This window comes from Dermacentor andersoni, chromosome 1, assembly GCF_023375885.2.
Source record: "Dermacentor andersoni chromosome 1, qqDerAnde1_hic_scaffold, whole genome shotgun sequence".
Classification (NCBI taxonomy): Eukaryota; Metazoa; Arthropoda; class Arachnida; order Ixodida; family Ixodidae; genus Dermacentor; species Dermacentor andersoni.
The window spans coordinates 111,173,374-111,317,552 of record NC_092814.1 but is presented as its reverse complement, the minus strand read 5'-3'; the positions used below and the strand labels follow the sequence as shown (position 1 = coordinate 111,317,552).

The 144,179-nt window shown below is 47.2% G+C and overlaps 3 long non-coding RNA genes across 6 annotated transcripts; 2 read left to right on the top strand and 1 right to left on the bottom strand.

The window, feature by feature from the left end:
* Window positions 1–41,818: 41,818 nt before the first annotated feature.
* On the top strand, window positions 41,819–132,143 carry LOC129380558 (uncharacterized). Of its 4 annotated transcripts, XR_008608695.1 has the most exons (3): window positions 74,507–74,665; window positions 103,704–103,774; window positions 124,117–132,143. It is a non-coding gene; the product is annotated as an uncharacterized lncRNA (long non-coding RNA). The 4 variants fall into 4 exon arrangements; XR_008608696.1 differs by lacking the exons at window positions 74,507–74,665; window positions 103,704–103,774 and adding an exon at window positions 41,819–43,598; XR_008608694.1 differs by lacking the exon at window positions 103,704–103,774 and having other exon boundaries at window positions 74,481–74,665.
* On the top strand, window positions 63,103–73,708 carry LOC129380559 (uncharacterized). Its single transcript, XR_008608698.1, has 3 exons — window positions 63,103–63,688; window positions 65,502–65,533; window positions 73,332–73,708. It is a non-coding gene; the product is annotated as an uncharacterized lncRNA (long non-coding RNA).
* Window positions 80,674–117,043, bottom strand: LOC126545626 (uncharacterized). Its single transcript, XR_007602407.3, has 2 exons — window positions 113,995–117,043; window positions 80,674–80,891 (listed from the first exon to the last, which is right to left on the bottom strand). It is a non-coding gene; the product is annotated as an uncharacterized lncRNA (long non-coding RNA).
* Window positions 132,144–144,179: the final 12,036 nt, after the last annotated feature.

Below are 144,179 nucleotides of genomic sequence, written 5' to 3'. Positions count from 1 at the left end.
AAGACGCGTAATCACCAAACGACGCTGAAGCTCCATGCGTGCTCGAAGCAGGTCGCTGAAGAGTTGACTGAGATGGTCGCTGGGATGACTGGTTTAGTTGAGGCGAATGTTAGATGAGGTTGCTGTGTCAATGGCTGAGGGCGTTGCTGAGAAGGTCGGCGAATTTCACTCGAAGCCTGGGCAAGATGAGTAGCATTCTCTGGAGGTGGATCATGCCGCTCGCTGTCAGAACGTTGTCGACCTGAGTGCTTTAGAGCTGCAGAATAGCTCATATGGACCCCTTGCTCTTTTTCTTTGTTAGGAGTTGGAGGCGCGCATCTTACAGCATCAAGGTTGGGTGCGGGCGCATTACGAGGAGGCAGCCTTCCGTATTTTAACTCATGTCTGCGTAACCTTGAGACAGCTCTGCTCTGAGGGCACCCGGAGTAGGAAGCTGTATGGTTTCCGCCACAGTTGGCACACTTTGGCTGACACACAGACTTGCACTCTGAATGGTTGTGGTCTTCTGAGCATATCTTGCAGCGACTGCGGCAGTTCTTCGATAGGTGTCCAAATCTCTGGCAGTTGTAGCATCTTAGAGCAGGGCCATGATATTCTTCTACGGGGTGACTCGTGAAACCTAAATGCACTCGTTGCTGCATTGGTTTGTCTTCTCTGAAATGGAGGATGACGGTTCTCAGAGGGCGTGATTCTACCGCTCCGTCTTCTTGGCGATTGTAGCGTGCCTGACGACGGGCAGATGTCACTCCAAAAACCTTCAGGAAGTCAATCAGTTGTTCTTCCGTATACTCAACTGGCACATGGCGTACCTTGCCAACATTCTTGGTATAAGACGCCGGAATGAATGGCTTGACTTCCAAACCAGTCACTTCGCTCATCGACAGTAGATGTCTTGCAGATGAGACTGAAGTAACGTTGACAGAGAAACTTCCATCTCTATTCACGCGGAAAGACTGCACTTTTTCTTTTGCCGCGGAGACAATTTCCGACGCAGTTCGGTTTGGATTCACTTGCCAGAAGTTGCGTCCTTCCTGTGAGGGACGAAAAACAACTGGAAATCCCTCAGGCCACTTCTTTTTATACGTTACCAAAGAGAACGGCGTTTCATCGCAGTCTATGTCTTCATTTTCACTTAGATCATAGGTAGATGTTTTGTCGTCGTCAACCCGTGGTTTCTTGGCTTCACGTTCGCTTGTCTCAGCCATATTCACTGAAGGTGCGCTGGAAGGTAGGGCAGCGTTGAAAACTAGCGTCGCCGGCTTGATGACATTAGACGCGTGTTGTGGCTCTTCCGAGTGCGGCGCCGATTCTGAGGCACTCATGCGCCTAGGAACGCGCTGTCGGACATATGGCTCGTGCCGGTGTTCTTTGCTGCCTACCACCGTGGTAGGCGTAGATTCGCTGCGGAGCGCAGCCAAACAACGCGATATTGTGCGTGATCTTTAGCACACAGGAATCCCACGGGATGTCTGCTCTCCCTGGACAACAGTGAAGTCTGAACACAGCACTGATTCTTCGAAGAAAACAGAAAATAATATCTCACCGAAGAAGCAGCGGCCGCTCGGAGGGACTTTTTCTTCTTCTTCCCTATCAACTTATTAATACATGTCACCTACAACTTGTAAGCTCACATACATAAGTAAATTTTTCCACTTCCATTAAAACGGCTTTCATAATTCATTGGAATTGCAGAGGCCTAATTCACAATCTAGGTGACATCAAAGACATCATAAATAAGTTATCACCAGTAGCATTCTGTCTTCAAGAAACGAGCTTAGGCCCCCAAAATACACATTTACTAAAGGTTTTACTGTCGTACGAAAGGACCGCGAGCACTCCAGCCGTCTATTAGGAGGTGTCACTATTGTTGTCCAAGGCGGCATACCCACTCGGAACGTTATATTAAATACTCCGTAAGAGGCAGTAGTTCTCCCCGTTTTATCATTTAAGGCTGTTACCATCTGTTTACTGTACATTCCTCCCCATTCACATTTCACTACTCGAGACCTGGAAAATTTTGTTTACCAGTTGCCGGAGCCTTTGTTTTAGTTGGAGATTTTAATGCTTGGGGCAGTGATAACACTGACGAAAGAGGCCAGCTTATTGAAGATTTCGTTTTATCGAATAGCATATATTTATATTAAACTCAGGTGCGTCAACCTATTTCTCACCTACATCACGGAATTTTAGTTGCCTGGATTTAGCCTTTTGCTCACTATGTGTTTTTACAGATTTTAAATGGGAAGACCTGAACACCTCAAATGGCAGCGATCATCTACCCGTTGTCATCAAACTCGCATCATCACTACCCATTAAAAATTTTAAACCGCGTCGCTGGAAAATACATCTTGCTGGCTGGCCGCATTTCGTGAAACATGCAAAACTCGAGGAAGTATTTTCAAGTGAACTAAGCGTAAACGAAATTAATGAAAAGTTCACTGCGGTTTTAATTTCGGCGGCAGAAAAGTCAATACCGCAAACCTCTAGCCTTGTGCGCAAAAAATCTATCCCTGGTGGACTCATGAGTGTACACAAGCAAAAAAGCATCAAGATAGGGCCTGGGGAATCTTGCGAAGATACATGACCTATGCCAACCTCTTATGCTTTAAACAGGCTAAAGCCAAAGCACGATTTATTCGAAGGCAGGCGGAAGAATCATCGTGGAAGAAATATATATCCTCATCCAAGAGTTCAGTCACATATAAGCGAATGTAGGAACAGGTGGCAAAGTTTCGGGGAAATTACTGATCGACGATTACCTGATTGACGACGTGGATGTGATCCATTGGAGAGTACCCTTCCTAAAACCTGCCTGTTCCCTTAGTTGACTGAAGTCCAGTGGTGCCCTTATTCTATTGGAGATTATCCAGGTGAATATTTTGTATAATACTGGAAGTAAGCTAATGGGCCTGTATTTTTTCAATTCTTTAACGCCTCCTTTTTTGAGGATTAGTGTAATGTTCGCATTCTTCCAGTTCTCTGGGACTCTTGAAGTCGATAGGCAGTTCGTATAAAGGGCCGTTAGTTTTTCAAGCATTATGTCTCCACCATATTTGATTAAATCTATTGGTAGTCCATCTTCTCCTGCCGCTGTTCCCTGTTTCATGGCTTGCAAAGCCCTTCTGACCTCATCGCTAGTTATAGTAAGTTTCTGTATCCTGTTCATTACTATTTAGAATGGAGGTATCCTGACTCCTCTGGGTACTGTACAGGTCAGTATAAAATTATTCCGCTGCTTTTACTATATCTTCGAGATTGCTGACCATATTACATTGCTTATCTTTCAGTGCATACATCTTGGTTTGTCCTATGCCAAGTTTCTTTCTCACTGATTTCAGGCTGCGTCCATTTTTTACGGCTTCTTCAGTCTTTCTCACGTTATAGTTTCGAATATCACTTATTTTCGCCTTGTTGATCAGTTTTGACAGTTCCGCAAATTGTATCTGATCTCTTCAGTTGGACACTTTCATTTTTTGTCGTTTCTTTATTAGGTCCTTTGTTACTTGGGAGAGCTTGCCTACTGGTTGCCTTGGTGCCTTGCCTCCCACTTCAATTGGTTCCTCTGAAGCCAGCCTAGTTACGGTTTCAGTCATTACCTCTATGTCATCTTCATCTCCCTGTTCTAAGGCTACATATTCGTTTGCAAGTACCAGCCTGAATTTGTATGCTTTTACCCTTACTGCCTCTAGGTTGACCTGTTTCTTCTTGGCCAATGTTACTCTTTCTCTCGTCCAATTAAGGTGAATCCTAGCCCTCACTAACCTATGATCACTGAACTTTACCCTCACTATCACTTCTACATCCTGCACTATGCTGGAATCGGCAGAAAGTTTGAAATCAATTTCATTTCTTGTTTCACCATTAGGGCTTTTCCAGGTCCACTTTCTGTTGCTACGCTTCCTGAAAAACGTGTTCATTATTCGCAGCTTATTCCTTTCTGCGAATTCTACCAGCATTTATCCTCTAGCGTTCCTAGAATCGACGCCGTAATTGCTGCAGTTGTTTCTTATAATTAAATTAACACGGTAATTAAGAAGCCATGGTTTTAAATGCGAATCATACAATGAAAGCTGTTATATGGAATTTTTATGAAGGGACACTTTCACTTAAAAGGATTCTAAAGCAGTACACTAAATCCGTTTAGACGGATAAAGCGTTCTTTGAAAAATCTGTTGTCATTAATTTCAAAATAATAGCTTGATTATTAGAAAAGTAAATGAATGTAAACGTTTCAGTTATTGAATTTCGCGCCGAATCTCCCACACTGGTGCGTCTCTGTGACGTCACGGATTTCAACGTAGTTTCTCATATTTAGGCCGCGTTGGCACAGCAAAAGTTCCCGAAACTCACCATGTTCAATCTTTCGCTCCATTAGAATACAATGCCGTCTGTCTTTACCGCTAAAGAATGACCTAGGCCCTGAAGGACGCTCTCAAAATTCGTGACGTCACAGAGAGCTTTTGCGGCAACTTGAAGATGGCGAAGATTAAGTGGTTGTACTGATTAAATGTAGTGGCATGCCTGCTGCTAATTATTTCGAAACTGAAACATTCCAGATATCATGCACTGTTTCAAGTACAAGGTATCACTAGGCTTTAGACATGGAGATCTCATAAAAACTGCTTAAATGCATCAGAAGCAAGAAGAAAGAAGAATACAAAAGCTACACTTCAGCGCATGCAGAAAGTGTTCATTCGGGTTGTCTATGCAAGCCACTTTTGTCCCTACAAAACTGACTCAGAGCTCGGGCATTGTTTTCTAATAAAATGACACCTTAAAACAAATGTGGACGAACTTGAGCCATTACATATTTTTGCACTCAGACCAGCACATTATTTGTAATTGACAATATGTGCAAACCTTATTACGCTCATATGCAGGATGTCCGCCAACCTTCCACTAGTGCCCCCATCGAGTGAGGAGGGAAGCGCTGCGGACATCTTAACGAAGATGTGTCAGTATTCTGATCTGGCAATGCTTGAAGTACCGTCACTGTGAGGTGACGAGTCACAAGCGCCAGCATCGACTAATGTGTTTGGCGTCGCACGATTCTGTGGAGTCTCGAGACATTTTGGAATCTCTTGAATCACCGGTGCTTCAAAAAGTGCTGGTTCCTTAGGCTTCCGAGGCACACTACAGCAGGCCGTAGTCATAAGCATCGCTGGCTTGAGCAGGCAGTCACAAGCCGGACACGTTGGGAAGCATTGCTTCTGAAGCCAAACAACGTCAAGAGGGAGGAAAGTGAAAAAGAAAGATGAGAGTCAGTTAATATTGGAGGAATTAGGCAATGTTTCAAGTGCAATCGAAAGATGCAAACCACAGGACGACCTCGAACTTTTGCTGTCTCTCTGCTCAAACACATGAGAGGGGTCAGTGATGATAAGCATCTCGGTATGAAAATTAAATTGATGCAAGTAGTAAAGTAATTCAAAGATTAATGTTTTTTAATGTATACCCTTTCAAGTTTCAATTTTATTGCTTCATTCATTAGTGGTACATATATGCAGTAGAAGTTATACAGAAAGAGGTCCCACAGTTAGAAACTGCAGCGGGACCTCTTGTTCTTAGTTACCTAATAATATATAAATAAAAAGGCGTCAGTTGCAGTTATAAACAAAGAACGGATTACACAATTTCTACAGTGTTAAAGTAATAAAACCTATGGCAACACATCACAACATAACAAAAAATTTACATAGTAAGCAACATAAAAAATACTTCAAAGAATAGATGCAGTTTACAAGGTATTGATGTAAGCTCTCAGTGAACGTTGGTATGACGATAATGTAGGTGAGGATTTCACGTGAGCAGGTAAATTATTCCACATTTTCACACTAGCAAAACCAACAGTTAGTTTGCCATAGTTGCTGCGTGATTTTGGAAGTAAAATGTTATTTTGTAAAGAGAACCTGGTAGTGTTAGGATTTGCAAGACCATTCCTGCCAATGATATAATGTAATTGTGGGTGCTTAAGAAGGCGGTAAATAACGATGCTGTGGTTGTACCAGATAATTCTATTTATTGTGAGGATACTTAACTCAGTGAAGACTGGGGTAACCTGAGCGTTATAAGGAGCTGAAGCGATGATACGGACAGCGTTATTTTCAATGTGCCGCAAGGGAGCTATATGACAGCGATATGTAAGACCCCAAGAACAGATACAGTAATTTAAATGGCTATAAATGAAGGCATAATACAATGTCAGGAGAGTGTGCTTTTGAAAGTACTGTCTGGCCTTTAAAAGCACCCTGATACCATAGGCAGCTTTCTTTTTTATGAAGCTGAGATGCAAATTAAACTTTAGAAAGGAGTCTAATTGAACACCTTAAATTGAGCACTCATTAGATGGTAATATTGGATGAGAAGCTATGTACAGTGGTGGAAGGTTAGGTCGAGGTTTACTGTGTCAACTAAAAACCATAAACTTTGTTTTCTGCGGGTTAATTAGTAATTTATTTTTTTGCACCAACTACTGACATTATTTAGTTCATCATTTAAACGCTCAGTTAGCGTAAAGATGTCGTTATGGAAGGCGTAAATAGTGGAGTCGTCCGCGTACAAAAGACATTCTGTAGAAGTTAGGCAGTGTGGGAAATCGTTAATGAAGATTAGAAATAAGAGGGGACCGAGTATGGACCCCTGTGGAACGCCAGTATTAATTATTTTTGTGTCAGACAGCACTCCTGAAATGCAAACCTGTCGCTGTCTGTCGTGTAAATAGCTTCGCAGTAGCTCCAAAGATGGACCTGTTATGCCATATGCGCTGAGTTTAGTAAAGAGAATGTTGTGATTAAGGGAATCGAATGCTTTCGAGTAATCGATAACTACAGATCCTAAGAATCTGCCCCCATCAATTTCCGCTTTGATCTTGTCAGTGAGGGTGATTAAAGCTAGGTTAGTAAAATATCCAGCACGAAAACAAAACTGTCTTGGTGTTAATATTTGGAACTTGCCCAAGTAGTTAGATAGGCGCTGTGCTATTAGTTTTTCTATTGCTTTACTGAAACACGGCAAGATGGATATGGGCCTGTAGTTTGCTAGTAAGGTGACGTCTCCTTTTTTGGGCGCGGGAATTAGTTTTGATCTTTTCAAGTCACTAGGAAAAACGGCAGTTTTAAAGATTAAATTGACAACGTGACTGGAAGCTTCACATATGCTGTCAACAATATCTTTGATATGATACGAGCATATGGAATCTAAACCAGGACTGCAATGTTTAAGATTCATAATTGCTGCGCGAACTTCACTGGGTGAAGTTGGGAAGACATAAAATGATTGTGACAAGCGCGACATGCGAGTGTCATTACCGCCAGGGATATCAGGCACAGTAGCAAAAAAGTTGCTGAATGCGCATGCAATATCCTCAGGGTTTGTAAGTAGGCAGTCTTTTTCTTGAATTTTCGTTATTCTATTCCTAGTAGGATTCTTATTCAGAAACGCATTAAGTATCTGCCATTGTTTCCGGGAATCGTTCCCGGTTTGATTTATTACATTTTCATAGTAAGTTTTCTTCGCTTCTTTAAGTAGATATGTCAGTAAGGTGCGAAACTTCTTGTACCGAAGCTTAAGAGATTGGTTAAATGGTCTATTTTTGAATTTACGATACAGATTTTCTTTCTTGCGCATGGTCTTGAACAATCCTGGTGTAAGCCAGGGGTTTTAAAGGGAGGCAAAATGTTTACGGCACTTAACTATTGTTGTTGCTGAGGATATACAAGCTTTAATTAGGCCAGATAACTTATTATAAGAGGCTTCAGCGTCATTTAATGATGTTACGCGCGACCAATCTGAACTGTTAACTAGCTCCATGGAATGTTCTTTGTCAAACCTGGGTTTCGTGTACAGAGTTTCCAAGGCGTGATTAAGACGTGGGAAACAGAGCACAATTGGAAAGTGGTTGGTTATGTTGCTTCGTACGATAAAAGCCTTAGGGGAATAAAGCAGGTTTGTTAGTGCATGATCGATGAGAGTACTCGAGTTAGAGACGCACCTAGTAGGTAGTTGTAACAAAGACTCGATACCGTATCCATGACAGATGCTAATGTATTCTCTGCTGTAAGCGCAGTCCTCATCCAGAAGATCGTTATTTATGTCTCCCATGATAACCATCTCCTTGTTTTCATTCGAAACAGTGTGCCAAATTTCATCTAGGGCGCAGCAAAACGTGTGTATACCTTTTGTATAATAAATCCAAGAGACAATGAAACAAAGGACATCATTGAGGAATTTAATTACTTCATATTGAAATGGTGAAATAAGGAGCAAAATGAAAGTGGATGAAAAGATAACTTCCCATTGATGGGAGACGAACCCACAACCTTTGAATTATGCTTGTATTGCTTTACTAATAGAGCTGCAGTAATGGTTACCCCTCTGCAAACTTTCTTGAGCATATATGTGCATGTACAAGGTCTCGCCCTGGTAGTGTTAGCCAGTGCTACTTGTGCAACAACATTCGTAGCCTAATCTAGTACACGTAAACATTCTAGTAAATTGATGGTGGAATGACCTCCACTGTAGGTCGATTTGTTTTGGGTTTAGCTCCCTCCAGTTGCAAGTTTACATTTTGTCCACTTTCATTTCCCTTCTCCTTGTGACCTCGACATTAGAAATAAAACTAAACTAAATCTTCCTCTATGCTTTACTACGTTTTCTTGTCTATTGGTGTCATATCAAAGCCCGTCAGTTATTCTTTGTTCAGCTTACATTGTGTTGTATTTGTATTTTTGTGCGTAATTATTTAAGAATTTCTTAAAGTTGGTATCTATGGGCCTGGTTGGTTGGCCATTGCTGCTGTAGAGATGTGCGAACATGTTTTAGCAACACACCTATGAGAGAGAAACAAGCACTGACTTGCAACTAAAGGTTTGTCGTTACAAGACAGGTGTTCATCGCTTTCATCTGTCCTTACTCATTGAACCTGTCTTGCAGCAATGAACCTTTTTGAGTTCACCACCTGTGCATGTAGAGTTCGTGCATGCATCTACGTGTGTCTGTACATGCCTGTAAAGAAAAAGAAATGAAATGGACCTTCAACCAGCACCACCGGAAATTTCGGTGATATGCTGCAAGTTGTAAAGCATTGTTTCGGGGTGTTCTAGCACCGCAAGCATTTTTCAGATTGTTTTATTATTAGAAGAGATAGCATAAAGTGCAAAAGTCTTACCACCATTTAGCCAGAAAGCGAGGTTCACTGCCAACATAGACAACCACGAGCCACATTTCTTGTTTTTTTTTTTTTTTTTTTTTTTTTTTGCTGTTGCATGGCCCACTTCCAGAGTTGGTTTCGCATGTTCTGCGTTGTAAGTTTGGCCAGTCTTTGTACGTAATCAGGGACATTGAAGGCAATGCACAAGTGAGGCATTTGTACATATGACCTTGTTTCTCTGGCAGGTAGCAGGGCTACTTGACAGGAGCCGTGAAGAGCATGTGAGCTTTAAAAAATTCTTGAGCTTAAAAAATATTTAAGAAATTTCTGTTGCTGTCATGCTGTGCAGCAGTTTAATACTTTGCAGACACGATCATCACAATATGACTTGCACACCATTGCAAAGTCTAGCCGTCTCAATCCCCACACGGTAAGCAAAGGCAACGTCTTTTATGTCTTTCCCGGATGCCAATTAGCTGGAATGCAAGTTGGGAAAAATTAGTACCCATGTCTCAAATGTTGTTTGCACATTATGATGACATGAGTTTCTCGACAATGATTTCCATGGTGGTGGGGGCACTTCTTGGGTGACATACGATCAAAATTCATTTGTGTAGCTTAGTTACCACCTTTGTTTAATGCTACATGTGCAAGCATTCCTCAGTGCATGTCTTACAAGTTGCGCAAGGTCAAAAGCACTGAGGTAGCTTTTGTGCGATGCCACTCGATGGCAATGTTTTTGATTAAGTTTACCATAACTGCTACACTGGTGATGCATTAAGTGCAAACTTTCAGTCTCTGTGATCATGTGATAATTTTGTTGCAGGTTTATTTTTTTCACGCGCATTGTCAGTAGCTTCATTACTATTTCTCTTGTTTTGTATCAGTTTTTTGTGTCCCATCCTTTATGTTTTTATGAGTTAATAAATATTTAGTTGTGTATAATGAACTAGAATATGTATTAGTATTTTTTATACATGCTCATTATCAGTTGCCTCGTTCTTTCTTTTGTTTTGCTTCAATGTTTTGTGACTTCTCCCTGCTTTGGCTGCCAGAAGGCGGCGGGCAGTATTATGTAAATAAATAAACTAAAGTAAATGATACATTAAATGACAAAGAAACGGTTTTCTTTTGTATTCCTCCAATCGCACGTTATTACTGTTGGGGTAACTATCCTTTACCAACCTCAATGCCATAGCAAGTCGTTCTCCATCCTCCAGGGGTTTCTCGAATGTGGTGCTGCAGTGTGAGGTCCTCTGCGACAAAGCTCAATAGCTCGCCAAAGAGCTGCGGCATCATGCGAAAGAACTTCTAGAAAAATCCGTGGTCATCCTGACGCATCTGTAAAAAATGGTGCATTATTACTTGACAGAAGTCCCTAGCTCTACCCACAAACGCGCACAGGTATCAGGAGCTGAACACTTTTCCCTGACACACACGAATAGTCACTAGACATGATTAACTTTATCCCCTGCTTTGTTTATATGCTTGAATACAAGCCCGGTGTCGGCAAAACAGAAGAGCTAGTCAACGTTATATTAAACAAAATCCGTGCGGTCACTGCGAAAAAACTTCCGAAAGCAGTCGCACAGCATTTTAACCCGCCAAATCACAATTTAATTACATTACACTTCATATTCTACAAACACACTTCCGAGAGACAGAAATTATAGGAACTCGTATCTCGTCCGCAAGCTTCATATATGACAACCAACACGTATAAAAAGGTGTTCGTGAATCCATGTGTTACACTAATGGCACAAATATAACTACCAGTCCTTGACTTTTTTGTAGGGGTGTGCTAATACTGAATAGTAGAGTTAGAATCGAATATCGCATCAAATGAAGAAAAAGAATAAGGAGGATATCGAATAAAATATCGAATATAGTAGGACATTTATTACAAAACTTAATTCTTACAAATTTTGTGCGAGAGGGTGCTACACAAGCTCTATATAAACAGTACGGTCGATTGTTAATAATGAAGGGAGCTCCAAATTAGTATTCCAGCACTGGTTACACCTCTGTTCTAGTAGATGAAGGTTTGGAAAATACTTCCTTTATTAACAGATTGTCTGTTGAACAGAATCAAGTGCTTCTTCCCCTCCGAATCTGAAGAATTAGTGACGGTATGTTGTACTGCATACACAGGTTAGACAGACGGCTGTTGAAACGGCGTGAAGTATCGTCACCGCGTACACAATATACGATCTGTGTGCATCCGGCAGCTAATCAGCCCGACCTTCGCTTATGCTTTCGCGCTTTCCGAAGTACACCCTGCTCTTGTCGTTCCCTCTGTTGGCGTTCGTCACGTTATCGTTTTGATCGGTGCTGTCAACCTGGACGGACCTTGTACCGACGACGCGGTGCCGTTCTGCGAATTGTGGCGTTCGCGCGCTGAGAGTACGATCCCAGCATTACTATTTTAACCCTTTATCTTATGTCTCCTATATGTGCGCACTTAAAAACGCTGATAAGTAATTGCTGTAATTCCAAACACCGGCTCCTAGTTCTACCACTGTAGATCATCGAAAGGAAAGAAGTAACTCACAGCCGTAAAGTCCTTCTTTACGCCGTTGAAAGACGGGCCGGATCCACCAACGTCGCTGCAGACGCTTTCTGCGCTCCCGCCGTCTTTGCAAGAGCAGCAGCAGCAAAAGCTTCTTTCTCATGCGGTACAGTGCGGGCAGAGAACGCTGAAGCCGGCGAAGCAAGCGGCTAAGCAAAAGCTCAACCGCAACGTCGTGCGAGGTCGCGCGCAGATGTCAACTGCAGTCGTGGGCAAGCAGACGCTATTGCGCGTGATGTTGGTCATTGGTGTTGCTTTGCTTGCCATAAGGATGTGTAGATATAAAAGGCGCGCATTTCTCGACTTGAAAACAATATACTAGCTCTAACATTGATAAATTAAATATAAAACGCCAGCCATAATGAAATTAAGGATAAACTTTTCTCAAACCCAAAGACGGAACGTTCCCGCCGTCGCTGGTCCGTTGGTCTGTCAGCCCTGTGCTACGCGCAGTGAAGCGCACATAAAAAAAAAAAAAAAATTGGGGTTTTACGTGCCAAAACCACTTTCTGATCATGAGGCACGCCGTAGTGGATGACTCCGGGAATTTCGACCACCAGTGTTGTTTAACGCACGGGTGTTTTCGCCCCCATCGAAATGCGGCCGCCGTGGCCGGGGTTCGATCCCGCGACCTCGTGTTGAGCAGCCCAACACCGTAGCCACTGAACAACCACGGCAGGTAGGGTGCCCGTATCGTGTGGCTGGCCGCCCTTCCCTTCGTCACCCGCGTACGCACTCGGAGACGCGTACGCGTATCCCATGCTACGTGTGGTTGGGCCTTTATAAGCGCTTACCGTAAAAACCGGACTATAGGTCGGACCAGAATATAGGTCGATCCCCCAACTAACGAATTCTAAAAACGAAAAAAATCTTTTTCAATGGCAAAAGTACCGGAAGACATGACACCCTTACCTTGAAACAAATACGACTCCGCGGGTTGCACAATGGTGACAGTATTTATTTAAACGCTGCTCGCATGTGCACCTGGCCAAGTTTTTGACAGTATCGCGCGACCATCGACCCGCGTGCTTGTCAGCACCTTATTAACGGCGCTGAGCGGCGAAACAAACGAGATACGCGCATGTGTGCACATGCCCTTACTTTCGCTATTTCGCCGCTCCGTGCCGTGATGATAAGGTGCTGACAAACACGCGGGTCGATGGTCGCGCGATACTGTTAAAAATTGGCCGGGTGTACAGTACACGCAAGAAGTGCGCAAGCGCTACTCCGAATCAGAGCAACGCCTTTGATCAGAGTCGTCCGAACTAGAGTCGGATGACGAGTGCTTCTCGCTGCCCAGTCCATAGGCGCGCGCGATCTCTATGTATACCGCTTTCGAACGGATGCATTCGGCAGTCACAGGCAGCGATCTTACACGCAGCTCCCGGACGGACTCCGCAACCTTGCCTTCCAGTTCTGCGGTCCGCTGCGATCCGCCCACGAAATGACGTTTTCTTTGGGTTGCTGCAAGTTGTAGTACGCTGCTGTTGCTTCCGCCACACTACCGAATGCTCTTTTCGGATACTCCAAGTTCGCGCTGTGCCGCCAGGTTTCCGTGGGCTTCCACGTACTCAATTGCCTTTTTCTTGAAGGCGACGGTGAGTTGACGTCGGCTTCCGCTCATTCTCAAACAAAATGTGAAAACGCAGCCTTTAACCAATATAACTTTGCGACAATGGAAACGCAAAATGCCGGTGCCACAATGTCGCCACGCCGCGCTGCTGCTGATGGCGATAACCACGGAGGAAGGAAACTAAGGAGAGGCCCTACCCCCTCCGCGCGCTAGGAGAAAAGTGTGGCGGAAATGACGTAGTGGGTTCTCATTTTTTTGCTGCTTTTTTATTTATTTTTTTGTTCTATGGCCACGCCTTTTGGGCCACAATGGCGGCGTTGTTATGGTTTTGAGCGCTCACACGTGTTGCTCTGGTAGGTTTCGGGCCGTGGCAAAGGCGCTGAGTGGGCGGGTTTGCGTTAGTCACCGTGTCTTGTTGCGCTGTGTTACCTGCACCGTGCTCTGCCAGATGTTGCGCGAGCGCGCGCGACACCACGCGCAGCGCGGCGTGGTTTCGCGAAAGATGTAAACAAGAGAGGAGGGTGGCCCAAAAGGCGGAGCATCGCCATGAGCAACGCCAAATTCCGGCTTCACTTTTGCTTCACAAAGAGTGACGTCAGGGCCTCTCCTTAGTTTCCTTCCTCCGTGGCGATAACGAAGGCGGCTGTTTACTTCATCCACCCATTGTGGCAAGACTTCCGTAGTTTTTCCGCCAATGTCCGGTATATAAGACGAGGGTCGACTTTTCGCGATGGTTTTTGAAAAAAAGTTCGACCTAAATTCCTGTTTTTACGTGGGTGAAATGTTTTCGATTGATGTTTTCGACATGCATTAACGTTCTTTCTGCTGAATCGGTGTGTGTTTCCGTATACGTTGTCCACACGCAGGAAATATTCGCGCCATTTTGCTTCAGAACGCTTAATTTTATTTTACGCCTAATGGTAGGTCTGTTGTGACTATATCTTCTTTTGTGTTCCCTTGCTTGGTCTTCTGGGGCGTGCTTCCGTGAGCGACCACATCTCACAACTGTCGCTGAGGTAGACGCTTAGCAGTGCATCGCAGTAGACACAAAACCGATGAAATCCGAAGAGCAAGTGACGCGCGGGAGATAGTGACGGAGGCAGTGACGTGCGGTGTGCAGTCACGTACGTGCTAGGCATAACTTTGTCAACCATAATCATGGAGCCGGCGTGCCATCGGGGAAGTGGGCTACTCTCGCACCCGGAGACCAAAATTTACCTTATGTCCTTTTATAAGGCATTAATTTACTTCGTTTACAGAGATCTGCCTGAATAATTTGCCGTCAATCCGAACATTTTTTGACGTATTCTTACTCTTCGCGCCGTCGGCCATTTTTGGTACCATCTTTCGGCCACGCCACCGACAACAACGCTGCATTTTCGCGTAATGGGGCATATAATGTTTTCGCATTAAAACACGCTCAATCGCGAACCGAATTTTGTCGCTTTCCGAGAAGATGCTAACAACAGCATGGCTATCACAAATTCTTACCGAAAACTAATTACCTTATCTGCCCGACCTCTGCATGCCTATTATCTTCATTCATGCTGTTTTTTTTTTACAGTAGAAAATCTTGTCGTATTCAATAAGTGCTGTCTCAAGAGACAAAGGTTTAATGATAAGAAATGTTTAGTAGCATGTCTCTGGTCCGATATTCCACAACTGGGGTAAAGGGCTATGAAGAGCCAGGTAAAGAAACTGGGGACAATGAGGTGACAAAGGTGCATGCACGGCAGAGCCTGAAGTATTTGAACAGCCGGAAAGCCGTTAAAATACTTCATTCGGAAGGCTCGTAAGATGACGAAGCTTCATGTACGCGTTGTAAGGGCTCCACTTCTGCACTGCGATCTCGTGACAGCAGAGAAAGCCACAAAGCAGAGTCGTCTCCGAACCACGTGATTCAGCTGAAGGTGGCTTCCGAGGTGATAAAGAACGCTTCACAACAACATATTTGCTGTTCGTCAGAATTCAAGGGGACGGAATGATTGCACAAAAGCTTGTTATGAATCTTCAGGCAGTACCAGCCATATTGTTCAACGCTGCGCCTTGACAGTGTTTTTGTGAGTGCAGTCTGCGGCGACATACTGCGGTTGCTGTCTACCTACGAGTAAAGCGGTTTCATAGGCCAAAAACACGTCAAAAACACATTCCTCCAAAAGCGAGGAATATGTATAGGCTTGGCTGTAGCTCCGATTCTTTGTGACGTGTTTTTGGCCTATGTCGGGACGCGCATCCACTCGCATGTGCAGGATCCTCGCGTTGTTAAAATATGACGGTATGTAGATGATTTTCTCGCAATTTTAAGAAATGTTTTAAACGATGATCTGGAGGCTGTTGTTCATGAAACTATTAAGATGTTCTCATCCGACAGTGCAGGGCTTGTCTTCACTTGAGAAACTTCAAAGAATTGCCAACTACAGTTCCTGGACCTATTGTTGCTATTTAGGGATGACCATACATGCTGGCAATATAGCCCGAGGTCTAAGAAGGGGCTACTGCCTTTTAACAGTGCCCATTCCAAACTTGTCAAAAGATGAATTGTAATGAATTGCCTTCAATCAGCCCTAACGAAGACATGTTTCCACGTAATGAGCGAAAGCTTCGGCCTCTAGATGACGCGGCTGAAAGAAGCCGCATACCCATCGGTTTTAGTTACTGGGGTTTGAGAAGCGTTGCTTCGAAAGATTAAGAACCCTAATCTAAAGAAGTAAGCATGGTAAGCAAGAAAGATCGGTGCACCGATATACGGTGATTCCGTATATTCATAAACTGTCGCACAGCATCAAGAAGATTGATTCGAAGCATGAGGTTCCGATGGTGTTTTCAGCGCCGTGTAAGTTGTGAAAAATGTGTGCCATGACAAACAAAGTGAAGTTGCCGCAATGCACTACTCAGCGCAGAAATAAATTCACAGACTGTATGGAAAATGTTGTTTATGAAATTCTTCGGTATATATGAAATTCCGCCGGTATATATGCCAAACGGGGACATGTTTCAAAGAGCGGGCCAGGGAGCATAACCTTAATGTTCGTAATAAGACACATGGCTTTCTGGCTGAACATTGCAAGCTGTGCGGTTGCAAGCCAAAGTTTCACGACACTAAGTTTCTGAGGAAAGCAAGGGACAGGACCGAGCGAGAAATCGTAGAAGCTTTTTTTTATTTTTATTAAAAGAACAGCCGACAACTGCGTCAGCAAGCCATCCATACTTTTGAATGACGCTGAGATCGAGTTTCTTGAAGGTTTTGCTTAAGTCCTAAATGTTTCAGCCCATTTTAAAGGTGTTTTCTTTTCGTCACAGAAGCCTGCTCAAGCCAAGTTTGTGGATACCTTGTTATGTGCGCGTGTTCCTTGTCCCTCGTTTTCATTATCATTTTTTTCCTCATAGTGACTTCGCCTTAGCCCTAAGCAATGAGATACGTGGCGATTGGAAACTATGTTCGTTGAACATATCTTGTTCTTACTATTTCTGTGGATTTAGCAATGTGTTCTTAAACGTTTGCGGTATCTTCTTTTTGGCTGATCATGTGTGACCATATCTGTGTTAACTGCGGTGTTACATCGCAAGCCTTTTGCGTATAAATATGCCGGTTATGACGTAAGTTTTCGCGTCAATTGGGGTGGATATGTGCAGATAACGTGCGAGAAACTTACTATGCAAGTAAGCGGCGCTACTCCCTTTGAAAGCGCGTTGCCAGGGTTCTTTTTTCGGGGAGGGGGGGATCAATTTTAATTTGGGTGAGGGGGGATGCTAAAGTGCCATGATTCTCTGTTAAGTTTCCCATGCTTGGTTGATAATAAAGCAACTATTACCTTATTTCGGAATACTGTCAATCCCTTCTTTGGATTTTTACAGGAGAAGGCAAAACATACAAATACAGATTCAGTGCTAATATATATATATATATATATATATATATATATATGTTTTTTAACAGTAAAACATAAAGGCAAAACATGCAGTACACAGGACAATAAAAACTGATGATGGCACTTGAATACAATAAATACACTGAGAGGAACACTGTAATATAAGATTATGAACAAGGTTATGCTGAGAGGAATGTAAGCACAGGGTTCTCGGCGAGGGTAATGAATTTGTCTATGGTGCGCTGGGCCGTGACTGATGGATGCAAGCGATTCCAATCTCGGACAACTTGTGGAAAAAAAAAAGAATATCGGAAAGTATTACTGTGACAGAAATACTCTTCAAGGGTGAGTGCATGCTTGTGACGTGTTAGTCTTGTAGTGTTTATACGAACAAAGTCTGTGGGAGACATCTTTAATGCATTATTAAGCAGTAAATACAAAACTTTAGACGGTGTAATTTAGCACGGCTGGACAACGTGTGAAGCCCAGCCGTGCGTAAAAGATCTGTGGCTGAATACATGCGTCCATAGCAGTTGAAGATAAAGCGCATGGCTTCTCTTTGGACCATTTAGAGTGTTTTAACGTTGTTTTTAGGGGGGGGGGGGGGAACCAAGTTATGTTAGCGTATTCTAAGACCGGACGGATAAAGGTGACGTAAGCTAGAAGTTTGGTATCACATGTAGAATGACGAAGGGCCGTTTTAAGAAAAAATAACTTGTTCATTGCTTTGCTAGCTATGCTTTGAACATGCGTAGTCCAGTTTAAGTCAGAAGTGATGACTACACCCAAGTATCGATATTCAGTCACACTACTGATATTCATGTTATTGCAAGAGTATACATAATCTAATATACACTTTTTCCTTGTAATGGACACAGACACCGTTTTTTCGAAATTAATTACCATCTGCCATTTATTACACCACTCTACTATTTTTCCTAGAGCATTGTTAAGTTTTTCCTGGTCATTAGAGTATTTTATTTCTTGGTATAGCACGCAGTAATCCGCGAATAGTCGCATTTTTACATCAGTTTCATTTGATATGTCGTTACTAAAAACTAGAAACAACAGCGGGGCTAAAACTGTACCTTGAGGTACTCCTGAAAGAACAGGTACTAACTTGGAGGCATCATGGTCGTATTGCACAAATGGATAACGATCAGAGAGGTAAGTATAAATCCATCGTACCAGTGGATGGATGGATGGATGGAAAACTTTATTTGGTCCTGCAAGTAGCGATAATTAACCACTAAGCGGGCCGCTCCCACGTCCATCGTACCAGTGGTCCATCGCCAAATATCGTTTTAATTTTAAAGTGGAGTTTAGTATGAGAGACTCGGTCAAAAGCCTTCGATAGATCCAGGAAAAGGGCATCGATTTGCGACTGATTGTCGAGGCTTTGTGCAAAATCATGCATAATTTCTACTAGTTGCGTAGCGGTTGACAAGCCACTACGAAATTCATGTTGGTTTCTGTGGAGTATGTTACTGACTTCGACAAAATTTGTCAGAAATTTCAAAATGATGTGCTCCAGTAATTTGCAGCATGTACACGTCAGTGATATTGGTCGATAATTAGCTGCCGATAAAACATTGCCAGATTTATGCACCGGAATCATTTTCGCTATTTTCCACTCAGCAGGAATTAAGGCTACACTCATCGATTGATTTTTGATATATCAGGCAGAGGGATTTACTTATAGGTTCGGCATACCACTTGAGAAATTTGTTCGGGATTCCATCTGGTCCTTCACATTTATTATCATCCATGTTTAACAACATCATAAGCACTCCCGCCTCGGATATTTATGGAGTACGTGTCGGCATGGGTCTTACATTCGAATTCGAGGGCAAGGTCAGAGCAGTCATTGTCATGTGTGAACACTGACTGAGAGTGTTAAAGGTGTCAGCGTCAATTCCTTCGGTGGATTTTGTATTGCTGTTTGTGTGTTGGGAACTTAGGTATCTCCAGAATTAGCTGGGTGCTGTTTTAATGAAACCATTAAGTGTGCTATTACAATAAGTCAGTTTAGCAGTCTTAATTTTACTTTTTAATAGGCTAGTTAGAGAGTGAAGGCGAGTAAGGTAGTTTGGAACCGGGCGTATTTTGTTTGATTTTCTCAGTCTTTTGATTTTACGCTTGAGGTGAATAGCATCGCGTGTTATCCATGGATTCTTTTTCTTTGTGCATTTTGTTAGTGGGAATGAAATTGTCAATGCAGTGCCTGACATTAACCTTAAAACATGCCCATAACTGATTAATTGTTGACGAATCATCCATACACAGTTCAAGAAAATTGGCGTATTCATGAACAAGATATGTTGTAATGGCTGCGTCATTTGCCTTTCCAAATGCTAATATCGGCGAACAATTTTTTTGACAGCCATAGGAACAGTGAAAGGCAGAGTGCACAACACGAGCATATGGTCTGACAAACGCTCTAGTATTTCAGTGTCTATTGCGGTTGATGAAAAATAATCACTAACGAAAATCAAATCGAGTATCGAGCTGGACGACCCTTGAATGCGAGTAGGTGTGTGGACAAGTTGATTCAAGTTAAATGCAAATATAATGTCCGAGAGAACATTATTATAAAGTGATCTCGGGATTCGAGAGCTCCAGTCTGATTCCGAAATATTAAAGTCCCCAGCCAAAATAATTTTGTCACCTTATCTGTGCTGGTGCATGTAATCGAGTAAGGGAACCAGGTACTCTGGATCAGCGTTTGGTGGCCTATGGACAGCGCCTACGTGCAGGACGTATCCTATGTTTAGTTTGCACCGAATACTTTCGACGTTCGGTACATCAGGCATAGGCACGAAAGATAAATCATCCTTCAAGATAATAGCCACACCCCCGCCTCTCGGTGCTCTATCTTTGCGCAGAATAGCATAACCTGGCGGAAAAACTTCATTATCTGAGACGTTAGAGTGAAGCCACGTTTCGGATATAGTGACCACATCCGGACTCAGTGCTATCAATAAAGATTCCAGACTTTCCACTTTGTTGACAAGACTTCGCGCGTTTAAGTTCAGAAGGGTTACTTTTGATAACATCGCGTTGTTCTGCGGTCTGAGCTGGATTTTTCGTCGTTTTTTGGTTTTATCTCAACCATATCGTCGCTATCTGCGTCCTATGTAAAAAGGCGGTCAGCTATGCGAACTTTATCGTAAGTTAACATTACCTTCTCTTTCCTGTCCCGATTTTCTTTAGTTTTGTTCTAAAGCTTTTTCCTTGTGTCACGAACGTTGCGTGAAAAATGTTCACCAATAGCGTATCTGGTATTTTTCAGCTTCTTGCAATTTTGAAGGATTTTTGCTTTGTCTCTGTAAAAATGACCGGTCTAATATAAGTCGCGTCATCTGGTTTTGGTCTACCAAGTCGATGAATTCGATCTACTCCCGCAATGTCAACATCAAGAATGTCTTTCAGAATTCCATCTACGACTGCCTCCTGAAGTGTTTCAAAGAATTCTTCCTCAGGTTCACTCAAGCTGTAAACAATCAGATTGCACCGACGACTCCTATTTTCAATATCATCAAGTTTCTTGGTCATAGTGTCCACGCGTTGCTCAAGTGCGGTCACCTTCTTCACGCACTCTGAGACTTGTTTTTCAAGTACACCAATCCTCTCAAGTTTTTTTATCTATCGCGGATAGTTTTTGGTTGGTTACTGTTTTGCCCTTTTTAATTTCTTGTATGTCAGCTGCGATTGCTTTCAATTGGGCTTCTAGCGACGTGTCCCCCGGACTCGGATTCGATTCAACATCTTCTCCGAGCAGCAGTAAAAACCGCAGGTCACAAAACATTTCAAAAACAGGCCGTGGGCACGGCAGCACGAGCAGGTAAACATCATTACTGCGCTAACACTTTCCATATCGTCTGCTCACCTGGAAGAAGAACAGAAACGAATTTGAGGCCATGATCCTGGGGCTGCCGCCGTGCCCACTGCCGAAAGACACTTGGAAGCCGTCTTTTATACTGGTTGCTGTCGTTGACAATCGGGCTTGCAGTTCCAAAGTTGAAAGCTGGGCACGAGGTCGCGGGATCGAATCCCGGCCACGGCGGCCGCATTTCAATAGGGGCGAAATGCGAAAACACCCGTGTGCTTAGCACGTTAAAGAACCCCAGGTGGTCGAAATTTCCGGAGTCCTCCACTACGGCGTGCCTCATAATCAGAAAGTGGTTTTGGCACGTAAAACCCCATAATTTTTTAAGTTTAAAAATTGGCGCCGCTGGGAACGCTGGTTTGTCTCTCGATAACAGGCATCAGAATGATCGGACGAGTCATTCAGTCGTCGTCGGGAGCCGGGAAGTGGATCAGCGGTGTGGCATGCTTCGTTGTCAGTCCTGGTATCAGCAACAACCAAGCAAAAACCTGGACGAAGAACAGAAACGGATTTGAGGCCATGATCCTGGCGCTGCCGCCGTGCCTTGAGCAGGCCCTTGGTCCACCTGATGGCGTGTGCCATGCTGTACTTGACTGGGGTATCCGGGGCGGATGTTTGAAGGATATGCGCCTTTGTTCATAGGCGACGTGCCAGGCATAAAAGGGAGCAGGCATACACCATCCTATTTCATGGCATGCTCAATTTTCCGCACAATATAGCCACAATTAGTGCCGGTCGGCATGTCTAGTGCGAGGGGGGCAAGCAGTGCCTTTTCCCTGAATCTGCCAGTGACTAACATACAGTACAGATAGCTCTAACTGTACTATTTGCAAAAGATGCTCACTGCGCACATTCTGTTACCTACATGTGCACTCAAGTGCACATGTAGGTAACATATAAAGAGTGCATGCACCATATATAGATTAATGCTCTATGTTACCTACGTGTGCACTGAAGTGCACACCTAGGTAACATCCCGCCGTAAACAAAAAGGGCACATCCTACAATAATTATAATAAGGGTTGTTTTCCTGGGGGAAAGGGAAGGATAAGTCAAGATTTAGTACTTACAATGACTCTGCAGAGTGTATCAATGGCTGTCACACAGTACAGATATATCTGCCTGTATTATATGTACAGACAGTTGTTATGTGCACTCTATGTCACCTACATGTACACTCAAGTGTACACGCAGGTAACACATAGTACACACCCAGTTAACGTCCTGCCGTAAACATAAAGGACACATCCTAGAGGCATAATAAAGGTCATTTCCTCGAGGTATACGTTAGGATGAGTAAACATGTGGTACACACAAAGTTGGCGTCCCGGAGGTCACACAAAGGACAAGGAATCATAAAGGTCACATAGGGCACAAGAAGGAAACATAAAGGAAACATAAAGGCAATGACCATTTTCATAGGGGGGGCACTAGCCAGAAAAATTTCGGGAGAGGGGCGTGTTGAAGCCCGGTCAGCGCCCCCCTCTACCCCCGTGCTACTGGTTAGGCCAATGTCCCTTTGTCACTGTGTAACGAGTGGTACTCATTCTTGTCGACATTCCGGGGTGGAAGTACTTTCTTTGGAGGTTAGCGAAAAGACGCTGGCTGATGAGGGAAATTCTCATCCTCGAGGAAAGCCGTGTATCGCGAAACGTCGGCAACACGGGCTGTTCTTGTGTAGCAGCGGTCCGTGAACTTGCATTCACAGACTCATTCCATTCCTTGATTTGCCAGTCACTATTATTGCAGCTAATTATAGTGCAAACGCCTTCCCTTTACCTCTCCATATTTTGCAACATGAAAGGAGCACAGTACGTTAGCGAACACCCAGTCGCACTTCCGACAACTGATCACAATGTAGCAGGGCAGAAGCAGTAATGGTTTCGTATTCGTGTGCTTTCGCTGAGGCAACGTACGGCGCGCCGCCGAAAGCGCCTTCTCGTTCCTTTAGAGCTATATGTTCCACGAAAAGGGTCTATATCAATGGTGATGGTAGACTACGTTTTCTGAGATCTCATATACCTTAATAGGGCTTTTGTGTATCACGTCTAGAGAGAAAATGGTAGTGCTTAATATCATGCTTTATCTTTAGTGACTAAGCGCTTGAAAACAGCCGAGTGAAATTAATATTTCGGCCAATTTCGGGGGGGGGGGGGGGGGGGATTGGTTATGTAGAAGCTACTTCCAAGCTGCCTTCCGTCGTCAAGGATCAAGCGCGGAATTTGAATTACACCATAGACTGAAGGAACCACTCTCGCCAGTTTTGCCAGAAGATCGTGCTTTTTCAAAGAACAGACTCCTCGCTTTTATATTATCACGCTCATCGGAATGAAAAGCCAGAGCCTATTGTAAATAATTCTTAGATTTATTGTAGTTCACAAATGCCCGCACACAAGAGTCTAATTATCGGGCAATTCTTCTCTAGGGAGGTAGTAACTGTTAGCAGCTTACTTCAAGACAGACCAGGGTGAAATAGAAGAAGAAGAGCTCGAACAAGTTAGGTCTAAGGCTGAGTGATACTGATATCGAACAAACGTGGCAATCCCAAAATTTGGACACGAAAGATTATTATCCGTTGTGATCATCCGTTGTGATCCGCTGTCACCGCGGTCATGAGGTCGCCGCGAGGGTGTCTCGCTGCGTCTGTGTAAACCACTCCATCTCGCGAGCCGTAGCGTCGTCAAATGGCTTCACTACGGGCCTGCCGGCGGCCCTGATGGAACTCGGAGTCCATGTTGCAGGGTAGCGGCGGGGCATAAATATGCCCCCTAACCTTTCGCGGAACCGTCATGTACTCTGTAACCTCGGGGATGGCCTCGAGATTGAACTTCCGGAGGACTGTGCGGCCAGCCGGGGTTGGCGAGAGACGACAGACTTGCGCTGTGTGGTGAGCGTCTAAGAGCTCCCCGATCGTGTTGTGCATGCCTAAGGCCTCTAGCCTTGCGGTAGCCGCGTGGTCCGGAAGGCCCAAGGCTGCCTTTGTGGTTCTTCTGATCATTGTGTTTAATTTAGCTAAGTCTGTGGCTGCGAGTTTCACATATGGTGTGGTGTACATGGTTCTGCTGGTTATGTATGCCTGCACAAGTCGAAGCAGCTCGCCCTCGCCCATGCCGTGGCGCCGAATAGCCACCCGGCGAACGAGTTGTAGTGTGTAGTTGGTCGCCCTCTGGAGTTTCTTTAACATGAGCCCGCAGTGCAGCGTGTTCTGAAAATCTAGCCCCAATATATTGATACTGGGGCGCTCCGGGATGGTAAGTCCTCCGACCCTAAGTTCAAGGAAGCGCCTCCCCCGTGGTATTCCCCCGAGACAGCTATTTCTGCCGGGCTTAAGTTGATCAGGAGGTATTCGGATTTTTCCGGTGAGCACGTCAGGCCCCTTGACTCCGCATAAGCTTGTACGACGTCGACGCCGCGTTGCATGATCTCTTGAAGAGTTTGTGGATCATCCGCCGCCGTCCACAACGTCACGTCGTCAGCGTAGAGGCTGTGGTGAAGCCCGGGGATAGAGCACAGCAAGTCCGGGAGCCCGCGCATCACCGCGTTAAAGAGAAAAGGGGAGATGACTGATCCTTGCGGCGTGCCTCGGCTCCCCAGCTCTATATATCAGTTTATATGTTCGCCGACATTGATCCGGCACTTCCGGTCAGTGAGAAAGTTTCGGACGTATTAGTATGCTCAGTTTCCGGCCCCCAGTTGGGTCAGGCCCTCAAGAACCGCTGCATGGGTGACATTGTCGAAAGCCTTCTTCAGGTCGAGGCCTAGGAGGCACCGGAATCGGCGAGCGTCCGCGGGACTTTCGGGTTGCATCGCCTGCCTTAGCCGTCGGTAAAAGGATAAACAAGCACACGTGTCAATGCCCCCTTCTTAAAGAACATCGTCCCCATGCTACGAGCATAATACGAGAGCAAAACAACTAAAGCACAAGTAGTAAAGAAAAATAACGAAGCAACAAAGAATTAAAGTCCCAGAGTTCGTTATCGCTATAGTAGAAAGGCTTAAGGCGCAGAAGATGCATCTATTTCAGGTCGCCAGCGGCGCCGCTTTGATTGCGTAACGCCGTCTCGCACGACCTCATAGTTCAGTTCCAATACGCCGGATGATTTTGTAGGGTCCGAAATAGCATCGCAAAAGTTTCTCACAAAGTCATCGTCGGCGAATCAGGGTCCAAACCCAAACGCGGACGGCGGCCTGGTATCCCACCTAGAGTCGTCGAAAATTGTCGGCTGTCTATCTTGATGCGTAGGCCGGCAAGTTATGCTCCTTCAGCACATTTCAGTTAGGCGGAGACGTCGAGATTATCTTCGTCGGTGACGTGCGGTAGCATGGCGTTGAGAGTCGTCATCAGGTTCCTTCAGTAAACCAGCTTGAACGGTGCGATCTGCGTTGTTTCTTGCACTGCCGTGTTGTAAGCGAAGGTTACGTGCGGAAGGACGACATCTCACGTCTTGTGTTCGACGTCGACATACATCGCCAACATGTTGGCGAGCGTCTTATTCAGACGTTATGTTAGACCATTAGTGTGCGGGTGGTAAGCAGTTGTCTTCCAGCGACTTGTCTGGCTATAGTACAGGATGGCTTGAGTAATCTCAGCTGTAAAAGCCATTCCTCGGTCGGTAATGAGTACTTCTGGCACTCCATGTCGCAACATGCAGGGTGTTCTCGACAAAGAATTTTGCTACATCCGCCGCACTACCTTTGGGCAGGGTTTTCATTTCGGCGTACCGGTAAAGTAGTCGGCAGCCGCAATGATCCACTTGTTTCCGAATGTTTACGTCGGAAAGGGACCCAGCAAGTCCATCCCGTTCTACTGAAACGGTCGGCAAGGCGGCTCGATCTGCTGTAGCAATCCCGCTGGCCTTGTCCGTTGTTTCTTGCGTCGCTGTCAGCCTCGGCACGTCTTGACGTAACAGATGTCGTCGGCGTTTAACCGTGACCAATAATACTTCCCCTGAATCCTCGCTTAGCCTACGGGATAATCCAAGATGCCCTGCAATTGGGTGATCATGAAGGGCGTGTGGGTCCTCTGGCCACAATACTGAAGGCATAACCAGAAGGTAGTTGGCACGGACTGGCGAGAAGTTTTTCTTTAGGAGGACGTCGTTTTGCAATGAAAACGAAGACAATGCTCTTGGTATTGTCTTCGTTTAAGTACCCTTGGGACAAAGTCGGTCGTTCCGTCCAAGAACTCGGCAAGGCTTCTTAGCTCCTGGTCTGCTTACTGCTGTTTGACGAAGTCGTCGGCACTTATTGTCCCTATAGAAAGAGTTGTTCTCCTGGTCGTCTTGCGGCGGTGGGTCAATAGGAGCGCGAGAGAGGCCGTCGGCATCAGAGTTTTCATCCGAACTTGTATATCATGGTGATGTCGAATTCTTGGCGTCGGACGCTCCGCTATGCTAGGCGTCGTGAAGGGTCCTTTAAATTGTCTAGCCAACACAGTCCATGATGGTCGCTTATGACTTTGAACGGCCTGCCATATAGGTAAGGGCGAAATTTCGTGGTAGCTCAAATTATGGCAAGGCATTCCTTTCCGTCGTTGAATAATAGGATTCCGCTTTCGACAGCAACTGGCTGGCTTAAGATATGACCTTCATAAGTCCGTGTTTCCTCTGGACTAGGACAGCGCCAAGGCCTACGCTGCTTGCATCGGTGTGGATCGGTATGAGCCCCTTCGTCGAAGCGGGAGAGTACTAGTGGCGATTGCAGGCGTCGTTTTAATTCATTCCTCAACTGCCTCGACTTGCGTTGTTGCCCATTTAAATTCGACGTCGTATTTCGTGAGAAGAGTCAAGGGCGCGGCGATAGGAGAGACGTTCTTGACAAAGCGCCTTTTGTAGGCACACAGACCAAGAAACCTGTGCACTGTATTCTTGTCCACGAGCTGCGGAAAGTTTTCACTTGCGTGTCATTATTTAGCTTTTGCACCTGTATCTGGTCATGTTCAACGGATGGCCCTGCAATTGGAACTTCTTAGGGCGTGAGAACGGGCGCTCCATTTTCATTTGCTGAGTGCGGGCGACATGAATTCTTGCATGGAATACTAGCAGTAATTGGTGTGGGTGGGGGTAAAAAATCTGCGCCATCCGATTCAAAATTACTTGCACCAGGGACTCACTAAGGTTTGAATCAAGAAGGTCGATAGCCTTTTACGTGGTTCTTTCGACCACCTCAACAATGGACAGAGAAAGTGACGCGTCTGTTGATGCGGGATGACGGGCTGTCGCTAGCGTATCCATGAGTTTTAGTCTGCAGGTTTTTCATAGCTTCCCTACGTGAGCAGCGTCTGCGTTCAATGATTTTGAGAATTTGTAGTTCGCGCTCCTTTGCAGGATATTAGGATAATTTGCAGGCTTCACTACGGAAACAGCACTCCTCCTTCTGAATTTCACAGTTGCTAGAGTTATAATCATCGCCACAAGTTGGGCACCGCGGAGCAGATCTATAACTTTTTATGGAATGTCCATACCGCCAGCACTTTAGGCACTGAAGAGAATGAGTGAATGAATTCTGGGGTTTTACGTGCCAAAACCACGATATGATTATGAAGCACGCCGTAGTGGGCGACGGCAGAATAATTTTGACCACCATGGGATCTTTGACATGTCCCCAATGCACCGGACAGGGGCCTTTTTGCATTTCGCCCCCACCGAAATGCGGCCACCGTGGCCGGGACTTGATGCCGCGACCTCGTGTTTAGCAGCGCAACGCCATGCCGCTAAGCTACCCCGGCGGGTAGGCATTGAAGAGGACGCGGTAACAAAGATAAACTTTGTATATCAAGGGCCATGCCTTGATTTCTGTTGGTTGAGAGAGAGAGAGAGAGAGCAAATGATAAAGGAAAGGTAGGGAGGTTAACCAGTTGAAATGAACGGAGTGAAGGTAGCTATGACAGACCGCATAGGACTTTTCTTGTTATCTACACTACGTCCACATCGAAAGACCGAGATTGCACCTGCCACTTAAAGCATATATATTATCCAGTGGTTGTGGGCATGTCCTGCTCTTGGGTCACACTTAATAATTTTGCGACGTGTTGCGAATTGATCCGTAGTGCATCGCGTGGTCTTGTTGTTGTGACAACCAGTGACCCAAGTTGGCGTCAAAGAGATTCATTGAATAGCGGCGCGTTCCCAGTGCTACATACCCAGTGGCCCCAAGGGCACATACACTGTGGTGCATGCCCACGTTGGTGTCCTGGAATCTCTAAGTTCAGTGCTTGCAAGTCTTGAGTAAGCATCATGGCTCACCCTCAGCATTTTATTCGCACTGAAGTCAAAATGGACACGGTTTACTTTAACAATATACTGCCACGTACTCGAACGCTCTGCTAACGACCGCAGGCCCCTTGCCTTCCCAGGTGACTTCAACACGCATCACCAGCTATGTGGAAGCACCAAGGTTAGCTTCAGACAGCAGAATGACGACAGCCCAATGTATCGGCGGGGCACTTGCTTGGGCTTGACTGATTTCAAGGCACTTTGCTGCGTGTGCACGCAGTGTTCACTCTCTCTCGCTTTCCTCTTTCTGTTCCCCCTTCCCCCGGTGTAGGGTAGCAAACCGGACGCTCGTCTGGTTGACCTCCCTGCCATTCTTCTCCTTGCTTTCCCGCTCCTCTCTCCCGTGTTAGTGTCAAAGAGGTTCACTGACAAGCGGCACATACCAGGTGACGCATACCCACGGCAACGGGCTGCATTACCCAGTGATCCAAGCTGGCATAGAAGAGGTTCATTGAAGAGCGCCACATACCCATGGGAACGAACCACATTTCTTAGACTGCCTATCTGCGGGATGAGCCCACAAAAACGACGAAATAGTCGGCCAGGTAGTTGTTACAGAAAACTGGGTTGAACTTGCCAAGAAAGTTTTGTGTTGTAAAACGAGTGATTGTTCCATTCGATCGAATTGAATTGAGTTTTATTTTTTGACGTAAATATTTACGTGGTTCGCATTAAAATTTAGATCCTGTAGCCAGAGGCTGCTTTTGGGTCCCATTGCGTTCTTATACTAGTAGGCTTTTTGACTGCTTACAAAAATAGCCTGCTAAGCACTTTCGGCCACGCCCCTTCGAACTTCCCACTTGAGCACAGGTCGCCGAATAACAGGCACGTATCAAACACACAATGTAATGATATCCAACGGTAGAAAAGTACACGGCCGTCTATGAAAGCAAAAAGAGGACGAGCGGAGCAAGCATTCACGAAAGAGAGGAGACACATAATAATGCCCAGTAGACGAAACAACCAAGCAGCGTTCCTGTTTCACTTTGGACGTACTTTGCACTCAGTGTCAGGCTACCGGAATTCCTGGACATCCGAGGCGGGGCACCAGTCGCGGCCAGAGGAGGCACTGCTCTGGTCGGAAGTACAGGTGGTGTTTCAGCTGTAGCAGGTCCCGCAAGATATCACGCCGAAACCTTGTTAACCTTGCGAGCCTGCGAATTCCCTTGAAGTATACATAGCTTGTTGTATCACTTATTGGAAATCAGTTTTTCGGTCTTTCTTTTCTCATATTCCCTTAATTTTTCTCTTTCCCCACGGCTGATGTGCAATTCTAACTAAATCTTTCAGAAAAAAAAAAGATAAATTATCTTTCTTCCGAATGTTGAACTGATAACTGATTTCAATTATATTTTCTAGCTAATTACTAGCAATTGTAGATAGTTACTTAACATAAACAGCATTGCGCTGAGCCAGGGTCAGCACTAAAACCCTGTCAAGTGAGACTTTCCTGCAGGATGGCGTTTCCTCGTTGCAGACCGGTTCAGACCCAAGGCTTGGTAAAAAGTTCTAGTGACGTTTCACTTCGTGAATGCTGGTTACGCGCAAGCGTAACTTTTCTATTCCAATTCTGCAATCAGCCCTCCGCGATTGGTCAAAAAGATTTTTGGACCACCCCCACTTCGCCTGTCTGTCACGCGACGTCACGAAAACCGCGATAGCTCCCCATATGATATGACGTGTACACACTGATTATGCATGATTGGACAGAAAAAAACAAAGTTATTTCTCATTCGACGCCTTTTCGCCATGAGCCCTCAGCTATTGGTCAAAAGTTTTCGGACTGCACCCACTTCACCTGCCTGTCACGCGACGTCACAAAACTGCGAAAACTCACCGTGTCAAAGTGACGTGTACGCGTTAAAGATGCATTAATATGCCGAAGAAAACTGAATTTTTTTCTGAAAAGCCGCAGGTTGCCCCGTTCCGAAAGGAATAAAAGATGGCTGCTGTCGATCTCTCAGGCACTGGCTACTCGCACCTTCCGGAGAGCATGGGTTTATTTGCGTATAATAAAGCTTTCTGCGTGGCCGTGTAACGTTTTCGAACACTTTCGGCACGTTTACGACCTCGTTCTGCCAACTCTTCTTTCCTGAAGATCCGTTTTAGCGGCATTATTAACCTTACGTTGCACGCCGCTGCGATTTTCGACCAGCCACCGCAGCGCCACCGCAGCGCCACTGCAGCGCCACCACAGCTAAGTAAGGGTAAGAACACCATAGTAAGGGGAAGCGGACCAATCGCAGACGCCAGCACCACCCCCTTCGTCCGGTTATCGATTTTCAGTGTGCTGGCTCAGCCCCTTCGAAGAAACCCTCTCTACTTGATCGTGCTCGTTGCCTCCTGGCAGCCAATCACAAACGAAAAACCACTCAGTGTAGGCAATGTTATTCGTTTTGAAGGCAAAGTGACCTCCTATAAACTAAGAGCGCGTTTGATTGGGCTATTGAGGCAACGCTGCGGGTCACCGCCTGATGCTTGCGATGGATGTTACGCAAATGTGACGTCAGGAGATTGGAATAAAAACATATTGGAATAGTTTTACGTTATAGGGCCCTTGGTAACGTACGTCGAATTCGAGGAGGCCTGTAGAGGCTTGTCTGCTGCCTTGTTTCTAGACGTTAAAGGTGCTCACGATGATGACTCCACGAAGCCATCCTTAAAGCGTTAGAAGTAATAGGACTTGGTGGCAAAAGAGAGAGATTAAAGGTTGGAAGGTTAACCAGAGGCGAATTTCCGCTTTGCTACCCTACACTGGGGTGGAAGATATAAGGGTTGTAAAGACGACAAAAAGCGAGAAGAAAAAGGAACTAGAAGAAAAAGAAGAAAAACAAACCAAAGACTGAAAAAAAGAACAGGTAACAGAAAAGGCGTTCCAATCACAGGCTTTCGCACAGGCCGGTGGATCCCAAGAAGCGCAAGCGCTTGCACGGCCTTCTGACGCAATGTTAAGTCGTGTCGATGTTGTAGAATGCCTTCTTCCGACAGAGGCTGGTCGTCTAACTGGTAGAGCACGGCAGAAAGCGATTGTCTCTGCACACGGTACTGCGGGCATTGGAATTGAACATGACGAATCGTTTCCTCGTCGCCGCGATCGCCACATGCTGCGGCGTCGGCCATCACTATGCGCAACGCGTGGGCGTTGGTAAACGCGACGCCCAATCGTAGCCTACACAATAGGGTCGCGTCTTTTCGGAGAAGTCTTGGTGGAAGTCGGAGGCTTAAGGTTGGATCCAGGGTGCATAAACGAGTATGTATAAAATGCGGTTCCTTACACTCTGATGTGGTGCATTGGCGTGAGACTATAGGTGGAGCATCCTTGCAGAATCTGTCTTAGACAGCGGGATCGATAGGCGGTTGTCTTCTATCTGAGATGAACTAGCAGCTTGATCGGCACTTTCATTGCCGATGACACCAGAGTGACTTCGTAACCACTGAAAATTATCTCATGTCCTTTCTCAGCCAGGTGGTGTACGGCCTCTGTCATTTCAAATACCAACTGTTCATGCGGACCGTGCCGTAAGGCTGACAATAAACAGTTTAGTGCCGTCTTCAAGTCGCAATATATCAGCCATTTGTGTGTTGGTTCGTCATTAATAAACTGTAGTGCGACTCGAAGCACTGCGAGTTCTGCTGCCGTCGACGTTGTCAAGTGAGATGTTTTCTACTTGGTGGCAAGATATTTTTATTTATTTATTTATTTATTTTCAATACCCTAAAGGCCCCGAGAGGCATTACATAGAGGGGGGATACAATTCACACATGATATTGTAATAAAAATGACTGAAGGCAACAAGCACAGATTTCGGTAGAAGAAACACTTTGTAAAAGAAAGATGAAAAAAAAAAGAGGAGAAAAAAAACGAAAAGTAATTTGGGCGAGAGTACATGGTACAATTCATATTTGCTGTACATGGCACTTTTCAACAAGGCACAAGTGGCAGGTGGGTGCGGGTAAATGGAAATTTAGAAATTATACATATATGTAACACAGGCCAGTCAAGAAGTGGCAGCTGAACATATTATACATTTAAAAATGTGCGCAGGGCTGATTGGAAGGCAGACGGGTCAGTGATTGTTACAATATCTTCAGGTAGGGCGTTCCATTCGTTCACTGATAACACGAAAGGGGAATTTTGGAATTTTTTGGTCCTAGCAAATATGGGAGCCACTTTGCATACATGGTCATTGCGGGTGGACAGATAATGGGCGGGTAAGATGGGAGCAGATGAAAAAGATGAACCACCATAGTAAAGGGAGTGAAAAAAAGACAGACGGAAATATTTCCGTCGTGTGTCAAGATCCGGAAGATTAAGGGTCTGCTTTAATGCTGACACACTTTGATATGGAGAGTAGGAGCGCAAAATAAAGCGGGCGGCCTTATTTTGAATTGATTCGATGCAATCAGAAAGGTTAGCTGTGTGAGGGTTCCAAATAATTGAGGCGTAATCGAGGGTTGTTCTGACAAGGGAGATGTGTGCACGAAGTCTTGTGTCACTGTTTGCAAGGTACAGACGGCGTTTTAAAAAGCCAAGTTTTTTTACTGCCTTGTTAGTAATATGCTCAACATGCATGGCCCAGCTTAAGTCAGATGTAAGAATAACGCCCAGATATTTAAAGGAAGAGGTTCGTTCGAGTATGCAATTGCGTAGAGTGTATACGTTAGATGGAAAGGTTAGCTTGGAAGAAAATGTCATGACCTTAGTTTTCTCTGCATTAATTTCCATCTTCCATACGCGACACCATTCAGCTAATGTGGTTAAATCTTTTTGTAATATGGCAACGTCATCAGGGGTGGTTATCTGTCTATAAATTACACAATCATCGGCAAACAGCCGTATTGTTGAAGTTATATTCGTAGCTATGTCATTAATATATATTAGGAATAATAATGGGCCTAACACTGACCCTTGAGGTACCCCTGACCTAACGCGGCAGAAAGTAGATTGGTTGTTATTAATAGTTACCGACTGAGAGCGACCAGATAAAAACTCGTTAATCCACTGGTTAGTTTTCTCATCTAATTTAAGGCTGTTTATTTTCATGATTAGCCGTTTATGGGGAACACGATCGAAGGCTTTCGAGAAGTCAATAAATATTGCGTCAGTATAAAGCAAATTGTGCAAAGAGTCATGTAGGTCAGTGGTTAGTGGATATCTTTGGATTCGTACCTACCTACAGATGAGATAATTCTACGTACTCACCGGGGATGGCCCGACACCCCAGTTATTACAGTAGCCACGGAGCCTCTCAGGGAGGAGCACTAAGCCCAACAATTTTTAATTTGACCCTTACTGGACTAATCGAGAACCTACCAAGCACTGTTAGACTCTTTATCTACGCCGACGACATATGTATCTGGATGTCGGGGCTGACGCGGCTTCAGCTTCGCGCTAAGCTTCAGAAGCCGGCCTCATCGACATCATGCTACCTTCGTAAACAAGGTCTGGGGGTGACGTGGGAAGAGTGCGCAGTGGTGGCATTTACCTGGAAGCCACTCTCTGCATACGGCATATCAATTAACGGACAATGATATGGTCCAGCTGAAGTCACAGCTTTTTGAGGGTTGTGGTTGAGAAGGACCTGTCCTGGACTTCTCAAGTGAACCACTTGAAAAAGCGACTGATTGCTGTTTGTCATCTGTTCAAGTTCTCTGCAGGAAAGAACTGGGGGTGTCTACAGATTCCATGTACCAGCTGTACAGGGTGTTGTTTGTTGGATTCCTCCGGTACAGCCTACCTGTTATATCCAACATCTGTAAAACTAATCTGCGTAGAATTCAGAGCATTCATGTCCAAGCTCTTAGGATATGCCTTGGAGCACCACGCAGTGGGTCACTGGCTGAAGCTATTGCATTGCTCAACATTATTCAATTACGACGCACATCGCCGTCGATACAATGCGTGCACACGTCAGGCACATTGCCCGGACCCCTTGCCACCACCTCGCCGCACTCACCATGGAAAGACCCCGCACGTCATTTAGTACGTGTCAGTGCATATCATGCCTCTCTTAGATCGAGGTAAGCACCTGCGGCCAGGCCGGTATCTCCTCCATGGTGTTTGTGCCGTCCTGAAGTACACCTAAGAATTCCAGGACGTCCGAAAAGTCACATCTACCACCCTCTGCACTAAAACAACCGCGCTTGCTCTTGTTGTACGAAAAATAGAGTAGCCACATACAGATCTATACTGACGGTTCGACTTCATCGACCAGTTCTGGTGGGGCTGTGTTTATACCGTCAAGAGGAGTAACACTGCGATTCAACACGTCACATGGCACGACGTCTACGGCTGCAGAATTCCCTTCTTTGTGCAGCGCGCTTCAATTTATTGACACGCAGAGCCCTGGTACGTAGGCCGTGTTTTCCGACTCGAGACCAGCTTCGCACTCTATGCAGTCAGTTCTCCTACGCGGAGCTCACGAACAGCTAACGCACGAAATTGTCAAACTTCCCCACGACGTCAAAGAAAAAGACCAGGAAATTATTCTGCAGTGGCTACCTGGATGTTGCAGTATCAGTGGAAATGATCCCGCAGACAAAGCTGCCCGATGTTCACATCAAGAACACAGCGTTCCTATTCCTCTTTCCAGGACAGACGCTGCAAGGCAGCTTCGTAACCTGGCACGCAAGCTCTCTTTAACAGAGTGGAGCACCCCAAATATAAGGCGCACAAGGTTACACGAACTGAACCCTTCGCTCCAACTCCGACGTCTCCCCTGCCGTCACCGACGTAAGGCACCGCTTCTATACCGGCTTTGGTTGGGAGTGGCTTTCACGAAGGCGTGCACTCATCATCATCATCATCATCAGCCTGATTACGCCCACTGCAGGGCAAAGGCCTCTCCCATACTTCTCCAACTACCCCGGTCATGTACTAATTGTGGCCATGTTGACCCTCCAAACTTCCTAATCTCATCTGCCCACCTAACTTTCTGTCGCCCCCTGCTACGCTTCCCTTCCCTCGGAATCCAGTCCGTAACCCTTAATGACCATCGGTTATCTTCCCTCCTCATTACATGTCCTGCCCATGCCCATTTCTTTTTCTTGATTTCAACTAAGATGTCATTAACGCGCGTTTGTTCCCTCACCCAATCTGCTCTTTTCTTATCCCTTAACGTTACACCTATCATTTTTCTTTCCATAGCTCGTTGCGTCGTCCTCAATTTAAGTAGAACCCTTTTCGTAAGCCTCCAGGTTTCTGCCCCGTACGTGAGTACTGGTAACACACAGCTGTTATACACTTTTCTCTTGAGGGATAATGGCAACCTGCTGTTCATGATCTGCGAATGCCTGCCAAACGCACCCCAGCCCATTCTTATTCTTCTGATTATTTCACTCTCATGATCTGGATCAGCAGTCACTACCTGTCCTAAGTAGATGTATTCTCTTACCACTTCCAGTGCCTCGCTACCTATCGTAAACTGCTGTTCCCTTCCGAGACTGTTAAACATTACTTTAGTTTTCTGCAGATTCATTTTTAGTCCCACCCTTCTGCTCTGCCTCTCCAGATCAGTGAGCATGCATTGCAGTTGGTCCCCTGAGTTACTAAGCAAGGCAATATCATCAGCGAAGCGCAAGTTACTAAGGTATTCTCCATTTACTCTTATCCCCAATTCTTCCCAATCCAGGTCTCTGAATACCTCCTGTAAACACGCTGTGAATAGCATTGGAGAGATCGTATCTCCCTGCCTGACGCCTTTCTTTATTGGGATTTTGTTGCTTTCTTTATGGAGGAGTACAGTGGCTGTGGAGCCGCTATAGATATCTTTCAGTATTTTTACATACGGCTCGTCTACACCCTGATTCCGCAATGCCTCCATGACTGCTGAGGTTTCGACTGAATCAAACGCTTTCTCGTAATCAATGAAAGCTATATATAATGGTTGGTTATATTCCGCACATTTCTCTATCACCTGATTGATAGTGTGAATATGATCTATTGTTGAGTAGCCTTTACGGAATCCTGCCTGGTCCTTTGGTTGACGGAAGTCTAAGGTGTTCCGGATTCTATTTGCAATTACCTTAGTAAATACTTTGTAGGCAACGGACAGTAAGCTGATCGGTCTATAATTTTTCAAGTCTTTGGCGTCGCCTTTCTTATGGATTAGGATTATGTTAGCGTTCTTCCAAGATTCCGGTACGGTCGAGGTCTTGAGGCATTGCGTATAGAGGCTGGCCAGTTTTTCTAGAACAATCTGCCCACCATCCTTCAGCAAATCTGCTGTTACCTGATCCTCCCCAGCTGCCTTCCCCCTTTGTATAGCTCCCAATGCTTTCTTTACTTCTTCCGGCGTTACTTCTGGGATATCGAATTCCTCTAGGCTATTCTCTCTTCCACTATCGTCGTGGGTGCCACTGGTACTGTATAAATCTCTATAGAACTCCTCAGCCACTTGAACTATCTCATCCATATTAGTAACGATATTGCCGGCTTTGTCTCTTAACGCACACATCTGATTCTTGCCTATTCCAAGTTTCTTCTTCACTGTTTTTAGGCTTCCTCCGTTCCTGAGAGCCTGTTCAATTCTATCCATATTATAGTTCCTGATGTCCGCTGTCTTACGCTTGTTGATTAACTTAGAAAGTTCTGCCAGTTCTATTCTAGCTGTAGGATTAGAGGCTTTCATACATTGGCGTTTCTTGATCAGATCTTTCGTCTCCTGCGATAGCTTACTGGTTTCCTGTCTAACGGCGTTACCACCAACTTCTATTGCGCACTCCTTAATGATGCCCATGAGGTTGTCGTTCATTGCTTCAACACTAAGGTCCTCTTCCTGAGTTAAAGCCGAATACCTGTTCTGTAGTTTGATCCGGAATTCCTCTAGTTTCCCTCTTACCACTAACTCATTGATTGGCTTCTTGTGTACCAGTTTCTTTCGTTCCCTCCTCAAGTCTAGGCTAATTCGAGTTCTTACCATCCTGTGGTCACTGCAGCACACCTTGCCGAGCACGTCCACATCTTGTATGATGCCAGGGTTAGCGCAGAGTATGAAATCTATTTCATTTCTAGTCTCGCCGTTCGGGCTCCTCCATGTCCACTTTCGGTTATTCCGCTTGCGGAAGAAGGTATTCATTATCCTCATATTATTCTGTTCTGCAAACTCTACTAATACCTCCCCCCTGCTATTCCTAGTGCCTATGCCATATTCCCCCACTGCCTTGTCTCCAGCATGCTTCTTGCCTACCTTGGCATTGAAATCGCCCATCAGTATAGTGTATTTTGTTTTCACTCTACCCATCGCCGATTCCACGTCTTCGTAGAAGCTTTCGACTTCCTGGTCATCATGACTGGATGTAGGGGCGTAGACCTGTACAACCTTCATTTTGTACCTCTTATTAAGTTTCACAACAAGACATGCCACCCTCTCGTTAATGCTATAGAATTCCTGTATGTTACCAGCTATGTTCTTATTAATCAGGAATCCGACTCCTAGTTCTCGTCTCTCCGCTAAGCCCCGGTAGCACAGGACGTGCCCGCTCCTTAACACTGTATATGCTTCTTTTGGCCTCCTACCTTTTGGCCTCCTACCTTGATTGAAATGACTGACAGTGCTGCTTGCAACGTTTGCGGTGGCGAAGAGCACATCGAACATTTATTGGGCCACTGTCATCGACTTCAATCGGAAAGACAAGCACTCTATCTCATTGCGACAACTAGACGATCGGTCATTGTCCGTGCAGGCGATACTTGAAGACTGTCCCCATCGCTCATCGTCCCATACAGTGGTGCCACTGTCAGATGGGAAAAGGACTTAGCACCCGGAGCTGCCGCGTCCCAGAGCTTATATGTACTCATCAATGAAGCATTATTCGGTGCATTTACCCCGGCACTCCCCCTCTACCCGGGTTGACTAGGCGGGGGTCTTTGTTTCCGGCCAACGGTCCTTCCCGGACAAGGGGGCTGCTGGGGTACAGCACAACTGCGCTACTGCCCTACTGCACTCAACACAAAACAGCCATGTCGGTCATACAGGACGCGAGCCTGACAGACTTTCGGATTGCCTTAACACAAAGGAGATCAAGGCATACAACCATGGAGACCACCAAAGCCATCCGCGGAGCACACGACCACACGAGGGTGCGCCACGACCGGTTCCGGCTCTGGGTACCACTGAGGCAAACAATACCCCGTGGATCGACTGACACACACAGCCAAGTCGAGCGACTTTAGGAGCATGCATCATAACTTAATGGAGAGCTTTCCACTTGACTCATCAAAAATCACTGCAGCGCGTGCCCACACTTCGAGAAACTTCTTGTCACTCAGGTGGTGCCGCTCCCGAGTGAGATCGAACCAGACCTCCTTCCGTGCTTTCGCAAGCACTTCGTGGAGGCCCAGTGTCCGCCTCCCGAAACTCGCATCACAGCGTGCCAATCAAACTTGGTATGAGCACTCGACAACAAGAAGCACGAACTGGTTGATCGCCTGCTTCGGCAAGAGAGAGAGATGAAGAGGAAAGGCAGGGAAGTTAACCAGATATCAGTCTCCGGTTTGCTACTCTACACTGGGGATGGGAGATAGGGGTTCGAGATAGGAGATAGTGCTTCGGCAAAGGGTGCAAAAAGCGAACCGTCTGATATGGAACAGCTGGAAAGCTAAATAGACTAGCAATCCGCTGGAGAACAGCCGCGGCAAGCAAACACTGCGTAAAGATGTGAACCGAGTCCTCACGACCGCCACAAAAATGTCACACTCCATGAGCCGGGATGGTTGTGAAGGGCCTGTAACTCATCGGCAGGCCCTCTCGCGCCAAACGGTACATGAACGTAGCTCGCCTAACGTCGAGGAAATTGGCCTTAGTGAGCTTACAGCTTGGCCTGTGACAGGACAGATCGTACCTTTGGCAATGCGGGCGGATACCGGGGTGGGGATGTCGACTAGTTCTTGGATTGGAGTTGAAACTACGTCGATGCCGGGGTGAACCTTGCAGAGGCGTACCAGAGAGTTGGCAGCCTCCGCATAAATGGTGGACGGGGAACCTCAGCGAGGCACACAGTGAGAAAGTGTGCTTTGCAAAAACAAATATAGTCGGGTACTAAGTAGAAAAAGAAGTAAAGCTTGGAGTTAGGCGCATATAGGAGTTAAGAACGACCTGGATCCACCTGACGTGTAGTGCAGTAGCCACGATGCCCAGGTCATGAATTCCGAGTCCTCCCTTTTCCTTGAGCAACTTAAGCACCTGCCGAGCAACACACAGGCCACGTACGTGAGAAAAGAAAACAAAAGTGAGGCAAGGATTGTCACTCGGGCTGTCAATGGACATGACAAGGAGCCGAATTCTTGAATCCTGGCTTCAAGCTTCTCCTTAGCTTGCCGCCAGTTTTCAGGAGACAGACCGTCTGGATTGAATAGGAAATCTAGAATACTCAACGGTATCTTCCCGGGTAGACCATGAACGGGCTGCGGACTGGACGGAGTGGAGTTCAAGTACATGGCTGCACTTTTCGACCTATTCAACTTTGCACCACTCGCCCTGCAGTAACTTTCCATGACATCAAAGACGGTGCAAGATGATGCCTCGTGCAGGACGTCAATAGACATGTCGTCTGTATAGGCAAAGAGTGCAACCGTAGGCGAACCTGGTGGGAGTAGGAACCTGCCAACTCTATTGGAGCAGGACAACCTCTGCAGAAGCGGTTCAAAAGCGAGTATGTAGAGGGCAGGCGAGAGAGGATCCCCCTGCCATACACCACACCCCACAGTGAAAGCTTCCGAGACGCAATCCTGTATGAGAACAGCAGAAGTCGGTCGAGAATACAAAGCTTGGACCATTCGCCGAAAACCCATGCTAAAGCCAGCCTCATCCAAAACCCGAAAAAGGTGCCTGTGGCTAATGATATCGAAAACCTTTTCCTCATAGAAGGCGCAGAGAATACCTGGAAGTTCCCTGGCATTTGCCCACAGGAGAAGGTCCCCGACTGCTAAACCGGAAAGTTGAGCCATGGCAATTTTGTCTTTTTTGAAGGCGACTAGCCTGTGTGAACGCTTTTGAGTTGGTGAGGCCCTCCACGCGAGTGTGGTACGGGGAAGGGAGAATAGAAAGATGAGCTAGAGAGAGGAGTGGGGTGAGGAAAGACGCTGTGAGTTCGCGCACGCGCGTGGAGGGCCTCACCAACTCAAAAACTAAAGAGAGCCCTGGACACTGCGGCTGCCTACTTGTGCCGCGTCGGCCTTACCATCTCGGCCAGGAAGACCGAGGCTTTGCTGCTGCATCCCAGAGCAGCAGCCCACCGCTCAGCTGCCCGGCTGCGCATTGACCATCGGCTGACCTGGCTGCCGGCTACCAAGGCCATGTGCGCCCAGACGCTTAGGGTCCGCAAGGCGATCTCACAGCTCACAAGGTTGTACCACCAGGTGGGCCCTGAAGCTCTTTGAAGCTGCAGCCACTTCACGGCTACTGTATGCCCTCCCTCTTGTGGCGCTGCCCCCACCCCGCCTGCGGAAACTGGAGCTGCAGCACCGGTCAGCAATACGGCTCTGTCTTGGCGTTTCCCGAACCTCACAAGTGGCCGCCACTCCTGCTGAGGTAGGTACCTGGCCCCTGTCACTACTCTTCCTGCAACAGGGGCTACGATACACTGATCGCCTACACCATGCCGCAGATGGTCAAGCACTCCTGACCCGCCTACGCTCCCGGCCAGCATCACACATGGGACGGCTGTGTGGCCTCTATAAGGAAGTCATAGGGGACACGCCTGCAAACGCTGTAGATGTACAGGCTGCAGCCTCGCCCACCACAGTGACCACCAGTCCCTATCTCGACGGAGCTGCCAAGTATCTCGAAGAACCGTTCCCCAACATGTGCCCTACAGCAGACGGCAGCCTCTCTCCTCCAAGAGAGACTTGGGAACCCCCTCCACATCTTCGTCGATAGATCCGTGATACCGGAGACGGGCTCATCCACAGCAGCCTGCGTTGCACCGGCCCTACAAAAGAGTAAACTGTGCCGTCTACCGGGACATGCAAGCTCTACCGCAGCAGAGCTAGCAGGACTCCACCTTGCTGTGGACCTACTGGCAGAGGAGCTACCAGCGACCCCGGCAGCCATCTTCTGCGACTCCAAGGCGGCGCTGCTCTGCTGGCAGAGCCCTGACAGGGCTAGCCTTGGGGTAGCGCTGCTCTCTTCAAGACTGACGGCCCTTCAGGACGCAGGATGCTCACTATCCCTGCATTGACTACCGGCTAACGTGGGGATCCCGGACAATGAAGAGGCGGATACTCTTGCAAAGAGTGTCCACCACTCAAGCGTCCCCATCAGCCCTGCTGTAACGGCCGCAGACTTCTCGAGACACAGGCTGCGCCGGCACATCATCGCCTGCCACCCGGACAAACGGGTATCCCTGGGCTGGCCTCCACGGCCTCTTCCACAGCACGGCCTCCCACGAAGGGATGCCTCGTTGCTGCTCCGACTGCAAATTGGCTGCTATTGGACGGCAGCCCGCCGGCACCGCCTTGGGAAAGCCGCCTCGCCAGCTTGTGCCTCCTGCGGTGAACCAGAGACTCTGGAGCACCTCCTGCTGGCCTGCCCTGCTCACCTGCAGCACCGCGGCTGACTTCTGCAGGAGTTCCACCGCCTGGGGCTACCATGTTCACGACAGGAAGATATCCTCTTCCCCTGTCGTAATCAGCTACCAGCCTTCCTAAGTGTCGTCGAGTACCTCGACTCGTCGGGGCTCTCAGCGAGACTATAGGAAGTTTCTACAAAGACGGATAGCCTAACGGCCGTCCCACCACCTCGGGCTTCCTGATCCGCCACAACTTCGCTTCTGCTGGGCCACCTCCTATACGGTCTACCACCAGCCTACTCCTCCGGTCGAATCCACTGGGCCCTCCCGGCCGGGCTGCTCTGATGCTGCTAGGGCGACTCTCTACATTTCTCCCTCCAAACCTCTCTCTCCTTTACACCCATCTCCACCACCCTGCTGGCGCTGAGCCGTGCTCCCGCATTGGTTGCAGAAAATAGTGCTATCCTTTCCTCCTTTCCCCACAAGAACCACCACTCCCGTCCCACAGTGTAGGGTAGGCAACCAGACACATTTCTGGTCAACATCTCTGACTTCTCTCATTCTTTCCTCCTCCTCCTGGTAAAGCTATGATTTGTTCTTTTTTGTTCTTGTTTTTAATATATAACTTAATAATAATATAAACTAAAGCGCCACTACAGGAGTATTTAAAGAAAACGCAGAGCGGTATAGAACGACTGAAAGTTGAGCAAGCTGGTAGGGATTTTTGGCTGCGCTGGACGACGCAGGAATGCTTGAATGTAGCACTTTTCTTTTCATTTTTTTTTAGAATTATTTAGCATCAGACTGGGCAGAGTTTATACAATGTGCTGGTTTCTGCGCAGCATAACGTTGTAAAGACGACCGCTGTAGTAAGCCGCAGTAGAATTGATATAAGAGAACAATAAGCGATATTAGTTCAGTGCCCCCTGAAAGGACTCAGCCAACAAGAGTCCAATTTCCCTTTTTTTTTTTTTTTCAGTGCGCACGCTCACTGCCACGTTTTAGTTGTTTTCAACGCTTTTTCTTTTTCCCCCGATCCTGCTGGTGCTTACAAGCCAAGCAGTTCTCGGATTATTGCATTACGCTCCTCCAGGCTGAACTTTCCTGCAGCGGGTCTCGCGTCTCGCATGCAGTCTGCAAGGACAGGTCAGCGTTGCCCTTGGAGGTGGGATGCTGCAACCTAGGGAAAAAGACAGCTTCGCAGGCCGACAGAGGGAACGTTGTCCTCGAGCAAAAGAGAAACGGGGTGGTGCGCGGAGCGAGCGGAAACGGCGCCTCAAGCGGAGGAGAGGAGCCTTGACACGCACCGACGCGCTTTCCTCTGCGGGGCTGTTTGTGCTCGTGACGCGAGCGTCAGTGAGCGCGGCAGCAGCAGCTGGGAGAGAGAGAGAATCCGACTGTAGGCGATCAATAGAGGGCCCAGTGTCCGGGACATGTGCGCCAAAAGCGACAGTGGTGGGGTCTTCGGAGGTGCCCCCCTTCCACCATCGTACTCCTAGGGAGAACTCGGTGCCCGCTTCCCCAGGCGGGTGGTGCAACAACGATCCGGGCCGCGGGAGAACGTGTGGCGAGGGTGCGCCTTGCAGGCGGCGCTGAGGGCGAGGGGTGTTGTTGCCAAACCGTGCGGCGACCGACCCCGGACTGCAGCAGTTGGGCGTCCCCTATGCTGGTGCGCTGCTCGCTGTGGACGTTGCTGCTGCCTTTCCCTGCCACCGCACCGCTCGGATTATTACCGCCGTTTGTCGGGATACTTGCCTTCTGAAAAGGGTGAGTGCACGCTGTTCTTTCTTTCTTTCTTTTAGTCAATTTAATTATCACCAAGCAACTCTGAAGACGAGCGAAAATCAGCCGTGACTTCGATCGACTGTGGTGCCTTAGTTTCGGGGTGACCTCACCCACGAGCACCTCCACGATTTCTGTTACTTGCACGACGATTTTCACTTCTGCATCGTTCAGCCTTCTTATTCTTAAAATTAAATGTTCCCATACATACATACATACATACATACATACACACACACACACACACACACACACACACACACACACACACACACACACACACACACACACACACACACACACACACACACACACACACACACACACACACACACACACCACACATCGTATGGGTTGATTGAATCAGCAGTTTCCTCCAACTCTTTGAACAACTTTCCAGGCTCTGGCCGTGGCCAGAAAATTCGAACATTCAGTAGAAGTCGCGCAGCCAGAACTGGTGGGTATTGTAGCTGGCATGCATTTTGTTCCTCGAGTCCGACGCGCCGTACCTCGCGCGTCGGCTCGTGTGCACCACCCCTACGGTAGGAAAGAAAACGCGCTGTGGCCCCGCGGCGCTGCCAAGTTTAGTCGCGGGGTCGTGGCGGCCGCGGGATACCTTTTGTGTTTGCGCACGAGGAAGGCCAGACGTCACGTGGCCTGCGTGCCGAACGGGCTGCGGCCGCTGTAAGTGCATGCCATTCGCGCTCGGCGGCAAGTCAAAAGTGGCCGCGCGGCTCGGCGTCGGGGCTGCTGCCCGCCGAATGCGGAGAGCCAACGCCCGATATCGAGCGGCGAGTGCGGACCGGAAGCGGGCGGGCCGCGTGTTTACAGTTTGAGCGCTCCAGCCAACGGCCTGCCTCAGAAAGGTCGCGGCCGATCGATAACACTGAACGTGAGCGCACGGGTACGTGTGTGTGCACACAGCTTGTGCCTGTACGCACGAACGGCGTGAATAAAGCCGCATCTTTGTTATGCATGTGGCCGACCGGGAGACAAAGAGCGACACATTGAGCGTAAAAAAAAAAAAAAAAAAATACGCGCTTTCGTGTCGCGCACATGTCGACTCACTGCTGATCAGTCCGTTGGGCCGCGGGCAAGGAAACGAAACAATAGTCGCGGCTGCTCGGTTTATGTCGCGAGCTTGGAACGGTGATGCGTGTAGTTTCGCTGAAACGGGAACAGTGCAAAAGGCAGAGAAGGAGACATATATGACGAAGGCAAAGGTAACCATCGCTTTGCTATCAGCAAGGACAGGAAGGTATTGAGAAGGGTGCACCGTGAATGCGCCGAATACGGCGGTCCATCAATTAAATTAGCAAGACCCTTGAATTATTTCCGTTTGCGACGCACAAAGCATTCTGACTCCTTGTTTGTTACCGACAGAAATATCAGAGGACAGTCATTCCACCAAAGCATTCATTCTGGAGGGTCTTGTCAAGTTTCATGTTGTTGAAAGCTTGAATTCATGGGACTAGTAGTGAAGAATACAGCGCCAAACTAAACATACTTGCTCCTGAGCACAGCGTACGCACGCTGAAGGCGAGCCTCTCCTCCCTCCTCTAACCATGTGCACATGAAAAACGAAGTGCGGAAGACGTCCCCTCTGAAAGAATGCCTTACATGCATGGCTAATTTAGTTCTTAGTAAGTGTACGCTTACCGGTACCTGCAGTGGTGGTGCACTTGGCTGCAGATGTGAATATTCAACAAAATATCATGTGTGGTATGGCAGCGCCATAATCGTGTAAAGACAGAGCCGCAGTGTATACAGACGAATAGCGAACGTTCCTAAAAAGGATGCTGTCTATTGCACAATACTAACCATGTAAATGTTAATTTTATACATTCTTGCCGATTATTAGCCACTGTTCGTATCGGCAGCATATAGATCGGCTCATATCAGTACTGGTTTCAACATTATCATGGTAGACTGCGGGACATAATCACCGAGGGCTTCCGCTTTTTCTTCTTTTTCCTCCCTTTCTCTCAAGGCACTGTATACCCAAAGCGTCTGCGAGCCTCCGAGATGGTGTTTCTCATTATTTATATCTGAGGTCGATTGCCCGTATACTATACAAGTCTGTAGCTCTAGTTGCCACACATTCCACCATATATCCGGTTTTCTTTTCTTTCTCGTTTTTTTTCTTTCTCCTTTTTTTTCTTTCTCTTTTTTTGTTTTGTCTGGAAAAAATGATCGTATTCCGCAATATGCTTAGCATGACCGCGCTTCGGGAGGCTGCATATTACTAAGCTTCCGGACTTCCCATGAGCTCGGCTATACCGTGTGTCCCGGATATTGTTAGTCGAGCTAGAAAAAAAAAGTATTAAAACATGGTGCAAGATACAATCATAAGATCTACGGTGTTCTGTCGGCAGAGCTACCGAACAAAAGAGAAACTACTACCGAACATCACAGGTCTTAAAAGTGCATCGTGTGTGTGTGTGTGTGTGTGTGTGTGTGTGTGTGTGTGTGTGTGTGTGTGTGTGTGTGTGTGTGTGTGTGTGTGTGTGTGTGTGTGTGTGTGTGTGTGTGTGTGTGTGTGTGTGTGTGTGTGTGTGTTTTGAAGCTTCATTTGTTATTGTTGTTGTTGTTGTTGTTGAGCAGCTTGGCTAACGCTAGCTGGGACGCCCTATATAGGTGAGCGTACCGCCGCATTCGTTGTGTCTCAAGGAAACGAGACCTTCCTTTTGGTTGCCCGCAGCGGTTGCTTAGTGGCTATGGTGTTGTGCAGCCAAGCCCGACGTCGCGGGATCGAATCCCGGCCCCGGCTTTCGCATTTCGATGGGGGCGAAATGCAAAAACACCCGTGTTTTAAAGAACCCCAGTTGGTCCAAATTTCCGGAGTCCCCCACTACGGCGTGCCTCATAATCAGATCATGGTTTTGGTACGTAAAACCCCATAATTTAATTAACTTCGTTTTGGTTAATGGACTCAGGCCGTCCACATCGCTCCATGGCCATTCGTTCACGTCCCCTCGATATTTGTTACCGTTTCACGGATACCATCCATGTGTAAAAATCATGGTTTGGCCAGAATAGTGAGTCTTCGCTTACAACTGAGCCTTTTCCTTTAATTAATGCATCCTTGCAACGATCGCACTTGACCGTGTCGCTGGCGCAAATCAGCTCACGCACATTAAAAAGCAGTTAGCCGAAGCATGCAAGCGATTGCCTGAAAACCGCGTCACGCTGCATCACTCGCGATGAGGATTTGAGTTGTGCCATGGATTCAACTTTGGCTGCATTTCCGTGTGCTGTTAGCAGAGTCAGATCCACCGCGCATCCATGAAGCCAGAGAGAGCTAGCTTATGCACAATTGTCTTACAAGTGTGCTGGTTACGATTAGCCATGCCTCGCAAAACGAGGAGAAGCAGTAACTTGTCAAAATATACCCGCGAGGATGCTTTCATGCGCCCATAATAAACACGCTTACAGTCGCTCTGCAAAATGGGTGTGTTGCGTCATGTAAGAACATTATCAAAGGAATTATTTCCAGCATCTTGCACACTTGGCTTGCAGCATCCAGTTTTGGCAGAGTTACGGCACAGTTGGACCTGTCTAGCCGGAATTGCGTGTGTAGTCTTAAGAAAAGTAACATGTTGTTACACCTATGTAGAAGGAGATACGAATTTTCTGTCATATTGATCCGATAACTTCATAAGTATTGGTAGTGCAGGTACAAGCTGCTGCGCTAAACACTAGTGATTTTTAACATTGAAAAGGAACTGCAACTAACGTCAACATGCTGGTCAACTGTATATTTATGTTAGCAAGTGCCTATAACGACTGCACAGCTACTTTAATTCTTCACAAGAACCGCGCAATGATGCCGATCAATAAATGGGTCAGCCATTTCTCCAATGCTATTCACTGCATGCTTAGAATTATTCAAGCTGTTAGACTGGAAAGTATAGGAGTGAGGATCAACGTAGAATATTTCAGCAACCTGCTGTTTGCAGATGGCATTTTCCTGTTCACCGACACTGGGGATGAATTGCAACAGATGATTGAGGACCTTAACCGAGAAAGTGTAAGAGAAGCGTTGAATATTAATTCGCAGAAGACAAAGGCAATGTTGAGTAGCCTCGCAAGGGAACAACAATTCATGATCCCAGGTTGGTCTCTAGAGTCTGGGCTGTGGTACGTTTATCTAGGTCAATTACTCACAAGAGACCCTGATCATGGGACGGCAATTTATGGAAGATAAAAATTGGTCGGTTCGCATACAGCAAGCTTACGAAATCGTGACCGGCAGCTTACCGCTATACTTGAAAAGAAACGCGTACAAGCATTGCATTCTACCGGTCCTAACATAGGGGGCTGAAACTTGGAGGTTGACAAAGAAGCTCGAGAACAAGTTAAGGACAGCGCAAAGAGCGATGGAACGAAAAATATTAAGCGTAACATTAAAGGACAGGAAGAGATCGGTGTGGATAAGAGCGCAAACGGGGATAGCCGATATTCTAGTAGAGATTAAGAGGACAAAATGCAGTTGGGCAGGTCATGTAATGTGTAAGCCAGGTATACTGGTGGTCCACAAGAATTGCATGATGGATGCCGAGGGAATGGAAGCGCACTCGATGTCGGCGGAGAACTAGGTGCTGTGATGAAATGAGGAAAGTTACAGGCATATATCGAGAGAGAGTGAGAGAGAGAGAGAGAGAGCGAGAGAAACAATCTTTAATAGGTGTTGGAGATGTTTTCCTGCAAAAACGCCTGGCAGACTACTGCAGATGACGAAGATGACATATGAAACTATGCAGTCATACAAATTACGCATGTGCACAACACAAAGCACACACAGCCACAAGTAAATATAGGGTGTCTGATGGAGCCCAGTGTCTCTGAGAAAAGTTAAGAGTGCCTTCGGCGTGCTCAAAGTGCTACCAGCGCTACTCCAAGGTCAAATACACGGTGCAACTCTTAAGGACCTACCACGTAAAGTTATAAGGCAGATTTCAGACTAGGTTTTGAGAGACCGCTTAGCGTGTGCAGATGTATAAAACATTATCCTAATTATCACAGACATTGTATTCACATGCATGGAGTCTACAGACCCAAATCAAGGGCAATTGGAAATCGCCGGGAGAGGCATTCGTTCGCAATATACACAAAACTAGGTTGTTGATGGGGGAGAATATGATGACTGTTCAAATTTCTTTGTACCGGTCAGAAACTCACGATTGTTAGTTTATCAACGTGGAGAGGCAGAACATTGTACAAATTGAGCATCGGGACTTCATTACAAAAAACAAAAGAGGGAGAGAGAGAGAGAATGATACACATGCGCAGCTACACCGTATCACCTCTATCAGTAATAATTGTGCAAATATCATAGGAATAAAACATTGCATAAGTCAAGCAGAGCCTGCTATACTGTATGCATAGTCAAAGCGCAATACATCGACAATAAGCGAACGCCTAATCACAGTGCAGATTACCATAAGGTATGTGCAGTAAATACACACAAAATGAAATTGTCCCGCCATTCCGGCCCTGCGAAATTGGATGTCCAGCGAAGCTGTTGAAAACCTCCACTACAACAGGTAAAGGGGTGGGTAATGCTTTATTGCTCGAGAGTAATGGGAGTAATGATAATTTTGGCAGCACGCTGCCACTGGTCGTATTGCCGTTTCTTTTCCCTTACCGCTCCTCGTATTCACGCTGCTCCTCGGGAGTCACTAACTATGCGTTGCCTTCCCATAGCGCTGCTGCAACAAGAATGAACTCAGCTGCTAGGCTGTTTCCTTTATATATGAAAAGCTAGTGACGTCACTCCCCACGTCGCAAGTAGCCGTCGCCGCGGCAGCTTGGGCAACAGTAACCTTTACCGGGAAACGTATGCGGAGAGCGTTACGTATTTCGCTTTGTTATGAGGAGCGCTTTATCATCAGTTATGTGGTTCGGATGATTGTTGTGTTTGTTCTTTATTGAAGCGTATGCTGTTCTGTATGTTGTATGCGTGATTCCAAAGAATGTATGCACTGTTCGCTTCAATGCAAGTTGCATACAAGCCGCATACTTCAGGTTGCGACGAAGCCTCTTACATTTCTCCCGGAGATTCTGGGAGTCTTCGGGTGGCACTGGAGTTATTCGGGTGTTTGCTATCGGTGGTACTTAAGCTAACGGAAAGTTCTCTAAATGTATTTATTAGTCGAGGAGGCATCATACCTGTTGTTCGTAGTAAATAAGTTAAGGGAATCAGAGGGCCTGTGGAGTCTGCAGCTTTCCTCCCTTCCTTCTTTCCTATTTTTCATCACCACACAGTGGACAACGTCATACTCCGTGTCATCATGAGAACTTGGAATTTTGATGCCGCGGTCGTTGGGGCGGTGCTCGGCGTTTTGGAGGAGCGATATATATATATATATATATATATATATATATATATATTTCGACATAGGCAGTCTGTCCAATGCCGAAGAAAAACGAGCTCGTTTACTACACCTGGGCGACCGTAATGCAACACTATTATCAGTATCGGCATAATCCAACTTTTTATTACACAGCCTCCAGGATCGGCCCGCATTACACACAGCACTAAAAACCTTTGCCAACACGCTTATCGTGCACTGGCATGAGGATCGGCACACGCATGTCTTTGGCTGGCAAGGGCGAGTTTAAGTTTCGAGCGCTTCCTCACAGGCCTTGCAGAGACACTAAACGTGAACATTAAGTTTTAATGGGTACTACTAAATATTACGCCGCCAAAGACGGGTGGTGACGCCGCCCTGAAGTTTCAGCACCAGCTCGCCGTGCCGTCATGAATTTTGGCAGCGTCTGCTCGAGTCTAGATAACTAACTGTTTATCGCGAAGGCTCAAGCTGGCATGGTTCGAAACGTTTTTCCCGCGCCAGAACGACCCAGATGAGAGAGAATAATCTGAAACCCGTGACGTCACGCTGAAGCACCCTGCGCTGAGGCTTCGCCGCGAAATCTGACAGTAATAGGGAAGTTCGGTCTTCATTTTCTCCAGGTTTCATCAACATTCTCGCGCCAAATAAACTAATATGAGTGCTGAAAGAAGTCTTTACCAGTCTAAACTGATTCAATGGTGTTCTTCGGTGTCCCATGAAAGTGACCATGTCTCAAGCACCACGAAACACGCCGAACGAGCTGTCGCCAATTGAGCTGGCGTAAACAGTTCTCGGTGTGCTGAACAACGAGTGGGCTGGCGACGGCGAGGCTGTTGCAACGAGAGTAGGCGGCTTAACTTGTGGAACGGCCCCAAGACCACTTGCCACCCCCCGAAGTTGGGCATTTCTTCGGCTTGATGCAAGGATTCCTGCGTGCCTGGCCATGGGAAGGCGTTCGCCATCCGGATGTTTGCAAGGCATGTTGCCGGGGGGGAGGGGGGGGGGGGAGCGAAGCGGGGGAGCGATGGATGGATCATCACCCCCAAGCGACAGCGTTCACGTTAACGCAGTGTGGGAGAAGTGGGTTCCCAGAAATGCGCCCAACGGCGATGTTCGACTGTTTATACAGAACCCTGTATGCTGCCATTTATTATGAGAACGAAGAACACCGGCAAAGCAGTTCTCACGCTGATCTTTCTGCGGGGGCGGACGAAGGCGGGAGCGATCGGTGATCTCCAAGAACCAATTATTGTTGCGGTCTTGCCGTGGGAGAGATTGTTGCCAAGTCTGAGACCAATGAACAACTCCTGGAAAGGACTGCACCCAAGCTCAAGACCAATGAACAGCTGCTGGGAAAAAGTAATGCCAAATTCCGGACCAGTGGACAAATTCTGGGAAAGGAGAACTGTCCGTTGGTTAGACATTACTGTGCACTGTAGTATGAAATAATAGAGAGAGGATCCAACCTTTGTGAGGAAGAAAGGGAGAATAAAGATCTCACCAATTTCCATGCTTGTCCGGAAAGGTCTCCTAATTGAGCCAAGCTTGGCAGAACAGAAGCAGTGGTGCGAATAGGAGTCTCGGAGCGCAAATTGAATTACGTATAGTACCATCTAGTACCAATCGCATAAAGCTTCACAAATTGCGATAGCAATTATACGAAGGTTCCAAGTGAATTTCCGCAGTCGGCGTCACCGTGATGTTCTGTATAAAGTCCAAGAGCGATGGCGTCGCGTCCGCGCGCCGTATGCAGTAGGTACGAGCGAAAGCTTGCGAGGCTGAGCCTAGAAGGATACTGGCTTGATGCGGCGGTGTCTTTTCGCGCTCGCATAGGAGGACGGCGGGGGTGCGCGCAAGGGGAAGTGGGAGCGGGGAAAGTGTGTGCGCTAGGAGTGGGGGGGGGGGGGGGGGGGGGTGCAGGTTAGTGCGCGTCTCCTCTTCTACTTCAGCTGCGGTGGCTGAGCCTGGCCGCGTGCGTCTTATTTTGGAGGAAATCTGCGCTGGGGTCGAAATCTAGCCGACCTGATTTAGCTGATGGCTTCGTGTGCACTCTGTTCTCGCGCGTCTAATTCACGTTAAAGCGAGAGGGGCACGAAGGGGAATTCGCTCGCCGCTGCTACTTCTGTTCATCACGCCTGCGTTCTGACAGCTACTTTCTGCAGTCATCGAGTGAGATGTGTTCGTGTCTGTCTGTGCGCGCGTGACAATGTGCTTGTTAATTCAGATAGTAAGCGAATTTTTACAGCAGCTTATGCAGCTGATAAAACCACTAACCTTACTTCGTAAAGCTGTCTAATAATTTGCTATCGCAATCAATACTTCGCCTTTCGAGCGAAACTGTGACTTTGCTGACTCCATGACACAATATTTTCGCACTGCGACAACTCCTCTCACTGTGTTCTTCGTCCATAATTTTATCATTGTGTAAAATACGAGTCTGCACTTGATGGGCCAGGTATTTTTCATGAACACCTTGGTAGTCTCGCAACCCTCGCAGCTTTTGGCGTCATAAACAGTGACTCGCTATAGTAATTCCAGACGTTTAGAGGTCACCACCTCTTTTTCGCTCGACGTGAACTGCGAACAACGCTTCGCTGAAGATAACGTGCCAACTTAGCAATATGCCTACCAACGCCACTCAACTTTTTAGACTCGTACCACTTAGAGAAGCATCTGTGAGTGTATCGTCCGTATTCGACAACGACGTAGAAAAAAAGGTTCATTTCAAACCACAATAACCAACGCTAAAATATACAGAAACATGACTCCACTAGAATTTCTTAATAGGGGCCATAAGCGACTGCTGCGCGTGCAAAGTCAGCAGCATATGTTAGCGGGAGCGTTAGGCATAACCTTCGAACAAGGCAGACGACATCGGCTGAGATGTATACGAATATACCGTATGTTTCTCCGAAGATCTTAAGCAATTTTTAATAATCACCTGTGGTAGATAGCCCAATCATAAATCTAGAGCTTTGTTTAACGGGCGGCCATTGTTTGCACACAAGAAAATCGAAAAGCATGTTTGACTAATTATCAAAACTGCACTAATTAAGGTTTTATCTAATTACCTTACGGCATACATTGCAATTTACAAATTGTTGCCGGGGAGTTCGCAAGTCGGATCTGCTTGGAATGAATTCTCAGGATGACGCCAGTTTGGATATATAAATTAGCGAACTTTTCGAAGAGACATATTGGCGGTCGAATTACTTTTGTGCTTCAATGCATAAACCGGCGTTTTGTTGAAGAAGTGGAATAACAGTACATTTTACCACAAGTTTGGGGCCGCATGTCGAATATTATATTATCAACAGAATACGTTTCAAGTGGATATGCCTTGCGGTCTCACCGGCTACAACTTGTATATTGGAAAGTATGCCGTAAGGCAATTAGCTAGAGAGTTGATTAATCAATTTTGGATAATTACTTGATTGCGCATCTTTTATTTATCGTCCAAGTAATGTTCACCTCTTTGAGTGGATCAGCTCAAGAATTGGAATTGTGCTATCTGCCACAGGCGATTTTTAAATATTGCTCAGTATCTTCGCAGAAACACCTGGTATACGGGGTGTTTCAGCGAACACTTTGAAAAATCTTTAAAAGTTGCCTGTGGCAGATATCACAATTCTAGTTCATGAGCTGCTCTACTCGAAGCAGCGGGTAATACTTGCACAAAAAATTTAGATGCAGAATCGACTAACTAATAAAAATTCACTAATTAAGTGTTCAACTAATTACATTATGGCCCATATTGCAATTTACAAATTCTAGCCGCGGAGTTCGCAAGGCGGGTCCCCTTGGAACGAATTTTCAAGATGACACCTGTTTCGAGATATAAATTCCCGAACTTTGCGGAGACATGCATTGGCGTTCCATTTAATTTATTAACAAAACGTCGTTTTATGCACTGAAGCACACAAGTAACTGGAACGCCAATGCATTTTTCCGCAAAGTTCGGGAATTTATTTCTCGAAACTGGTGTCGTCCTGAGAATTCGTTCCAAGTAGATCCGCGTTGCGAAGTCCACTGCTATAATTTGTAAATTGCAATATGGGTCATGCGATAATTAGCTAAAACGTAATTAGTGCATTCTTGTTAATTAGTCAATTTGGCATTTCAATTTTTTGTGCGCCGCTTCGAGTAGACCGGCTCATAAACTATAATTGAGCTATCTGCCACAGGCAACGTTTAAAAAGTTTTGAAAGTGTTCGCTGAAACACCCTGTATGTGAGGCTACATACGTACACAGTACGCATGTTTGACCTGTAGGAGTTTTCAAGTTATTTCGAGGGAGAAATGAAGGAGGCACGAGTTCTTGTGCCCGTGCAAGCTTGTATTGCGAAATGTTCACTCAGTGACCGATCTCTTCCGACGACTTTTGGCAGGTTGTTCTTGTCGACGTTGTCAGCGCGGCAGCGGCCGAACTGCGAGTACGCCCACCTGTATTTTCACTAATTGTATCGCTCTAACGAGGACAAACCCACGCTAAAGAAGACGGGACAAGCGCTGCCTGACCCTTAGGTATTCTGCCGGCGCTCTTGTCTGCTCACTATGGCAGAATGGCGTGCGCCATGTGACACTGTCTCCGAATGACTCGGCCGATCGTCGGCGCCGGTGCCGTGCACCAGTGGCGTGCTTGCCTTGTGGTACGAACTGCTAGGAAGCTCGACTACAATAATGGATATTTATGCGCCGCTGCCTGCGGCTCTTGTGTTATCATTATTACGCCATTATCACGCCTCGCGGCCCCTGACGTGATAGGCTGCATATCAACACGGCGGTTTGTGGCAGTGGGAGAGTCTTGGAGTTCATAGTGCGAGTGGAATTTTTTATTCTTTAATAATCTGATTCTACAGAGCTCTAAAACTACCTTGGGGGAACGTGCTCCTATATATCACATTGCAATGTAAAGCTCCAACGTGTCGGTTGGCCATACCCTGGCACCTTTATTTTTAGAGCTCGCGAAGGCACCGCAGAGCGCTCTGTCGAACTGCATGGTGTAAGCTCAACCATGAACAATCACCGAGGTAGTTCATTACAGGTTGCCAGCATACTGATTAGTGGTTTCGATTGGTCGATTGATGAATTCATCGTGTTATAGATCGTGAACTAAACTACGGGCCGTGAGTTGTGGCACGCTGTTGATGTTCGCCATCAGGAGCTTCTTAATTAAGGACTCGTCATCTTGCGCGCGCGCGCGTGGGTGTGTGCGTGTGCGTGTGTGTGTGTGTGTGTGTGTGTGTGTGTGTGTGTGTGTGTGTGTGTGTGTGTGTGTGTGTGTGTGTGTGTGTGTGTGTGTGTGTGTGTGTGTGTGTGTGTGTGTGTGTGTGTGTGTGTGTGTGTGGCTGCGGGCATACAAGCGTCGCACGTTCGTGTCGCTGACATTTACAAAGAACTGTATCCCTCCATCTGAAGTGGAATAACTGCGCTATTGTATCTGTAAATCGACATTTCCATCGTGAAGTTTTAAAAAAAAACGCGATTTTGGAACGCATTTAAAAGTGTCACCAGAGTCTGTATACTTATCACCATGATTACGACGACCTTTACGTTACAAGGACGCTCACTCCGCGCACAGAACCTGCTCATCGGAAACGGCGCTTGCCCAGTCAGCGCGCCTTCTGTTTTATTCTCGCTCTCTCTTACTTTCACAATTGTGCAATATTTGGTGCAACAACGGCAGTCTCGTATTTCTTGCACATATTTATCAATCCTCGCATTACTCCGGCGCCTAATTCATTGTTCATGCATGCTCAGTCTCAGCTTTGTCCCAAGGAAACTATACCGCTGTCTCATACGTACACATTTATTCGGGGAAATGTAGCGCAATCTTTATGCTATACAGGGTGATCATTTTTAAGTTTTATGAAGCTTTTCAAGATCGCCTGAGGCAGATAGCATAATTCTTATCCTTGAGCTGAATTATTCGAAGAGGCGGACGTTACTAGCACGAGAAATGGAAACACATATTCAATTAACTAACAGAAATTCGCTAATTACAATGAACTAACTTGCGGCACATATAGGAATTTATGAATTGCAGCCGGTGAGCTTGCAAGCCGTATCCACTTCAAATGAATTTCTAGTATGAGACAAGTTTTGATATATTATTTCCCAAAGTGTGGAACGAAATACATGGCGTTCCAGTTACTTTTGTGCTTCTATGCATAATAATTCTCAGTTCTGCCCGAAAGGCGAAGCACCGATTGCGATAGCAAATTAGTAGATAGCTGCACGAAGTAAGGGTAGTAGTTTTATCGGCCGTATAAACTTGTAAACATTCGCTTACTAACTAAATTAACAATGATAGAATATGTAAGCCTGACTCATCGAGGATGTAGGAAGAAACAGACACACGGAGACAGTGCTGTCTTTGTGTGTCTGCTTCTTTCTACATCCTTGTTCAGTCGCGCTTACACATTCTATCATGGATTCAAACCAACTAGCCCGTCAACGTGTTTTAACTAAATTAACCAGCACGGTGCCACGCGCGCGAAGGTAAACATGAACCCATCTCGCTCGATGACAGCGGAAACTGTGAAAACGCTGGAGTTAGGAATCGCGGCAGCAGCTGCGACCCAATTGACCTTTGTGCATCTGTCGCTTCAACGCGATGGAAACGTCGAAAGCACAGCGCATACGCCCGCTCTGCCAGCGCATACGCCCACTATGCCGCGCTTTCGACGTTGACATACGCCAACGTCGAAAGCGCGGCACTACGCCCACTCTGCAAACATCGCAGATCGCTTTGAAGATGAGGCCCGCGCGGGCGCGCACTTCGGTCACGTCGCAGATCGCTTTCAAGACACACGAGAGCGCCCGCCAAAGGCGTCTACTACGGCGTCCGCGATTCGCGTGGCCAACGCCGTAGTAGATGCCGCGGTTGTCTCCACTCTGTACGAAACGGCGGGTGAGGAGGACCTCGAGGCACTCTAGCCAACTAGGTGGTGTTACTCTAGCAGCCACCGGAGAAGAACGCCCCTCCTCCCTCGCCTGACCCCCCTACCTCGCACGCCACAGGAGAGGGCACGCATCTGGGCGGCGTTCCTCGCTCGCGCACGCGAGATTGAACCGCGTTCACCGGCTCACCCTCAGACGCTTTCACTCATACGGAACCTCACGGCGACGGCGACGGCAGAAATGCGCCTGGAGTGTCCATATAATTGCTATCGTAACAAAAGAGCTTTTTGTTTAAAAAAGGTAAGTGGAACAACAACGCATATCTCCAAGCTTGTTTCGACCATTTTGGAAATTCATTCCAAGTGGATACGCCTCGCAAACTCGCCGGCTACAATTCGTAAATTGCGAAATGTAAAGTAGTTAACTCAAAAGATAATTAGTGGATTTTTTTAAAACCGGCTATACGAGCACAACATATAACGAAGTGCTGCGTGTAACTATTTAACACTTCTTCGTTTCGAACATTTTTTTGCGTCGCTTCTATATGCGCCGAATGTAACTAGACAGTTATCTTTAGAATATAGGATACGACATTCAGATGCCATCTTCGGAAAAGTTGTTTTGTTGGAAATTATTACGTCGGACGGAATCAAGCAGCGTAATTTTAGTAAGCAAGCGATGTCGATATTGTGTTTGCAGAGCCATCGCGTGTATGTAACGCGAATTGCACTCTGCGATGAGGACACTTATTCTTCCGTGTGATATAAGGGCAACAATATTCGGTAATAGTTATTAGCATTTTGTACCACTTATCTTATTTTCTATCCACCGCCATTATTTCATCGCAATGACGTTTCCGACACGTACTTGTGTGTGCTTCAGGTGTCAATAAAGCTGAATAGTAAGGCATTGTTATGGGTGATTAAACAGATCAGTTATTAAGGTCATTACGGTGGTTTTAAGCACAAAAGTCAGCCTAATATATGTAAAATGAAATACGATACGGTATGCGTAAATGCGAGTAGAAAAATACATTCGTACGTTTTTTGCCACAATATAAAGTTCCGCTAAAGTTCAGCACCTCCGGTATTTTCGCTTTTAACCGGCATGCCTTTTTTGGCTGTTCATAAGAAGGCAGACTTTTCGGTTTTCTTTCGTCGACTATACTATTATTAAAATGAAAATGCCCATTATTTCTCTTCTGTGTGATTGCTATCCAGCACAGTGCATCGTTTTCTTCCTGCGGCATACCGAGTGTTTCACCTAGCTTGAGCTAAGCCATAAACAAAGGTGGTGTACCTTGGGCTAATGAGACCATCGGCGGGCTGCTCGTGACTGCAAAACATTATGATTCGAAAGAGTGATGACGACGAAGTGTCTTCTTGGTAGAACGCTTCTATCTGTGTTCGCTGGTTTCTGGCGAAATCTTCGGAATTTCATGGTGCCTTGCCTCCCGGTCTTGTGGCCATGGAGCCTTCCAGAGTCAGAGGTCATCAATACATTACGTCACACCTCTTTGAGGTCGGGGATCTGTAATTTAAAACGTGTTCACCACATTGCAGTGTGTTGTTCAGGAGCTCACTCGACACACGTCGTGCCTCTTCGAGGAGGGAAGTGCAACTGACGGTATTCCGGAGTCCGCCGTCAGTCGCACTATATATATTTACATAATGCATACCTGAGCAGATGCTTTGAACACATTAAAAAGCTGTCGGCAACGGCCTCCTGGTAGCCACGTCAGAAGCGTCGCTGTGGAGGGGAAAATCCTCCGCGGTTCATAGTATAAGCGACAGGCTGGTGCTGAGAGCGGGGATCGAAGCACACTCGCCGGCTTAGGACACGTGAACCCTAAGTGGGCGACTCCTGTGTCTACGGCGGACATCCGTCACCTTTTGTGTCTGCGCTCTAGTACTCGGGATGTTATATTAAGCACAAGCTGCTCAGGCAAGCCAAACTAAAGCCGAATGTTCCAGAGGGACCAAACTCGGTGGATAACGGACAACTCATCGCGCTAACACATTGCTACAGTACCTGTATCACACAGGGCTATTTGATAGCCCTGTCATACCCTTTTGTTAATTTCTTACAACATGTGCCTTAAAAGAAATCCCCCCCCCCCCCCCCAGAAAAAAAGAGTAAAAGAGAGAAAGCACTTGTCGGCGTCTTTTACAACGGGCATGGGGGCTTTTTGGAAACGCCGGTTGGATGCGTTGGCATCCAGACTCGACTGCGAGCAGTGACCTGGGCCCCCATAACGTAAAACTGTTCCAATGTGTTTTTATTCCAATATTATGACGTCAAACTTACGTGACCGCCGCCACAAACATCGGGCGGTGACACGCAGCGCGTTTTGAACAGCCCAATCAAACGCTCTATTCGTTTATAAACATTTTTCATCCGCGGTTTGACGGCAGTGCGTTCACGACCCCACAGAACTTCCGGTCAGCTATTTTCGAAAGTCCAGTTAGCAAAAAAAAAAAGTATTTTGTCGCAGAGTATAATGTAGGTATATATTCTTGATGTTTTCAGATTAAAAAAACGTGCGCCGTATGTCGAGCTCATGTATACGCGTTTTTTGTTGCATTGAACACTGCTATTCACTTGTCAAACACTCCTACTCTGCAACAAAACTGGTGCCAGATGTAAGGTCCTATAATTTTTTAGGCTATTGTAACTTACGTTTCCCCTGAGTGTTTAATCAATCAATCAATCAATCAATCAATAAGTGAGCTTTATTTAAACAAGTCAAGGAATGTGTACAAAAATAGTTGGACCAATAGCCTATGTGGCTAGTAGCTGGTCCAATACGCAAAAGTACATATACAGGTCAACCAACTACATATCTGCTCAATGAGTAAGAACATTATTTACATGAACAAGTACATTTATTTTAAGGAAGAGCTATTACGTTTGGCTAGACAAGAAGAAGCGTTTACATACAAGATCAAAATTTCTGGTTACTTTTATTTCCACAGGCACAGTGTTCCAAGTTATAGCGCCAAAGAACTCTAATAATCGTTCACCGTATACATTGCTGCAATAAGGAAGGTTTAAGTTAAAGTTTGTTGCTTGCCTGGTGTTTGCACGTGGGAAGTTAAATATGGCGTTGGGTAAGGGAAAGTTGGTGTTGAGTATTTTGTGAACTAAACAAGTGATCTTCTAATTTCTTAACGCCGTGAAAGAAAGAATACGAAGGTCAGTAAACAGAACGCTACTTGGGTAATGAACAGAGGAAAATGTTATTATTCTTAGGGCGCGTTTTTGCAACTGCACTATAGGTGTTAAGTAAGTTTTATATGTTAGGCCCCATATTTCACAACCGTAGCTCATGTGGGTATGAAACAAAGAAAAGTGTATGCAACGAAGCAAAACACGAGGAAAATATTGCCGGGCACGGGCCAGTGTGTAACATCTGAAAGCGAGTTTTCTACAGACAACGCTAATTTCTTCTCTCCAGTGCAAGTGACTGTCTAAATTAACACCTAAATATTTAAATGAATCAACACAATCCAGAGTTCGGTTCGCTAGAGTCAAAGTGAACTCACTGTAGTCTAGTATTTTCCTGTTAGAGTGAAATATGATATACTTAGTTTTATCAGTATTTAGGGCTAGTCTATTTTCTGAAAACCATTTAGCTACTTTTAGCAGTTCACCAGATATAGTTTCTTGTAATGACGAGAGGGAGACTCCTGAGTAAACTAAGGCGGTGTCGTCAGCGTACATCAAAACTTTTGACAGATTAAGTGCGCCTGGTAAATCATTTATGTATAATGAAAACAGAATAGGGCCTAAAATCGAGCCTTGCGGTACACCGCATACAATATCGGGGAAAGCAGAATGATGTTTGTTAATTACCACTTGTTGCCTTCGGGCCTTAAAGTAGCTGTGTATGAATTGAAGCGCGTTTCCAACGATACCATAAGATTCCAGTTTTACTAACAGTATGGAGTGACAGATCGTATCGAACGCCTTTCTTATATCAAGAAAGATTGACACAGCAATGTTATTCTTGATAAGAGCAGAGTTAAGCGATTGCGAAAGTGTTAAACCTGCAACAAAGCCATACCGCTGCGGGCAGATAACGTTATTGCTTACAAGAAATGCATTTAAGTGCAGCACAATGAGCTTTTCGAATAGTGTGTTAACTACACTAAGAATTAAAATAGGTCTATAACTACTCGGATGGTTCGGATCACCAGTTTTGTACACAGGGATAACCTTTGACACTTTCAGTATATTTGGGTAAACATTACTACTTATCGCATGGTTAAACACGTGACAAAGGGGCACACACAAGACATCAATATTGTTTTTCAATATCTTAACTTGAATGCCGTCAAGCACGGATGCCTTATTAGCCGATAATTTGCCTACGATACTTTTTATTTCCTCAAGAGTTATTTCACCAAACGAAAAATCACTGTCGACGCTTCTCTGGATCCTGGTTGTGGGAATTGAAAGTACAGACTGCTTAGATATATTGTCACCAATTTTTGAGAAATAATCATTGAAGTCATTAGCAATCTGAGGGGACGAATTTTCGGGAGTAACATACTGTTTATCCTGTAATCCTACTACATCTCTTACTATTTTCCATATTTGCCTTCCATTGCCATTTAGTCGTTTAATCAAGTTCGTATAATAGACCTTCTTTGATTTGTGAATTAGCATAGTTGATTTCTTTCGAAAAAATTTAAACTGGCTTTTGTAGTAGTTGTTAGTTTTGTTATGTTTTAATTTATTATAATAGTAGTCTTTCCTTTTCAGTAGAGCAAGTATGGACTCATTCATCCACGGACAAATGGCGTAATCATAGCTGTGTCGTGAAGCATACCGCGATTCTTCTATCGCATTTGTAAAGAAGTCAATAACGCTTTGACATTTCGCGTGAACGTTGTCATTGCAGAGGTTATCAAAATTTGTAGTGAGTAAGATATATTGCGTACACGTGGATAGTTAAGCCTTGTCGAATATTTATGGTGCGTTTGGCGAAAAGAATGCAAACAATCCCGAGGCAGAAACAAAAATTTTGGACAATGATCAGCAATTGTGGTGTCGTAAACACCTGCCCGTACATCGATCTCAATATTGCACAAAATATGATCGATGAGAGTTGAAGACATGTTGCAAACACGAGTAAGGGATGAAATCACATTTTCAAGATTAAAGGACTGTGGAAAAAATATGTACTCATAGCAGTCATCTCTAGACAAGTCGATGTTCATGTCACCACAAATGATAATTGGATTGCGGACAGGTATTAGAGGGTCAATAATAGTTTCCATCACAGAGATGAAATTATTAATACACGAGCTAGGAGGACGGTAAACTACGCCTATAACAACACCTCATTCAAGTTTCACGAAAAGGGTTTCGGCACTTTGGTTGCTGTACGAACTGTTAACTAGGCATTGAAACCCGAGCCTGTGGCTTATAAAAAGTGGAACGCCACCACCACGTGCTGTACTTTCTCTAGGTGTTTCCAGGTGTTTTTATTTTTTCATCCCTTCTGAGCCATGTTTCTGTTATCGCGATGATGCCGTAAGAAAACGAGTGTTGCGATATGTAGGTTAAAAATACGTCTGCATTTCTGTTAATACTACGGATGTTGCAGTGGACTGAGGACAAGAAATCATGTCCTTTCCATGTTTCTTCCATATCAGCTAAAGTCTTCATTTTTATGTCTTTTTTTTTTACGCTTACTGCACCTGAGCAAAGTCCTCTGTACACGTCACATGCAATACACGCGAATTTTTGTTTTGCGCATGAGGATCTTCCCATCAGACACCCAACTGAATTTCCAGTTATGTTCCCTCGTTGCACTTAGCGCTTTGCCCAACAATACCTTGTTCGCTGGACACAAGTGTTCATTAATAAAAATTGGAGAAATATCCTTAAAGCCAAGAAGAGACGTGTTTATTCTGTGCTTTTTAGCCGCTTTAAGAACCCTGTCCCTGACCTTACGGGACACAAACTGAACTACGATATCTTGCTTCGCCTTGTCTCTTGCGGGAACCTGATGAATCACCTCTATGTCTGAATCCTGGATTTCAGATTCGACACAGACAGCAATAGCTTTCATGGTTGAGGCAAGGTTTTCATCTGGAGCCACAGGAATGCCTTTCAATTCCAAATTGTTTTTGCGACTGTGCTGCAGCGGGTCGACCAGTTCTTTCTTAATTTCTTTCAAGTCTTTTGAAAGGCGGGTGGGTGTTCTCATTTGGAATTTCCTTATTCCTGGCTTTGACTTCAAGAAGTTCCTTCCTTATTTCTACGATTTCTGTCTTGAACGTTTCAAACTTTTCATTAATGAACTCCATGCCCTTCCTCACGTAATCTATCTCTGTTTCTATGACTTTAATTATGTCTTTTTTTTTTATTTCGGCGAGCTGCTTATCGAGCCGATCTGATAAATCTGCAAGCGCCTTAGTTACTTCCTTCACAGTCGAAGGTGGCTTATCAGACATTCTATTGGCAGTAGACGGAGCAATCCAGAAGCCTAAGTGTTGTATCTATTACGAAGTAGGTAGTTACTGACGTACCTGCGTAGGACAAGCAAGCGGTTACTTGCCGATCGACTCCGTGGCTGCCTGGATTGCTCCGCTATGGCGCCTTCTTCCGCCGGGGCAGCGTTTATGTAGCCGCAGAGTGACGTCAACGCTGGTTGGAGTGCAGACGCAGTTTGCAGCCTGGCCGCTGTAAGATGACTTGCACTCGACCTGGTGCTGCGCTGCTAGCAAGCTTCACAGCGAGGTGGTGGCGAGTAATGATCCCGGGGCCGGAAGTTTAACCGGGAGTCTCCTGGGAACTATGTTTGTAAGCATGAAAAGGGTCTATAGGAGATCACTTTTGTTTGCTTTCAAAGCGAATAGCATTGCCTTCCATGACAGGTTTTTCTTACCTAATTGGCCTAAAAGAGGCGAGGAGCACGTAGAAGTGGAGGGGGTTCGGTGGCGCCGCGCTAGCGCAGTAAAAGTAGATAACCGGATAAGGAGGGTGGTGCCAGCGTCTGTGATTGGCCCGCTTCCGCTTGCTTAGCTTCGGTGGCTCGTCGAAAATAGCGGCGGCGTGCAACGGAAGGTTAAGAATGTCGTTGAAACAAATCGTCACAAGATTCGGCCGAGCGATGTCGTGTACGTGCCGAAAGGGCTCCACAACGCTATACTGCCACGCGAAAATTTTCATTATACGCAAATAAATCCATTCTCCCCGGCCGCTCCGAGCAGCCAGTTCCAGAGCGATCGGCGGGCAGCCATCTTCTATTCCTTTCGGAACGGGGCTATTCCAGAAAAGAAAAATCCGTGTTGTTTGGCATAGTAATACATCTTTATTTCATATACGCCGCTTTGACGTGCTAAGATTTCGCGGTCTTGTGACTTCACGTGAAAGACAGGCGAAGTGGGTGCAGCCCCGAAGCTATTCACAATAGCGTAGGGCTTATCGCGAAAAAGCCGTAGAATCGGAAAGCATTACTTTTATTTTGTTCGGTGGGATCATGAATAATCAGTGTGACACGTCATATCAGGTCAGCAGTCCTCGCTATTTTCGTGATGTCGCGTGGCAGACACGTAAGGGGGGGGGGGGGGGGCGAAAACTTTTTTGACCCATCTTGGATGGCTGATAACAACAATGCAATAGAAACAGTTTGGAATAGATTTACGTTGTAGAGCAGTTGTTATCGTTGCTGAGAATGGCGCGGGAGTGGAATTTAATAACATGCAGGACCGGTGTTTAAAGCAACAAGCAGCTGTATTTGTAAAAAAAAAACAACTACCAGTCGAGTCACTCAGTCCTCCTCCTCTTCTTCTTCGTGTTATTATTATTATTATTATTATTATTATTATTATTATTATTATTATTATTATTCCACGCGAACACCGAATGAAAATAACTAGGATAATTATTTGAGGACGTCCAGGCAAAAGCTACGCGGCCCCCTCCACCGCAAGCAACAAAATTTCACTACTACTACTACTACTATTACTACTACTACTACTACTACTACTAATAATAATAATAATAATAAGAAGAAGAAGAAGAGGAAGAATAGTAATAATAATAATATAATAGTAGTAGTAGGAGTAGAAGTAACAGTAGTAGTAGTAATCAATTAATCAATGGTTATTTTATGTGCCCATTAACAACCGGACGTCTAACTACTGGCGCACAGAGAAACAAAAAGAAATTGTAAAAAGGCAAAACAACTACGACGAAAAGTTATGGGATAAAATTAATATAATAGAAAAGAATATAATGAGCCTGTACATAATGAGCAAGCATCAAGAAATAACACAAAATTACGTACATTACACATTAATCACATATACGAAAGGATAGAGAAACTAAGAGAAAACAGGACAGGAGGCTAGCTAGATAGAAGGCTCAAGAGAAAGTGTGAATCTCGGAACACAAATAAGGCAACACGTTCTGGAAGATATCAACGAGGACAAAATTAGAGTCATATAGAATTTGTATTCTGTGGAGAGGCGAGTGACTGCTGAAAGAAGCAGGAACGTGTAAAAGTGTATATAGGTCCCTGGTAGTCTCAAGGAGAACCCGTAGGGGAAACAGACGCTAGTACAACCGTGCATGTTATAATTCCATGCATGTTTTTTTTTTTTTTTTCTAGAAGAAAGCTCGTCGGTGCGACTACCTATGCAGGTAAGTGGCAGAAACGTATGATATTTATTCAAAATATTGCACGAGGTCATAAAAGGACGTTTATACATACGCACGAACTTTTTCTGCACACGCTGAATTAAAATGTTTGAGTTGATTGTGCCATCCCCCACAAGTGAGGCGTATTCAAGTAATGGGAGGCATATGGATGTTAACAATTTGAGGAAGGGGAATGGGATACGGAAATCTCTTGTAAGTCTCCAGACGGAACCGATCGTGCTAATAATAATAATAATAATAATAATAATAATAATAATAATAATAATAATAATAATAATAGAAAAAGAAGAAACAAAAAAAGAAGACCGAGTGTGATTCAGTTGGTAGATTACTGCTTTCGACCGCAGCCCTGCACAATATGGAATTGCAGTCCCGCATTATTTTCTGCAACGATAACACAGTCCCTTTTGTCTTTAAAGCGGCAGTTAATTGCCGTAGGTAGTGGCCAGGTTATTTCCTTGTGCCTCTTTCCACTTTATTTCTGTCTTTCTTTCTTTCTCATTATTGCTACTTCCATATGCGCTGACGTCCGCTGAAAGAAGTATATTCGCTCAATATTATTACTGTTTCTATTTTGCCGCAATGCGACTGCACGTGTAAATTGAAGGGGGAAAAAAACGTGACGAGAGGAGGGGAGAAGCTGAACTAGGCTCACGGTGCAAGAACGATATAGAGAAACGCTGACACTCTCCCACGAACGCTGGCGAAAAGGCTGCTCGCTCGCGGCCAGATTACGTTCGGCTCGCTTTCAGCTCGGTCGGCGCCGTCGTGGAGGGCGCTGCGAAATACGGTCCCAGTCTGGGCGGCAAGACGCGTGCGGCCTCTTTGTGCTTGCATGTGCGTTTTGAAGGCACGCTTTTTGTTCGCGCGCGTTTCATGTGCTTGGGACCACGGGACTGCTATGAAACAACCGTAGCGCGAGATGCTGTGCACATTTAAAACGAACGCAATAAAGAGCCGGATTCGCTTTGAAGTTGACTGGCGTTAACCAGTGTCAATCCAGTTGGCTGCAGCGGCGGCGGCGGCGGGAAATACAAAAAATTGCCCCGAGCGCCAGCCTCTCCGCAGTGCACGGTTGCTTGGAACCCACGTGATGGCCTTCTGCCAATGGAGGGGCGAACGGCGTTGATAAAGCAGACGCGCAACTCTGCTACCTTGGATAGCATATACATAATTCTACGCCGGTACGGCTCCGTCGGCGCCGTCGTAGAGGGCGCTGCGAGATGCAATCCCACTTGAGTCACTGGAAAAAATTTCAGAGTACCGCAAAGGTCGGGATTTGACTGGCAACACTGAGCGGCCACCGCCATATACCTTCCAAGCGGACTGCGTCGCGGGAAGGCCGCCGTGTTGGAAGAGCTTGATATTCGGTGACACATCGGGTTGAGTGTTTACTGAAGTACAAATACTTTGTGCCCGGAGATAACGGTTGCTAAGAACGAAAATAAGATGTTATTTTGTGCGAAGTAATGCAGCCGGTGGTTGTTTTGCACGCCGATCGTGTTTACTGCTGGAACTGTGCTACGATTGTGGGCAGCAGCTTAGCGCTGCTATCGGGAGCTTATGCACGCGTTTTTTTTTTTTTTCCTTCCGCGGAGCGAACTACGAAGGAAACATTTCGTCACTTCGAGCCGGAATGAGGCAAGCTTGTGTTTTTGGGCATGAACATCGTGGACCGCCGTCGGCTTATATTGAATGTTTCTAAGCAGGACGAAATTAACACCTGGCAGTGTCACAGGCACGTACGTTCATTGTATAATTTCACAAGCTAAATCGGATACATTTAATTTAGTTTGTAAACGGATACCGCGCGTTCTCGATTCTGCCAGGCGACTTCGTCGGCCGTATACGCACGACACACTGCGACTGCCATGTGCGCACTGGTGTTTGGCCGTGATCGTAAGACAATCTGTGCACAGCAGGCGTAAAAACCAACTTCGATGACCATTCTGCGCACTAAATCTTGTGGAAGGCCAATATGAGCCATTACAGCTACGTATATGTACTTCTGTACACTGATAATGAGCGAGATTTTGCTACATCGCGATTTATGAACGCGGCTGTCTAGTGCGTGCATGAGCAGCTACTCCTCTCAACTTATTTATGACTGTTTTTTTAGACTGCCAAGATTTGCTGCCTGTGTAAAAAAAAAAGCAGGAACGCCCGTTGGTGACGCAGCACCTTTTGCTAAGTTACATAGGCGATGTATAACATTCTTGTGCTTTTAGAGCGGTTTATGTAACATGCATAGTGAGAGTGAAACTAAAGCTACTGGGTGTTCTGTTTTGCATTTCTTGTTATGCATCAAGCACAACGTTATTTGGGTATGCGCCGTAGCATTTCAACATAGAACATAATATGTATGCTGACTTCAGTTCATTGCGTGTGCTCGGCTTACAAGCTGAAAATTTGAAGCATGTGTTGTGAATATCACCTGGCCATTGGTTTCAAGCTCGAAATGCGTATGCATAAATGAGCAAAGGATGAGTGGAAAAAATGAAGTATCGTGGGCCTCGTATTGACTATGTTTTTATTGACTGCGATCGTCACGATCTGCGAAAAACAAGTGCCATATGGGTCGAGTGACTCGAGGCGAGAGCGCGCTCACGTGCGCGGAGAAATCATGCGAGTACCTGGTGCACGTGAGGACGCGGAATTCTCGCGCGGCAAGTGTGCCTTCGCGTGCCACGAGCACGGAATAACCGCGAGTGTTGAGCAACAAACGCGTACACGTGTACCCGCGTCAAGCGTGGAAGTCGCGAACGATCCCTGCAATGAACTCCTATTTTCCTAGCATCGCTAACACCGCGTGCACTTCGCTTAAATATCTTCTAAAACAGTGCCGAAAAGCACAAGCAAGGTGTACTTTTACCTCGCACACGCGGGTGTTTTTTGTAGGCTTGAAGTTCTCCCGGCCGATTCTCTGTCACCACGCAGAACGACGCTCTCGGTCATTTTTCCCGGTCGGAATCGAGTAAAAAGTCTTGCCAGACTCGGTTCGGTTGCTGCGTCCGAAGGCGCAGCAGCCAGGCATGATTTCCTTGCAGTCAAACGCGAGCGCGACAATCGGAACACACAAAAGCGTAGGGAACCTGCGCTCTAACTCAGCTGGCTCGCCCGGCGCTTGGAAGGTATATGGCACCCCAAAGTCACGCGGTACGGTTGGGCCAATGAACGCGTCGGCGGCGCGGGGAAACGAATGCGGTATTCTGAAAATTTTTCCAGTGACTCTACGGTCCCACCGGTCCCAGTCTCGGCGTTGGCGAACAACTATGGACGCTCTCGCGCGCGCAGTGTCAACACCTCACGGAGGAAGGAAACTCAGGAGAGGCCCTGACGTCACTCTTTGTGAAGCTAAAGTGAAGCCGGAAGTTGGCGTTGCTCATCACGTTGCTCCGTAACGCGGATAATATAATAATACGTGCAATATAGTTGTTATTGAAGACAACTTCTGGGAACGCATACCGCATTTCCCGGCATACACTCCACGAAATATATTCAGCGTGTCTTTTTTTTTTTTTCGTTCTACTGTAAGGCCGCATGATTGTTTTGTATTCATTTTTTCTTGCGCTAAATACTGTAAGACGCTGCGGGGACGAAACGAAAACTGGATATGAAACGGACACGGAAGTGCCACAGGGGAGCGCAAGGCCTTTCTTGCGCTCCCCTGTGACACTTCGTGTCCGCTCCTTATCCAGTGTTCGTTTCGTCCCCGTAGCGTCTTACAACACTTAGCGCCAGAAAAATGCAGACACACCAACTATTCCAATTCATAGCTCTTCTAATTGTTTTGAATACTTCCCAAGTGTCGCGCGTTCCCCACGTGTTTTGTGTATAGAGAGTGGTCCAATCCTTCCCCCCCACCCCCCGCCTTACGCGTCCGGGGGGCATCCATTTGTGTTTTTGAGAGGTCAGAATGCCCGCGTGGTGTCTGGTGACGACTCACGGTGCGCGCCCACCAAGGGGGCGCAGTGCTGATGCGGATAACGAATTCGTAGAACGCGGTCTTGCGCGCACTGAGTTGGCATTCCGCCGATGGTCATAATAGTAATCCACGAAGAATAACCTTGCGCGATACTGTTGTACGCCGTGTTGTAGCGCCGGCTCCCGAGTTCCTTGCTGGCTGGAGACGCTACCGAGGTTTGGAGTGGTCTAGCAGTAGTATTGACCACGTGTTACATGTACAGAGCGGATGTCCACTGCCCTACGCGTCCATGCGGCAACCGTCGGGATCGGGTTGTTGAGTGCTGAGAAAATCCCGCGTGGTGTCGAATGACGACTTGCAGTGCGCGCCGTATAGAGGTGCAGTACGCATGCGAAGAGCGCAATCTGAGAACGTCGTCTTGTAAACACCGAGATCGAATGCCACTAACGGTCATAATTCTTCCACGCGGACAAACCTTGAGTGGGGCTGCGGTACGCGGTGTTAAGGCCCTGGCTTCCGAGAGCTTTGCAGGCTAGAGACACCGCCGAGGTTTGAGATGGCCTAGCAATAAATTGTGCGGGCCTGGCGTGTTTTGGTGAAGCCTTCACTGACCACGTGGAAATAGGAGAAGGGAACGGAGTTGTAGGAAGAAGGACAACAGTTTTGTTTTCCAATACGTTTACTTTTAAGAGAGTAAGCCTAACCCTTTGGATTGTGGCTTAACAAACGTTTAACTGTCATTGGCAATTGTATCTGTGGGATGGGCCAACGCTGCTTGAGCTGTAGTAATCTAAATGGTATGCTGTACCTCAGATTTGGCCGAAATTAAAATTAAATTATGTGGTTTTATGTCTCAAAACCACGGCCGCTACAACGTAAAGCTATTCCAAACTTTTCTATTCAAATTCTGCAATCAGCCCTCCGCGATTGTTCGCAAACTTTTTTGGACCGCCCTCACTTCGCCTGTCTGTCACGCGACGTCACGAAAACCGCGACAGCTTCCAATCTGATATGAGATGTGCACACTGATTATGTGTGATTCGACCGAACAAAGAACAAATTAATAATTATTTCCGATTCGACGCCTTTTCGCCATTAATCCTCTGCTATTGATCAAAAGGTTTCAGGCCGCACCCACATCTCCTGTCTGCCACTCGACGTCACAAAACCGCGAAACCTCATTGCGTCAAAGTGACGTGTACGCGTTAAATATGCATTAATATGCCGAACAAAACTGGATGTTTTTCTGAATAGTCGGAGACTGTCCCGTTACGAAAGAAGTAGAAGATGGCTGCCGCCGATCGCTCAGGCACTGGCTACTTGTACCAGACGGAGAGCATGGGTTTATTTGCGTATATCAAAACTTTTTGCGTGGCCGTATAACGTTATCGAGCTCTTTCAGCACATATACCATATCGCTCTGCCAACTCTTCTTTGCTGAGGATCCAGTCTAGCGGCATTTTTACCTGTCCGTTGCATGTCACCGCGATATTAGACAAGCCACCGCAAGTTAAGTAAGGGAAAGCGGACCAATCGCAGACGCCGGCACCACTTCTCCATCCGGTTATCTGTTTTCAGTGCGGTTATCTGCTTTCAGTGGCCCCACCCAAAACTTCTCCACTTTATCGTGCTCCTCGCCCCTTGTCTGCCAATTAGATAAGAAAAACCTCTCAATGTAGGCAATGTTATTCGTTTTGAAAGCAAACAAAAGTGACCTCCTGTAAACGAGGAGAGCGTTTGATTGGGCTGTTCAGGCAACGCTGTGTGTGTTGGAACCATGTGTTTAATCCGCCGCGATTTCGGTTTCTGTTACAAGTTTCGGTTTCTCTTTCTAGCCAAGCAACCTTGTACTCCCATAATTCCACGTTCTCTTCTCTCCCCTCTCTTTTTCATTGTCTGTCCATCGGTGTTGCAGCAGTGTGGCAGCATCGCGCCCTTACAATGGTTGATATACATTAAATCCAAAGTTTATGTAGTGTTGTCGCCGTCTGTCATCTGTCCGAGGAGTGGCCGCTACATCAACGCGCGCCATGGAATCGGAACACTGTGGGTCACTGCCCGATGCTTGCGTCGGCAGTTACATAAATTTGACGTCAGGTGATTGAAATAAAAATATATTGGAATAGTTTTACGTTATAGGGCCCCACGATCTGATTATGAGGCATGCCGTAGTGGGGACTCCAGAATAATTTGGACTACCTCTATTTCTTTGACGTGCATCTAAATCAGTACACGGAGGTTTTCGCATTTCGCTTCCATCAAAATGAGGCCGCCGTGGCCGGGCTTCCATCCCGCGACCTCGTGCTTAGCAGGCCAACACCATAGCCACTAAGCAACCACGGCGAGTTGGGCTGAAATCAGGATTGCTGATAGATCAGTGAGGCTCCGTTCCATGTACGTTAAAATGAGTCTGTTCTCTAGCATTCATTGAGACAGTCGAAGAGTTAAACTCTGTTTCGCAATTGTTCAAGTTGCAATGCATTTGTTTTATCTGCCATGTATGAAGAAAAGTTTATCTATAAACATTCTTGTCCATCTGATTTTGGTCGCTTCCTGCCTGCGTTTCATCATCGCTGCCGATCATCACACGAGAAACTTCACGTTCCAACGGAGAAGCAAGAAGAACAGCCGACGAACAAAATTTTACTTGCCCCAAATCACACACACACACACACACACACACGCGCACACACACACACACACACACGCACGCACACGCACACACACACGCGCACACACACACACACACACATGCCTGTGACGGATAGGATAATTCTAGACAATGATCTAGATTATTCGACGAGGCGGCCATCACTTCTACGAGGAATCAAAATGCCTAATTGAATAATTAGACAAATTACTCTAATTGAGTCTTTGATTAATTACTCTACGGCACATATTCAATCTACGAATTCTAGCTAGTGAGTATGCTCACACACCATTTTTGTTGTTGTTATGAAGCGCGTGAGTATTTGTTTCACGCATTTTCATTTCGGATGCGAAAAACACTACTGTTCCGTGCGCCTGTCAGTGAGAAAAGCCTCAGACGCAACGCTTAAGTACGCGAAAGCGTTCCACGTTGTCAGACAGGAAGGGGCGGGTTGAGTGAAGCGTAAAGCTCGCAGGTCGTGTCGTGTCCTCTCCGGTCCACTTGCGATACCGCAGGTCGTGGCACTTTCAACAATATCGATAAGACTACACGCACTCTATCGGCAGCAGTCTCAGCATTCGTGAAACGCGGGTTAAAAACAAAACAGAAAAAGAAACAAAGCACGTTCTGCGGCTTTTTTACGATAATAAGTCGAAGTAGTAAAATCGACGCGGAGTACGTTGTTTCGTTTGCAATGGCTGATTACACTACGGCAGTCAGCAGGTGGATAGCGCCAGTAAACAAGGATCTCGCCAATGACGTGTGCATTGGTTCTTGCGCTCATTGTTGAGGAGATGTTTGCATGATGGGATGTTCTTGCACCCGCCTTGTGGGTGGCCCATGGTGGCGGAATGGAGACGCTAGCATTCTTTAGATTTAGGCGCAAGTTTAAGAACCCTATGTGCCCAATATGATTCCGTTGCGGCGCCTGACAGTGTCCAGGTGTTGCTTTGGAACGTAAAGGCCCCACTAATGCTGTGTTGTGCTCCCTGCATGCTGTACGCAACTAACTTCCACCGCAAACTGGCTTCTATTGTCTGAATCGAGTGTTTACTTCTGCTCAGGCAACAACGGATGCTTATCATGAGCAAGAATATGCAAAGTCATTGGTAAAAAAGATAGAGAGAGAAAATAAAAATTGAAAAAAAGAAGTCACTCTAATTACGCCGTCTTACATCGCTGCTACCCGGATTTATATCCAACAGATGCGTGTAAAGCTTCCGGACAGAGAGCAACACTGCGACACATGCTCTGGGAATGTGCCGGCAATAACGATACTGAAACCACCTCCGCTCACAACGCGTCCATAATCCCGGCCGTTGCCAGAGTACAGGAAGCCTCGAGCTCGCTTCTTCCCGACGCCACGCCGGCTGCCGGAGCCACCGGGGACCTTCTCCATCCGCGTCGCCGCCACTGGGAGGGGGCTCTCACAAGTTCAGAGTTGGCAGACCAGCTCTGGGACGTCCGGCAAGCCGAAGATGCCGCCCGAGTCCAAGGACTTCGAGCCGCCACCTGAGGCCACCACAACAAAAACTGCCGGACCATTCTTTAATAAAGTTTCTTCTTCTTCTTCATCAAAATACGTGACATTGTATTGTATAAGAATGTTCTTTTTTTATTCGTTGCAAGTCTGGCTGCTGTCTTCCACAGCCTTTCAGTTTTCTCTTTCATGCATGTCTTTCCGCCCGAAATGTAGCTCATACCGTTGAACAGCAGCTCCTGCCGCTGACATTTTATTCGCGCTTCTGAAGTAACACCTCGCGCTTGATGCGGCGCGTCTACAGGAAGAGCGCGTGCCAGCAGGAAAAGAGAGCTTTCTCCACAGAGCTTCCGCCGCGAGCGTCGATCGATAGCTGCATACAATGGACTCGCAGCTCGGCAGGCCTTTCGAAGTTCACGGCAGCGCTACTAGCGCATCGCCGTCGGCGCAGCAGGTGCGCTACGTGCTCTCTCCTTCTATGCCCTTGCCCTCCTCTAGCCACGCGCCGTGGCTGTTACCACGAGCGAGCGCACGCTCGCCACGACACGAGAAGTAGGCGGAGCCTCGCCGCTATCACATGGGCATTGACGTCACCCGTCTTGGCTCCCGATTTGGAGGTTAGCGTCCACGGAGCGACCGTCGCTTTTCGCGCAGTGCGGGCGCTTGCGGGCGAATCAATTCGAGGGCTAACCATCGTTACTGGGAATAGTATTATAAAGATACTAAACGACAAGCGTAACCTGTGTGCGTACGTCTCGCTGTCTAAAAGCAGGAAAAAATTTCCTACACGAAAGAACCAGTATGCGGCTCTTTACCGCACGCCGGTTGTGAGCATCGCGCGGCGCCGCTCCCTGGGTTGCGCTCCGGAGTACACGTGCCGATGCCGAGAGCGTTCGGCACGTGGAGAGCCCTCGTCGCTGAGTGAGGGGCGTAGAGGACGAGTGCGGCACGTGCCGAGGCAACCCGGAGGAGACAGAGCTGCGATCGCGCTGAGCGCTGTGCTTGGCCACGGCCTATCGTCCCCAGAAGTCCTCGTCTGGGGGTTTACTCACGAAAAAGGTGAGCTAGCTCGGCATCGAGCACGTTTTCTGTTAGGCCCAGGCACCAGTTTTGGCTCAGGCGTGTACTTTAAAAAATCGACTAAATAAAGCTGGTTCATCTGTACCCCAAATTGAAGAATGCTAGCCTGCCTCGGGTAGGTGTCCTGTCGTCATCAGTGCATCTAAGACAATTCTTTCCTGGACATGACTGACCAATTTTCTTGGTTTCGTAACAGCGTCATAGCTGGTGTTCCTGCGGTTTCTTGCGGATTTTCAAGTTCGGAACTGAAACCCACGTGCCTTACTAGCTTACCACCTACCCACGACACGTATCCCATGCGGGAGAACGTTTACATACCTCACATACCACCAGCACATTGCTTCCTTAAATGCTCAATTTTCCATCGAAAGTGGGCTGGTTAGTGTGCGTGGCTAAATTACTTATATCTTAAAGAATTCACTTTAGGAAATGAAGGTAAAGTTGAGAAAAGCTAGGGTGAGGCTGTTTAGCCCGGCCGACTATGTCCCGGTCAGCACTTGAGTGTTCGTACGTATTCAAATTTACGCTCGTCGGCGAATGTATTTATGGGCGCATTTAGCGGCGTTGTGTGGCATGTTTTACTAAAGCTCGTAGTCTTAAGCTACGTGGTCGGTATGGCGTACCTCCATAGAAGCACCGATCACCTCTCACATTCTGGGAGAGCATTGCGACGTACCATTCTGCGCGGTTAGTCGTTGAAAGCAACAGACAATCCCGTTTTTCTTGGTATTGCGAAATTCCCTTTTCCAGAAATTCTGCCGAAGAAGCGACGCTCGACCTTTCGAGCAAACCGTCTCGCTGGTGGGCTCAACCCGTTTGCCCGGGTCCTGCTTCGACTGGCCGTCACACGTGCAGCGTTTACAGCCACACAACTCAAGGAACCACACGAATTTGGGCCAGACGTATTTAGCCGTCAAGGAACGCGTTCGAATCGAGCGCGTCAACATAGCGTTCGGATTGGCCGCTCGGCGTTGGCGACCGCAGTGCCGCGTTGGCGGCAGCACTCCGCTCCAGCTGCGCTTCTGTGGATTCGACTACGAAATCGCAGGCATTGCTCGGCAGTCGCACTGGAGCTTATGGGCTTCGGTTCCAACACAAGACACAGTACAATAGAGCGTATTTTCGCAACACGCTGTCTTGACTGCACGAACCTTTAATTGTGTGCTGCTCGAAGCTGGCGAAGTGCAACATTGTGTTTTATATTAAACTGCTGAAAGTGGACTGACTTTTGTTTATAAAGCCGACTATATTACGGCTCCCGACCTGAACATATTGTTATTGCTGGACATTTTTCTGCAAGCAGCCCTTCTCCTTTGCTGCTGTATCCGCAAAAATAGAGGAACAAACAAACAAAACAACATGAACCTGTTCCGAGTGATTCACAAACTATGTTTCGGTACCACGATCAGAGGGACAGTCGATACCGTGCGTCCGCGAAAAAAATAAATAAGAAATAAAAACTCGGGATGCCTTTTGAGAAATGCTCCACGTTCAAGAGCTGTACAAAAGTTACACTGTTGGACGTGTCAACCAGTGAAGTCTCGCACTTCGCTGCATCTTGCAAGTCTCTAAATTTGGCATTAACGGTGCGAAATGTAAATAGGTCTGACAATGGAACAAACGCCATTAGTAGATATTCTCGTTGTTCAACGCGTGTTGCCCTTAGTTCGTTTCTGGGCATTCGTGGATGTAAAAAGGAATATGCCATAATGTGACCGGGTCTGCGTAACCAAAAAGCGAGCGCCATTCGAAACTTCGCAGCTTTCCATAACAGAAAAGGAATATGGAAGATCTGACAGCTGCATCGCCCATCCCCGCCTCCATAATACTAATGATGATGATAATGATGATGATAGTAATAATAATAAAGGTGCATGGAAAATACTGGTGACACCAGGATGAAACTAACCGATGGTTAGGTGCGAAGACATACCGCCAACCTGCTGGACAATTTGTCTTGCAGCAGACTTTTCTCGCTACACCGCGCAGCCGGCGGGGTCAGTGACCCGCTTCCAATCACTTCTGTCATCCCGGAAGTAAGGTATCAGTCAGCTAGCGCGCCAGTATTTATGGCCGCGGTCTGCGACCAGCAAAGTAGAGCCGCATTCAGACCGTTTTGGCTGTTGCACTAGAACACTATAGCGGTGCGCAGCAAGCGTAAGGCGTTTCCGCCAAGTAGCTCTTCGATACGTTTTCAGGGCGGCTGCGCTCGTGCAGAGAAACGAAATGGATTGTAGCGGGGATAACGTCTCGCTGGGAAATCGGCTGCACCGGCTGCTGGAGCTGGTGTAGTCTTCCGGAAAACCACAATAGGAATCGGCCGACGAACAAAAAAGACTGCCCTTGGAAAAAGCGCGCCACTCGCAACTGGGGAGAAACGCTCGAGCCGCCGCATCGGCGGGCGACTGACGTGAGCACTACCTCGGAGCGCACGCGCGCGGGGAGGAGCTCCGCGGGCGTCCTTGGCGCCGATGGAAACGGGACACGCGGCTGTTGCGCAACCGAGGTCGCGCACGTGGAGAGAGAGGCGAGTTCATCTGGGCTTTCTCGCGAATCGCGGAAATTTACGGCTAGCTCGGCGCGTGCGGACGTCAATGCCGTTTGGTGCGCGGGCTCCAGCTGCGCGCGCTCAGCCTCCTGTCGCGAACTGAAGTTCGCTCGCATTCATACAGCGGCGATAAAACTGACGCATACACTTCGAGTGCATACACATGCCGGTACGCGTAGACGTTCTCGGTACGTCGGCGGCATCTACAAAGTTAAAGGTTGCGTGCGTCGACACACCGGCTCGGCTATCCGCAATCTACTTGCTCTTGAACTGTTGCGGAGTTGTCTATATAATTGAGGCTTAGAAGAACAACCCGCGCAGGCTATTGCAGCAGCGCTATTGCAGCAGCGCTTGATGTAAACCAAGGATGAGGGGAAAAAAAGAAGATAAATAAACAGTCATCGCTGCAGCTAATCGTTCTCCAGTCCGCGAGTATCCCGAACAGCCTCAACGCATTTCGACACTCGACATCAATGGTCGGAGCTGTTTCGACGAGCACAGCTCCTCCCGAAGCGGAGCAGCATATCCCATAGTCCCCTCACACGGGCTCTACGCTCCGCCCCCGCGCGTTAAGTAATCGCGTTGCCTTCCGCGTTCTTTTCAACTGGAGCAGCACGTTGCGCCGTGCGTGTGTGGCTTTACCCACCTTCTGCTTGTGCATGCTTTTTGAACATTAGCTCAAATCGTGAACGTTACCGTTATCTAAGTGACGCAGTAACGAGCGCGGTGGGGGTCACCACCTGTTGCGCGTATACAAAAGCCGCTGCATCGAGGGCTGAAATCGAATAACCATTGGTGGCGAAGATCCACGTGTAGACAAGAGCACGGCTGATAATTCTATGATTTCCCGATGCCTTCGAAACTTTCCCATTCAGCAGCATATGGTGCAGATCAATGATGCAGATATTGCAGATATGCTTATAAAACTAATGTAAAGGGAAGACAGAAACAACGCTTCCTGGCAATACTAAGAGACGTAGCAATCATGCGTGAACGAGGAATGAAAGAGAGATAGAAAAACGCGCAAAAAAAAAGATACAATGAGGCCCTAGCGTAGGGAAAGAAAGAAATGGGGATCTTTTCCAGATTATCACATGGTGGTCGCGCCCACGATGTGATTTTTGCTGCAGTTCCTAAAAGGGGCAATTCAATGTGCAGTGAAAAACAGCCCTGAATTATATACACCGCAATGGAAGAATGCCAACATTATACTAATCCACGAAAAGGGAGGCGTTAAAATATTGAAAAAACTATAGGCCCATTACCTTGCTTTCAGTATTGCATAAAATATTCACCAAGATAATTTCCAATCGAATAAGGGCAACACTTACGTAATAAACCAAGAGAACAGGCGTGCTTCATAAAGGGATACTTTACGATGGATCACATCATCACAACCATGTCATCAATCAGGTAATCGAAAAATCTGCAGAGTACAGTCAACTATATGGCTTTCATAGATTATGAAAAGGCATTTGATCCAGTAGAGATACCAGCAGTCATGGAGGCATTGCATAGTCAAGGAGTACAGGAGGCATACGTGAATATCTCGTATCTATAAAAATTCCACAGCTACCTTGGTTGTCCACAAGAAAATTAGAAAGATACTTATAAAGAAAGGGGTCAGGCAAGGAGACACAATCTCACCAATGCTATTCACTGCATGCTTGGAAGAAGTATTCAAGCTATGAAGCTGGGAAGTCTTAGCAGTGAGGATCAACGGCGAATATCTCAGCACCCTTCGGTTTCCAGATCACGTTGTCCTGTTCAGCAACACTGGGGACGAATTACAGCAAATGATTGAGTACTTTAACAGAGAAGGTGTAAGAGTGGGGTTGAAGATTAATGTGCAGAAGGACAAAGATAACAATCAGTAGCCTAGCAGGGGAACAAGAATTCAGGATCACCAGTCATCATCTAGAGTCGCTGATGGAGTGCGTCTATCTCGCTCAATTACTCACAGCGGACCCTCATCATGAGAAGGAAATTTGCAGAAGAGTAAAAAAGATGGGTTGGAGTGCATACGGCAGACATTCGCAGATCCTGACCGGGAGCTTACCACTACCATTGAAAAGAAAGGTGTACAATCAGTGCATCTTACCGGTGCTGACATATGCGGCCGGAACTTGGTCGTTTACAAACAAGCTCGAGAACAAGTTAAAGACCGCGCATAGAGCGATCGAACGAAAAATGTTAGGCGTAACGTTAAGAGACAGGAAGAGAGCAGTGTGGATCAGAGAGCAAATGGGGATAGCCGATATTCTAATTGACAGTAAGAAAAAAAATGGAGCTGGGCAGGCCATGTAATGTCTAGGATGGATAACCGGTGGGCCATTAGAGTTACAGAATGGGTGCCAAGCGAAGGGAAGCGCAGTCGAAGAGGGCAGAAAACTAGGTGGGGTGATGAAATTGGGAAATTCACAGGCGCAAGTTGAAACCAGTTGGCGTAGGACGGGGGTAATTGGAGATTGCAGGGCGAGAGGCCTTCGTGCTGCAGTGGACATAAAAATAGGCTGATGATGATGATGATGACTCTCCCTGAAGACTTGTGCGATGCAGACGCTTCAATCGCTCCGCCTGTATAGAGATCGCCGTTGACTGCGCGAATTTGTATTGCCGATTTTCAACCTGCTCGTTCTTTTATACTGTAGGAGGATATAACACAGCGTGGCGTAATTTTGTTCACTCGCTCTCCCTCTCTCTTGCGCAACTCTACACATCGCTGTGGCTGCCGGCAGCTGCGGTGCTGTATCGCTAGAGATAGTGCGATTTTCAAATCTTCGCCAGCGGCTTCGAATGCTTGCCAAAAGTTGGTGTGTTGCTCAAGAGTCCGCAGCGAGGCAGCATAAGGGCGCCGTCTCGCTTCTTTTCTTTCCCTCGCTTCGTTTTGTTGTCGCTTTCATTTTGTTTTTCCAACTGTGAATAAAAAAGGAAAAGCAAGAGACCGCTCTGTGACCGCGCGGAAAAGCCTGCAAGTAAGCCTTCGACGGCGGCAAATACGAACAAGCAGGTTGGCCGCAGTGTGCGATCGTTTCGCACATCGGTCAAATATACGGTTTATTTTTCTTTCTTTCTTGTTTTAATGTTATTACCAAACAGTTTAGTGCCATGTGAATGACACTTTCATACCGTCACCATCATGGAATGGGTGGAGATTAAATTAGCCGTCCAAAGGCAGACCTGCAAAAAGGAATAAGGAAGCCCTATTTGCAAACCTAATATATCCGCACAGAGGACTGCGCGCGGTGTCGCAAACCAAGTCGCTTTATAGGAGGCCAATACTGCTAGTTCTTTTTCAGAAATGCTGATAGTTCTTTGTGAAAAGCAAACAGTCACGTTTCATTTTGTCCTCTGCGGGGTAGTGCTGACTGACTGTTCGATTAGAGCAGCATCGCTTGCGTACACTGTACGCATCGCATAAAGAGTGTCACACGTGTGCTCCAGAAGCAGACAACGACACCAGATTGTATTTTATTAAGTGGATATATGTCGACGTCGAATGTGAATTATTTATTTCCATTGTCAGCAGTAGTGTCGACCAGGGTTTGCATCCCATATGCTAGAAGCGTTGTTTGTCATATCGCCAGCCAAGGTCCGTCAGCCTCCAAACGCAACTGTTGTCTTGGCACCTTGCGCCGCGATCCTGGGCGCGTGAACCTGCGCACATGTTGAAGATACGGGGCTTTAAAGACGGACCTAGATTACTATATTTTACAGGGACGAACTAAATGTGATGGGTAACATTCAAGCATGGCGGGAATGAATGTGACAATGTCGCGGCGAATTCAGTGTTCAAGGCGTGTGTTAGCGTCATGCTGTAGGCGGCGCGCGCGCTCGAAGGCCCATTGTAGCCTCCAGGAAGAGTTAAATCCGTGGCTGCATCCCTTATAGAAAATAGGTCTTATCTGAATTAGTTGACGCGAAGTTCATTTAAGCATCAGCTGGAAGAAAGAAAGGGGGTGGGGGGGGGGGGGAAATGCTGAGCGGACACGTGAGCAATGATACTACACTGGGGTGACCATGCCGCGAAATGATGTCTGTATAGAAGTAAGAAAATAAAAATCAAATTCCTAGTAGTCGACACTAAGTACACTCATTTTGTTTGGCGCAATGTTTAGAGTATGTGCCACATTTTATTCGGGGTTCGAAAGATAACAAATACAGGAAATGAAAAAGAAAAAAATACGTTCACTAAACGATGAACAATACTGGCGTAGTGTAAAAAAGGCAAGCGTAGCGGTGACCAAGGCAGCTTACTATAAGTGGGGTCAAGAGCTCGTATAGTTTTCTCCGAGCCGCCTGTAAGGATTCGTCGAACGCTATGCGTGGTATTTAACTGGGTTTTCTGTATATACCTCTGCTGACAACTGTAAGATGGCGATATACCACATTCTTGCTTTTGTCTGTCCTTTCGATTGGTAAGATATTAAGGTGAAAGCCTTAAGTGGGATTGTTGCAATGGCTCACACCCGAAAAAAGCGGCGGCTATAGTCCAGTGATGCAAAAGATATCATTATCAGGAATGGCTCATACCCCCGTTAACAAGCAAAGATGCAATGGCTTAATATGAATGAAGAAACGAAAGAAAGAAAGAAAGAAAGAACAAAGAAAAATAGAACAAAGAAAGAAAGAGAACGAAAAAACCTTTTGATAGTGTATTAGGTGCTTGCACGTGTCGCTGAGGAGCTTGCCATACAGCACCATGCGTTAACTTCACACTGCGGCTCGTTGTGCCTCGCGTTATGTCGTGACCCCTAGGATCGTATAACTTAATGTATTACCACGTGTACAGCAGGCTTTCGCCTTCATGTGTTACAGGAGTGCAACATGCTGCCGAACTTTTTTCAAGTGACCTAGGAAAGCACACTCGTCTAGATGGTCCAGGGAAAGCACGGGAAAGACAGGATATGGAAATTCAAGACGATGAGCAAAACGAGAACTAGGTAAAGTACATATGTAGGGTCACCTATATAGGTAGGGTTCCTGGGTCACCACATCTCGGCACTGGGAATTCGTCCGTTGCCCTCCCACGTCCAGGCCGTGCAAGACTTCCCAGCACCCACTAGCCTACACCAGCTGCGTGAGTTCCTGGGCCTAGTGAATTTCTCCCGGCGCTTTATTCCGCACTGCGCTGAGCTTCTGCATCCATCGACTGACGTTCTTCGCACGACCAAGAGCTCCTCAACCGTGGTTCCGTGATCTCCCGAAGCTCGAGCTGCTTTCACGGCTGCTAAACAAGCCGTCGCCGATTCGGTGCTTCTCATCCACTCGAGAACTAACGTGCCTACTCGCATCATGGTGGATGCGTCTAGTGTAGCTGTCAGCGCTGTTCTCCAGGAGCAAATCGACTCCGAGTGGCGTTCACTGGGCTTCTCTCGGAAGCTCCAACCTGGCGAGACTCGCTACAATGTTTTTGGCCGCGAGCTGCTCGCTATCTACTCCACCATCCAGCACTTCCAGCACTTCTTGAAGGGCGAGCCATTTTATGTTCTAACGGATCATAAGGCTCTGGTGTATGTCTTCCGTACAAACTCTTCCAAATACCTCGCACGTGAACTTCGTCAACTGGCCTATATATCGGAGTTCACTATGTATATCCGGCACATCAAGGGCACCGAAAACGAGGCAGCTGATGCCCTCTCCCGCGTCACCTCCCTCGGCACTTCTACATCAACTGTCAGCTGGGAACCTCTCGCTCGGGCGCAGATGGAAGACGCTGAGCTGCAAGCGATGCGTGACCATCTCCGTTCCCTCAGTCTACAACTCATTCCTCCCCGTTTGTGTCTGGTTCACTCTGGTGTGACATGTGAGCAGCTGCACCTTGCCCCATCATTCCATCTGCCTTCCGTCATGCGGTGTTCCAATCCTTTCACAACATCTGCCATCCCAGCATCCAAGCCACGCAGCGCCTCGTCACAGAGCGCTACACGTCTGGCCAAACATTAACACCGACATTTGCCAGTGGCACGTTCGTGCCTCGCATTCCAGACTGCCAAAGTGACCCGCCACACGAAGACTCCCACGCAGTCTTTCTTACCACCTGGCTGTCGCTTTGACCACGTCCATCTTTATTTGGTTGGATCACTTCCTCCCTCTCACGAGTGCCCGTACATTCCAGCAATGATTGACCGATTCACCCGTTGACCTAAGACGTGCCCATTCCGGACATCACTGCGGAAACGGTCGCCAAAGCCTTCGTTTCAGCATGGGTTTCCCGCTTCGGCTGCCCCAGCATCTTAACCGCTGATCGCGGCCGGCAATTTCACTGTACCCTCTTCACTTCTCTTAACTGCCTGCTTGGCGCTAAACACTGCCTACCACTGCGTATCATCTCTGTGCCAACGGCATGGTTGAGCGTCTCCACCGCCCATCTCAAGCCTGCCCTCACTGTACGCCTGGATCGCGGGAGCACTGGGTCGACCACGTTGTTATGGTGCTTCTTGGCGTACGCGCTGTCCTTCGTCACGACTTTGGCTGTTCTCCGGCCGAACTCGTCTATGGTGCACCCCTGCGGCTTCCTGGAGACTTGTTCGTTCCTTCGGTCCCCTCGCCCCAGTCGCTGCAGTGCCTTCAATGCCTACAGGACTGCATTCAGCAGCTGCGCCCCGCCCCGCCTCGATCTTCGGACTACAGCATCTTTGTGCATCCGGACCTTGCGTCGTCGACCCACGTTTTTCTCAGACGAGACGCTGTAAAGGCACCTCCTACACCCTCCTACGATGGGCCGTACCGTGTCCTTCACCAGATGCCGAAGTCCGCCACCATCCTGTCGAACGATCGCGAAGAGGTAGTCTCATTAGGCCGCCTCAAACTGGCATACCTCGAGCCGCCTCCCACGGAGCTCCCCGCGGATGTCGCTGGCGTATTCGCGGACCTGCACGTAGTCCAACCAGCACCATCTCCACTTCGTCGACGAGTACATTTCGCCGTTCCGTCTGGGCGGGGGGTCCTGTAGCGCCCACCAACGCCGCTACGCGCGGACGCTAAATGTAGGCGCTCTCGGTCGGCAATGCAAAGCGATGACGAAAGTAAAGTTGAGCGCGCGTGCTCGCGGCGCTAGCACGTCCGTTCTAAGAGCCTGCTGCGCTGGTCCTCTGGTCCTGGCGCTGCGCTGCAACCTCTCGGTTCGCGACATTCTAAAGGGGAGGGGGGGTAAGGCGGATGTGCGAGGCAAGCACATGTCGCCTTGAAAAAGACAAGTCCACTTGTCGAAACATTGGCTTCCGTTTTTACCTTGTTCTCGTTTTGCTCATAAGCCTCAAAGTTGTCACCGTCGCTACTTAGTAGGAGCTATCGCTTTAACCAATGACAGCCAGTTTTTCATCAGTAAGTTGTTCATCTGTTACTGGGCCGAGCGGCGATGGTCGATACATCTCTCAGTGATAAGTGCGTACCTACCAACATAAATAAAATGCGCTTCTCCGAGTGGTGAGCCTGAGGTGAACAGTTTGCTTTCCCGTTAAAACTATTTGATGTGTTGGTGTCGCGTGGCATTTTTCATATTTCGCAGGCTTTCTCTCCCCGCAAAAAAACAACAACAACGAGAACAAAAGATGTTTCCGTGCTAGAGACATCTCATTTTGGCGTATCTTACTATTCTCTATAACTTTGTAATTTACATCTTTACAATCATAACAATTAAAAATCTAGCAAATTACTTTTAAGCTAATAGTATGCCACGTACTAAACAATTACTGCAGTGGTCTCTCTTCAAGTCTCCTAACAACTCGCACTCGTTCTTAGTCGCTTATAATGATCCTTTTCTTCTTTATTTTTTTCTTACACCGTTTGTAGAGATATTTGGTTCCCATCGATCCGTCAATTTCGCATCACCTTTTACGTTGGCTCTCTGCAAAAATAATTTCCGAAATTTCGGCGGCGCAATCCAGCCTTGCGTTGCGAAAAGTTATTTTCTGGGCAGTAACGCGGCACGGAAGTCATATACTAAAAATATCGCCTCGGAAAGTGCCAGTGATGCGCAGCTGTCCTTTCTGGCACGCGTTTTCAGCCTATTCAGACTAGCGAAAGGCGAGTGAGTGCAATACAGAACACGATTGTAAAACGTTTCTTGCCGTGAAACGTTTTTATAGCTTTCAATGTTCTTCCTCTAATTTCTCGTACTGACTTTATTTTGTCTCTAATACACCAGTTAGCTTCGCTGTTACTTAAACAATGAAATAACTTATACGGGTCTTATTTTTCGCAGCTTATGTTTTTATAGTGTAATTTCGTGGAAGAAGTGCCACCCTTTTCTATTTCTTCATATTCTTGATCGACACTTCTGAAATCCCCGTGCATGTGACTATAACCGGTTATTGTTACAACCGGTTATTGTTATAACCGGTCATAATGGTTGTGTTTTCCGGTTTTACTGTTATGGGCACATTTTACAAATGAGCTAGGCAGACAAATGACAAATTGAACGTCGCAGACGCTCGCGATTGTCTTCATTCTTGAGCCAATCAAGAATAAAATACATTTCTCGTATCGCGCAGTAATACTTCATCGTGAACTGTAGTCAGCAAAAATCCACATACTATGTGCTTTAGCGACGATCGACTCTCCCTACTTGTTAACAAGGGGGGATTCGAGACACAATGATACCTTTTGTAGGAGAAGATTCGCTACAAGCCTGGACAGAAGTTCTTGTCGGATCATTTAGCAGCCTGGTTAAATAAGCAGTTCGAATTAGCTTTCGAATTATCAAATTTACGCCGTCAGCGCTAGTTCGACGTTGCAGCTAATGGCGAACGCGTAACAAATCGTCTTATGTTGTGCAACTATATGTGCGCAAGTAAAATACTGTACTCCCTTTTTACACGAGCACCGATTTTTGTTCGGTGCTTGATCGGACGGCGCCGATTCAAACAATGGGCCGTTCTTGTGAGAACGCTCGACCAAGCAGTCTATGTCAGCTGAATTTAACACTATGTGTGGACGCTTTAGCCTTTCACTCCCGCAGGCATGCCGCTTCGGCTCGCCACCTTCCCGCCATTTCCTGGTAAGTGAAGGCAACCGTGTTTCCAGCAGTCATAACAGAAACAAATAAGAAGAGGGAGGGGAGGGGGGAGGTATGGAATCAATTGCAGCTATTCCACTGCATTTACAGCCACTGTCAGATTGGATCTCCTCATAAGCAGCCCAAATTAGTTGACGCTTGTGAAGGGCTGACATCCGTCACGACGCGGGGGCGGTATAGCGGCAACGCTATTCCTCATTGTTGTAGAATTGACAATCCCAAAGCGGGAAGTAAGAACTTTTTTAACGAAGTTCGGTGAGAACTTCTTACTTCCACCGCTAACTGAGAAGGTATGGTGGGCTCGCATTACCATAGTTCTCAATTTATTTTCGGCGCTTACCTGGGACGGTATGGGACGTTATTTGGCAAATAAAAGGAGACGTGTTGCGCAGACGCAGGGAGTTCTTGCTTTGTACGGTCTCGTTCTTTCTCTCTCGATCCTTGCCGACAATATAGTACTTCGAAAACTTATAATTGCGTAGAGTAATCACTGTCATACTAGATGAATTCATACTAGGTGATGGCATAATATATATATATATATATTACAAATAACCAGTTCTCGGAAATAGAATCGCTGACAACCATTTTATCAATCTACGTGAAGGCTGTCCTGTTTCTGCATTGCTCTAGGCGAGCTGTATTTCTTCAGACACTCGACTTCATATGCTCCCGAATGTCGCTGTCATCTTCTGTTTGCAGTCCGTATCGATAGTTTGTGACGCTGGCCTGCGCTTCTGCGACAGCTCAGTATAACATAGGTAAAAGAGCCGCATAAGCATAAACAGTTTATGTACCACACAGGAATGGAAGTGCTGCGCCAATTGCGCCAAACCACCAAGCTGCGCCGAGTTGCGCCAAATAACTAACTTTGAATGAAAGAGAAGAAAGTGGGTTAACCGAGGGGTCCGATTTTTATTAGTCATATAAGGGGCCAACAAAGACTGACACCAAGGAAAACGTAGGGGAAATTAATTGTGCTTAATAAATGAAATAAAGAAACGATAAATTAATGAAATGAAAGTTTCATTTCCATTAATTTATTGTTTCTTTATAGCATTTGTTAAGCACAATTAATTTTCATTTCCATTAGCTTATCGTTTCTTTACTTCATTTATTAAGTACAATTAATTTCCCCTATGTTCTCCTTGGTGTCAGTGTTTCTTGGCTTCTTATGATATAACTCCGAATGAAGTCGCTAAATTTTGCGGGAGTTTCGCGTTGAGTAACAACCACAGAGCCACCTGTTGGCTAGCATATAACGCTAGAAGCCAAGCTAAAGCAATCCGATTGAACGTTGGCGTCTTCGGAGTGTGCGTGTGTTTGGTGGTGCATTAAAACTAGGCCGCAGGAAAAGGAAAATGCTTTGTGCTACGCAATGCATTACGAATGTTTTATGTAATGCTTACGCGTTTGCGTAATATGCGGACCAGCTAAAGATGATTTGAACTGGCGCTCGTTATACATTTTAGGGTTCGCTTGTACTCCCTACTGGTAAATATGCGTCGATTAGTGGGAAAACCACCCGCCGTGGTTGCTCAGTGGCTATGGTGTTAGGCTGCTGAGCACAAGGTCGCGGGATCGAATCCCGGCCACGGCGGCCGCATTTCGATGGGGGCGAAATGCGAAAACACCCGTGTACTTAGATTTAGGTGCACGTTAAAGAACCCCAGGTCGTCGAAATTTCCGGAGTCCTCCACTACGGCATGCCTCATAATCAGAAAGTGGTTTTGGCACGTAAAACCCCATAATTTTTTTTTTTTTTTAGTGGGAAGACCATGCGTGCAACCTTAAGATATATATTAGAGCGCAGCTCTTTAGACGCTCGTTGCTGCGTTTCGCGTCGGCGTCGGCCTTCGGGAACGCGGAGGAGTAGGGTACTACGAAAGCGTGAGAAGAAAAGCGTAGTGTCGCGCAATACGGGCTCTGCGGCGACGACCGCTACGAGATGGCGCCAGAGTAGCGTGCCGTCGTCTGTTCGCTGATGGCATGCGGTGAGCGCGTTGACCGACACCATATACTGGAACAAAGCGCTGCATGAGCGCAGGTCTGTCTGCGGCGGCTACTCCCAATTAGCGAGGCAGTCGCGCCACTCTTCGCTCCGTTTGCAGTGTGCCGTACGAGACAGATTGTCCGGGCCAGCGAATATATCGCGACATGAAAAGACGTATAGAGCTGCCCTCAAATTTCGCATTAGGGAGTATCTTAATCGTCGGTGAATTTTTTTCGCACTTGCACCACGCCCGGTTACAGGGATGGCAGTGCGGCACGCTGAAAAACGAGCTGCTTGCTTTCGTGAAACTTCCTGACAAGAAATACCCAAATGACAACCGTAATCATCACACAAACTTGCACGCCGGGTACTCTGTATTCTGCACAACCACACGATCGAGCGATGTGCGATGAGTACAGAGTCTAGCTGCGCCGAGTGCTGATAGCTTCGTGTGCGCTGTGTTCTTGCCGCGTAGTTGGCGTTGAAGAGAGGCGCAGCACGATGGTGCATATACGCTCGCTGTTGCTGCCGCAATTTCTCACTCCAGCGTTTTGACAGTGAGTGCGCGCGGTCATCGAGTGAGATGTTCTTGTTTGATTGTGCGCGCGTCACACCATGTTTGTTAAGTTCGTTAATAAGCGAATGGTTACAAGTTCATACGGCCGATAAAATTAGTATCCCTACTTCGTATAGCTGTCTACTAATTTGCTGTCCTAATCGATGCTTCGCCTTTCCGGCGAAACTGTGACTTTTTTTTTTCTTTTTCTTTCTTGGCCACATTTAGTTAACACGTCCGACATGTAACTTAATAGTGGTTTACAAAAATCGGATATTGGTTTCCTTTGTCGGGTGTATGACATTTCTTTGTTTCCTTCAGTGAACTTTCCTCCACCTTGCGGGCTTCCGCAGAACTGATTCGCCGTAACCTAATAGCGTTCTGCGAAGTCAAATAGAGACTATCTTTTCTTGATTTGTCAGTATTTCATTCATGTTGAGCCTTACCTAGCATGCTCCAAAACGTGTATAGTCTGCTCCAAAACTAACAATTGCTGCTCCAAACCTGCTCCAATGTGCCCAATGTGTTGCTCCCAGAGCTGCTCCAAAAACTCCCTTGGCCGCTTCCATCCCTGTCCACAGTACATACCAAATGCATCAGCACAGCGAACGTTCTGTAATGAAGTCAGTAGCGGCGGGCAACTGCAGTTAACGCTGTCATTTTTCGCAATATTTGTGTTCCTATTTTACGCTCCTAATACTGTTCGGTAAGGACGAACGGGGTGATCTTTGCTCCGAATACATTGATATAAGGTGAGCCCATACGGGCCAGTTGGTGCAGGATCACGCCCCCCCCCCCCCCCCTTTTCTTTTTCTCCTCTTGGTTTGCATGCTTTCGGAGCATTTTATCTGTGCAGGTTTTACTAGGAGCTCTGTCGAGATTTGCAAGCAGGAACTGCCGACAAAAGGCGCGGTGCACCCCTTAGGCAACGGACTGCCGTTCTGCGTACAGGTGCCTTGGCGGACGTTGCTTCTCGCGTGCTTTCTCGAGGGTGAAACGCTGACATGCGCGCGTATTGTGGCGTCAAAACTAGGACACCTTTCCGCGACACCAAGTAGCGTCTCTGTCTCCTGTCAGCTCGCGCCTTCCCCATTGTGTTTGCCTGGAATTCGGCTAATAAACAAGAACAGCGACGGAGGCGCCCCTCGCTGTATTTGTGCGCGCTCTCGCTTGGTCTCATTCAGTGCAGTGATTCGGCTCTGTGACTGAGGGTAAGTACCGTGCACTATGGTTGAGCTCCTTTGACTTAGCTTGTCGGCCTACTTGGCCAGTTTCATTTCTTCTTGTGTTTTGTGCCTGCATTTCGGGAGGGCCAGTTCACATATGTCTGGGCGCGTTCTGCACGGTTCTAATAATGCACTGTTACGAACAATGCATAATTCTAATAATTCATGGTTACCGAGGCCTGGATACCCACGTAACGTTCAAGTTTGGAAAAGTGGTTCGTGAGGTCGTGTGATTCCGAGTGCTCAAAGAACGAAGATCTATTCAATGATATGAAATACATTCTTTGTGTCTGAGGCCAAGTCCACCATGTCTTTCAGTACTGCACGAGCTGTTCGTTATTGACTGCCGTCTTCGATGTCACCTCGTTTACCATCACCATTGGCTGTCGGCCAATCTTAGGAACCGTTACTGCTTGTGTGAATGGCTTTGCGGATTCGGGTCTTGTTCGTTTTCTCTGAAAGAAAACCACCGTTACAAGGATGTCACCTTAATATGTTAAGAGACTCACGGGAACCGCGCTTTCCGACCCTCTGTGCTGTTCCGCTATACACGACCGACGTTCGTTGCCAAGCGCACAAATCTTGCGAGCGCACCCGGCGGTCACTATTGAATATCGTGTACGATGTTACTTGTATACGGCACATAGCTGCAATGTGGCGGCTTGCTGCACAGCGTGCACGAGAAGGCCAGAAAGGAAAGTTGTCTCTATAGGCACTGACACTGCTTCATGTCCACGATGTTGTGGTCCTACGTACCTCGTTCATCTCTTCACCAATTAGCTCAGAGCTGCACCCCTTCCACCGAATGACCCGAACGGCCGCTGCCCTGAACCATGCGCAGCCACGCTCCGCCTCTACGCAAGTTCATCGCTCGGTACAGCACGATCACCTTGTGATTAAACAGTGGCCGGAGACGAAAAGCACGAACTTGAATTGCGAGTTGCTTTCGTTGCTACGTCTAATTAGGCTAATTGAGTAACTTCTAATTTGATATAAGTAAACGTACTCGTGCCCTCAGGAGTTCGGGGTTCGCGGAAATTGCGAAAAGGCTATGTTTTCGCGCAGCCTATATAGGCACGTACTACGTATAGCCTGAAATTCGGATTTCTAGCCTTAGGATATGTAGGTTTGTGTTCAGCCAGCACGATGGCCTGCAGTTTGACGGAATTCATGCAATGCTGAAATTGAGCTTATTCGTGGAAGCTTCTCTTTCAAGCTGTTTCTGTGTAACTGCGACGCATTTCGGAGTCTTGTTGAATGCGAGAATTTCGATTTGCCTTGAGAGAATACCGGAACTCAAGCTTCGCGCTGCCTTCTTCATCCTTGTCACATAAAACGACGAGGGAAAAAGAAAATTCCAACACAACAAGGCTATTCAGTCTTTATGCCATGGAAAGCTCCCTCTGATTGTTCTTGCTGTTTCCGTAGTTAGTCATCTGATGCCATTTAACAATTTGGTATTTACTCTTTTCTTTTTTCTTTTACCGCACGACACTCTCTACTTTCCCCCATTACCTTTTCTCTGTAGCTCATGCGAAAAGCGCGGCAACTTGATGCCGACGCGGCGATCGCGCTTGAAAGTAAGGTGATATTTGATTTCGTGGCGAAATGCGAAAGCGGCTCCTGCTGCCGACGACGGCGTTGTGCTACCCGTCCGCGTTCCCCCTCTCTTGCCGCGCAGTATACGAAGTCCTCTAGAGGGTGTTGAGTATACGCGCCGCCGTTTCCTGAGAGGCTATCAGAAATTGCTACACAGCCGAGGCGTGACATAAGTCGCCGTGTCGGCCGGCGCCGGAGCTGCGATGGCGCCCCGCCGATGCTTCCTGCAACGTCCTCGGAGAGCGAACGCGTTGCAAAAGTCGCAGCGGCCTCCGGAAAGGTACTTACGTGCAGGGCGCTTCAAGACAGACGTCGGTTGCCCAATTCTCCGAGCGTCACGGCCCTGCGCAAGCAGCCCAATATACTCTCCGGCGTGGCCGCCCAGTGCTTTCGATGCTGCGCGCCCCAGAAGGATGTGCGCGCGCGCGTTCGCGGGGCCGCGTTGCTCTGGCGGCCCATAGAGTCGCGCGCTCGCGTTTTCCGAGCGCCTTCTTTGTTGTGCACCCGAGGTAAGCTTCGCCGAGAGCGTGTGCGTCGTCCCGCCTTCTTTTTAGCCGGAGGGGCGGCTTCGCGTTCGAGGCTGTACAGTTTTGAAGCACCAAGCGGCCGTTGCAGCAGGCCGCATGATGCTTCGACCACGGTGTAAGAATAGTTGCTTCGACTATTCATTGACTGCGAATGTTTTGAATAGCCGCTTCACTTTATGCCACGCTGCGACGCTACAGGGAGAAAATCAAATTCCACTTTTTTTTTTTCTTTTTTTTTGCGGGTAGTAGTGCTTGTTTCAGTAGCCCGTCAAACCGCAGGCTGCCAGAAGCCGCATTCATGTAGTGTCGCCGCCATCAACTGTGCATGCAAACCGAGACCGTTGTTTTATGGTGTTTTAAGATGGAGATGTTGTAAATCTTCTGCGGCGTATGCGACGAAAATTTTGCAATGTATTGGCTTTCACGTACGTCGTCGCTCATGTCGATCTGTATATGTTTTCGTTGTCGCAAGTTTCTGAAATTGCACTGCCACCAAGCGAAATCTGTGTTCAAGTTTTGGAGTAACATACTTCACCTGTTGCTTTCGCCGCCGACGCTCGACGCCGCTGCACTTCAAATCCCCCTGAGCTTCGAACTATTACGGTTCGTCTTCAAATCCACAAAATTACAGTTGGCATTGTGAGCGCTAGTGCCCCAATGATATTAAATTTCAACGTTGAGAAAGAAAAGTGAAGCTTTCAGTTTATTAAACTTTTCTCCCCAAAGTCCCACGCGATTTGACATCGCTTCGATTATGAACTCGTTCGCTGTCACCATTGGGCGTGAGATATGTGTACGCGAATGACGTTTGCGTGTGAGCGGCTTAGTGAAGCTGGGCCCCAGTTCTGTCGCATCCTTCTGATTAACCATATTTTTGGACTCTGTGAACATATGAAGCTGTTAAATGCATGCGTCTGGCGTCAATAATATGTATACTTAGAAGGTGCGGGACTAATTGCATGGTCTGCGAAGTTTCCATAGCCGCAACAAACATAAATACTGTAAAATTTTGCACCTATTCGCAAAAATATCGCCTGCCACTGCGCCTCCTTGGAGAAAATACAGCCCTACGAAGGCTGTTTTCTCATCACTGCCTCTCTTTTTCATTCCTTCTATATTGCTACTATCATAGCAAGAGACATTAAAGTGACTTTCCCAATACTTCTGTAAACATTTGCCGCGATTGTGAAACCGACCTAGCTTGAAGTTCAGAAGTCTCTGTAACGGCAATGGGCTCTAGTTTCCCGCGATGTAAGTACTCTGTTCCGACCATGGTTTGTCTTTGTTTGCAACAGTGAAAAAATTAAACTCACTGATTTGCACAGTCCCCGTCACGTAGCACATGGAACGTTAGGGTTGACAAACTATTATGAACGTGCGTACGCGCACTAAGGTGGTTGTGGCGCCATTTTGAAAATGACTCGTGGGCGCGACTTGGATTTTTTAGCGAAGTTTATCAACTGTAGCTGAACTGGAAGAAATGTCAGGTGCCGTTGGCTTTTGGTGTGCCCGCCTGCGACAATTTTCTAAGCAAGCGTGCATGATCGTAGGTCGGAGCATTGAGTGATGCGTTTTGCAAGCCTGTCTGCATTCACCGCACGTGCTGAAAGATGCACGCGCAGACGTGTCCTCGCGGCTGAGCGTCTGTTCGAGCTGCCGGAGGCCGTGGGTTCGCAGCCCACTGCCGCCGGATACCCACAAATGAAAATGGATACGGGCGCCCTCCAGTGCTATAATCGGCTTTCTTCCAAGGTCGACCAACTGAGTAGGGAGTCTGCGCTATGCAAACTCTGGTTTTGTGCACAAGCAACCTCGAAACGGCTTTGCTGAAGTAGCATACGAAGACTTGTGGGCTTGTTGGGTGCTCCTCTACCACGGGCTACGTAACGCCTGCGCTTTAACGCGTGCTCCACCTCTGTCGCCGTGGCCTAACACTCCCAAGGTAGGGTTATAAATGTGTGCACTTAAGTATACAGCTACATTGATAAAGCATAAGTCACGCGGAGGCAGCGGGCTCGGCCCTCGCCGGCGGGCAAATTTTCTTTTTCATTTGTCATTTTCTTTGTTAGCCGAAAATGTTTGTCGCGAAATTTAACCATCATCCAAAATATTTGTACAGTTTAATCGAAAAAAAAAAGTTTAGTTTTTCTTGTGCTTTCGTTGACTTCATTGTCTGTTGGCTCAATTTATTTCCTCCGTGATTGGATTCATATGACAAAGGCGTTTTAGCCTGACGAGTATCTGTTTGTACATGTCGCGTGTCACAGTAATACGTCATACTCACTGAAGCTCGAATTTTCTTGTCACTTGTAAAGCAGACAGGAAAGTCTGGCCCTTTGTACATCCAGGCACAGGCTCATCGACACTGCATACATTTAGAGGACGCGGATGCAGCTGCGTGCATTTGAACCGTGACCGGCTCTACGCTCCTTGTGACGGTTCCGTGCCATATCTAGGTTAAGCTACCGTGCGCTCAGGGTGCGGGTGATATCCAGTGAACGAACGATGGCATGGATGTCGAGCTCGATTGACTACTCTACAAGCCGAAGACACAAATGGATGAAAAGAAAGAGGAAAGCGACAGATAGTAAAGAGCTTTAGCTCTTCCGCTTGAACGTTTTTACCAAATACCGGGTTTACCTGGACGGCAGTAGTAACGCTCGTAGCCACATCTAATGACAGTTTGTCCAACCACTATTAGAAACATTTTTTGTGTCATGTGTTTTGTCGTCGAGTGAAAACTTCAAGGCGGCTGCACGTTAGCGATAGTATCGCTGCCGACGCTTTGCCTGTAAACCAGCAGCTAACTGGAACATAGCTGATCGCTACAATAATAGCTTTGTGTCCTATCTGAACAATGCGCCACAACTGAGCTGGCGCGCCCAGCGTTGCTACTACCGTTCACGTCACCGGTAACCCGTTATTCTGTAAAGGGCAGCGCGTTACATAGGCAAGCTGAAATTCTCTATATTGTGCACGCGCGCGAGAGCACGTTGTATGACTACAGGCTTTTACCCAAGCCATCTGACTTCAAGTGATCACGGCATCAACACTGCTATCCTTTCCCTTCAGATAAATGGTTAAACGATCGACAGTCAGAAGTGAGAATGTCTAAACCAAGATATGTTTTCTTCTCCTTGTAGGAAGCGAACCTTTCTATTTTTATTGACACGAATAAATGAGAAGATGGTCGCACCATGAGATGGTGCCGGCGACTCCTTTTCACATGAGAACCGTAAAAAATACATGAAAAGCCACACAACACGACAAAATTAACCAAAAGAATACATTGTAAAATGGAATTACGATAAGTACTCGAAGCAGGAAACGTCACGACAAGAGAAATACAGCTTAAGATGTCTCAAACAATATAGGTGCACTACAGATACACAAAATGTCAAAAGAGAGCGAAATCCATGCAATACACTGTTTCAGAACGCAAATGCATGCCAACTTCATGCACTGCATACACATACGTCTTTTTTCACAGGGCAAAAATGTACATGTACTTTTTATCGTAGTATTTATCGACATATGACTGACTGAATGGAATTCAATAAGAGAATAAATATAATAAAGATTAGAAGTCTTATCACGGTCAACCATTTCTTTTTCCGTTACAACAAACAAAGGCTTGGTGCGAGCCTTAACTCGAATGAGCGCGCGTGGGTGTTTTGCATTATTTCACTCCTCACCATATCAGGGTGTTTCAGTTTACTTGTCAAAAGCACTTGAAAAGAAAAAAAAAGAAAACGAAAAGACTGACGCAGTAGCATTCATTGCCCTTTTGAGCAGCTGTTTTATTTCTTTTCTTGAGATCTTTTTTTACTTTTTTTTTCTTACTAACGAATATCAATCAGTTAACTTTTAGAGCATCAATCTAAACTCAAAGCTTGCAACGGAGAAGATGTGGAGCGTATTAAGAAGCCTATAATTGATTTTCTTTTTGTTTTTCCATAAATATAGCTCATGTAGTTTAATATTTCTGAGCTCCAAAAACGCTCCAAGGTCACGGAGGTTTTGCGTTTAACTCGATGATTTAGGTGTGCTAAATAAGCTTTGTTAATTAGTCAAGTAGGCTCGTCGCGAGGATATTCTGTGTTGCTCAACAGGTCAGTAAAGAATACTGAGTTGGTATAGCACTTGTGTCCCGCGCGTCTTCTTCATTTAAGGCTTTGCATAACAAACCTGTAGCATTACATAGGCTAACCTCTCCTGTTATCATTACACTTCTCTCTCTCGCTCTATCACGCTATGCTGCGAACTCGAATTGATTTGAGCAGATGGACACATGAGGGGAATTTTAAGCCTTTCGTCTGTAGACTGTGACAACTCTTGTATTTGTGAAGTGCTGCGTATAGCTTGTCGTATGGAGCGTAGTCTCACGTTAGGACCATTGATCATATCTACGAGGCTATTCCCGTACCTGTGTCATTTCGCAAGCAAGCATCCGTCGGCGCACCTGCTCGCGTCTCTACGTGTAGAGCCACTGAAATGTCCGAGCTGCGTTGGTTCGACCGGTGAAAGACAATGCAGTTTGCATATTACAGCCGTCGCTGTTTTATATTGTAAATGTAAGTTCGCACGGGTACGCAATGGCATTTACCTGGTTGTCTACTACACGGTCCTACTTCCATGACGAAATCTGACTACTTCTGCCAAACGTTGGTCGAACTGTTACTTGTGCTTTTCTTGATACCATTGTTTGTACTGTTCTCATTCGATCGCATTATTCTTTATGTTTAGAGCTCGGCTCTTAGGCGCTCGTTCCTGGGTTGAGCGTCGGCGTCCATCGGCGTAACCGCGCGAACGCGCTCGTGCCACTGCTCGCGCGTTCGTCGTCTTCTACGACAGCTGCCTCCGATGCCGCTCATCATACCAGCTTTCCCAAGCTAACCCTCCTCCTGATGGCACTGGCCCACTGCCAGTCGGTGCGGTGATTTCGGTCTCAAATGTCGCATTAGGAAGTATCGTAATCGTTGGGCACATTTTTTTCTCGTGCCTTTTCTAAGTACTCGCAGATATCGTTCACGTTCGCCCTAACGTACGTAACGCCAAAGTGTCAATAGTACCGCAGTGAGCGAAATCCATTGGATTGTGTAACACGAAACGTCGGATATGATATGTTTCCTTGCGACAACATAGAGCCAATATTCTGAACACGCTTACACTGATAAGAGAATCAACTCGGCTGACTTGTGCCAATCCTACGTGACAAGCGGCGCCCCCTGCGTGTGTTATATTTATTATGGCACCACGGAAAAAGGGTGGAGAAACACGCCTGACTTACTATGTTTTGCTTTACGACCGCTAGTTGTGACGCGAGGCGCGACGCGTAAAAACACCGCGGTATGCCCCGGCATGGGTCGTGTCTTTCGTTAGTGGATTCGCAAAGAAAGCACGGTATCTTAATGGAGGAATTGATTCTTTATATAGGGGCCAAAATTTCACATTTGCGGCATTTCTCGCAACCATGGTCCACGGGCTCTCAGATGTTCCGCTCGCTGCACGGTTGACGCTGTTAGGGTAGCGTATCGTACTGCTGCGGAGTTGTAGCGACGCCTGCCTATCGAAGCTCGACCGACGTTACTATTGGGTAGCGCGGCGTTGTCGGCGGGCTGCAGGCATCCGGTAGACCATCGCGACTAAGCAAGGGCGAGACGATTTCTAGTGCGAAACTTGCACGGTTTATTGAAAGGTTGATGAAAGATGATGAGAAGAGAATGAAGTGAGCCAAAGTACATATCGGAGCCCCTTAAATAGGCTCTCTACAATCGTGGGAGGGATCTTGCTTCCGTCGACGTCACGTGACCGGCACAGAAAGAGGGCCCCTCCTCCTCTGGTTATACCGAGCATGTTGCAAGGAGGAGGGCATCCCGCCTCCTGGAATTGTAGACGCTTGTCCGTCTCTTTTGCGCGGTGCTGGTGCGGGGAAGTTCTCCTGTAGAGTTAGACCGTTCGATGAAAGGGTCCCTCTAATGTCGCACACACACACACACAAAGGAGGCCTGTAAGCGCTGCAGGGCTTCCGCCAGACACTCGAAATGGTCATGGCGAATTAGGAAGTCACGCTTCATTCCGACGAGGCATCGTGGGTGAAGGTCGGGTGAGAGAAAGTCCTTTCTGCACGAGGTGCGGGACGCCAGCCGTGGCAGAAGTCACGCCTCATTTCGACGAGGCATGGTGAGAGAAGGTCGGGTGAAATTCCTTTCTGCACGTGGTGCCAGACGCCAACCGTAACACCGCCCAATCTAGGGCCTCGTGCCGATGAGTAGCGCGTGTTTCGCAACGTTCCGGCTTCTGCGTCATTTGGAAGGGATCGAAGGAAAGGATCGTTTCATTGTTTAGGCCTGTATGTACAGTGCTCAGCGATTGAAACGCGATACTCGGACTGCATGGCGGCCGGTACTTTCTTGCGCCAGCGGCTGCTGGTGACACTGAGATGATGCATTTTTGTGTCAAATGAAGGCGAGAACCTTTTTGATGCATCATAACTGCATTCGGCCTCCTCAGCGATCACCCAGCGATCACCGGTGGCACAAAAAGCGTTGGCCGCCATGCTGTCTGAGTATCCCGTTCCAATCGCTGAGCACTGTACAAACACACGCAGGCCGCCCGCATCCAAATATCCACACGCAACTCACACGGATATGCATGCACGTGCGCACACAAGTACACGTAGGGTCAAATATACGCGCTCTTACTTTAAAAAAAAAAAAAAGACTGCCTGATAGCAACCTTTGTCGAATATTCCACGAGCCGCCATGCAATACTGAAGCCGTGCGGGAGTCGCATCACAAGTCTGTGTCGCAGTGTTTCTTCGCAATATTGTACCGAACTCATCGTCGCGAATGTAACCGTAACCAGACGCATCTGCGCCCTGGAGCACCAAAGCTATCGTTTTTGGCTCACACGCATGTAGTTAAATTGATATTCAACTCACAAAAATTATCCAAAAGTGCGTAATAGAACGAAACCACGAACGACTGCGCAATACATCATACGCACCGTCGACTCACTAGTGCAGTAGACAAAAAAAAAATTGTTTCCAAGAAGAATGACAAAAATTGTGCTTACTTATAGCCCTAAATCTATTATTACTCTTCATTATCGGGGGTAATAAATGCCTCCCGCAAGTATAATATTGCACAATTATAATTCGTGTTCCAACAGATATAATATATCGTAAAGAACCAGACCAGTGGGCGTCGACCCGAGGGACTTCCTTCGCTTCCGTTTTATTCCCCCTTGCACTTTCTCTTCCTTTCAGTGCTCATCCGCATATTCTGTCTTCACACTCGGCCACGCTGCGGATATGAAAAAAGAACCGACAGTTCAATTTAAGATCGACAGCTCAGTTCAACCGCCGAAACCTTTTCTGGAGGCGTGACACATGCACGGCTAAGTTATTTCTTTTACGCCTGTCGAGGCGGGCGCCTGGAACTGAGGGGCTCATGCGCCAGGCGTTCTCTCCTTTGCGCTCATTAATTGTGAAGGGTCCTTCAAACCTCGCTGGTAACTTCTTGCCTGGTGAGCTGACTCCCCTTTGTACGCACACCTCGTAACCGACGTAATACACCGGAGCAGGTCGATGTCGTCGGTCGTAGTGGCGCTTATGCGCTTCTTGCGCGTGCGAAGCTCTTCTGATCGCTGCCGTTCTTATCTTTTTAAAGACGTGCTCTCGGTCGTCGGGGCTAGAGATGGCAACGGGAGTGTCTAGGTTGAGGACCACTTTCAGCTGCGGCAGCATTGCGTAGACGGTTTCATGTGGCGTTGCCCCGGTAGACGTCTGCAGCGCCGTACTAGCGGCATAAGCAGCTGAGTGAAGGTGAACGTCCCAGTCGGCTTCTCCTTTCCCCCCCTATTTTCCTATACGGGGCGAGTCGTGCCTGAATGCTTTGTCTGGTTCGTTCCGTAAGGCCGTTTGCCTGGGGATGAAATGCGGACGTGTAATGGTGCTGTACCCCTGCCGTACTAAGGTACTTTAGTTCGCGGCTGCGGAATCTCGTAGCATGGTCTGACATTTTTTTTTTTTTGGCAGCTCATGTATCCATTCAAACTTGAGCTTCAGGATATCGATGAGGTGACCGGACGCTAGAGATGGCACAGGCGGCCACTTCGATGTACTTCGCCAAATAGTCCACGGCAAAAAAAAAAAAAAAAAAAAAAAAAAAAAAAAAAAAAATAGAAAAGAAAAAACAAAGTAATAGAATAATTCTGGGATATTATATGCCAGAACCACAATTTGATGATGAGGCACGCCGTAGTGGGGGACTCGGGATTAATTTTAACCACCTTGGGATCGTTAACGTGCCCCCAATGCACGGTACATGGGCGTTTTTTGCATTTCGCCCCCATCGAAATGCGGCCGGGATTTGATCCCGCAACCTCGTGCTTAGCAGCGCAACACCACAGCCGCTAAACCACCACGGCGGGTAGTCCATGGCCACAATGATGTAGCGGTTTCATGCTGTAGTGATCAGTAGAGGTCCGATGTATAGTCGATGCCAACAGTATGAAAAACAGTTTATGGCAGCGGAATAAGTGTCAGTAATCCAGGCTGGCATCCTGACAGTCACTTATATTGTTGACACATTTCGCAACTGACGACGTAGGAGCAGACATTGCTTTCCACCTTCGGCCGCCAGAAACGTTCTTGTATTTTGCGAAGCGTGCCTCGCTGGCCGATGTGCGGTTCTTCCGGGGTGTCATGAATGGCTCGCAATATTTCCGATCTAAAACAATTAGGAATCACAAGGAAGTGACGTTCTTCTGAGCGGTCTTTGTGCCACTGACGCCGATACAGTGTGTCATCGCGTATTACAAATGTCGATTTCTTTCCTGAGCAGCGATTGAGGCAATGATTGATGATAAGTATTTGTCCTTCTGTTGGGCTTTGGAGAAGCGTTGTTGAGATATGAAAATGCGACTCTCTTCGTTATGGGACGCGCGGTCAAGGGGGTTTGTCACGGCTTGTCACCGTTTCGCCGTCGGCGCGAAGTCGTCGACGGGGTATACAACCCGGTTGGTCGTTCTGTACTCAAGCAAACATAGCGAAGGAGTCAAGGCTCGGGAGAAATAGAGAAAAAAATATTTATAGATTGACAACGACACACAATTTAAACGAAACAAAAAACACAACGCTAACACACATGCACTTAATCTAGATCAATGATGAAGACAAAAGAAATACAACGAACAGTTAACAGTAAATATAGAAATAAACATTACGCAAAACAGATTTAATGGTGGCCAACTAAACAGAGTTCCAAAGAAAAGAAATGATGGCATACGCATAGCCGGGCAGCAGCAGCAAGTCCATAAAGCGTGGAGTCAACGGCAGAGCTTTCCCGATGAACGCTGGCAAGCCGATCTCTTTGCGGTGGATGCGATTGCTGGGCTGGGTTTCCCGGGAGTCTAGGTCTGACGTCTTCCCTCGAGTAGGTTGAGCTAACTTGAGGGGAACTACCGTGAACTTCGTTGCAGACGTTGGTTTGTCGTCTCTTACGTCAACTAGTAACTCGCAATTCAGACGCGGTTAGGCGGCCCAGACGACACTGGACGGCACTAGCTCCTTGACGCTTCTCAGCAGAATATATGCTCAGCATCTAGACTGCTTAGCTCGGTCTAAATACTGCGTTTAAACTTTCTCCTTTCCCTAGTTCCCTGTGTTGGGGAACGGCAGATATTGGTGACGATCCAATCAAGTTCACCCAATTGTATCCCGGCTCCTCCCAAGGTCTTCGCAGCGCCCCTTTTAATTAGGGGCGAGGGAACGGGTGATTCCCCACTGCTGTTAGAGGTGGTGCACTTGTGTTGTACCACACACGCACACCCTTGAGTCCGTGGCGGGCCTCTGTTGTCCGTTCACAAACACAGGAGAAACGACGGCAGCTGGCCATACCGCGCTGTCGGCACACACACACTGTCAGCACTTCGTGGGCACAGGAATGCACAGAGACACCACATATTCGGAGTATTCGCACCCCCGCCTTCTTAGTAAGCTTCTTAATGCACGCACGGGGCTGAGAATACACGTGGGTTCCTACAAAAAGCCGTCGGGGCGTCACGGTCGCGCCGACGACAAAAAGACAATAATCTCTAAACCTACATTCGACTTCTTTCGGCCGCTTGCCCGAGTGGCCTGCAATAACCGTCTTGCTCGCCGGTCCCTATTTCCACGACCTTTTGGTGCCCGTTGAAGTCTAGGGTTTGACGAAAACTCGTCTGGCGAACAAAGAACATGGCTGAATAAAACGTACACTCGCCAACTGAAAAAATTCACGACTTCACGACTTCACGAATTCACGACTGGTGCCCGTTGATCGGTGCTTCGCCGAATCGAATAATGCCGCACCGTGACAGGGTTCCTTGAGAGAGCATCGGCGATGTTATTTAGCCACCCAGCATGGTGGCGCATGTCAAAATCGTACTCTTGCAGCGTAATAATACATCGAGCAAACTTATGCTCAGCTGCTGCTTGGAAAACATCCATGTTAACGCAGCATTATCGGCCACAGTCGTGAACTTGCGCCCAAAGAGATAGTGACGAAATTTATCGTTTGACACTCCATAGCATCGCTAGACATTACAGCTCATTGGAGTATCTGAGAGTTTGCGGCTCGCAAATGCGACAATACGTTCTGTGCCGTCAGGGTCACGATGCACTAGCACTGCCCCGAGGCCCATCTGGCTGGCATCGGTGCGCACTTCTGTAGTCCAGTCGTCATTGAATTAACTTAGTACGGGACCGTGAGTTAAATTAACTGCTGTTTTAAAGTTCGAAAAGCGATTTCTTTTGGGACGCCCCATTCAAAACAAACCCCCTTTTTAAGTAAATCGATCAGGGGAGCGGCGGTCGATGCGCAGTGGGGAATAAATCTGAGTAAATACGAAGTCATACCCACAAACGGGTAAACTTGTTCCAGGCAAGTTGGTGTGGGATATTCCGCCGCAGCTCCAATACGCTCCGGTAGCAGCTGAAAGCCGTTTAGAGAGATAGCATGTCCTAGATATGAAAACTTAGAGTGACCAAACTGGCACTTCTCGATGTTGAACCGAAAACCAGTCTCATAGAGTTTGTGTAGTACTTCGTTCAAATTGCGCAGATGTTCCTCTTCCGCTACGACCAGGTTGTCGTCCAGGTATACAACACAAGCTTGGTTCTTCAGAGGTCCTAGCACGCAATTCATGGCGTGCTGAAAGGTACTAGGAGCCGTGCTCAACACAACTGGCGTGCAGTTAAATTCGTACAAGCCCGGAGAAGTGCCAAAGGCTGTCTTGCAGCTATCTTCTTTCGCGACGTTGATCTGCTAGTATCCCGCGTGTAAATCAAGCGATGAAAAGAACCTGGGATGACGGACCGTATCAATAGCGTCATCAATTCGAGGTAGTGCGTACGCGTTGGGCGTCGCACACTTGTTGAGCTGCCTGTAGAATCTCAACGAACCATTATTTTTCCGAACAACTGCGCCATTGTAAAGAACCAGACCCGTGGCGACTTCCTTCTCTTGAATTTTATTCCCCCTTCCTCTTTCTCTTCCTTCCAGTGCTCATCCGCACGTTTCGTCCCTACTACAACTTTCCCCGCGGCGAAGAGGAGCCATCCTGGCGACATAAGGTGATGATAGGATAAGGGGGTCGTGGTACGGCTTCAGGCGGCTGACGTGAACGGTCTCGCGGTCACGGCGGCGTTTGTCCGAAGATGGCGTCACCGGTTCGACCACATAATTCACAGGCGAAGTCCACGCGACGATCCGGTACGGACCTTCATATTTCGGAGCAAGCTTTGGGCTAAGGCCTGGAGCTTGGAAGGGCAGCCGAAGTCAGACGTGAGAGTCCACGGCGAAGGACTGTGTGGGCTGATCGTTGTCGTGGTGATCTTTGTGGATTCCTTGGGAATCCGACGTGAACGAGCGAGCCAGTTGGCGGCACTCTTCAGCATGGCGAGCAACTTCGGAAAGAGGGGTGAATTCAGAGGCATCCGGGTGATATGGGAGTACGGTGTCTAGGGTAGTGGATGGTTCACGTCCATAAAGAAGGAAAAATGGTGAGAAGCCTGTGGTATCCTGAACGGCGGTATTGTATGCGTACGTCACAAAAGGGAGGACATCGTCCCAATTGGAATGACCAGACGCAACATACATGGTGAGCATGTCCCCAAGAGTGAGGTTGAATCGTTCCGTTAGACCGTTAGTCTGTGGGTGATACGCCGTAGTGGTGCGGTGAATAGTGCGGCACGCTCATTAATAACTTCGGACAAGAAGACACTGCCTCGGTCACTGAGCAGTTCTCGCGGTGCGCCGTGCCGTAAGACGAAATGCCGTAAGATGAATGCGGCGACGTCGCGAGCAGCAGCCGAAGCAAGTGCAGCAGTTTCAGCATATCTTGTGAAGAGGTCTGCTGCGACAATTATCCAACGATTTCCGTTAGCACTGCATGGAAGAGGCCCATAAAGGTCAATGCCAACCCGATCAAAAGGACGTGCAGGACACGGTAAAGGTTTCAGAGGGCCTGTCGTATGAGAAGATGTCTTGCGTCGCTGACAGGCTGCACATGACCGAATGTATTTGCGGACATAAGAATACATGCCGCGCCAGTAGTACCGCTGGCGGAGCCGCTCGTAGGTTTTTCAGGACGCCAGCATGAGCTTGTTGTGGGTCTGCATGGAAATACGTGCATACGTCGGAACGCAAATGGCGAGGGATGACTAGCAGCCATTTGCGACCGTCTGGCTGATAGTTTCGGCGGTACACGATGGCGTCCCGTAGCACGAAGTGGGTGGCTCGGCGACGAAGGGCTCGAGGGCATGTAGATGTTGAAGAACTGCTAAGAATGTCAATGAGAGACACAATCCACGGATCTTTTCTCAGTTCAGACGGCATGTCAGTAACAGCAAGCGTAGCAACCGGGCACTCTATGGATGAAGGTGGCGTTTCGTCGGATCGCATGGGCGAACGGGAGAGCGCATCTGCATCAGAATGTTGGCGCCCGGATCGATAAATGACGCGAATGTCAAATTCTTGGAGCCGAAGAGCCCAACGTCCAAGACGCCCCGACGGGTCTTTCAGTGACGCAAGCCAGCAGAGCGCGTGGTGGTCTGTCACAACGTCGAACGGACGGCCATACAAGTAAGGGCGAAATTTGTTTAAGGCCCAAACTATAGCCAAACATTCCTTTTCCGTGACAGAATAATTGGATTCTGCCTTCGTGAGAGCACGAATCGCATATGCAACCACATATTCTGGAAAGCCAGGCTTCCGTTGTGCAAGGACGGCTCCAAGACCAACGCCGCTGGCGTCGGTATGAACTTCAGTCGGTGCACTCGGGTCGTAGTGGCGTAGAACCGGCGGTGAGGTAAGCCGACGACGCAAAGTGGTGAAGGCTTGGTCACATGCCGGAGTCTAGTCGCGGAGGTCACCGGGGCCAGCCAGGAGCTTCGTCAGGGGAGCGATCGATGCAGGCAAAATTGCGCACAAAGCGTCGAAAATAAGAGCAAAGACCGACAAAACTTCGGAGCTCTTTCACTGTAGTCGGCCGCGGAAATTCTGCGACAGCACGAAGTTTGTTAGGATCGGGAAGGACGCCGTCTTTGGACACGACATGGCCAAGTATGGTCAGCTGGCGGGCTCCGAAGCGGCACTTTTTCAAGTTAAGTTGAAGGCCGGCGGTGGTAAGGCAAGTAAGGACTTCGCGTAGACGAGAGAGGTGAGTGGTGAAATCAGGGGTGAAAACTACCACGTCGTCTAAATAACACAAGCACGTCTTCCATTTGAGGCCTCGTAGAATATTGTCCATCATCCTTTCGAATGTCGCGGGTGCATTGCAGAGGCCGAATGGCGTTACTGTAAACTCATACAGGCCATCAGGCGTAATGATAGCTGTCTTCGAGCGGTCGGATTCATCCACTGGCACTTGCCAATAGCCCGATCGCAAGTCCAAAGAAGAAAAGAATTTGGCACCATGAAGACAATCCAGGGCGTCATCTATGCGCGGTAGAGGATAGACATCTTTTCGTGTAATCTTGTTGAGGCGACGATAATCCACACAGAAACGAATCGAGCCATCTTTTTTCTTAATGAGTACTATATACAGGAGACGACCAAGGGCTGCAGGATGGCTTGATAACACCACGTTCAAGCATGTCTTCAACTTGCTCGGCGATGACACGACGCTCGGTGGATGACATGCGGTACGGACGCTGGCGTAATGGTGCGTGATGTCCCGTATCAATGTGGTGAGAGACGGCACTTGTGCGGCCTAATGATGCTTGGTTGCAGTCAAAAGAGGCGTGAAAATCATTTAAAAGAGTAATAAGCCGCTCACTTTGTGTCGGCTCGAGGTCATCGGCAATAGAGCGACAAAAAACATCTGGTGATACTCGGTTAGATGGCACATGGGGTGCCAGTGCTGTTACGTTGGCAGTATCCACGTCGTCGGGAACAGGGAAATGCACAATAACGTCAGCGTCCACAGTCTGGATGGTACCAATAGTCTCGCCACAGTGCAAAGCCAAAGTCTGCGAATTTGGGTTAGAAATCAGTATTTCTGCAGCCCCATGGTGAACCGTGAGGAGGGCGAAAGGCAACAACATAGGCTGGCGGCGAATGAATACGGCAGCGGGTGAAAACATGACCGTCGCTTCGGCAAGCGATGCGCATGAAAGAGAGACAAATACCGCGCTGTGAGGGGGAAGGTCAGTATCTGAAGCTACACAGATCGTGGTAACATCATGAACTTGAAAGTCGTGAGATGGCAAATCGCACAGAACGGAGAACTGAACCTCAGCACGTGCACAGTCAATGACGGCGTGATGGCGCGACAGAAAATCCCAACCGAGAATCACATCGTGGGAGCAACTAGTCAACACAAAGAAATCAATCGAATACAAAATGTCTCGAATCAGCACCCTGGCAGTGCACATAGCGACTGGCTGAACTTGTTGCACTGGCTGTTCTAAGCAATAGTACCGAAGGCATCATGGTCACTTTCCGTAATTCACGGCAAAGTTTCTCACTAATCACGGATACAGCAGCACCTGTATCGAAGAGCGCAAAACATTTGATGCCATCAACGGACATTTCAATAACGTTAGCGGGGGGAAAACGAGGACTTAGATGTTCCGACGATGACGCAGTTCGTGCCTCAGGAACTGCGGAAATCAGTTTTCCGCCTCAGTAGTACTGGCACTGGGCCTACGACGCATGGGTGAGAGTGAGCGCCGACGAGGGGTAGGCGAGCGACGAGTACTGTAGAGCTGTGACTGCGGTGCTGGTATGTCACCAGCAGCGTAGACTTCCGGTGGTGGTCGCTGAGGCATACGGAATGGTCGGAAGCCGGAGCTGGGTGGTCGCGCGGTGCCCACGAAGGCCGGCAAGCGCCGGTGGCAGAAGCGCGCTACATGTCCCGGTGTACCGCAGGCATAGCATATTGGGCGGTTGTCAGCAGTGCGCCAAGGATTTGTACCTTGCTGCTGTGCGCTGGAAAAGGGAGCTACCGGCTGGAGAGGCGAAGGCGGATGAGAGAACACCGGCTGGAGAGGCGCTGAAGGCGGAGGAGAGAATCCCGGCAGACGAGGCGCCCGCGCAGCGACTTCAGCATACGTCAGAGGCGCAGCCACGGGAGCCGGCTGACACGGAGGTGGAAGAGCTTCGGTCACTTGCTCTTGAATTACCTGTCGGATCGCTGGAGCCAAATATTGAGAAGGCTTCTCCGTGGCCGGCAAAATCGAGAGCTGTCGCGCGACCTCCTCGCGCACAAATTCTTTTATTTGCGTCAGCAAAGTTGTGTGGTTGTCGCCAATAACCAATGCTGCTAACGAATCTTCCGTAGGCGGTGGGCGCCGAGCTAAGATGCGTTGTTTCCGTAGCTCGTCAAAACTTTGGCACAAATTGATAACTTCGGCGACGGTACGCGGATCCTTCACTAACAACATTTGAAATGCGTCCTCATCAGTGCCTTTCATAATGTGTTTTATTTTGTCCTGTTCCGCCATTGACGGATTCATGCGCTTACACAGGTCAATGACATCTTCGATGTAACTTGTGAACGTTTCACCGTGATGTTGCGCGCGCTCCTGTAAACGTTGTTCTGCGCGAAGCTTGCGCACAGCGGGGCGCCCAAACACTTCTGTGAAACTTGTCTTGAATCTGCTCCACGTTGTGAAATTGTGTTCGTGGTTTCGGAACCAGAGGTTCGCGACGCCGGTTAAGTAAAACAGCACGTTGTGCAACTTGGTGACGTCGTCCCACTTGTTATGCTGGCTCACCCGTTCATAAGATGACAACCAATCCTCCACGTCATGATCATCGGGGCCGCTAAAGATGGCAGGATCACGCTGGCGCAATGCACCGGAAACGACGGCCGTCGAAGGCTGTGGTGCATCTTCCTGGGTGGCTTCGTCAGGCATGGTCGCAGCAGTCGGTAGCGTCCGGCTTCGGAGTTCCAGTTTTCAAGGTTACCCCGCACTTCCACCAAATGAAATGGGGTTTATTGCAGCTCGTTCGAGGGATCGCAGGTAGCTCTAGATCACGAGTCGTAGCGCTTCGCATCAACAGCCCGAGCTCTGGTCTCGCGCCGCAGCGGTGGCAGTCCGCACTGTGCCACATGCATATTACCCACTACAATATATATATATATATATATATATATATATATATATATATATATATATATATATATATATATATATATATTATATTCACTCTCGTAGTCAATCGCCTCACGTTAGTGATGTCACTGACAGTGGTGTCGCTGACAGTTTTTTCGTTCTAAGCGTCGCAACTCACGTAAACTTTAGGAAGAAACCCTATATATGACGTAAATTCTTCTTGTTCTCCACCTAGGTCAATGCATTTGCACAAAAACACCGCTAGAAGTAAATATGGTCCTACACTCTTATAAAGAAGGTTCGAAAGAAGGTAGTGACTGCTTCATTTGCTAACGTTTCAACTTCTTTGGCACGAGAGACTCGCACTTGATGTGCATAAATGCAACGACCAAGTCTAACCTGCGGTCCGATTTTCCGCTTAAGACGCGATTAATACGCACGATAAGCAGAACAAATGTTACACAAACCTTTATGAGTTGCATTCATATACCCCGTAAGCGAGCAGAAAAATTTAACAATGCATATTTCCCTGTAGAAACTTGTATGCAATAAATTGCATTTGACAAGCGTCGACTTATCTGTTTATGCTCAGCATCTGTGTGTGAGAGACAGAGTTTAATGGAAGCTGAAGATGTCAGCCCTGACATATATGCAACTCAAGCGTTCCATGTGATATCGAGCAGAGTGTACAAACACTCAGTACAAGCTACTATATTCTTTGCGAAGTCGCTCCTTCTTTACGCAATGAACTTGCCGACTTTTTTACCGCTACCGCGTAGCCGCAAGAACTTAGCAACATATCTGACAGCCAGTTATTAACCTCGGTTTAATAACTCACTGTCACATATGCCAATTGTGCCTTGTTGTATAGCGTCTGCGTGAACTGCAAGTTGAAAACGCGTCGAAACCGGCATGATTTTTCCTTGGCCGCTTTCTGATCCATTAAATGCAGGCAAGGTAGCGAGTTGGACAGCGGTGAAATGTTTAGACTATAGCAACACAGAGTTATAGTGCATAAATTCGTACAGCCTTCATCTTTCCCGCTTCGAACGCCCTTGTAGCTCCTTAATCAACTATCTCCTTATACTAACTTACCCCCCGAAATTCGTTGTAATACGCTTAGCCGTTGTAATACTTAGCGTTGTAATACTCTTAGACTTAGCCTCCTAGTGCTGCCATTCGACTCCATCTCCCGGCATTTCATGCGAGATTCGTAATTTTTGCGAAGAAAAAAAAAAGCGTCACGTGACAACATTGAAGCCTAGTCACGAAGAAATGCAAAGGAAAGCCGATGACATAAGAACTCTCACCCTGTGACAGGCAAGCAGTGGCTCCTTTGTTGCATCGGGCGAATGCACCTGCGCCAGCCACAGAGCGAACCTATGACAGCAGGCGCCACTAAAAACTACCCCGAACCAAGGAATGCGTTGAAAGGTCTAGCAACCACGTGCAGAACCCGATTCCCAAATGCACGTTGGGCTAAGGATATCCTAGTACGCTCTATTCAAGAGTCAAGACGCTTATGGGCCCATAAGAGAGGTGAAAAGGCGGAAAGGACTGCGGCCTCAGAGAAGGTTGGCTTGCCCGCGCTAACTTCCTGACGTCGTGCTACCGCTTGCTTTGTCCACCCCTCACACCACACTTTCTTTTTTCGTTTATTTTTTCTTTTCTTGTTTAAAACAAATCAAAGTCGTGAAGATGACTATTACACAAAATGAGTATAAAATAAATAAAAGGAAAAACGAAAATGAATAGCATAGCTAGCATATTAGCGGAAACCGCGCACATTATTTGTTGAATGTTTATAGAAGTGTTGGATTCATATCAGTCACTGCTCCACAAAAAGTAATCGCGGTAGCAACCGTGTCTATATCTCTCTCGTTCTCGTGCAAAGTGTACGCTTGTTCAAACTTGCAAACAGCCGTCTGGCCTCCGCAGTGGCCGGCATGATTACTGTTTTAACAGAGCCTTGCTGGACTTCTGGCACCGAGTCGGGGTTACATCACATTTGTTTCTTGTTTTTTTTTTATATAATAATGCCGAAAGGCAGCCTTCTAGATGAAAGAAAAAAAATATACCTTACGTGCACTTTAGTATGCATACGTTATGCCAGTAAGGACAGACAATGCGATTGCTAGGGTACCGCCATGTTGGGCTGTTAAAGGGCAGCTGCAACAGAATTTCGGGCAGCGTAAAACGCCGTTTGACATAGTGTAACATATGTAGCCGCCACCGTGCAAAATTTTATGTTTGAGTTTCGAGTCGATGCGTCACGAAAAGCTCGCAAGTATTGGATGCATTGATGCCTAAACGAAAAGGAAAAAAGAAATCTACCACGACCACTCGTTGGAAATGACGCAGAACCTAAAACGCCGGCATGGCTCCTCGGCATGACCTCCAAGATACGGCGGCGTCCGTAGAGCGCCGAAAATCTCGGAGGCAATGCGCTGGCATCTACGTCACATTCGCTAACCATCCGCTGCACGCGTCGTTTGCTAAAGTGCTTTGTGAAGGTTTTTAGTAAGAGAATTAGACACCTACCAGTTATGCAGCTTTGCCACTAATTCTTCAGTAGTACATACTGAACATGACTGCACTTCTTACTGCACACAACAGGAAAAGAATGTCGCTTCAGTAGCATAGAGTTTCATACAATAATTAGTAGAGCGAACTCTGGCGCTAGTGTCTACGGGAGCTGTTATCGGGGCGGTTCAGCCAGCATGGGAATTATGGGAGGTACACGAATGTACCGAAATCTCGCCCTTCTGGCTTCAAACGGCTCTGAGACTTCGTCATGTTCAACAATGTACTGCGTATTAGGTCATTAAATAAACATTATTACAACAATGCGATGGCAGGATTCGAACGCAGGACCTCTAGCACAGAAGCCCGACATTGATACCATTATGCCACGGACACATGCACCGACAAGCGGCATAGAAAGCCCTTCTGAATTTCTAGCGGGCAAGCCAGCGTGTTCAGATGTTTGGCGCGTTTCAATTTGTCCACCTCGACAGGTTATGAGCCGCTGCTATTAATAGCGATTGTGCATGTTCGCAGGGTATTCTCCACTTAGAAAAGTATAGATCGCTTTTAAAATTTAGAGCAATGAAGACAGATAAAGCATAATAAACAAAACCACAAGAACGTATGAATCCGCAAGTACGAAGATCAGACTATCTACTTCCCATCATTCCCATGGTGGCTGAACGATGCAGCGTTTCCAAGATGGCGGCGCCCGTCAACTAAAGCTAAAGCCATCTATACCGGAATCAAACTCGACCATAAAAAATAACGTCTCGGAAGCAGCAGCCAACTACAACAAATATCGCCTCCTTAATTTATGTCTTTGCTTCCGTCTGTCGGTCACGTGATGGGGTCAGTTCCTCGGAGAAGCGTGTCACGCTGTCCTACAATATGAGAGAGCCATCGAATGCGCGCATAATAAGCACTCGCTAGATGCTTGTTCAGCAAACAGTGCAATGTACTAATATGTCACACTTGACCTTTTAGTTTCACTGAAGCAAATCCTAACGAGCATTTGCCTTTTCCAACGTGCGACAGCCTTTTACACCAGTAGGACAAGTGTTGGCTTGCGCATCAGGCACGCGTAGTCGGGGCCTCTAATCACGAGTCTCACTCTTTCAGGTGACGCTGTGGTTCGGTATCGTATATACAGGCACGTATACAGGCACCCAGAATTTTTTTTTTCGGAGGGGGGGGGGGGGGGGCGCCCAACCCAGGGTAACTCTTCTATGCAAATGAGGGGGGGGGGTATCTTTACTAGTACAAATGTGAATAATGGCCACGGTTCGCCATAAAGATGCGCAAACCCGCAAAAGAGAAATGAAATAAGGTGTATCTCACAGGTACGCCTGTGAGATTACACAGGCGTGCCTGTGTATCTGTGTTCTTTTGGATGCCTCGTTTACTGCTCTACTAAGTGCCCAAACCGACTCGTAGTGTTATATGGGAAGTTGCGTAACGATGCATGGCCGCCAATGCCATAAAACCGCGTAGAGCGCAGGACGCTGCGGTTCTAGACGTACTGCGCCCACCGCGAAAGGTTAGAAAACACCCAAATAAGCACAGCAGAGAAGTGGCTACGTCCGGCGGTTCGACTGATAACTGTAGAAGCGTCATTCAAAACACACAGAATAATTCTGTAGTTCCGGCGGCGTTTTTTCTACTTCCTTTTTAAATAAAAAGATTTTGATCCATAAATATTTTCACAAACAACGGTTACATATTTTTTTCGCTTTTCCTTCCCGTTTGGCTGTTGACTCGGCTCTCTCTCTCTTAGTAGATCGCTTAATTTCTCAACTCCTTGCTACTCTTGTTTCCATTTGCCAATTTTGCACGAAAAGTGCTGTACAATTAGGGAAAACCTAGACGACGTAACGGGTTACATACATATTGCTTATGGGTCTATGGTTATTGCAGGGTTTCATAATGGACGCTGTTTCTCATGATTTTATTTTCCACCTTATCTAATCCATATCACGAATATATGGTTTCGAGGATCTGCCAGCGCCGCGGCGAGCCGTCACTCGAGGGCATAATGAAGCAAAATGAGAATTTAAACGCAACTGGCGTTTTCACCGGCCTCATACAGACCAGCTCACTAGGAACTGAATCCTTTTCTGCTCCCTGGATCAGTATAAACAAAGAAGGTTCAACTAACGAAGCAACAGCGATGCGCGCGACCGTTGCAATAGATGGTGACAAAGGAACGCACCACGAGTTAATCGCGCGGGCACCGAATCGATGAGAAAACTGGCCTTCACACCCCAGGAGATGCCGATAACTACCGCCATCTATGCTACAGAAGCGGGCAGGACGACTACGATTACAGAAGTCCTGCCATTTCCACAGATTTCCTTCTTGGAGAAAATTGCCGGCACTGGTATCTTATGCCTTTGCTATTAATTCGCGCAGTGTCAAATGCCTCAAGAACCGTTTGAGGGCATAGGGTCAGTCCGCTTGCGTGCTGCTGCACTACTGATGCGAAGGACTAGCTGCTTCGCTGTAGTCACCTTTAGCGCTAACCTGAACTAGAAGAGCAAACCCCACTCAGCGCCGCCAAACTGATTCTATCCCGCTTAGCCAACAGAACACTCGGGTCATTCGTGGCGCCACGAGAAGAAGCGTAGCAATTCCCAGCTTGGCCATTCGGCGGCAATCCCCGATACGAGCACGCTTTCGCAGGATACAACTTAGACTTACGTTACCTTTGGGTCGTTCCCCCGGCTGAGACATGCAGCGTGTTCCCCGCCGCTTGCCCAATTGTCTCTGACACCATGCCGACTCTCTGAGGAGGCGCGCGCTGCGGTCGCCATTGCGCAACGCGGCGCGCGCGCCCGTTTGAAGTTGGCGCGCGTCCGCGCAGCAGCCGGCGTCGCGCGCACACGCCGTAGGCGGCCGCAGGACCCGCCTTGCGATCGTGCGCCCCTGACGCCCCGTCCAAGACACGTGGCTGCGCGGCCGGCGCGTTCGCCCACCCGGAAGCCGCAGCTGTGCCGCGCTCTCCGCGCGCCGCCCGAGGAGCGCCAAGGGCATGCCAAGGCCGCACGTGCTGCGTGCCGCTCGAATGACGCTTTGCCATTGTTACCGAGCGCTCGCTCAAATGTTGGGCGCGTGGCGCGGTAGGATCTGCTGCTCTTTTCCAAGCGTCCGTTCTCTTGTCTCGGACGTCGCCTCGCGTGCCTCTGACACTGGTTGATGTTTCGCATAACGGCGTGACAATGCTAATGTAGCATCGCCGCGGTGCACCATCCCTGCCCGAGTAGTAAAGGACACAGAGAAACTCTGCACCGTGACGTAGGTTAAGAAGACGAGCACCTCAATCAACTCGTAGAAGCGCATGTGAATGATACAAAACTGGAAAATTAGGGCAAAATTTAAGACCAACACTGGCTACACGAGTGTAGCTAGTGTAGGAAGTTGCGATTTTATTTTTACTTGTAGCACAGTGTAGCTCCACCTCCTATACGAAGCCATTTTTATAGCTGTAGTGTAGCATGAAAACTATACTTTCTAAAACGCTGTAATTTCGATGACTGTAGGCAGCAGACGGCAAACAAGCAGGCTGGTGTTGCAAACGGGTGGCGCCACTTTGTCTGTGACTGTCGGCGCTGCTATAGCGACGACAGCGAATATTCGCTGCAAGGACAGTAGTGAAGTGATGGTGTGACTGTATGTCACATAGGAAGGTGAGCTAATCTTCCAAGAAGATAAAATTATCTTACTTGCGGATGGTGCAGGCTGTTACGGACTCCGCGCTGTATCAGACGCATTAAGAAGTTGTCTTCGTGCACTGCGCATTCGCGATGTATTTCGCTGCAGTTTGTCTATATTTGTTGATGAAAGGAAAGTCGTAGTACACTGGCGTTTAGTTTCAGGCAAGGGCATATACGCAGCCAGTAAGTGCGGAGTCAAGCGCTTTTCGTGTGCTGATGCGGAAGACGACGCGCAGTCGGCTCTGACTGGCTAGAGCCCAGCAAGCCAAGTGCAGCACAGGACGTCATAGCCTCTGCCCAGCACTACACTCTTGTACACGAGCCCGCACGTAGTGTAGGTAAAAAAAAAAAAAAAAAGCCCTATTATACCGCTTTTGCTGAGCTGTTTAGCAAAGCGTAATGCACCGTCATGGACCAACTCGCTTCTTGTTTCTCTCGGGCACAAGAAAAAACTGGGGTTCCGTGATTTCCCCAAATTTCGAGAGGTGGACTCAGTTAGATTGAAAGTGAAAGGTTATATCTTTTCAACGAAAAGAGGGCGAGAAGAGAGATTGTCCGAACATTCTCCTATATGCTGCGTCAGTTTTTGTTTCCATTACTGTTGTACTAACCAAGTATATAGTACACCGCCGTGAGCAGAAGTATACGGACTACGGGAACGCGTGGCGAGCTGTATTGACGCACCTTATTGCGGCGCGGCGCCTACTGTCGAAAGTCGCACCAAAGCAGCGGAGCGCATCCTATATCATATCTGCTGGCGTGTCGTATTGCTTTATCTGATGACGTTACGGTGTTCGCCGACTTCGCTTTCTCTGATCTGTCACATCTGCGCCGTTGTTTCTGTGAGTGGCTACGGCAGAGCTGGCTCGCACCTCCGTGGCGCGTTGGATTCATTCGAATGTCTTGCGGCTAACACCCTCCACTGGCGTCCTTTGCTGACTTGCACAGAATACGTTGCTCCCTACGGCGGCGTAATATAATCGGAAACGCTTCCAATATTCGCTGCCGCGTAATTAAGAAAGGTTTTGCAGTCGACGTTGTTTGTCGCCCAAATGGAGTGCGACTAGATATCAATGGTGCCTGTGTGCACGCTAAAAAACTGAAAGGCGCCGTACAGCTGTTATCTTCTAAAACTGTTCAACGAAGACGATAGCAAGTAATGCACGTACAAATCTCCATATCGCAATAAAAAAAAAATATCTCCATAGGCCACTGCGGGAACACTGCCACGGGCCAAAATATATGAACAGGGCAGGAATATTCCGCACGCCGTATAAAGTTTAATTCACTCCTGCCCCTAGAAAGTAGGTTACGTTCCGTAGTTGGAGAAGGGGACAACCGGCAGATTCGTCTCTTGAGGATTCTTAGGGAAAGTTGGCGAGCTACTGTTGCTTTCAGATGCTGTTGACACTCTGTCACGGAGTCCACCTGCGCGACAAAGGACACCGATTGAGAACCATGCTTCAATACGCGACAGCAAATATTGAAGCGTTTCCGATGACGTAACGCCACAATAAGAAGCAAGACATTCCGCGCAATTCATCAAAAGGCGCGAGAGCAGGCAGTAGGCCGTGCGATAACAGAATGAATGCGTTGCGTGACGGGAGCCAGCTCTGCCGCACCCGCTCAGTGTAACAGCGGCGAAGATGCGAGAGCAGAACAAACGGCATGCCGTTGAAGTTTATAGTCGACGAGCAGAGTAACTTCAGCAGGGAAAGCAACATGACACGCTGGCAGATATGGTGGGACGCGCATGCGCACCGCCACTGTGGCGCCATTCTCGACAGCAGGTACCACGCCGCCAGAAGGCACGTCGACGCAGTCTATAGCCATGTCTAAGCTGGCACGCGCTCGCGTGGTCCGTATACTTTTGCTCGGGGGTGTACACAGGATGGTACAGCTGTGCGTCTCACAATATCTCGCAGTGCACAATCAATGTGCAGTTGTCACCTAAGAGTGACTGCAATTATTCACATATTATAACCCTTGAACTCGTGCTTAAAAATTTTAAATTCTGGTGTTTTATGTGCCATAACTGCGATCTGATTATGGGGCACGCCGTAGTCGTGGGGCGGGCTGCGGATTAATTTCGATCATCTGCGGTTCTTCTAAAGTGGACCCAATGCATGTTACACGGGCGTTTTTGCATTCCGCCCTTATCGGAATGCGGCCGCCGCGGCCGCGATTGAGACGACCTTGAGCTCAGCAGCGCAACGCCACAACCACTGCGCTATACCGCGGCGAGTAACTTGTGCTTAGCTCCACTGTCCTTGATCAGACCGCAACTCAGATTATACGAAAGTTGAGATGGGTTGAGATTTGACTTATTTTTATTTTATGGTTCACTTTATATAACTTCGTCTCCTGTCTGGTCTCCCCCTTTTTTTTTCCGCACCGCTTCCGCGCTCCCCTTTACAAGAATTTGTCTGCTGCTTTCGAGGCGTCTTTCACAGAGGTTCCTTAACTTCAGCAAGGTTTGCCTCCCCACCCAGTTTATCTTTCATCAAAACCTATTGTCTGTGTTGTGTATACTTCGCCTTTTATGCCTCGTTCGTACCTCCCCTCCCTCCAGTTTCCTCCCTTTATAATTATTTTTTTAAATTTTCATTTCCGCTTGGGCTGTGGGCGCGAAGCGACTATAAAGACAAAAGAAACGATGCGGAGCAGCCTACGGTTCACTACTACCGGTTGAGGCAATTGCTTACTTCTGCATAAAGCCACCGTAGCGCGGTCCCATCATGACGCGCTTACAAGTCGCGGACGATCCAATATTTAAGAATATGAGTGTTCTGTTCCTCTTGGTGCGAGTAGTGGCGCGGGCCATACCCTCGACCCATGAATCGTTTGCGCACTGCCCGCAGGAGCACCGAGCGCCTGAGTGAGGAATAACGCATCGACGAATCGCGCGTGGCGCCAGCGCGATTGCCCCTATTGCGTCGCCGACCTTGACCGTGCCTCGGCTAGCTTACGCTATCTGCGGTCAACTCAATGCGCCTTATCGGAGCGCACGTGTGATGTGCTGGGCGCGTGTGTCCCTGTGGCGTCTCGTCTATACGATGGAGCGAACTGTTACGCCCTGGAGCATTGCACCGAGGATCTCTAAGCATGCCATTGTGCGCACGCGTGCAACAAAAGAAAGCCGCGAAGGGCTTAACTGTCTGTTACCTTGAAAAACAGATGCGTGCAGCGCGTATTGGCCGCAGCCCAGCTGCTTGCGGGGACTGTTAAGACAACGGGTAGTCGACTGCTGCTCCGGTGCTGAGGCGAAAAATAAACTTCAGCGATTGTCAGACCGAGTCACATCCGCTATCTGCGCTGGCGTTTCACAATTGCGAATTTAGCTATGATGCAAAAGTTATATATGTATAGTGTTGCACTCTGCGTTGCATATCAGTTAGGTGCCGGGTGCTATAGGCAACCTTATCTGAATTCTTTGAGGCACTAAAAGTGACATACGATACCGTCTTTATTGTTTGGTTTACAAGATTACGAGCCATGTTGCAGGGGCACCTGCACGTCTCTGTATCGCTGCGAAATGCGAAAAAATAGACCAGCGCCAACCTCCTGGCACGTAGACAGGGCAGCTTCCTCTCATTCACTGCTGCATCCAACTACGCGGCGCCGCTTCTCGCCTCGAGGCTGTGCCGACCGGGTCGTGAACGCGGGTGTTCCGTGTCTGGGACGCTGGCTGAGGCGGTGGGCGCCAGCCTCACTCCTCAATGGGGTGGCAGAACCGCAGGGCACGCACGGCTAGCAACAGCTGGCTCTGTGACTGCACGGCTGATGTGGCGCGCAGGTGCCCTTGAATCGGCCTCCCCAAGGTCACCCGTGCCGAGACGGATCGTTAGATCCAACTTTAGCGCGCGTCGCTTGTGCACATAACTATGCAGAATCCAGCCATGCGGTTGGGCGTGTGCTCTACGCGTTCTGACATGGGTTGATAATGTGTAGAGCCTTACTTGGTCTTTTCGTTCCTTACGTGACGTTATCATGGCGGCCTTGCGGTTTGATCACGCAGATTGGTGCCGCTGGCCGCTCAAAGGTTGCGAATATGGGTTCTGTTATCTATCGGTGCGTTTATCAGTCTGTCGTCATCACGTTTCAAATCAGTTATTGAGTGGCACTTCAGTGCAAAAAGGATAACATTGCGGTGCAAACAGGAAGCTCCCCCCCCCCCCCCCCCCCCACGTCCTGTTTCTCTATTTTTTTTCTTTCTTTTGCATGTATCCAGAAGAAATTGTACTCATGCGAGCAGGTAATATAAATACATATAAACTTCGAAAAGTGGGCTTTCGCGAAACACGAGGGTTAAAAGCGACTACGCCGTCTAGTTCTATTTCTTGTCCTGCGTAGTGGGCGTTTTCTGCACTTCACGTCTCATGATGTACAGGACGGTCACCCGAATTCCACCCTGTGTGCCCACAATGGAACGTAATTAACATGGCCGTGACCCAGATTTTCATTTTACTACAGGCGACTATTAACACAGTAGTTCTCTCACGTCACTCACGCTAATTTGACTACACCTGTCCTCCCTTCCCTCGCCCGTGCTGTGTACTCTAATCGTGTGCTCCTAGTGTTGCGAGGAAATTGAGAAAACAGGCGCCTTTCGGACAATCTGTTCTAGTGTCTTTGCCCTTTTCTTCTTCCTCGGCACTTGGCGTTCCATTGCTCATTTACCAGTCATCTGAGAGCGTTAGGGAGTTGATTGTGATAATCAGAACACGTCCAACGTACTGCTCACGAGACGCGAGATTTTTTCACATCCTGTCACTGCTAGCAGCAGCAGCCAGACGAGCAGAACGCGTCAGCAGACGCCACCCGTCGTGAGAAACGTCGCGGAAGTCCTGTAGGGCATGGCGTAATGCTCTGTGATGGTCCGCATGTCGTCACTTCTCTCCTGTCGCCGCACAGGCACGCTGACCTGTTGCAGTGATGAAATCGGCCTATGCGGAAGCGCCGACGCGCTTTTTCTGGCTGCATTGTGCAAGCCGTGCACCGCCGCGCATACTTCTTGCCTCGCAGGTATCCCTCCCTGCTCGGCTTGAGCCACGCGTTTATCACCGCGAAGACGGGAGAAACAAACGCGCAAATGCTGCTGCACACGGCACGCCTGCATGAAAGTGAGTGCCAGATGTGCGTTTAAAGCGCCGGTAATTTACCTTGTTACTGAAGTGAACTTTTACGGACAACAAAAAAGGATATATATATACATATATATATATAAACGAGAAGAAAGGGGGTTAACCGAGGGGCCCGAATTTTATTAGTCATATCATAAGAAGCCAACAACACCAAGCCAAGCCTTGGTGTCAGTGTTTCTTGGCTTCTTATGATATGACTAATTATATATATATATGATCAGGATTCTTCGGCAAGCTTTGTCGCACATATCAGTGAATTAGGTTCAGGATTGCACTCTAGCATAGATCACAGTTGCAACAAAGTCTGAGTGTTCCCTTTTATATTGGAGCTCAGTATGCTTAGCGCTGACGCCTGTTGTGCATTCCACGTATATACATTAACGCTGCACCTCTTTTCCTTGTGTGTTGATCATAAAGGCATCAACACGAAACGTTGGCCACTTGTACGAAACACCAGATGACTGTTATGCTTCTGTCTGTCATTCCTGCCGATTGCATAGCATGAGCCCTGGGCAAATAGTTCTATCGTGGAAAAGGGAGTCACAGAGGTATCCCTGCTGTCATTCGTAGCCTGCAGCAGTGCCGCCGCGATCGACGCCTCCTTATGCTTCCGGGCCGTTTTACTGCTCTGCGATGAGCTTTCCCGCCGTCCTACTGCTATCACGGCCAAGCAAACTCTTGAGCACCGTTTGAAGGCAATGATGCTGCCACATTGCAGGGAACAAACCTAAATTGAAGCACTGACAACCGGTCAAAAGTCGCGGACGAATTTGAAGACGACGCTCGGCCGTCTATTTGCGTTCTTTTACTATGGAACCAAACCAACTAACACCAAGTCAGAACTTTACTAAAATTAAACGTCTACTTTCTCTGATGAAGCGACCCAACTGCCGTGGGCAGGTGTGGACAGTGAGTGTATCAGGATGCGAGCTGTACGGCCCACGTAGGCATCGCCCGTTCAGCCACAAGCTGCTCACGGCACGTAGTTATCGATCTCTAGTTCGCATTATTACTGACGATAGTGGTCCTAATGAGGGCTGTTCGAATATGACGATTGAAAATGGGCCACTGTGGGTGAAATTAAAAAATCGTTTTAAGCGGACTGCGGTCTCCGATTAAGATTACCATTAGCCTTAAAATTACGAAGCTCTGATCACCGAACGCCTGACACTTATGGTCAAGGCCACTGCGGAGAGGAGAACAGAAGGAAGGAGGGAAAAAAAGAAGAGAGAAAAAAAAAAGATCCCAAATCGAGTTCCGTGCGCCTGCCAACAGCAAGAATAGATCGGCTCGGTCGCAGGCTCGTCGCGCCATCTCTCGGCCGCCGACGGCGTAACGAACTTGCGGTTGGCGGAGCGATACACGCGCGGCACTTTGCCTCGAAGTCCTCCTCGCCCGCCGCTCCGTACGGAGCGGCGGGCGAGGAGGACTACGAGGCACCCTATCTGCACTCTTACACGTGCGTTCTTTCTCTACCTTCTACTACTTTTTTCTTTGGGCGAGGAAGTAAGCGCACGTGTCGGGGATCGCCCATGTGACAGGTGACTCCTCCTTGCCCCATTGCCCGCGCACTATCTGGCCGCGTTCTCCCCACTTCTACCGCCCTGCGGGGTCACCTTTCTGCGCTATCCGTTCGAGATAACGTTGCCGATCGCTTCCAGGTTGCTTGACAGCGGTTGTCCAAGCAAAGGCTAAAACAAACTCGCGTGGGCCTGCACTTCTTTGTGTATTAATTAGTTTTCATGCTCTTTCCTTTTCAGACGGCACGTGCGTCCGTATAAGAAAGCCTGCTTATGAGCCAGTGCCGCTCTAGCCTTTCAGTGCAGTTTCATAGAATACAGAAGTGTGTCCGAAAATCAATAAAGGATGACCCTGAACTTTGCTAAGGAAAGTTTTTTTCTTCGAGCCGCGCCGCTCCCATTTATTCCACCCAGAAAAAAAAAAAAAAAAAAAGAAAAAAAGAGAGAGAGAGAGAGAGAGAGAAGAATCGAGTATGGATACTACGCTTCCAGTGAAACAAGGGCTAGGTGTCATCATGCCGTTTTATTACATAATTTGTGAGCGTTTTTCGAATGTTTATTCTCTTGTTAGTACCTTCAACGCACGAAAGTGCACATTCGTTGATCCCTGCCCAGCTTGAGGAACGTAACAAATGCGCTGAAATCACATGCGTCCATGTGCTGACCATTTAGCGGTCACTTAGCCTTGTTAAGGCGCTAACAAAAGAATTGTGCGACCTCTCTCTTTTATATTACCTATTCACTAGTTAACGTAATATGTTGGTTGTGCTTAACCAATTGTATGTGTGTTTTACAAGGCAATCACTCAGTCTTGACATCGTCTGGCCTGACGCTTGGCAGATAATCCGGACCAACATTTCCATCTGTCGTTTCTTTATATCAAAGAAAGATGAAATAAACGTTTCTGAACGCAAGTACTCTAATTTCGCGCTTGCTAAGATGGGACTACTGTAATACCGCACAGCGTTGCTCACAGATTTATTCCAGGTAGCATATGTGTTAACATTGTGTACTTTTCGGCCAGGCTAAAAGTAATACCAGGACAAACAACGGCGGCTTGTAAGGGTTCTGTGTTCCTTCCTCACGATTCATTCCGGAAACAAGTATTCCTCCTGTGATTTCTTGCACTACTGTAGAAGTATAGTACCGTTGAAAATCGAGTTTATTCATTTAATAGAGACAAGGACAATAGATCACGTGGTAATCGCTCTCCACGTTCTTTAGATGCACAAACGTTTTTAACGTTTCTGTATCCCACTCTATAGTTGTTGAAGATTGACAGTGGTCGAACCAAGGGGTGTCGATGAAGCCAACGTTCGACAGTTGCTGCCCTGGCAAATACAAGTCCCTTTGTCGAAACGTTGGCTTCGGCGACATCTCTTGGTTCTAGCCTGTTAATCTCTTCAAGCCACCATCTTCTGAACTTCTCTGTTGCTTTGGATTTCTACGGCTGTTGGTGGTCCAGTTCTCGTGGACACCAGGATTTTTCATCGCCTGCTTTACCGACGTGCCACATATTACATCGGTGTCTCTCTAATAACTGCTGATATGTGAACTTATCGCTCCTGCTTACGGACCCGCCGCGGTGACTCGGTGGCTATGACATTTTACTGCTAAGCACAAGGACGCGTGTTCGATTCGATTCTTGGCCACCGCGTTCGTATTCACACGGGTGCGGAATACAAAGAACGCTGGCGTGCTTAGATTTAGGTCCATGGTAACGAACCACAGGTGGTCGAAATTATACAGGAAACCCCTACTACGGTGTCTCTCATTGTCCTTCTGTTGCTTTGGGACGTTAAACCCCCCAATTAAAATCAGATCGTTCGTGCTTTTAGTGTCACGTCAAACACCATATGTACGCCCATTTATTCTTTCTATTCACACAGAATTAATTTCTCTTAATTTCTAGTGTTTTGAGCGTTACGTTTCACATTATTTGGTGGCACTATGTTCAGGCACCTGGAGCTGCACAGCGGCAGCGAGGACGTTGGCTTCCAGGACAACGTGCTCCAGGCAGTGGCGTAGCAATAGGGGGGGCCGGGGGGCCGTGGGCCCCGGGTGCAAGGGGCCTGTGAAGGGGGGGGGTGTCATATACGTCTGAAGACACCCCTCTTTCCGCCGGCTACACCCGGGGGGGGGGGGGGGGTGACAGAAGACCTATGGGCCCCGGGTGCAAGACGACCTAGCTACGCCACTGGCTCCAGGACTGCCGTCGCACCGCTGACCGATAACATAACCTAAGCTGAACTTATTTCGAAAGCACATTGAATTTAACTGTCTGATTACCTCATGATTATCTCTCGCATTATAGTGACCTTCACGTGTCCTTCACAATGCTTATGGACGGAAGAGCAATATAAACTTCCGTTCTGAGTGAACACGTTGTAGATTTTGGGCACCTGTGTAAGAGTGGTCTTCTCGATTTTTTTTTTTTTTTTTTCTCGCAGTTTGTGACGAACGTGTGCTGGAGTCTGACGGTCCTGGCCCGGTGTGGCGGTAACAGCCGCGTCCGCGCGGCACCCCAGCGTTCCTTGTGGATTACGCCAAGGCAGAAGAGAACAACGTTGCTTCACGGCGGATACTGTGTGTGGGTGCCAGTGCGCGCGTGTTTTGTGCCATCGCGTTCTGTGTGAAGCGGGCTCCATGAGCGAGCGTGACCTGCCTGATGCGGCGGCGCCTGTGACCGCGCCGTCGTGTTGTGCATCGCGAGACAAGTGCCCCCTTTCAAGGAGAGAAAAGTGTGTTGCGTGATCAGTGGTGCACCTTTGCAATCTTCACACCTTTCGGATATAATGCGTTGGTCTCGCGCCCTCTGGCGTGAGGTCCACTGTAAATAGGTGCTCTGGTAAGTTCGGGAGGCATAAACTGTAGGAAAGCTAAAGTATAGAAAATGGGGTGTTGTGGATGAGGAATGTCGCGACGCGCGGACGAGACCAAAAGTGCACGAGTGTACCTGAAGCCGCCGCCTGTGCCGCGGATAGGTCGTCGTCCCCCACGGTTGCTTGCACTAATGGTCGCCACACTTTCACACTTCGCCCGCACCTATTCGAATGCCAAGAAATACCATTGGCGGTATAGTAAGAAAACGTAACACGGTCGAATGAGGGCGTAATGGCCCTGGAAGAACTCATAATAAGTAGCGAAGGTTTGCTGCGCGTGTTGCGACGTATATTCCGGTTCTGTGTTGCTGGCTGTCGCTGCAAAAAAAAAAAAAAAAGGAAGGATGCGTTAACAATGCGTGCCGCGCAAGCTCAGCGTCCAAGCGCGTGCTCGAGAGAGGAGAAAAGCCGTGCACTGTGCTCTTGGAGGCACGTCGCGGTCCGTCCACCTTGGGTTTCGACCACGGCTCTTCACATTGTGCTCTCGTTGTCGTCCGATCTGCGAATCTGGAAATTGCGAATTCGCTTCATGGGTGCACGCGGCAAGGCGAACCGGTCGCATGGCAACCGTTTCGCCTTGCCGTTCGCTCGTAGCACACTGCAGCTGTCGTGCTTCCGTAATGTTGTGCGTTTATTCGTTTGTTTTTTCAAAGCTTTATTAGACGAAACGCTCACGTGCACGCTCAGCACACATTTAAGCGCTGCCATCACGCGGTGCGCAATTCTCTGCGCTCGTGTACGTGCGCGTTGCTTTTAGGAAGTACCGGCCCGGTGAAACTTGCCAGCGATAGAGGCTGGTTGTGTGGCACCGCGACAGCACGTCAGTCTTTCGCATCGGAACGCACCAGCGACTGAATGAATGTATTTGCCCGCCGATCTCCGCCGTCATCATGGTCAGCAAGCGTTATAGTGAGACTAAACGACAACAAATGATTGAAATGAACGAGGAGAAAAAAAAGACAAAGCCGTATGATTATTACATTGGCGCTCGATTCGGGTCCGCATGACGTCTGCGCGTTGTCAGTGGCCGCGCTTTGCCTTTAGTACAACTATTAGCACAGTGACAATCTCAGCAGTTCCACGAACTGCCTGGATCTTTTCGTCTGCAGGCACGCGACCGGGGCGGCGCCTTGAAAGGCTCTCGGTTACAATAGGCTGCCTGGAATGACAGCAGCTGCCATTTTGCAGAAGGTTTCTTGACCTGAACTCTGATATATTGCCGACGACAAAAAAAAAATTAAAGAAAGGAAGAAGCACGCCTGCGCAGGATTCGGGGGAACGTAAACAATAGAAAGAACAGCACGACAGAGAAGGGCCGGTGCGAGCAGCACAAGTACAGTCAGAATCAGACTTCTCTGGAGCAGTTGAGCAGGCGGCTGACGGCTGCATGAGCTCTCAGTAGCTGCTGGGTTCGAGATATGTTGGATACGAGCGCCAGAAGCCTGCATGCGGCATGGCTGCTCGTGGCTATTTGCGTTATCAGCCTGTAGATTTTGTCACGAGGGGTGGTGAACGGAATCTGCGCTTTCTTCTTGGCCTGCTTCGGCGCGTGCAGCGGCCGCCGCTGCTGATAAGAGAGCGAAAATGAAACATTCGTATCTGGTTGAAGCCGAAAGAGTGGCAGTGTTTAGAGTTATACATTTTTGCTTTAGACCATACCAAAAGAGCGTAGCGACTTGATGAAACACTTCAAGCAGTATGTAGAATAAACGATGAAACTCCAGAAACAGTAAGAGGAAGCTTCTTTACCTTAGGGAACGCACATTAAAAGGCTGAAATTGTTTATCTGGCCTTTACCATACCGAATTTGACACGGCTTGGTGAATTAAAATGAAGCGAAAATCCAGAACTGTAGGAAGCAAAGGTTATCAATAAAAATTTCTTTTTTTTTTTAGAAATTGTTGCATCTCGGGACACTTATAAAGCGAGTGATAGTGCATCATACGGAGCTCCAAATTACACCGCTAACTTGGAAAGATAATTTTGGGGTACTAAGCTTTGTAATAACTTCAGATAGGTTATTTATTCTATACATCAAATTTATCCACTTCCCATGCTCTAAAATACGGCATTTTGCAAAACAAAGAGATGTGTTATGGTGCAGCGAGAAGCTAAGCATTACACATAATTTGATATTCTTCTGCACTTTCCAAAATTAATTATATGATTTCAAAGATATTATTGGAGTGAGTTACAGGATTTTTGAAAGCATATGATACCTCAGCATACCTCGGAGCCACTGAATGTGAAATCCGAGGTTTGCCCTTCGGTTAAGATTTGTTTTAACGCAGCATTATTCCATACGAGCATCAATTTGCTCTATTAAAAAGTTATTGGGCGGCTATTTCAACCAATGAAAGTAAATAGCTCGGCAGACATATCTGAAGCCGTGTTTCAAGTGGGTATGACATACATGATTTATTAAGCCTCTCATGAAAATACATAAATAAAAATAAAGTAGCACGTTCACTCAATCTGATCAAGCGAAACTAGAGAAAGAATATATAAGTGCACCACTGAAATGCACTAACTCAATAGACAACCTCGTCGTTCCATAACAGACGAGATCCTTCGAGGGAGGGAATCGTAGAGCGAATTGACGGGCAGAAGATGATAGCTCTCCCACTCTTCTTGAATAGCTACCCAGAGTTGGTCAGCTGTGGCTGTCGTTAAACCCACACTTCTGCTCAAATTTTGCCTCATCAGGCCCCAAACATGTTCTATCATGTTCAGGGCTGGGCTTCGTGCAGTCGCCACTCAAACGTTGAGATGCATAAGTTGTCCAGCAATTCTTTGACGCACCTGGCTGAGTGCACCGACGCTTCACCTTGCTGAAGCAAAAAAAAAAAAAAAAAGCCATCGGGAAATGGTTCTTCGAGCACGGAAGGCATCAGAGTATATTGCAACGTGTACATGTAGTCGTGTACATGCGAGCTTCGTGGAGCATCCGTCTTATCGTTGGCAGGCTGACATTTGTCAAGCCGAGCTCAGCCCTGATCTCCTTAGCACTTAGAAAGGGATCTGCTACTGGACGCAGCCACAATCAGCAGGTATTCCACATGTGACGTGGCCCTTTCAGGGTGACCATGTGGAGCGTCTTCAATGCGACCTCCTTCCCGGTACGCCTTCAAGACTCGGTTCACAGTTCCCATTGGGCGATCTGTCACATTACAAATAGCTCTATGGGACATTGTGCGTCCCATTATAGCGATCGCTCGTCGCTCTTTTCTGGTCAGCCGTGCACCCATCGCGCGAACAAGAGTGTTATAGTTCGCGTCAGTCGTTGTTTGCGTCTATCACTTCATGTGCTAATTGGCGTTGACGTGACCATTTACCGCGGTGCAGATGAATTATTGCCGTTCTTTATGTTTAATCACGTGTGGTTTTCAGAGCTAACGCAGGCATTCTTGGCGCAAATCTGCGCTTATCACGAACGGCGATTGTTGCACAAACGATAGCAAGCAAAAAAAAAAAAAAAAAAGGCTAACGTAGCTTTGACTGTTTCGTATGACAAAATTTACCGACCGATATCGCAGTTTGGCCGCGAGTATGCAAGCCGCATGCAGGCTTCTGGCGCTCGAATCCAACATATATCTCGAACCCAACAGTTATACACCGAGAGGCGGCGCTCGTGCAGCCGTCAGCCGGCTACTCGACTGCTCCAGACAAGTAAGATTCTGACTGTACATTTGTGTTATGCGCGATGCCTATTGCACTGTTCGCAGAAGGCAAACGTTGCTGCACAATGCCGGAACATGCGCGCACACGTGTGTGTCTTGTTGATTGTGGATCTAATGTCCAGGTTTAGCGTGAATTAGCACGATGAGCTTACGCGTCACTCTTGTGCGCTCACCATCTGGCGCAATCATTATCTTCATCTTTCTTGCGTGAAATCGCTTCGTTTGAAGTGCATGTTATACTAACATGACGAGTAGTACGCTTTATAGCCAGCTCAAGCCAGTCTAGCAAATACCTAAGAAGTGAGCGGGGAATATCTGGAGAGAGCTATGAGGTGCGTCCGACGCGACGGTGCCTTTCGCAGGTGTGAACAAGACGAATGACCTTGAAATTTGTATTTTATCTTGCTGGGCAATAATACTAACCCTTCCTCAAAAATGTACCCCTCAAGCCCGATTTAACATCCCAGCGAGAAACCTTTCAATAATATTGATAATGAAGAGACGATTGAACACGTTCTTTCGCAGTCTCTCCATGGACAGGAAAAGTGCCCAGAAAGGCGAGACGTTACGGAAACATATTCAGCGCTCCCCTTTCTGCGGAAGCATTAAATGCGCTGTTTTCATTGTGTAGTCGTTTGCAGTAGCGTCACGCGTACAACTTGCTCTCACGCTGCCCAGTTCACTCTGAAAATGATTGATACCTGAATAAAAATATCTTCCATTTACCGCACGTATACCGTGACATCCAACCTTTTTCTGGCCTCCGACACACTTAAGGCTGGCTGTCACGAACCTAATGCATCAATTTGTTTGAAAAAGTTCGTTAATGACGATCTGCTTTTCTCTTTCTTTCTTTCTTTTTTTTTTCTGCTTAAGCTTTTACCGATGCCGAGGAAGGCACGCTTCTCAGTAGGTTTTCTTTCTTTTTTGTCAGTTTTGTCAGCGGAGAGGCCTCTCCAGTGAGGTTTTCTTGATTACTTCAAACGCATTACAAAATACCTTTTCTTCTGCAATTTCAGTAATATAAATACTGCCGCTTGTGGGTATTTCAAGCGTTTCTCCCTATCCGCGCCGCGTTTTGAAGTCTCTGTATTGTATTGCAGAGGCTCTATATACGCTTGGCGCATCCTGTATCGCGCTGCAGCTGCCATTTCTTTCGAATGCCACGCGCTCAGTATTTCTTCAAGACGAACGCTGTGTTCGGCTCTGCACGACAGTCTCTATCAAAAAATTTTGAAGCCACTGCTCGCTTGAGCAAGTGAACCGAGTTTCAGCATTCGCCCTCTTACCGATGCAGCTTTGGAGAACAATTAGATAACTTGGCTTCCAAAAACTATTGACAAGTTTTCTGTGGTCGTAAACATGCCGTCACAGCGTGGATAACAAGGTATCGTTCTGCTCTGATTAATTTTAGGCAGGATGCATGTATACATTTCTTGATCCTCTGCGCAACATTTATTCAGTGGGACGTACAGGAACGGGCGCTCTGTCAGACACTTCCCCACATTTTCGTCAGTTCCCTAGGCTGCTGTCTTCTTTATGGTTGCCTGAATAGAATGAGATGAACATAACGAGAGAGAGAGAGAGAGAGAGAGGAAAGTCAACCAATCGAGCGTTTAGTTTGATACCCTGGACAGGAGAGAAAGGGAACGGATGGAGAAAAAAAGGAGAGATACTTGCAGTACCGCAAGTGTGATGGTGCGCTACTCTAGCGAAGGAACGGAGCAGGCATTGAAGACAGAAATGCGCAGCCGAATCTGGGGTCAAACCATTGTAGCGCAAATAAAACACACAAAATCGGAGCCCACGGGAGCTACACTCGCATCTAATTCATTAGAGTCCCCTACAAGACCAGAACCAGCAAAGCAACTCGAAAACGAAAGGCAAGGAAATTTAGTTTCTAAATTGACACGCGGAAGTATCGCTGACGCAATCCGTGCCTCTTTTCCTGATATGAAAAGCCTAAAAAAAAGAGGAGCCATTTTGCCCTGTGTAGGTGGTCGACCAGCGAAGCTGCTATGGTGGTATAAATTATGTTGGTGTAGGGTTTTGTTGGTACGTAACTATACATATAATTATGTATATGTCATTTATTCGAAATACAAAGAAATATCAGGCGCGCACTACGTCGTACATACACATAGCTACCGCCGAAGGGCTTTTACGACGCCGCTCTAAAGACGCAGGTGTTGTCGACGCAGCTGCAACGGAGCGCCGTTTAGACGCAGGTGGCCGTTAAACCGCGAGCATCGACGTGAGCGACGATATGCGTTGACCGGGGCGCAGTTCAAAGAAGTGCGCGAAACAAAACACGTACGTTTCTTTGCGATTTGCGATTTAGCATACTTCCTAGCTAATTAAATTTGCTGAATGAAACTTGGAAGGACTAGAGTTTTATTCTAGCGGACAAACGTCGGGCTGTCCTTTTCCCTCCTGTAGATACCCATGTATTGACAGCAGACGGGAATTCCACAATATTTACAACTTCACTGTGAACTACGTATTTGTGAAAAGTAAATAAACCTCGCCGTAATCTTAGAGTCGTCTTCGCGGCTAATTGTCACATAGTTTGTTTCGGTATAGTTTTCATAAAACAACAGTTACAGCCGTTTTCTGTACTCCCTCCGTAGATGCCCATGTATTGACAGCCGTCGGGAATTCTGTAATGTTTACAACTTCACTGTGAACTAATTATGACAAGTAAACGAAACTCGGCGTAATGATAGAGTCCTCTTCGCGGCAAATTTCAGCGTGATCTTTTTTCCAAGGTACCTAAATTAGATTTCTCCAAGATAGGTACATACTTTGATTGCCGCAAGGCGTTTTCTATTGGCCGCCACGATTTTTCCGAAAGGTAGCCATATAGACGGCTTCGCTGTAAAATTCGCGTGCAGCAGTTTCTCTGCTTCTGCAGTCTCGTGAAACCAAGGTTCACACTTGCAAATCCAATGTGCACGTTGGTGCGCATTGCCTTTATTCATAGGTGACTGTCTGTGCTCCCGAGCACCGTCAAAGGTTTTCCTCGCGAAAGTGAAATGGTTGAATGAAAGGAGACAACGTTCGCTCAAACAACAGCTTCCAGCGGTGACGCTATCTGGCATTGCAGCCGGCCGGACGCGTCGTAAACACAGTGCACAAGGTTACACAGTTCCTGAAAAGGAGGGTGTGCGTTCAGTGTGACGTCTTCACCGTCGCTTCACGCGCCGTCTCTTGGTCGCGAGCGCTGTAGTGGAGCCCCCCGAAATTCTTACTCATGGCGCGTTCACAACTCACCCGCAGAACTTTTCTCCGTTGACCCTGAACGCGGGCTGAATTTCTTCGCTGCTTATGCGTGAGGCTGAAAATCGAGACGTGCACTATGCGCAAGCCACTGCAATCCCCCTCCCCTTTATTTTCCTCTCTCTCTTTTTGTGAATTCCGTATTGCAATGTCTTTTTTCTTCTTTTTTTTTTTGCGGGCACATATACGGGTGTGGAAAGCGGCTGGGGGAAAAATAATCAAGGAAAAAAAAAAAAAAAAAAAGAAACGGCGTCCTTCACGGCTCGTGGCATTTGTAGACGTTAAACTCTTCTCCTGTGCTGCGTGCGTGTTCGCCCATAATTACTGTCGCACACTTGCCATGCCAACCGAGATTCTGATGTTCGTCTTGCATAAAAATAAATTTAAAGTAAAGGGGAAGGAAAGCCCGAACCACCAAGGTATTGCAGGCTTAAAGCCAATTGGAAATGAAATAATGTGGGGTGTGTTAAACAAAAAATGTACTTGAAAATCAAAGCCAATCGAAAGAAAGAAAGAAAGAAAGAAAGAAAGAAAGGTAGCAACGATAATAACAGTAGGTGCGGGAGTTAACAAGTTAAGTTAAAAGTGCATGAATGCGAGCTAGTTGGTACGAACCCATCGGGAAAAAAAAAGAAAGAGAGGAAGAAAACATCGCGAAATAAATACGGACAATGGAGGAACACGGGACAGGCGCTGACTGCTAAGTATTTGGGTTTATTGTGCCCAGACACAAATATACCTTTGAAAAGGGTTTTGTGGGCAGGTCGAATTGTCGTGCACTTCCAACAGCGCGTGCGTCAAGGATTAAAAAGTGAACCTGCAAGAATGAAACTAAAATGCTCTATCAGATTAGTGGCGCAGATACCTAAACTCTTCGTCAGTAAGAGCGATCGAAGCATGCTTCAGCGCTTAAAAATGAAAGAGAAATGAAAGGAAGATTCGACGGATGCCAGGGACAGAATCAAGGTCGCGTTGGCTAGAGTATAACAAAACGGAGAGCACCTTTCGAGACAGGAGACAGAAAAGACTTAAATCCGCGCAAAACGCGAAGACGTACAAAAGGTATGTTAAGTGATGAAAAAAGGGAAGTGCGAACTGGAAATATGTGATACAAGCATAAAGGGGAAAAAATTGGAGACACGAGAAAGAACAGAAATGCGGATGACGCGTATTTCATTGATCGAAGAGCCAACCGAGTGATATTTTTGTCGAAGCGTCGGACAACGCAGTAACTGTGACGAGTGCCTGCACCGCGAGTTGCCGCATGGTTTCCTCCTCGCCGCGCGAGAGCCTCCGACGCTGCTTTAGGAGAACGTCTGGATTGAGGGAAGAACGTGGGCATGGGAGAACTTTTGGATCTGCGCTTGAAGAACGTAGGTATTGAGCTTGTTTGCCGGGCCTGCGCAGAGTTGCACGCGCATGTTGCTGACACGCAAAAGAAAACACAACACACGCCTAATCCGTCTGGATGTGGCTCGATCAGCTTTCTTGACCTTGTACTCTGCGCCAAATCCAGCTTCTAGGTCCACCACACGTACATATATGATTCGCTCCCTTTTTACGCATTTTTTTTCGGTAAGGAATCACGTCTGTGCGCTTGCCAGAAGCCAAGAATTCTTGCGCATACTAAGAGTATCGGTTGTATCGCAATTTCTTTTCATTTACATAAAAATAGACCGCGAATATTCGAAATTTCGAATCGAATAGTCCCCGATGTTCCATTGGAGAAATGACCATTCGAAGTTATTCAATATTCGTTTATTATCGAATATTCACATCAATTGGAGTACCGAGGGAGCCAGAACGATGCATGTAAGGACTGTTCCGAACGATTCAGCCGAAGTATACCTGCGCTTGTTGCACAAGGGGCCATCAGTGCCGGAGCGAAATGACGCACGGGGTACGTCAGTTCCGCTCAGCCATTCCCACTCATTCAATAAGAAAGGCCCGCTTTTAGGCAGTCTATATGCGAGTGCATTCCGATTTCTCATTTGGCCAGTCTCACTGCCTTTTCATTCTTTTAAAGCAATGTGAGGTGTTACATAGTATCGCACTTCTCTCCTTCAAGGAACGCCACACTGTATACGTGCATATGGTAAAAGGCTGTTCCGTTGTTCCATTACTGTCATTGCCATGTGCCCTGGATAATAGGAAGCAGGTGTCCATCATTTACAAGCCCCTCAGTTGTCCGAACTTGCATAAGTATAGATGATAATAAAAGCATGTGTCGGTGTGTAAAGCCTCGTTTATTTTTTTTTATCAGACGGACTCCGCGCGCACTTCATAATTCTTGTTGCTTTAAAACTGATATAATATTCGATATTCGAGTCCATATTCGGTAGTCATTTCTCTAAAATACCCGTATTAGATTCGAAAATACCCAACCGTGAATGTGTAGTGTAACGCCTAACATTGGCGCCTAATGAAGGTTACTAAATATGTTTTGTCATGACTCTGGTCCCGATCTACTCCTTCAGTGAGAACTGCACAATGACGAACCATTATTTCGGGGCACTTGCGGCAAAAGCGCATGTGCCGATTGTCACAGCTCAAGGTCGGATGTCAGCGGCCGCGAGATCTATCTAAACGTGAAGGGTCATAATCGCCTGACGCTTGTTCAGTGTGTTCGTCTCATTAAATAACGTTGTGCTTCACCTATACCGAGCCATGCATGCTCGAGTAAACGCCGTATAGGCTAAGCGTAATATCTGCAAACTGGTGCGATCTGTCCACGCACATGCGTAAGAGTTTTCCGAAAGAACCACTGAACCACATTAAGAGCTCCTGGCCGCTCTTTTGTGCCACTTAAATTGCATGCATATGGCCTCGCGAAAAACGTGAATGCTCGCTCAACTCCCCCGCACACCGCTAGTTTTCGGCGCCGTTACAACTAATAGTTGTGAGTCGCACATGGCGTCACAGCCTCGTCGCGTGGAGATAATGCATTTAACTTTCTGCAACCATTATATCCGAGATCGGGCGACGCAGCGCTGTCTGATCTCGGAGGCCATCGTGCAACAGAGGTTCTTCGGCGTAGCGCACTTCGGTATGGCGCGTTAAAAGCACAGTGTGTTTTTATCCAGCCGCCGTGCCATGCCTGTGGTTGCATCGGGTGCGCGCCCTGTGCGCCTCGTAGCCTATCCCCCCGCCCTCGCCCGCTCCTCTCCTGGCACAGCTCCTTAGCCGCTGCCGTCCCATATCGTATACGTTTCGTCATCCGTGAGCGTGCTCCCGTAACCTTTGCTCTTACGTAACCGGCAAGGACTTCCGCGATAAAGAGTCTTTACTCGCCACCGCTTTCGTCGGTTTGCCCGCCTCGCTGGGCATGGGCCACTTAGCTGAGAAAGTTTTACGCCACTGGGGAACTTGGCGCGAAATTACAGCGGCTATAAAGGCTCAGCGGCATTGACTCTTTTTTTCTTTCCGGCCGAATTGTCTAGGTGGGCCCGGATCACATGAGCAGCTGCTTACCGACATTCAAGGAAACTTGTATGTTTGTATAACAAACCTATGTAACATAATGTTTCCTGACAGTATCAACCTCTTAGCCTTAAGCTTGCAGTCCATCGAAGAGGCTTCTAAAAGGACCTGACGGCAGCTCAAACAGCGTGTTGCGGCTCTAGGTGGCGTTTGGGCCAGGAATCCATTGACAAGTACGTCCGGTAGTAGGAATGAAGGAAGAAGGGTTTATTTTACATCAGTTACACTGGCTCCAGATACGGAAGCCCACTTCATGCAGGAGCATACAAATGTCTGAGTTCACCCCAGGGCACGTCAGCACCTACCACTGCACGAAAGGTCTCCGCTTTTAATGCCGTCGTCTACCCTAGGCGACTAGACTAGGGAATCTGATGACTGTATCGCGGCCAATCACAATCGTCGAATCGGTCGTAATATCCCGCCTATGATATCGCACCGTTCCACCGCAGTCCGCCTCCGATGGTGCTAAACGCTCAAAAGGCAAGTGCGAATATGATAGATAGATAGATAGATAGATAGATAGATAGATAGATAGATAGATAGATAGATAGATAGATAGATAGATAGATAGATAGATAGATAGATAGATAGATAGATAGATAGATAGATAGATAGATAGATAGATAGATAGATAGATAGATAGATAGATAGATAGATAGATAGATAGATAGATAGATAGATAGATAGATAGATAGATAGATAGATAGATAGATAGATAGATAGATAGATAGATAGATAGATAGATAGATAGATAGATAGATAGATAGATAGATAGATAGATAGATAGATAGATAGATAGATAGATAGATAGATAGATAGATAGATAGATAGATAGATAGATAGATAGATAGATAGATAGATAGATAGATAGATAGATAGATAGATAGATAGATAGATAGATAGATAGATAGATAGATAGATAGATAGATAGATAGATAGATAGATAGATAGATAGATAGATAGATAGATAGATAGATAGATAGATAGATAGATAGATAGATAGATAGATAGATAGATAGATAGATAGATAGATAGATAGATAGATAGATAGATAGATAGATAGATAGATAGATAGATAGATAGATAGATAGATAGATAGATAGATAGATAGATAGATAGATAGATAGATAGATAGATAGATAGATAGATAGATAGATAGATAGATAGATAGATAGATAGATAGATAGATAGATAGATAGATAGATAGATAGATAGATAGATAGATAGATAGATAGATAGATAGATAGATAGATAGATAGATAGATAGATAGATAGATAGATAGATAGATAGATAGATAGATAGATAGATAGATAGATAGATAGATAGATAGATAGATAGATAGATAGATAGATAGATAGATAGATAGATAGATAGATAGATAGATAGATAGATAGATAGATAGATTCAGATGTCCCCGGACTCCAGTGACTCTCACACAAAGAACACAATGATGCGAGCATCAAATGTGAGTTCTGGAATCCTGCCCCCGAAATTGAGCGACATACCCCTCCCCCCCCCCCTTCCCTCCCCGTCCACGCCACCACTCTTCTCACACATTCCTAAAGCGCCGACGAATCAATCTATTAGGCGGTCAACATTTTGCTGCCTTTTAAAGCGAAAGCTGTGTATGACTAACCTTCCGTAGTTTTTTCTGCGTCCGTCAACAGAAAAAATCATCATGTGGGCCGATCCTGGTGATAGTGCAGAAAGGGTCGAAGCTCAATGCCACATACACCTGTGGCCTTGAGAACCTCTAACGCGTCCTTCGGTATCTTCGGGATGGGCCCGCATATGGAGTGCTTAATGCCTGTCTCACTTCCGCCGCGGGTCGGCCCGGCATTGCACCACCGTCGGGATTGGTCCACGTATGGGGAGTGCTTAAGTCGGCCTGGTGTTGCAATATATCTTCGCGCCGACCCGCGGCGGAGGCGAAGCACTTTGCTTTTCGCTCGAGAGCTTTGACTGTCGTCAGTTTTCGCTGTCATTCCGTCCTCACAGAGTGGAATGGCTGTGAATTTTTTCACTACTTTTGGATGACGGTAGTTATCGGCATCTCCTAGGGTGTGAAGGCCTGTTTTCTCATCGATTCAGTGCCTGAGCGATTAACTCGAGATGAGTTCAGTTGTCACCATCTATTTACAACGATCACGCGCATCGCTATTGCTTCGTTAGTTCAATCTTCTTTGTTTAGACTGATCCAGGAACCAGGAAAGGGGGTTTAATGGCGCAAAAGCGGCTAAGGCTATGCTGATCGGGAAAGGGATTCGGTTCGTAGTCAGCTGGTCTGTATACATGCTCGTGGAACGAGTTGCGGCCGGAGAAAACGCCAGTTGCGTTTAGCTTTTCCTTTTGCTTCATTATTTCCTCGAGTGACGGCTCGCCGCGACGCTGGCAGATCGTCGGAACCATATACCCGCGATATGGGTTAGATAAAGTGGAAAATGAAATAATGGGAAACAGCGTCCATCATGAGACCCTGCAAAACCGTTAAACCCATAAGCAATATGAATGTAGCCCGTTACCTCATCTGGCTTTTCCCTAGTTGTACAGCACTTTTCGTGAAAAATTGACAACTGGAAACAAGAGTCGCGAGGTGTTGAGAAAGTAAGCGATCTACTAAGGGAGAGTGCCAAGGCCAACAGCCAAACAGGAAGGAAAAGCGAAAATTAACAAACGTCATCGTTGTTTGTGAAAATATTTATCGATCAACATCTCTTTATTAAAAAAGGAAGTAGAGAAAACGCCGCCGGAAGTGGATAATTCCGCGTGTTTTGAATGACGCTTCTACAGTTATCAGTCGAGCCGCCTGACGTAGCCACTTCTCTGCTGTGCTAATGTGGGTGTTTTTCTAACCTTCTGCGGCGCGCGCTGTATGTCTAGAACCGCAGCGTCCTGCGCTCTACGCGGTTGTATACGGGACTGCTGACCACGCATCATTACGCAACTTCCCAAATAATAACGCGAGTCGGTTTTGCCATTTGGTAGAGCATTAAACGGGGGATCCAAAAGAACTGTGATTGTTCCCCAAATATATATTTATCTATAATTCTTCCAGAGCTAAATAAAAAAGCGCTACTAGAAATCTTTATTTTACACTTTCGCTTGTTTACTTGTTCTTGGCAGTGTTCTTCCTTTGCTTCTTTCATGCGGGAGTCCATTTGATGTGGTTTCTTGTTTGCCAAGTAAAGGAGAGGTGTATCTCACAGGCATACGTGTGAGATACACCTCATTTCAATTCTCTTTTGCGGGTTTACGCGTCTCTATTGCGAATGGTGGGCATTATTCACATTTGTGCTAGTAAAAGTACCTCATACCTCCCTCATCTGCATATAAAAGTTACGGTACGTGATGCGTACGCGGCCGCTGCGTACGCACGCATCCGATTCTTGCGTGCGCGTATACGCAGGGAGCCTTGCGTGCTGCTCTCGTGGTTCTCGTTTTTTCGGGAGAGCGCGAGTCAAAAGATTTTCACAAAATGGCAGCGTCAAAGGCGACCAGCGGAAGGCTGTACTTTTCAAAGGCCTACGATTTGTCTTTGCTGCGTGAAGTTAACGCGCAGAAGCCATTCCCGGATCCTGCATGGTGGGAACGCATAGCAAAAATAGGAACTTTGTTTTTGAGAAAGTGTTCACTGTGTGCTGTTTGCACGAAATGCTCGACCTGCTTTTGGCGCAGTTCGTCGCAAATGACCGTGCCAGCCTCAGAAAGCAAGTACTCGGTTTTTATTTTTCTCGATACGATTCGTGTATTTCATCCGTATTAAAAGTAGAGCCTCTTAAATATAGTTCGACGAAGCGGGAACGCGCCCACACGCTACGTCACGTTAGCGAGATCAAGAGCGTCTAGTTCGACCGACGGTTCGGCGTACTGGCGGACGCGGCCAATGCGCTCCGACGCGCCCGGCGTCCACGCTCGCCCGCTTACGTACGTAGGCATTTCGCAAACTAAAAGCCCTAACGCGACGCGCGCTCCTACGTTCCGCAATGCACGTGCGTGCTGCGTACGTATCGTCATGGCACAGTAGTAAAACTGTCTATTGATACACTGCTAGATTTTCTTGGTCAATAGCACCTAAGTTCCTTCCGTTCCAAGGTGATTGCGAACTTAACTGAAGCGATGTGTAGCTCATACGGGGCACGTATACATCGCGTAGAACCTCAGTCTAAATCACCCTAAGAATACTCGGGCAGCTTTCTTTTCGCAGTCGCTTATGGTTGCAAGTATACACTCAACGTTAGACTCTCCCCGCATAGCATACACAAAATGCCAGATCGCTTTTATATTGACGCACCTGCGTTCCGATGCTTAACCCTGTCTCAATATCCTGTACCGTCAAGCGACCTGCCGTGGGGAAGTGGTTAGAGTACCTCACTTGTGCGCGAGAGGACGTGAGTTCGAATGCTTCTTTCAGGCACTTGTTTTTAGCTCAGAAATTTTTTATCGGGGTATAAATGCCTAATTTCATTAATTCCACCTTTGCGGAGCATAGGAAAGAATGATCGTTACTCCCTTGAGGAGCATCGGAAAAGGGCAACTGTTAGTCCTCGAAGGAGTAACCGCATGGAGAGCAACAGTTCATACCCTCGCACTTACCGGATAAGGAGAGGAATGGTTGTGGCAGATCAGTTCCGCCCCTAAAGGAGTAACCTCAGTGCCCCATTTCCTCCTTTTCCTTGGTAAGCTTTAATCCTCCTCTATTAAGTTCTGCTGCTAGCTCAGTAAGTGAGCAATTTAAACTGAATGGAGGAGGATTAAAGTTTACCAAAGAAATTCCTCAGAGACGCGTAATACAGTTTCTAGTCATTTCCTTGGTTTTCGAACAAAATCACGTGTGTTGGCAGTACTCCCCTAGATCCTCGAAGCCATTGTTAAACTTTCAATCCAAGCATTCCAAAGTAGTAAAAAATGGAATTGCCATGTCGGGCCTTAAGTCTTCTCTCACCAGATCGTGCATGCACAAAATGAGAGCAAGTTTTAAGGCACAGGTCCGGCACATATTAGAAGCAGGTTATCCTATCGTATACCAGTGGCCACTGTGGCTGAACTCCTAAAGAAGTCGATTTCGAGGGGGACAGACGTGATTACAGAAAACAGTAATAGCAAGAAAAGAGTAGTAGCTATTCCTTACATTCATTCAGTATGAACTGTCTTAAAAACGTTACAAGTATATATGGTGTTAATGTTGTTTTTACTGCTCCCAATAGGCTAGGTAAGATATGCGCTGGCGGGCAGAGAAAAAAGGAGCAGGTGAAAGGCAAAAAAAGAACAGATATTTGTCCAGTGAAGCACAGCAAGAACAACCATTTTACTGATCGTCGTTTGGATGTGGTAAATAAAGTTTCCTTTAGCTGTGACCATTTCTACGTATAGGGCAAACGGGGCGTTGTATCAATCAGAGGCTAATGGAACATAAAAGGTCGTTAACCAGTGGATTGTCTTATAATCTTTCCTTACATTGCCAAGACTGCCAAGATTGTAACGGCACGCCTGAGTTATATGAATGCGCGATATTGTACAGGCATAGGAATGAAGATACGCGTCTTATGGTCGAGGCATGGCATATCAGTAATGGTGGAAGTGAGTGCGTGAGTCAGCTTTCGATTACCTTACATAAGGAAAAGATCAATTGCCTTAACAGCTATCTCTCACGTAGACCGGTACGTGTACCCGATTGACACGTGGTGCTACCATTCCAGAGCATGCGCAGATGAATTTTGTGTCTTCTTTCTTTTTTCGCCTCAGTGCATCATTAAGTTGATAGTCGGCGTTCGTATTGTCCACTTCTCTTGTGTCCGTGTCTGCACGCCTTACCCCTTCTTTGCATTATGCAAAGCTATTGTCACTGCCGTTACCAAATGATGACAATAAATACATCTACTCTTGTCTAACCCTGTATGATCTGCTAGAGCTTCGCTGGTCATCCACCTCTACAGAGTGGAATGGCTCCTCATTTTTTTTTATTTTTTTTTGCGTTAAGCGAAGGCCACTGTACTACTAAATGCTAGAAAAAATAGTGACAAGCTTCGGAGATCCCGTAAATAATTTATCATAATAGCTTTTCTACAGGCACTTTCGATATCGTTTCTCAGGAGGATACCGCGTCATGACATCCCGACATAGTATGCTGTCACGTGGTAGCAAGACATTACGACGTTTTGACATTCGCTTCGACTCGCTAGGTAGCCTCGTATGCTGCTACTCGTGAGGGTCGATGTCGGGTTGGCTGTAGGCAGAGCTCGACTTGGCCGTCTCCAATGCAGGGGCTGGCACATACGGCGCGGTTGGCTGATTTGTTAAAACCCCTCAGTTTTCTATAAGTAGCGCCATTCTTAGATCTTTCCGCCACCCCGCTCTCCCCGGCGTTTCCTCCTCCACGCCTCCTGTCGCCCCAGCCTCCTCCGCTCCTCCATTTGGCAATTCGTGTAACGTGGAAGCACGCGTCGCGCCTTTGTATATTATTTTCTTTCCAGCGTGCTCCGGCCGCCATTGCTGGCCCAGTGCGACGAAAGTACGCGCAGACGGATTGATCGCGGGAGGTCGCGGGATGGAATCGCGGTCGCGGCGGCCACATTTCGATGCCGGCGATATGCAAAGACGCCACTGTCCCGTCCATTGGGAGCGCTTTAAAGAACCCCAGCTGGTCAAAATTAATTCGGAGTCACCCATTACGGCGTGCCTATAATCAGATCGTGGTTCTGGCACGTGAAACCGAAGAATCATTTCTTTCTTCTCTGTCTTGTGTGCCTTGAGTGTTACAGTTAAATCAACACTGCTTACAACGCAAAAGAATACAGACGCATGTAGTATACAGATATAAAATGAGCACTTCAAGAAAAGCGTTACTGGTGCTAATGAGGGGGAGGGGGGATAATTATTTTCGGAACCTCTGTCCAGTTGTCCCAACAAGTTCGTTCTTGCTATCAAATTTCAACCACTTGCGTTGTAATAAATCATTAAATAAAGATTTCATGTTCTGATACGTTGTTCAAATTAGGAATACTGTCTACGTGTGAACACGTTGCTCATGGCCGCCTAAACCCGTTCATGAGCTACACACATAAGGAGCGAAGCAGAAGCAGCACCACTCACCCTAGTTGCTTAGTGGCTATAGGTTGTTGGGCTACAAAGCATGAGATCGCGGGATCGAATCCCGGCCACAGCGGCCACATTTAAATGGCGAAATGCGAAAACACCTGTGGTACTTAGATTTAGGTGCACGTTAAAGAACCCCAGGTGGTCCGAATTTCCGGAGTACCCTACAGCGTGCCTCATAGTCGCATAATCGGAAAGTGGTTTCCGCACGTAAAACTCCATAATTAAATTTCTAATTTAGAAGCGGCCCTGTTGCTAGGCGTTGCTGGCCCCAGACAGTTGGAATCTATCACGCGCCGGCCGAACAAAAGTATACTGCAGGTACGTAAATGAGCCTACGAAACCATGTAGACATACTTTCATACAGTCAAAACCTGAAACAGGTAATTACGCGCGTGTTTGAGCACACCGTGTGTATGCGTCGTGTTTCAGCAACACGAACTCTCAACGTGCGGGTGCTTTACGTCTTAAATAATAGTCTTTTTCTCTATTTTTTTGCGCAATTTCAACATGACATTAAGGCCAGTTTACTGACTGAAGAAGCAAAATTTCGCCTCAAAAACTGCTCCGCAGGGCTCGAACAAACTTTTCCACGGATTTCCTCCAGTAGCACGTTAGCCGTCGTCTGCAACGGCAGGGCCAGCATAGGCGGCGCCACTGTCGAGGCCGCGCCGAGCGCGGGAGTGGAGCGGAGGAGGAGGGAAGTGGTTGGCGCTACTTTTGGAGATTGATGGGTTTTATGATGGGATGGATGGATGTTATGAGCGTCCCCTTTGGAACGGGACGGTGGGTTGCGTCACCAAGCTTTTTCTATTATACTGCCTAATGAGCTACCTAGGCTAAAAAAGAAAAAAAAAAAGAAAGAAAAGGAAGACACTATGAACTCCCACAACCAAAATTTCTGACCTCCTATTGCGAAGTTTGCGTTTGTACGTCTCCGTTTTTTGTCGTTTCCCTAATTTTCTTCCACCTATCTTCCAATCGCCGCTTACTAACCACTATTGCGCACATGTTTAATTTTCCCCTGCTCTCGCTGAACCCAAGGGCTTCAAGGAGGCCAGTGGTACCTAAATCGACCGCTGGGCAGACGTCTTCACATTCTAATAAAACATGCTCCATCGTTTCCCCAGCTTTACCGCAGCAAGCACATGTTTCTTCTTCCTTATTATATCTCGCTTTATAGGTGCGTGTTCTAAGGCATCCCGATGTTACTTCGAAAAGTAATGAGCTTCCCTTTGAGCTATCATAAATTGTTTCTTTCCCGATTTCGTTTTTTCCTCTTAAGTAGTTACTCATGGCAGGTTTCTTTTGCATTGCCGACACCCATGAGATGATTTCAGCCTCTCTTACTTTCCGCTTGACGTTCTTTGTTGCTGTGTTGCCCACCCTACAGGCCGCATACTTACTGGTAAGCTTCCTAGTTCTTTTCTCCCGCTCTGAACCAATGTTTTTCCTGTACAGTTACATCAACACTCTCCCAGTCCATTTACTTGCTTCCATATTCCACAGTCGTTCTTCATGAATTGAGGCCATGGTGCGCCATCTCTCGGAAACTTGGAACGACTAATGGGTCCGTGTTCGCACCGGCCGCTCACTTTCACCATGTCATTGCTTTACAACGTGACAAAATGAAATATATTATTACACATATAAGGTGTTTTTTTCTTAGCTGCCCCGAATTTTTAAAGGCATTACCTGTAGCAGATAATATAATTCTAATCCATGATCTAAATTACTCTATGAGGAAGCCATTACGTCTACGAGAAATCAAAATGCTTAATTGAATCATTAATACCACACTAATTAAAATTTCAAATAATTAATTCACGGCACATATTTCAATCTACGAATTGCAGCTAGTGAGTTTGCGAGGTGTATCGACTTGGGACGAATTCTGAGGATGACATCAGGTTCGAGGTATGAGCCGTCAAAGTTGAGGCAAAAATGCACTGTTGTTCCCCTGACCTTTTAAAGAAAATGCTGTTTTATGCATTGAAGCCCAAAAGTTACTGGAATGCCAATGCATTTCATCGGACCCTATAAAGGATATCGCGAAACTTCTATAGTTCTGAGAATTCATTCCAAGTGGATACGTCTTG